The following is a 144,179-nucleotide window of genomic DNA, read 5'->3' as shown; positions in this document are numbered from 1 at the left end:
TCACAGAATATTTTGTTCACTACTATATAGACACCACCTTGTAATCAGACCTTTATGAGTAAACGGTAACAAGTATGACAACAAGTAAGATACAAGTGTACAAGAGGGATATAAATGCTATGAAGAATCAGAAAAAAAGCCTGCCAGCTTCATTGTTTTTAGAGATTTCATTATCTTGAGAGATGTTGGGACATTCCTTCCAAAATAAATAGTAAGTTATTGTATCTTGCACCTTGGGACGGAGACTTTCTTTTGGTTGTGTCTTCTGTATCACTGAAGTCTCAACACCCAGTACAGTGACGCCTACCACAATAATAAATGCATGAATGAATGGAACTGAAGCAGCCAAAAATGAAAGCCTTGGCCAACATCATCCACATCAGAAGCAGCCAAGCCTTGAACTTGTATCTTTTGAGGTCAAATCCTGGCACAGCAGTGTCTGAAGAAATGAGTAAATAGGAGGAGTTTATGCTTCAACAAAGGCTGTGACCTAAAAAGAATCATTTCAGATTCATTGGGTCCTTATGACTGACCAACTAATACAAATGACTCTAAGTCTTGAAAGCTTTTAAAGGGAAACAGAAACCAATACTTTTGAACTATTGCCATGTGCTGGACACTATGTGCATCACACTATTTCATCGTCATAATTCTCTTGGATAGATTTTACTAACATCCCCACTGAACAGATGCTCAAGAGGCTGCTGGTAAGCAGGGATCTCAGAATCAGGTGCCTACAGGACCAATAGGTATAAAATGAGCAAAGGGGCCCCAGTCACAGGCAGCCTGGAGAAGTGGGGATGGTGACAACTGGAGGGTGTGTGTCCCATCGAAATGAGCAGCCTCTGCTCAACAACCAACCGATGAGGTGAAAATTTCTCCTGCTGATCGTTCAAAAGGAGCTAGAGATCACAGGTTTTGGGAAAAGTCTCCTCGTAGGTAACTGCTAACAACTAATTCAACAAATCAGAAAATCCTGTGAGGGTCAAACAAAGTGCATGTCAGGGCCATATACGACCCATGGGCCATCAGTTTTCAACCTCAGCGATCAAGGATCCAAGCATCAAGAGATATTAGAATGAAACCCCTTTGGGTCCTTCATACCGGGCATCCTGCCATCCTATGGCTCCAAAGGCCCAGCACTACTCTGACCACCAGGTCTGTAGGAGAGGCCTTCTCCTCCCCTGCCCCAGGCAGGACCTCCTCCAACCCCATAATTTCTGTGTCCACCTGCCTGGAGACACTCCAAGCCTTTGGGGTGGGCGAGTTATCTCAGAACTTCAAGGATCTAGTTTTGTTTTCTCCAGGGAAGGTTGGGGCAGAGCATTACAGCCAGAAGGAGGAAAGACTCCTAAACCCTGACACTATCATTGTTCCCAAAGCCTTTCAAACTTCCACATGCTCTGGTCTCTTCTGCCCATTAGCTTGGCATGGTGGGTGTTGTTACCTATCTGACAGGGACAGAAGCCAAGGCTCAGGAAAATTCAACAGTTTGCCCAAGGTAACACAACAATGTTGCTGGGGCCAGAGTTTGAGTTTCCTGATTTTTTTTTTCCGAGGGCTCTTTTCACACAGCCACACCATCCAAGACATCAGATGCCCCTGTACAGAGCTGGAGCAGCCACATGCAGCCGTCCAGCCAGCATTCTACACCATGTATGCCTGGGAGCCACAGACGGTCCTGCTGGCCTTCCTGCCCATACCTTGGGTCCTCTGGGAAGCTCCCCAGCTCCAAGAATATAGCACCCAATGTGCTGGCTTCTACTGTGGCCCTGCTATCTGTCCCCAGTCCCCAGCCTGAGCTGAGAGGTTCATATGCCTACTGAAACCCTGGGCATTAAAAGGGCCAAGGAGGATTTTGTAACCACTGACTGCTGCTGTTGCTAAGAAACAGGTCCTTTAAATTCAATTTACAAAAAAGATAGAGAGAGTGAGTAAGTGAGCGAGAGCAAGGAAGAGATGCTCGAACATCTGGTTATCTTCCCTGGCTGTCTCCGGTGACTATGAAAATGAGATAAGTACCTTCCGAGACGCATGCCGACCCTCTTCAAACCGCTTGCTAACTTTCCTCTGTGCTAATATTTTACATCAGCAGCGCGGTGGGAGGAGGGGCCCGGAGAGGGGGTGGGTAGTGAGACAATTCTAGTCACATTTTCCCCTCCAGTCATGACTCAGTCCCCCCAGACAGTAAGCTCCCCCGTTCTTGAGTCTGGTACCCCTCACCCCTCCTTCCACTGTCAGAATAATCATTCTGTAGATTTGCCTAATCCTCTTCAGTTTAGGATTCCCACACGTTACATTATCTCTTATGCAGTAAATATAATTTCTCACATGTCATAGATGAGGAGGGGAAGAATATGGTGATTGGAAAATGCACCTGTACCAGGAGTGGAAGGGTCATGAGTCTCATCTGCCCAGAGTGGGCTCAGCCACTCACTTCCCTCTTTGGGTTCAGACAAATTGGCAATCAGCCGCAAAGTAGGGTTGGGCCATGATTTCCCCAGTGTGTACCATGGAACAGTGTTTCACAGGAAGTTACTAGGCACTTAGTAAAAAAGAATTCTCTGGTCAAACAGTTTTGGAAAGCACTGGGTTAAAGTTAAATAGGCCTCCCCAGTGAGATTTATCAGAGCCTTTCATGCTTTAATGTGCTATAGGAATCTCTGAGCAGCTTGACTTGGGTCCCACCAGAAGCAAGCTATGATACAAGAGTTCGAGCGCAAGTAGTTGATTTGGAAGGTGATCCCGGGGAACCCCAGTAGGGAAATAAGAAGAGAGGCAGGGAAAGGAGGGTGGCCTTGAAGGAGGATTTATCAAGCAAGTCACTTCTGTGGGCAACAGGAGCTTTGTCCCGAGGGGCTCTCTGGGAGATGACATGGGATGCATGTCTCAGAGTTATCCCGCCATGCGCCAACTGTGACGAGTTATCTGTCGAGAGCTGTTCTTGCCCAGCTGGGGAAGGGTGTCAGTAATCCTCATCAATTGTCTGGCACTTCCTGTTGCTTCCCAGGCAGGAGCAGAAAGACCTCAGGCAGAGCTGGCTGTTGGAAGTCCAGCCCAGTGCATTAGCCTGGCAGGGCCTTGGAGAGGCAGGTGAGACCCAGACAGCAACTGCCACAGGATGGGGGAGAGAGCTGCCCTTTCCAAGGTTTATTGCCTATGAGACTCTTTAGAGAGCAGCTTCTGGGACTCATGGTCCATGGAAGAGTCCATGGAAACATCAAGGTAGGAGCTCTTCAAGGGCTGAGCAGCTCAAGGAGACTGAGGCAATGATCTTGTAAGAAATGGCTGAAGAGTCATATTTGCTCATCACCTCCCAAAAGCTGGACAGATGAATTTTCATAGAAATCCGGCAAGTTTGCCTCTGATCTGCTCCAGTTCATCATTCAAAACATTCTGCCCCATTTCTGAAATCCTGCCCCCTGACCTAGGTTCTGATCCAACCATCCCAGCCTGACCTCACACTTATACACTAAACTCCTGCTACAGCAAGTCTATCCTATTCTTAACCCCCTGGAGTCCCTACTTCCTTCTGGGTTCCTTAGATTAGCCAGAAACAGGGAAACTATATCCTGGAGTGCCCCTCCACTCACCCCTCTCCTTCCACTGGTCAGGTAGACTTACAGCCCCATTTTTGAAAAGAAATAACAATACTAATCCCAAGAGAGGTGATAGCAGGATGGATAAGAGCTTGATGACTGAAACCAAACTGTACCTCTACTACTCACCACCTACATGGCCTTGAGCAAGTTATTCAATCTCAAGTTTCTCTTAAATTGTCTATTCCTAATAACAGTACTTCCATCATAGAGTTATTACAACTTATTAGTTGTGATTAGAATGCAACGCACAGTGCCTAAGGACAGTAAGTACTCAGGAATGGTGTCATCAGGAATAACAATATGATAGCAGCTAATGTGTATTGAGCACTAACATGTGCCAGATACTATGTCAAACACTTTGTAGCCGTTAAATCACTGATTCCCAACTATTACCTACCTGCCGACCTGTGTTATTATTCTCTTTCTATCTAAGTAGAAATGAAGCTCAGAGCAATCGTGCCACTGTCCCAGCATCACCATGTGGTTAAGCAACCAGGAACGGTTGTCTGATGGTGGAGTCTCAGGCATGCAAAACAAGGTTTGGTGCTGCTCAAAGCTTCTTGGGGTTGCCTTCTAGATGATGTGACCATGCTCTTTCTCTTCTCTCTTCCCAGAAAGCTATAGAAAATGAATGGTTCTCCTTGGGCCCCAAGATAAATACCTGATCTTTGGAAGTAGAAGCTTTCCACCTATGTCCTCTCTGCTTATCAAAGCCTATCCCATGCCACGAGGTCCCTTTGTCCCAGGAAGTCTTCTGTGATCCTTCCTAAACCCAACCACAAGGAGGTCTCCCTCTCCCAGGTAGAATATTACCCACACATGACATCCCTTTGGCATGTTGATTCCTGTTATTTTTGTGTATGTCTCTGCATATTTGATGTTACAAGCAGGTATGGCTGCCCTCAGAGGCAGAGGCATTGCCTTAAACCTCAGGCTACAATCCTGAGCCCATATGTGTCTGGTACTCAATAAAGAGTCAAGCATCCTAGCGCTGAGAGAGCTGAGGGGTTAGCAAACACTCCCATCTCCTCCCTGCATTTTACAGAGAGGGGCAAAAATCTGCCCCAGTCACCCAGCCAGGCAATGAAAGAGCTAGGCTCAAACCCAGAATTCCTGACTCCCAGGCCACAGCTCTCACTCTGAGGATGCAGAGGACTATTTCCAGCACAATTTATGATCTTGAACTAATGAGTAATATTTCTAGCAAGGAACTTATATCCCCTTGCCTCCCTACCTCCATCACCCATTAGAGAGGGGACACTGAGTCCCCCTCTCATCTTCCCAGCCCACTTGCTCCTCCTCTCCTTGTGACTTCTCTGCAATTATAGCCAAGTGTCTGAAGGTTTATGCCCCACCCCTGAGACACTGGAATGTCAGCCATTAGTCTCCATTCTCTGCACTCTCAAATGAGAGAACCAAGATTAATGAAGCATTTTCTCTCAATCAAGAAGCCATTTCAGGCTGTGCTTTTAAGCCCAGTGAGTTGTGCAGATGAATTAACACCATTTGACCTTTTTATTTTCCACGGGAAGATTTGTAGTGCTCCTCTCTACCCCCACCCCATCTGAAGAGCAGGCGTGCTCTAAACCACTTGCATTTAGCAGCCTCAAGTGTGGGCCCAGAGGGAGGGTATTATGTCCCAGCACTGCAATCAGATTACTCCTTGGAGTGGCTGGGTAAGGGGGGGAAAGTGGATGCAATTTCTAGGGGTTCCTCAAACTCAACACACCCACACCTAACAAAATGCAAGAGACCCTCCTCTTTCAACAGGCAGACAGAACCTGGGAAGGGATCCCAAAAGGCAGCTGCTGCCAAGCCAAGTCCTTGACATGCAGTGGGGGAACCAGAACTGAGTCTGAAGTTAAGCCAGGGCAATATTCGAAACAGCTAGCAATAAAGTGTGGCATGCACACCAACCTGTCAGACAGACTCCTGCCATAAACTACCGTAATGCTACCCAGGCACATCCCAGGGGCTGTCAGCTATAAACAGAGTATTTTCTCTTCCCAAGAAATTACAAAGGGTTGAGGTATTGATCCCGAAAGAGAAAGAGCAAGCAGAGAGGAAGACCAAGTAATATAGCAAAAAGCTAGAACCCAAATCATAGAAATAGCCAAGGGGCATTTAAAAAATTAATATGTCTAGCCTTAAATTTTAAGTGTTTGTGTTTTTGTAATATAAATCACTCTTTCATAAGCTTTCAGTGGATGTTTCTACACACAAGTTCCTGAGAGAATGGAGTATGTGTATATGTCTGTGTGTGATGTAGCACAGTGGAGAGTGTTGGGAAAGGGCTGAAGTCTACATCTGATCCCCCACATTTCTGGACAAGAACAGCACATAAGGGTCCCTAAGTCATCACTCGACTAAACTAATTCAGCAGAAGCTCAAAGCCAGAGATGACCATGAGAAACCCACGGATTTTTTAAACTCTTAGGGTCACTTTTGCTTCTAACAAATCCCTTCAAGGTTCAAGGAAACTTGGTCCAAGAAAATATTTAAGTCTGAACAGTCATTTTAATCCAAAGTGACTATGTGGCTGAATGCCACCCCAAGCCAGGAGGGCCAAATCCTGGAGTCATCCTTGACCTGTGCCCTCACTACTGGTGGCCAATACTCTTAGATACCTTCCCAATATCCATTTCCCATTTCCTCACAGCTAACAGAGCCATAATTTGGTTTAGGGGCAATGTGCCCATCCTGGAAAATGGATCACAATTGGTTTGAGCCAATTGTGACAATCCCATTCCTCATATTCCCTGCCTCACTTGCGTCCAAAGGTGATCAATGAGCCAGGCCTGACCAACATGGCCTCCCCAGAAGTCTGAGGATGACTCAGAGCATTTAGTCGGCTCTTCTGATATGTGGAACTGACAGGGCACTGCCTTCCTCTTCTTCTGGGGGTGATATAAGTGAGATCTCTGGAATCTTACTAGCCATCTCATGACCACAGTGAGAAAGCCAAAGAGCATCACCACTGTAGGCTCTGACAGCTGAACCCCTGCCTACAACCACCAAGACTCAGAGATACTCTGACATGAGAAAATAAACTCTATTTATGTAAGCTAAAAGCAGTATTTCACCTGAACTCATCTTAAGTGGTCCACTCCCCTTCTCATATATCCAAATGATTCACCAAGTTCAATTCCCTCCACCTCTTGTGTACATCTCCCTTTAAGCACCTGCTCTCCACTGCTGTTCAGTCCAAGTCCTTTACAGGGACACTAAAGGAGTTTTCCTAAAACATAGATCAATGAGAAGCCCAGCTCTTGTTGCTTTAGGAGAAGATTAAATTCAAGGTTCTTTATGACATTCCCCCACCTGCCTTTGAGCATCGTCTCCAAATACTTCCTTCTCCTGTGCGAAGACTCCCAAATACATGCACCAGCCACAACCCACTCCTTTTAACCCAGATATAGCACACTCCCTCAGCCTTCCATGCCCTGGCATATGCTGGGCACTCTGCCCAAAGCCCTTCCCCCACTTTTGCTCTTGGGGGAATCAAGGAAGACTTTGTAACATTAAGGGTAATTGAGCTGGGCTTTAAAGGATAAGTAGGAGTTTTCTGGTGTGAAGGTCTCACTTCCCTGTGCTTCAATAGCGAGTCAATTCCTAACTACTGAATCATTAGCAAAACTTTGTCAGTATCTATTTATGCCCATGTCTTTCTCTCTAAAGGTATGAGTTCCTTGCCAGAGGGACCTTGCTCTTCCATTGCTGAATCCTCAGCACCCAACATATGTTGGGCCCAGAATCATTGCCCAATCTGTCTTTCCCACTAGGGTATAAATGTATTCGACCACCATAGCTGAAAAAGGCTAATAATAAAACAAGATGGGGGAGAGGCCACCAGCAAGATGCTACCAGCGAAGGTGACATTCAAGACAGAAAGTGGCAGGAGATGAAACTATGGCAGTTGAGTATATGGCTAACATCTTCTGGTTCATTCCCTCTTATTTCCTGAGTGAAACCTGTACATGCTCTGTTTACATGTAGCCCCCATGCCCAATGTCAGTGTCACCACACACACAGTTACATGCACCCACAAACACACACTCACACATCCTTAAGGACAATACTGATGAAAACGATGATGATGATAGGAGTAGGCCAGCGGTAATTTCCAAGGGAAGAATCATACTATTGTGCCCACTGATACAAGCTCCAAAAGGAAGCCAGCACTTGGGTTTTCATCTATTCATTCAGCAAACTGAGCTGTGTGCTGGGAGCTGTGCTCCGTGCCAGGATTAAACACAGTCCCTCTGACCTCGAGGAAAGAAAGTGGTCATTTCAGTCAGGAATCGTGTGAGATGTTCTTGGTCTATGACATGTTATAGGAGCATAGAGAAGGAAAGGAGGCAGTGGCATTTCAGCTGAACACAGGATAGATGAGATTTGGGCAGAGAGATGAGCAAGAAGGGCATCCTGGGAGGAACCCTGGTGTGACTGATAGCCCATCCGACTCTCTGTTTTATTTAGTACTGCTTTTGCGACTCCTTAATAAATATTTTTCTCCTTAAAAAAATGGATTTTAGAGCATGGAGCAAGTTAGAGAAGTGAAAGGGATAGATGAACCACAAAAAGGGAAGTATTTCTCGGCCGTTCCTATGGCCCACCAGTACCCTGTTAAGGAATTTGGACTTGATTCAATATGAAGCCATTGAAGGTTTCTGAGCCTGGATGAAGGAATAGAAGGCAGGAGCAGGAAGGCTGTGAAGACGGCCACCTGTTTTCCAAGACAGCTCCATGTTCCCCTCATTATTCCTAGGCCCCTAAAGAGCAGCCTGCTCTCCTGGGCAGACGTTAGCATTTGGGCTGTGCGAGGGCCAGGAAACACTTTCCTCACATAAGATCATCCTTCTCTTCATTGTTTCCCTTTTCCAATATGGAAAAAAAAAATGCCTTTGGTCTCTGCCCACAGTTGTACCACTTGCAACATCCATACCGGTGAGACAAAGGCTCGCTGAAGTGGTCTCCACGGAGAGGCTCTGTTGGTCAGGAGCAGAAGGACAGAACCATCCGGACACCTGTCTGAGCCCACACCTGGGCAAGCTTGGCACTTCCCAACAGAACATGGCAAAGCACCTTCCCCAGAAGTGGGTCAGCTCAGAAAAACTCCCTGAACTAAAAACAAAGCCTAGAAACCCCATCATCAGGAGGTGAAACCCATTCCTGAAATAAATAGAACCCAGCCACTCCCTGTGTCCCTACAGCTCATTCACAACTGAAACACCCAATCTAAATATCTGTTTTATTTGGTGCTTCTTTTGTAGCTTGTCAATAAATATTTTCAGTTAAAAAAAAAAAATGTTTTGACCTCCTTGCAGGAATATGTACTCTCCTTATATCAGAAAAATCTAAAGCTTTATGATCAAATTTTTTTAGTGAATTTAGTGAACAGATAGAAATCCAAAGGGGAAAAATATCGTGGAATATGCAAAACAAACCTCCCTACTCTCTATTAAAAAAAAAAACAAACAACACAGCAGCACACATGCAACTCCCCAGCTCATTCTCCAGAGCCCCAGAAACCTCCTTGCCCTTGGCAGCCAGGCCATGGAGAGCCCCCCCAAATCCCCACCATCTGGCATTTTTGTCTGCAAAGCACAGGCCTTTCTACCCTGGGCTGCCTGCCCACTCTGCGGATGGAGGCCAGGAGCTGGCGGGGACTGCCTGGGCTTTGCCTCCCTGCTGGGTACACACACACACACACACACACACACACGCACAGACACGCACACGCACACGCTCTAACACTAACACTCTCAGCCCTGCCTGCTTCATGGCTCTGCACAGTGCGCTCAGGCCAGGCCTGCCACCTCTGTCCTGATCCCACCTTCCCCATACACCATTCAAAGGGGTACAAATGTCAGAGTGCAAAGGAGGAAGCAGCTAGACTGTGGGGCAAGCAAGGCCCTGAGCGGGGGTGGAGGTAAGTGGGCAGGTGGCAGAGAGGGCTTCATTTGCTGGACCATCTGTCAGAAGCAAAGGACAGGCACCCAGCTTCACAACCCAGGACCCTCCTGCACACTCACATACACCCACACATGCACATGCCCACACACACATACATATATAACCACATGTACACACATATAGACATGCACACGTGCACAGATACCCAGAGAATCCACACACATAAAGATACATTCAAACATACATCCTCTTCTACATGTGCACACATGAAGGTACACAAATAGGCACCACACACATATACACAAGCATAAACCCATGCACACAGGAAGACACAGCCATATGTATACATATTAAACTAATACCCATATGTAGTCAAACATACATGAATGTATTTACACACATGATCACATTCTCTAACACTCATCCTTTCTCTCTCACATACATCCATACACACCAGGCATAAATAAATAACTGTGTCCACATACACACACCTGCAGATACACAGTACTCATGCACAAATGCACACACACACACATATATATATACTCCTGCCCATACTCTCATTCCCCCACATAGTACAGATACATTCATATCCATAGATATAATCTCACATACATACCCCTGTACACATTTACACATGTACACAAATGCTTGCATACACACGTACATGAATACACAACTATGTTGTGCTAGGGAGCTCAGGCTACTTTAATCAAATGTCACAGACTGGGTGGCTTAAACATTAAGCCTTTGTTCCTCACGGCTCTGGAAACTGGGAAGTTCAAGATCAAGGTGCCAGCCAAGTAGGTGTCTGGGGACGACTGTCTCGTGGCTTGTGAACAGTTGCCCACTAGCTACATCCCCACCTGGCAGAGAGGTAGTGCTCTCAAGTCTCTCCCTCCCTCTCTCTCTCTTTTTTTTTTAATAAGGGTGTTCATGCCATCATGAGCACCTCACTCCTCTCATGACTTCATCTCACTCTACCTCGCAAAGATCCCACCTCCAAATACCATCAAACTGGGGTTTAGGGCTTCAGTATATGAATTTGGGAGGCAGGAATACATCCAGTCCATATTATATATGCACACACACAAACATACATGCACACTTGTACCTTGTCAGTATCTGCAGCACTGTACCTACATATGCAGTCATGCATTCATGTTTTCATGTTTATATTAACACAAAAATTCATGTATATAATCAAAACATGTGCACATTCACACAATCCCGTACCCACACATACACACTCACATTCAGACATACACATACATGTGCATATACATGTGCTCATAAACACAGACGCAGACATATATACTCATGCAAACATTCATGAAATACACAAAGATACAGATATACATATGTACTTCCTCACACGTGCACATATGTCTGTATACACATTTCTACAATTACATAAGTGCATACACATGAGCATACAAGTACTCAATCACATGCACATACACATATATATGCCTATTCTCTCCCTCTCTCTCTCTCTCTCTCTCTTTCTCTCTCTCATACACATACATAGACAGCCTGCTGGCCATCTTTTCTTCCCATTAAGAAAAATCGCATTCACTGCCAATATGCAAGAGGCTCCAGTGGGGTCACACCACTAAGTCTGCAGGAGTGAGAACAGCTGCCACCATTCCCCACTATCCCCAACATGAACCTGCATTTACCCTCCCCTGCACTTAACCACCTTGGCACCATCTGCTGTCCCCCAGGGAGACATCTAGTCCAGTGTTCTCAAGCCTGGCCACATATTAGGATCACTTGGGCACTGTCCATCTATACTGACCCTGGGACCCTGATTCAGTTGATCTGAGGTGGGACCTGGGTATTGAGCAGGGATTTTTAAGTTCTACAGCCTCTCTGGCATAAATCACCTTGTCAGCTCCATAACTTTAGAGAACTTCAGCAGAAATTACTTTCTCCATCTCTAAAATGGAAGAAATAATAATGCCTATTTTATAAGTTGTTTTATGGATTAAATTAGATAACCCATCCAAATCACACACTATCTAGCCTATAGTAAGAGTGCATAAATGTTAGCTATTGTTATTATCACCAGTTTTATACTACCACAGTATGTTCTTGAAAAATGTTGAATCCAAAATTTTAAAAACTGAAAATAACCCCTAAATCTGTATGACCCAAAACCCATTTGGTCAACCTCCTTCTGACCCATTTCCCCTGCAGTACCAACAGCGCATTGGTGCTTCCACCACCCAGGAGTCAGCCTGAGGGATTATACATCACCCTTTCCATGCTTATTGTTTTCTCTCCCTCTTATTTTTTTTAGTACAATAACAACAAAGACATCTTCCTACAAATGCCAAAGGCTACACAATCTAAAGCGGGCTCCCACCATCCAGGTCTACCATCACTCTGATGTGTCAGAGGTATCCAGTGCCCACTTTTGTGATGAGAAAGCAGAGCCACAGAGAGCTTAGCAATTTTGGGTCACATAGTTATCAAGCAGCAGATGTGTCTGGCTCCACATCCAGAGTTCTTTCTCCATTGACATCCTGCCAGGCTTTGAATCTTCCACCTCTGTTCTCTGTGCCCCCTTCATACTCTGCACCCCTTCCCCTCCACTCAGAGGTCCTTCACAGCCAGGGTAGCCTGCTACTTTTGTCAGGAGGACAAGGGGTGTTGCAACTTGATGAGTAAGAGTTTAACACCATACTGAGAAGTAGGTGATTTCAGTCCTATTTTGGAAATGCTTATATTGGAGGAGGAAGAGAAGGCAACCAATACTGATCACTGGATCTCTGATTTTACTACTTTACTAAAAGCAAGACCTAGACAAAAGAGAAGAAGGGGACAAGACCAGTATTTCTGACTGCTTCCTAAGCCAGAGCCATTGTGAAGACAGACTTGATATTGTAGGGAAGATAGAAGAGGATGTGGGTTCAGAGCACCAAATTGGTTTGAGTTCTAGCCACACCATGTCCCAGTTATGTGATCTTACTGTCTTAGCTTCTTTGAAGTGTACAGTGGGGTCTGATGGGGTCATACCTGGAATATGATCACCTGGTGCTGGAACACCCTATGAACTCAATACACCTGGGCTATTTCAATCTTGTTAACTATCATCCATATTTCAAAGTTTTATTAAAGAATTGTGGTCCAGGGCAGCCCCGGTGGCGCAGCGGTTTAGCGCCGCCTGCAGCCCGGGGTGTGATCCTGGAGACCCAGGATGGAGTCCCACATTGGGCTCCCTGCCTGAAGCTTGCTTCTCCCTCTGCCTGTGTCTCTGCGCCTCTCTCTCTCTCTCATAAAAAAAATTAAATCTTAAAAAAAAAAGAAGAATCATGGTCCAAGTGAGGACTCCAGATTATTTCAAAATATATTCTACTTTGAATGAACTAACATGGTGTCCACTGGCTGGACTCTGTTAGCAGTCCTGAACTCCCACTGTTAGCTAATTACGTTCCCCACATGTAACCAAGGAGGCAGCATAGCCCCTGTTCTCAAGGAGTTTAGATTCTCCTAGAGAAGAAGAAAAGTTTACAGAGAAACACAATATAAGTAGATGAAAAACGAATAAAATGATCCATGCCCACACACAAATAAGGAAAATGAGACTCAGAGAAGCAGAATCAGTTGCCCGAGGTACCCAGCTGATAAAGGGCAGAAGAGGGCCTGCAACTCAGGTGTGTCCTGATGCCAAATTTAATGCTCTGTCCGCCAAACATAAGAGCTCAGGGGGCTCGATTTTTAGAGCAAATAGAAACTCTGTCAGATTGGTTGGTGAGTTCCTAGAAAGTGTGGTCTAAATAAACCCTTGAGGGGCTCAAACTTGACAAAACAAGAAGGCTTAAGAGAATGACTAACGAAGATCAAATGCGAAGTTTTGAAACTCCCATCCATAAACACAGCAAAATACATAAATGATCCAGGAGTGACCCTCACAGGAAATAATATGGCATTTTCAGAGAGGCACACAAGACCTGAAAAAAAAAAAAACCACCATATTTTGATATTTGAAGACCACCATTTGAGAAAATGTTCATTTTTCCAATTTAAGGCATGACTTTAACCAATTCTGATCAAAATCCTAAGGGGATTTTCTTTAGAACTTGTAAAAATGATTCCAAATTTCACCTGGAGGAATGAAAAGAGTTGGGCAAAAAAATATTGAAAAAAAGAAACACAGGGACAGAACTAGGCATACTGGATATGAAAACTATTTATACATGTACAAAGCTCAATGTGGGTATCGGTGAAACAACACACAGGTCAATACAATGGAATATGCATCCAGAAACAGATGCTGGCAATGCAAGAACTTATTATCAAATCAAAGAGGCTTCCCAAACCACTGAGAACAGGATGGATCATTCGATAAACAGAGTTGAGGGGTGCCTGGGTGGTTCAGTCATTTGAGTCTGCCTTCAGCTCGGGTCCTGATCCCAGGTTCCTGGGATTGAGCCCTGCATCTGGCTCGCTGCTCACTTGGGGTCTGTTTCTCCTCTTCCTCTGCCCTTCCCCTGCTTTTGCTCTCTTTCTCTTGCCCTCAAATAAATAAAATCTTATCTTTTTAAAGATTATTTATTTATTTATTTATTTATTCATGAGAGACACAGAGAGAGAGAGGCAGAGACACAGGCAGAGGGAGAAGCAAGCTCCATGCAGGGAACCCGATGTGGGACTTGATCCCAGGACCCCAGGATCACACCCTGGACCGAAGACAGGCGCTAAAGGGATCCCCTCAAATAAGTAAAATATTTTTTAAAAAAATAAGAAAAGTTGAAAAAATTGCATACTTGGGGAAAAAATCCTGTTAGAGCCTCACCTCATAGTATATCTTAAAAAGAAAAAAAAAAAAAAAAAGGACAGCCCCAGTGGCACAGCGGTTTAGTGACGCTTGCAGTCTGGGGTGTGATCCTAGAGACCCGGGATCGAGTCCCACGTCGGGCTCCCTGTATAGAGCCTGCTTCTCTCTCTGCCTGTGTCTCTGCCTCTCTTTCGCTCTCTCTGAATAAATAAATAAATAAATCTTAAAAAAAAAAAAAAAAGAATAACCAATAAGAGAAAATGTAGTTGAATATCTATCTGGTGTCTCTCTAAGTACAAACATAAACATTGGGATGAACTACAATGGAAAAGAACAAGACTGAACTATGTACAAATTTGAAACTTCTGAACATCAAAAATTAATATATGACTATGGTTGAAGCTGGGTGATGGGTATGGGGGTGGGGGTTTCATTACTCTATCTGCTCTGCTTTTGTTTATGTTTAAAAATGTCTATGGTTATAAAGAATATGTGAGATGATAGATAGATAGATAGATAGATAGATAGATAGATAGATAGATAGAGGAATATATATATTTTTATCTGTAATGGAATATTACATAGCCATAAAAAAGAATGGGAACTTGCCATTTGCAACAACATGGGTAGAACTGACGGGTACTATGCTAAGTGAAATAAGTCAGACAGGGAAAGACAAATGCCAAATGATTTCACTTATGTGTTGAATGTAAAAAACAAAACAAATGAACAAACACAAAAAAGCAGAAACAGATCCATAAATACAGAGAACAAAGAGATGATTGACAGAGGGGAGGTGTGTAGGGGGCATGGACAAAATGGGTGAAGGGGAGTAGGAGGTAAAGGCTTCCAGTTATGGAATGAATAAGTCACAGGGATGAAAGACACAACATAGGGAATATAGTCAGTGACATTGTTATAGCATTTTATGGTGACAGGTGGTAGCTATACTTTTGGTGACCATAGCAAGATGTGTAGAGTTGTCAAATCACTATATTGTACATTAGAAACTAACGTAAATGCTGTGTGTCAGCTCTACTTCAGTTTAAAAAAAAAAAAGTCCATGGTTAAAAATTATTTAAAAGTTCAAAAATTAACATAAATTTAAAAGGCAAATAATACCAATATAGCATATGATATAGCATTATTATCTTTATAGCAATAGAGCAATGTGGAAATATAGCACTATTACCTTTGAGGTGCAAAGACCTCCTCCAAATGACTAATATTCACTAAAGCATCAGTAGATAAGAAGTGACCATTAGTGGATTACCCCTTCATATCCAATCCCCCTTCCTGCTTCCTCATGGCCTGTGATTTCCACTGAAAGATCCACAAGGTTCTGGGGAGGCTGACTTCATTCCCTACCCTAAGGAGATCATGTGCCTTGGCTACCCTAATCAGTGCATCCCATTCCCAGCCATTGTAATGGACTGAGAAAGTGGCATGTGACCAAGCCAGCCGCAACAGAATCAATCTCAGAGTTTCTGAGATCAGGGACAAAGAAGCTCTTCCTTTCCTCCATGGACCTTAGTAGAGCCTCAGGAGCTTCTGGGAGAATGCTGGGACCTGCAGGAAGCACCACCACCACCACCATCCCCAGAATAAAGCCAACATTAGGAAGCAGAGCCAAAAAGTCAGCAGAGACAGGAAGAGGGCTCCGTGACTGTTTTTTGAATTCAGGATCAAATTTCACATAAAGCCAAACCTACTCCTGTTTAAATGTATTGAACAAAAATCTTATTTTTTTTCTGGGTTTCTGTTACTTGCAAACAAAATAAATCAAACTAAATGAGCTAACTAAGCCTGAATGTATAGAGAGCTCAAGCATGCCCCCAAGTAGAGGACATAGAGCAGATTTTTCATGTGACTCCTAAGGTGGTCAGGGAAGTTCAGGGAAGGCCAGTGCCATCAGGCTTCCCCTCCCTCAGAGAGTGAGTAGGGTCTCACCTGTGCTCTGATTTCTGCTGTGACTCATCTCTAGTCTCCCCACAGCTCCCTTCTCTCTCTCTCTCTCTCCCCCTCTGAGGGAATAGACTCAAATACCACTGAGTCCCTTGGAATCCCCACAGCAAGACAGGCTTCCCTCAGTATCATGACTCGTCTGCTCAGGAAGATGGTAAGACACCTGGAGGTAGGTACTCTTGGATTGTTTCAGTAAAGATCCAGAACCTCCAGTTTGAAAGTCCCTTCTCCTGCCCTAAGGTCAGAAAGCCTATCAGGGAATCTTCCAGCAGAATGCAGCCTCAATGGGGGTGGTCAAGAGTGGAGGCCAGTTTCACCCAACCATCTGGATATGGCCTCTTCAACTTGATCAGGGCAAAATGGGACCTTCTCTATACACCCAGAGAGGACCAAATTCTCAGTGACAGACCATTAAGTCAGAATACCAGTTGAGCAAACTCAATAGCCAATGCATTCATCCACAGTGATAGCCTGCTCTTTGTAGACCTGGAATGTTCATGCTCATATGCAGGATCCCTCCTGGTACCTCAGTCCCTGAAGTGGCCTAATGAGCATGATACCGGAGCCAATGAAGACTCAGATCCTCCCCCAGGCATGGGGGCACCTGGTGATCTGAGCTACTACTGCTCACTCGCCGCCTGTCCCTTCTCTTCCAGGCCCCTGAACTCTACCCCAAAGTGTATTTTGCCAAATTCATCTCTAGGAATCCTGCTTTTTCTAAAACAGCTCTTTTCCATAATCACTTTTGTCTATTTTTTTAAAGATTTTATTTATTCATGGGAGACACACACACACACAGAGAGAGAGAGAGAGAGAGAGGCAGAGACAGGGAGAGGGAGAAGCAGGCTCCATGCAGGGAGCCTGACATGGGACTTGATCCCGGGACTCCAGGATCACGCCCTGGGCCAAAGTCAGCACTAAACCACTGAGCCACCTGGGCTGCCCATTTTTGTCTATTTTCAAATTATTTCCTTTCCTAGTTGTTATTTTTTGCATTCTAATTGTATTTTGAGCATATTTGATACAATAAAAAGGATAAATGTAACAAATATAAGTTAAAATGCATATTAAAATGACCACCCCTCAACTCACCAGCCAACTAAGAGCTAGAACATCACCAGTAACTTGTATCCGCCTACTCCATCCTTCCCCCACAAAATAGCCACATCTTGCGTTTTTGCGTTTATCATTCCTTTATGCAAAAAACCATAAACAAATTCTACAATTCGAGTTATACTCTGCATAGTCTTCTACAGACTTGCATATTTCACTTAATACTGTTTCTAAGGTGCGTTCATGTTCCAAATAGCTGAGTTTGTCCATTTAATTGCTGCATGTTATTTCTCTGTGTAAAAGTGTATCCTGGTTTATATGTCCATTTGCCTGTCTACAGACATTGAAGTTGTCTGAGTTGTTGAGGGCTTTGTGCCATTCTAAACATGCTGCTATGAACATTTCTGCACATGTCAGCACACATGTGATGCCCATATGCAAGAGGCTCTCTGGAGTCTTTACCTGGAAAGGGCATGCCTGGGTCAGTGAATATTCAAATGTTCAACTTCAGAAGAAAATATCTAATTGTGTTCCCACATTCTCTCATTAAGTATGTGGTTGCCAGTATTATAGCACCCCATTACTTGCTCCTCAGTGTTTAAAAGGATTGATAATAAATCTCTACTCCCGCCTGTGGCATGCAGTGTCTTGCTGTGGATGGAGTATACCTCCCTGTCAAGAGACTTGCATTGACCAAGGGAACATGAAAAGAAGTGATGAGTACCTTATCTAAGCAGCAACTTTAAGAGCCACCACAAGGTTCTGCCTTTGTTCTTTTTCCCCGCTCTGCCATGAGATTATCATGTCTTAGAGGGGGGCTGTTCCACCACTCTGGACCCTTGGATAAAGATACATAGAATAGAGCTGTAGTCATTCTAGGTGACAATAGTTATAAGGAAGAAATAAACCACTGTTATAAGCCACTTAATTGGGGGCTGTTTGTTACTGCATCATAATACAGCAAAACCTGCCTGACACAAGAAATTCAATGAAAATTTACTGAGCATCTCTCACATGCCAGGCACAGTGCTGGGTTCTGTGAAAGCAATGATGGCCATGATAAACAAGGTCATGCCTTCCTGGGGTTCATACTACACAGGCAGAAGGTCCCAAAGGTCCCTCGAGATTTTCGTGTATAACTCCCAACAGCAAACTCCTCAGTTAAGACTCCTTCTGTCAGACAGGGTGCACTTGATAGAGAAATATAGAAATTTGTGGATTTTCATATACAGAAGTCCAGGATTTAAACCTGAAGTAGGGATGGATCCAGGAGCAAAAATTATTATTAGGGCCCATTCTCTCTCTTTCTCTCTCTCTCTCTCTCTCTTTCTCTCTCTCTCTCTCTCTCTCTCTCTCTCTCTGTCTCTGTCTCTCTCTCTCATTCTTTCTCTCTTTACTGTTTTCCTCTGGGTTTGTCCCAGTGCTCAGACACCAGTCGATCCAGGCTACACCTCCCTAGCTCTAAGACCACCAATTCAATCCAAGTCCTGGGTCCTGACTCCCAGAGCCAGATTGGCCCACAAGCCCATCCTTGAACCAATCAATGTCCAGGGAGATGGGACACACTGATTGGTCTAGGCCTGGGTCACATGCCACCCCTGGAGCTGGTGAGGTCACTCTACCCAAACCCTGTGGGCCAAGAAGAGAGTAGGAGATGGATACCTTCAAGAAAAATCAGAGGACTCTTACCAGAATGGAAAACAGATTCCAGACAGACAAACCAGCAATTGCCCTTACCAGTGCTACACTGAAGCTGGCTCCCACTGGTTCACGAGAGATGATCATACACATCTCTTCCAAACTCCACATTCAGTGACATCACATTGGTGGTATTAAATCAGCCATTGTGGGAGTGTCTATACCAAAGGAATAGGCAGGCAGGGCACATCAGGGTTTTCATTTCCCCAGTGAGCCAGTTGTCCTGCATTTACCATCACACCACTGCCCCTAACTCTGATGCTTGTTAGTTACAGTTCTAGCTCTGCCCCATGTCATAATGTCACTTGGACAAGTCCATGGACCTCTCTGGGACTGGACTTTTCACAACTGTAAAGTGGGGAAGTTGGGCTCACTCCTCTCGAAGTACCTGCCTCTCTGACAGCTGTGAATCTGTGAGACCCCTGAAAGGAGGTGTGTGTGTGTGTGCACACGTGTGCCTGCGCACAAGTTTAAATTTGCCTTCTCTGCATCAGAAATCACAAATGCAGGCATTGGCTATAAACTCCAATATAATTTGGTGAGCTGTACCTCTTCACTTGGGCTATTAAATCATTTCCCCTCCAAAGGTACACATGTTACGGCATAAGGAGCAAACTGTTGACAGATGGTGGAGAAACTTCACAGGCCCATAATTGAGACTTATTTTCATACATTTGTGCCAGTTTGAAATCTAATTGCCAATAAAACAATACTGTGATACTGCCATGTCTAATACCTCTGCCACTCTCCAAAGTTACACTTGAATCCACTAGTAAATTCCAATCTCCCAGAGAAAAATACTTCCCCCTCTCCATCGGAAAAGCAGAGCTATAAATCCATGTACAGTGGTTCATTTTCAAATGCGAACCTCCTTTCCCTGGTCCCCAAAGAGCCCTCACTCGGCTAATGTTAGTGCCTGCCTGAGAGCAGTAGATATTCTTTGTTTACTTGACAGAAGCACAGATGTGGCTTAGTGAATCTGTGATGAGGTCTTTTGCAGAGAAATGCTTTGATGGGCTAGGTTACTCTCCCTCTTCGGAGTGACCTGGTACCATGTTTGGAGATATTTTGTGCCTATAGCATAAAAGTGGCCAGAGGCCCATCACTGCCCACTGAGCAAGAGAAGGTGGAGGAACCCAGAACCACCCCCCTCCTTGCTTTTCTGTTTTCACTCTCTTGATGAAAAGGTTTGAGGATATAGATCGATCCAGATCAATCGAGACTGTAAATAAAAAAACAAGCTTTCAAGGGCTGGGTTCATTTGTGTCTACTGAAAAACACAACCTGTCACCTCAAACCACAAGCCTGCTAGTAGTAGTAATGGCCATTGTTCACAAGTCAGAGCTTTGCCAGTTGACAAAGAAATCGTTACTGCGGGCTGAGTCTGTGCCAGGTCTATGCAAAGCCCAGAGATGGTGTAGTAAACATGGCAAATATGGTCCTTGCCTCCATGGTCTTCACATGATCCCTGGAGGGGTGTTATTATTTTCCCTATCTTACAGACAGTAAGCTGAGGCTCTGAGAGGCCAAATAATTCTTCCTCCAGGATGCACAGCAATTAGGGAAGGGGTGACTTAGTAGACTTGGAAGATCTGACTTACCTCTTGGTCCAGTTATGTTATTATAGGGATTCAGTGAAAGCTGTACGTATTTGGGTGGCTCAGTCGGTCAAGCATCTGACTCTTGTTTAGGTCATGATCTAAGGGTCATGAAATCAAGCCCTCAGTGGGGCTCTGTGCTCAGCACAGAGTCTGCTTGAGACACTCTCCCTCTGCCCTTCCACCCCCCTCTCTTTCTCTCTCTCTCTTTCAAATAAATAAATAAATAAAATGTTAAAAAATAATAATAATAAAATAAAACAAGGCAGCCCCGGGGGCGCAGCGATTTAGCGCCGCCTGCAGCCCATGGTGTGATACTGGGGACCCAGGGTCGAGTCCCATGTCGGGCTCCCTGCATGAAGCCTGCTTCTCCCTCTGCCTATGTCTCTGCTTCTGTGTGTGTGTGTGTGTGTGTGTGTGTGTGTGTGTGTGTGTGTGATGAATAAATAAAATCTTTAAAAAAAAACAAAACAAAACAGGGTAACCTGGGTGGCTCATTGGTTTAGCACCACCTTCAGCCCAGGGTGTGATCCTGGGGACCCAGGGTCGAGTCCCACGTCGGGCTCCCTGCATGGAGCCTGCTTCTCCCTCTGCCTGTGTCTCTGCCTCTCTCCCTCTCTCTCTGTGTGTCGCTCATTAATAAACAAATAAAATCTTAAAAAAAAAAAAAGGATTCAGTGGAATAGTTAACTATTGAAGCTTTAAAAAGTTTGGTTTCCAGGATCCCTGGGTGGCGCAGCGGTTTAGTGCCTGCCTTTGGCCCAGGGCACGATCCTGGAGACCCGGGATCGAATCCCACGTCAGGCTCCCAGTGCATGGAGCCTGCTTCTCTCTCTGCCTGTGTCTCTGCCTCTCTCTCTCTCTGTGTGACTATCATAAATAAAAAATAAAATAAAAAGTTTGGTTTCCTTTCTCCCACTCCAGCCCCACCTCCACTTGTGGTCCTTGTTCTTCCACTTGGGACTACCTCTCTACATCTCCCTCACCTTCTATACACAGGTCTTCAAACATGTGAAGGTCATTATACAGCTTCCTGGAGGCTTCATTTTCCATGCAAAATAATACTCATTTGCTTCACACATTCCCCAAATCATGGCCCAACATCTAACCACTGCTTCTCAAACTGTAGTGAGCACAGAAATCATTCAGAGAACTTGCTGAAATGCAAGCTTCAGCTCAGAAGGTCTGGATGGGGCCTGAGACTCGCATCTCTAACCAGTTCCCCCAGGGAGTTTGGATGCTGCTGATACATAGACCACATTTAGAGTAGGAACCTCAGAGCACAGACCTGTGCTGCCCGATATCCACCGGCCACATGTGACTATAGAGCATTTGAGATGTTGCTCATGCCAGTGAGGAACTCAGTTTTTATTCATTTAATTTTAATTATTTAAATGTAAATTTAAAAAATAAAGCATTATAATTAAATTTAATTAAACTTAATTAAAATTAAAGTATTAAACATTTTTCCATTAAACACAATTTATTGTTTTGGCGGGCCTCTATTGTATTTTAACCAGTGAAATTTAGCATATGAATTGAGATAGGCTGGAAGTGTAAAATATATATTGGATTTCAAAGACAGTACTTGGGGAAAAAAGATTGCAATACCTCATTAAAATTTATTTATAGGGATGCCTGGGTGGCTCAGTGGTTGAGCATCTGCCTTTGGCTCAGGGCGTGAACCCGAGGTCCTGGGATTGAGTCCCAGATCAGGGTCCCCGCAGGGAGCCTGCATCTCCCTCTGCCTATGTCTCTGCCTCTTTCTGGATCTCTCATGAATAAATAAATCAAATCTTTTTTAAAAAGTAATTTATTGGGCAGCCCAAGTGGCTCAGTGGTTTAGCGCCACCTTCAGCCCAGGGTGTGATCCTGGAGACTGGGGATCAAGTCCCACATCGGGCTCCCTGTATGGAGCCTGTTTCTCCCTCTCTGTCTCTGCCTTTCTCTCTCTTTGTGTCTCTCATGAATAAATAAAATCTTTTTTTAAAAAAGTAATTTACTTATATTGATTAATACTGAAATGAACATGTTTTGAATATATCAGATTACCTAAAATCTATTATTGACTACCAGAAATTTTTAAATTTTAAATAGATGATAGAGTGAGTGACTGAGAGAGCTTACATCATATTTCTACTGAACAACCGTGGTCTAGATCATTCACCAGCCTGAACATCTTTTGTTTGAGCTCCAGCTATCGACATTCCCCATGGTCTGGACGCTATAATCACACTGACACATCCTGAGGTTATTGGGTTGTTTTGCATGAGTTTGAGGGGCAACCACATACCATCAATCGCATTCTTTTTTTGTCACCTGATACTCGTCAGCTCTCCCCTAATGTCCCATGGGTGGTCTAGGCTGGTGAGCAGTTACCATTCTTCTGACAGGACAGTTTGCCCTAGTCAGTTTCTCCTGCTTGTTTCAGCCCATTCCTCCTACCAGTCAGGGTCTCCCCTGCATCTCAACTCCATCATTCAACATCTCTCTGTCTCTCTCTCAACCTCACAGCTTCCTCGTGTTTGATTAGCTTGCCCTTGTGACTTCAACAGGGACAGCAATTAAATCGTTGAAGGAGACAGGCCACATCTAGAGACTAATCGCTGGCCCCCCAGAGCCCTGCTTCCAGGGTGACAGCAGCCCATTTATCAGCACCCTGTGGGTGCTTGACGGCACTCTGACTATCTGAGAATATTACCCACCCCAAATCTGCAGGAAAGTGTCAGTTTGTCTACCATTCAGCTAAAATTCCATTGCCAGAAAACTGCCCTGGGGAAATAAGGATGGATGCATGTGAAAACACAACCACAAGGAAGTTCAAGACAGTGCCACTTAGAATAGAAAGTAGTAAGGAGCAACTTACATGCTGTCAATACTCAGGAACTGTTTAAAACTGGTAAGTCCTGGGGCAGCCCAGGTGGCTCAGTGGTTTAGCGCCACCTTCAGCCCAGGGTGTGATCCTGGAGTCCTGGGATCGAGTCCCGCATCAGGCTCCCTGCATGGAGCCTGCTTCTCCCTCTGCCTGTGTCTCTGCCTCTCTCTCTCTGTGTCTCATGAATGAATAAATAAATAAAAATTTTAAAAAAAACTGCTAAGTCCTTCTGCTGGAGTGACCTACACACATTTTTTTTAAAATGGTGTTATAGGAAAACATTAAATGACATGGAACATTGTCCTTAATGTATTTAAGTGCTAAAAGCATGTAACATAACAGTATATAAAGAATATTATTTTCAAGTATGTATGGTAAAGGTGGTTATCTCTCAATGGTGGAACTGAAGTCACTTTTGTTTTCTTTATGTTCTGCTTACATTGTCTGATTTAACACTTACTTGTTTAATACTTGGGATTATTGGCATTTTATTTTATTTTTTAAAATATGGGATGCTTCACAAATTTGCATATCATCTTTGTGTAGGGGCCACACTAATCATCTCTGTATCATCCCAATTTTAGTAAATGTGCTGCCAAAGCAAGCACGGGATCATTGGCATTTTACAAGAGACTGAAATCCAGTCTGAGAGAGGTTACCCAGTCTGTCCTAGGCTCCTCTGCAAGAAGCACAGAGCCATGGAGGATCTAGTCTCTCGCAGGTAAATGGTAAAGCCTCAGGTTCTTCCCCCATACCTGCTGCCACCCTCCTAAGGGGTGGGGTCTGGAGGGTCCTGCAAGTACAGGATATACAGATTTCAGCAAAATGTCTAATTATAGCCTATCTTCCCAGTTGTGCTTTAAGTCTACACCTTCTTGCCTAGTTGAGGATATGGCTTCAGCGCTCTTTCCTCTCTCTCCCATGAATCATGTTCCTCCTCTCAACAGGATCACCCCTGTCAACATATGAGCAAACTCTTAAAAAAAAAAAAAAAGTAGCCTTCCCTAACCCCATTTTTCCCTCCAGAGACCACCTCACTTCTCTACTTTTACAACAAAAATTTCTCTACTGAAAAAGGAACACACAGGAGTATTCAACAAACAGTACCAATTATTAGGTACCCCAACAAACATGACAATGAGACGATGGGGTGGCCGGCTTTGCTCAGAGCCCATGTAGCAATGCACAGAGCACTCTGCCATTTTACACCTGACCCCTATGGCAAGTTAAGAGCTGAAGTGGCAGGAGCAGCTTCAAGCCCATGGCTCCTGGTTCCCAAAGGAAATCTACACAAAGAATATGATGAGACTCTGGGGAACCAAGCCTCCAAATACACCCCAACTCTTTAAGAACAACAGCAACAGAATGAGTCAGAACGCAGAGAAGTAGTCAAAGATACAAGAGAAGACAATATTCTAAAATAAAGATATATCTGAAATTGCATTACAAAGGGTAATTTCTCCTCTCAGAACAATTCACTCAAGAAGTCAAGACTCCAATGGGCAGAGAAATTGAGTCAGCTACAGGGGGGCACAGTCAGGCTGCCTGCATGCTCCTCTCTGCAACAATCAATGTCGAAAGATGGAAAAACAACTCTTAGAGAATTCAGGGGGTGGGGGTGAGCAGAATGTGACCCAAAATGTTTATTAACCCAGCTGAGGTGTCATCACATATAAGACAACAGAGAAGGTCTCAGAAAGGTAGCTCCCATCAAATCCTTCCTAGTAAATGAATCCAAAAGAGGTAAAAAAAAAAAAAAAAAAAACTTGTGAGTATAAGGGCTGTGCTGTACAAGAACCAGCAGTAAAAACTGAATGCAGTTAACTACAGAGCAGAATCTAAGACATGTGAGAAACTGAGGTTAAAACAGTATAGGTCATGACAATGTCAAATCTAACAAAACAAACAAAAATCAGAAGACACAGGAGAGGAGGGAAAGGTGGAGCAAGTCTGTGCATCCAGAATCCCTGCTATGCTGTGGATGTTAAGAGTCAGTCCTTTCTACAGCTCAGCTCTGTTGGTAATTCCCCAAACATAGTGCCATCAACTCCTTAGGCTCTCCTGGCCCCCAAGTCTCCATATTCAGCTTCACCCACAGTCAGTTAAATGACTTACCCGCACTTTTCTTGAGAAGCCAATTTTCCCAAATCCAGCTCAGTGACCATGTTCTGATTAAAATGCTAGACCTGGGGCAGCCCAGGTGGCACAGCCATTTAGCGCTGCCTACAGCCCAGGGCGTGATCCTGGAGACCTTGGATTGAGTCCCACATCAGGCTCCCTGCATGGTGCCTGCTTCTCCCTCTGCCTGTGTCTCTGCCTCTCTCTGTGTCTCTATGAATAAATAAATTTTTAAAAAATAATAATAGGTTTAAAAAATGCTAGACCTAAAAAGGCTAAAAGAGCTCCAAGCTTCCTAAGAGACAGGGGTCCCCCACAACTCTAGTTGTCCCACCTGAGATCTTGCCCTCCCCCCAGCTCCAGGGCCCCCTCCATACAAGCCCCGTCACTCTTGCCAATATATACCTTTGCCAGTTCCTGCACTCCTTAACACCCCACCCTCCCTACCTTCTCTTACGCCTCTGACTCCATACTTAAGGAGAAGGGGTCCATTCCTCAGTGCCCACAGCCACCTGCAGACCACTGTCCCCCTGCAAACAATCCAAAAATCTCTTCTTCCACTCCCCAACCTCATCATCATCCTCTTCTACCATGTTTCTCAAAATGTGGTCCACAGATACTAACCCCACAAAATGCTCCATTGATTAAGGGCCCCAGAATCCTGCATGTTTGGGAATCACAGATCCTATACCTCTGTCCTAAGAATCACCAGGTACAAAAGTGTGTTAAAAGTAAGAAAAATCTTGTAGTACAGATACTGGCATTTTCCAGACTTCCTCCTCCATGGAACTCTTGTCACAAAAACCCCCGTTAACATTTGCTTGAGGGACGCCTGGGTGGCTCAGTGTTTGAGCATCGCCTGCCTTCAGCTCAGGATGTGATCCCAAGGTCCGGGGATTGAGTCCCACATCAGGCTCCCAAGAGGGAGCCTGCTTCTCCCTCTGCCTGTGTCTCTGCCTCTCTCTCTGTGTCTCTCATGAATAAGTAAATAAAACCTTTAAAGAAAAAAAATTTTTGCTTGAATTGGCAATCAATGGAACATACTTTGGGAATCAGTTCTACTACCCTCCATGACCCTACCCTACCACCCTCCACCCTCCACCTTCTCTCACTAACCTAGGAGCCTCACCACCCGGCACAGTTTCTCTTTCTGCTTGCCTGCCTTCTCCACAGTCCTTCTCCACTTTGCCCATTCCACTGATAGATTGGAAATGACTTCCTGCTTGCCCAGTATCCTTTATCCTTCTTCTAATAAAAGCACTTCATTTTCTTTTGATACTATCCTACTCTCAGACCATGTGATTCAGCTCTAAAGGTTAAGTATGACTCAGACCTGGCCAATGACAGCACTGAATTCCCCTGGCCACAGTAGTCATATCACTGATGGGCTGGGAACACCACTCAGGTCGATAAGAATAGCTCCAAAGTCTTTGCTGGAGTTTTCAGGGAAAAGGTGCTCTGTCTCCTGCTGGCATTGCCCAGCTAATAGGATGTAAGTACAGAGAAGCTGGTGGTCATCTTCCAGACAGCCCACCTGAGAAGTAAACCAACACAGAAGAAAGTGAAGTCTCAAGACATTTCAGAGAATAAAATGGATCGAGCAATGCCTGGTTTCTTATACTTTTCAGTTGTAAGAGTCAATAAATTCCTTTTCCTTAATCTAGTTGTACTGAGTTTCTGTTACCTGCAACCAACTCAATCATAATGATAGCTAATATTTAATATTTATTATGTTCCATGCACTGTTGCAAATGCTTAACATAGATTTTCTCATTTAACCCTAACAAATATCAAGAAATAGATATTAATATCACTGTATATAACACAGGTGAAGAAATCAACACAGAAGGAAGTTAGGAATTTGCCAAAGTCCACACAACCAGTAAATGGCAGACCCAGGATTCAGATCCAGGCAATTGTCCCTGAGACCACCTTCTTAACCACCAAGCCGTTTACCTCCATCATTAAGGATTCTAACCAGTGTAGCAGACTCATCCCAAATACTGCACCCAATCCTACCCTTAATCAGGAAGGAGTTCAGTGCCTAATTAATTCAGGAAAAGTTGGCCTCAAGTAATCCCAGGCTCAGCTGTATTCCCTCACTGCTCCTCAGAAAACCCTTTCAACCCACTTCTTGTCAACTCCCAACCAAATTCCCCATCTCAGCTGTTCTAAATTTTCTCTTCCTTTACAGAGGCCCTCTGACATGATTTCTTCAACAGCAACCTTCTCAAATTCAAAATTTGTCTCCAGTTATCCTTCACTCGTCCTCCAACACAACTCCTCAAGTGAGGCCTGGCCTCACTCCTCCCTTCCAGTGCTAACCTGGACTGGGGTCCTTGTCCCTCTCTCTGCTGTCCCCTTCCCTGGGATCTCATTCCCTCAGCTTAATTATCCCAATGAAAAAATGGCTTTGTATACAATGAGACAGCTACAATGAGATACTCTAATTATAAGATGCTATCATTATTATATGACGCTATCAACACAAGGAAATAATATGCAGTGTAAAAAGCAGACGACAGAGTTGTGCATGAAATAGATTCTGATGTGTAGATATAAACAGGTAAAGAATAAAGACTGACAGAAACCCCACAAAAACACTAATAACAGGTGTCCTTTCTCAATAGAACAATGGGTGATGGTTTGTTTTTCTTTCCACTCTTCTTTATTTTTCCAACTTTCAATTTGTATTACTTTTAAGTGAAAAAATATTTCAAATATATATAAGATAGACAATTTACTTAATCAAAACTCCTTTCAATTACTATTCTTTATTTCCTAAGCGCCCCAAAATTTTCAAGAACATACATCTGTACTGATGTCTCCACCTTCCTCACTCCTAACACCCCTACATTTCTTCCCTTGGCCTTCTGGCTTTTCTCCACAACATTCTCTTAAAAAGCCCCCCAGAACATTGCCAAGTTAACCAACACATTTCTGAACTTCTACATCAGATAATACTGCTAATCACCATTCACTGTTTCAATGGGATTTTTTTTAAGTAGTGACACTAGTATAATGAAGCCCCTGAACCTAGACCCCAGTGAGCACCATTCATTGACATACACAAACCCACCTCAAATCATCTTAACCAGTTCATGGGATGAGGAAATCCAAACAGAGCGCCACAGCTTCAGAGGCATGGCTGTTTCTAGGAATTCAAAGTCACCTGGACCATGAAGGAGGTGATGCGGGCTAGTGGTAGCCTATAGACAAGAATCCTAGCTGCATCATCTACTACAAATAACCAGAAGCAAGACGATAGCCTATATTCCCCTTACTCAAAATAATCATATCTGATGTTTGGGGACATTTGTTTCATCTTCTTCCCATGCACATTTTACCCTGCTCACATGCAGATTTTCAACCAAGCCAAGTATTGCATCCTCTAAGGTGGCAATACAGACACAGCTGAATTTTCATCAGCTTCATCACAGGAAGTAAACATTGCACTGATACATCACTTACAGTCCTCGCAGGGAGAGGTCTAGGAGGGGTGTGCAGTGCCTGCCCAGGCTCTCTGCAGCTGCCATTCTGTGGTGGCAGGGCTGTCCAACAGAACTTTCTGCAGTGATATGAACTGTACAAAATGGTAGCCATTAGCCACATGTGGCCATCCTTACAATGTGGTTCATGTGACTGAGTAACCAAACCGTTATTTTATTTAGTTTTAAATAATTTGGAATGTTTAAAAGCTTTATTGACCTACCATAACATTCAACCTTTTAAAGTCTACAATCAGTAGGCTTTAGTTTATTCACATGGTTCTATAATTATCACCACTATCTAATTATATTTTTAATTTTTTTTTTTTTTTAGAAAGCTCTATACCCCACATGGGGCTTGAACTCACCACTCTGAGATCCAGAGTCACACACTCTACCAATTCAGCCAGCCATCCAGCTACCCTAACACTCTCTAATTTTTTAACATTTTCATCACTGCCCCAAAAGAAACCTGTATCCATTCCCAGTCATACCCCCATTCTTCCCTCCACCTAGCCCCTGACAACCACTAATCTACTTTCCATCTCTATGGATTTGTCTATCCGGACATTTAATATAAATGACATCATACAATTTGTGATCTTTAGTAACAAACTTCTTTCATTTAGCATAATGTTTTCAAGATTCATCCATGTGGTAGCATGTATTCATATCTCATTCCCTTTAACTGCTGAATAACATGCCGTCATATGGATATACCACTTTTGTTCAATAATAGACATTTGGGATGCTTCCACTTTTTAGCTATTACAAATAATTCTGCCACTATGAACAGTTTCAAAAGGATGTAGTTTGTCACTGGTCTTGGATTTATGCCTAGAAGTAGAATTTCTTGGTCATATAGTAATTCCATGTGTAACATTTTTGAGGAAGTGTACAATTGTTTTCCAAAGCAGCTGTGCCATTTTACAATCCCACTAGCAACATATGAAGGTTCCAACTTCTCCAGATCTTGCAGACACTTGTTATTGTATGTTTTTTATTATTATTACAGTCATCCTATTGGGTGTGAAGTGGTGTCTCATGGTTTCAATATACTTTTCCTCAAGGATGAATGATGTTGAGTGTCTTTTCATGTGCTTACTGGACATTTGTATATCTTCTTTGGAGAAATGTCTATGCATATCTTTTGTCCATTTTTAACCAGGTTATTTATCTTTTTATCATTGAGTTATGATAGTTCTTTCAATATTCTGGATACAAGTCCTTTATCAGATCTACAATTTATAAATATTTCCTCCCATTCTGTGGGTTCCTTTCATTTACTTATTTATGCTCTTGGAAACATAAAATTGTTTTATTTTTTATTATGGCAAATATATCTGTTGCTTGTGTTTTAGCATCCTACCCAAGTAACTATTGCCTAACTTAATGCCACAAATATTTAATTCTGTTTTCTTCTAAGACTTGTATTTTTTAACTCTTAACTTTTGTAAATGTTATGAGGTAGGGGTCTGACTTCATTCTTCTGCATGGGAATATTGTTTCCCAGAACCATTTGTTGAAAAGAATATTCTTCCCCCAATCGAATTATTTTAGCACCTTTGTCAAAAATCAATTGACTGTAAATGTGAGAGTTTATTTCTGGACTCTCAATCCTATTCCACTGATCTATATGTCTGTGCTAGTACCACAGTCTTGATTACTGTAAGTCTGTAGTACAAGTAAGTCTGTGAGTCCCTTAACTTTGTCCTTCTTTCTCAAGACCTTTTTTGTCTATGCTAGGTTCCTGGCATTTGCACATGAATTTGAAAATAAATTTGTCAATTGGTGGGGAGGGGAAGCCAGCTGGGATTTTGACAGGGATTATGTGGAAGCTGTGGGTCACTTTGGGACTGCCACTTTAATTATTCTAAACCTTAAACACGGGAAGTGTCCATTTATTTAATTTCTTCCTGCAACATCTTGTAGTTTTAGTTGTACAAAACTTACATTTCTTTGATTAAATTATTCCTAAATATTTTGTTCATTTTGATTCTATTATAAATGGAATTGCTTTCTTAATTTCACTTTCAGATTATCCACTGCTGGTGTATAACAATTCAGCTGATTTTTGTTTTTTGATCTTATATCTTTCAATCTTGCTAAAGGCAAGAGATCCTTTCTTGTCTCTTCCCACTTTTGCTGACCACAAGTACTCTGTGGCTTGCGGTTGCACCACTTCTATTTCTGCCTCCATCTTCACATGGCCTTCTTCCTTGTGTTCCCATGTCTTTTCTGTCTCTTAGCAGGACATTGGATTTGGGGTCCACTTGGGTAATCTAGGATTATCTCATCTCTAGATCTTAATTACATCTGCAAAAGAACTTTTCCCATATAGGGAAATATTTACAAGTTCTAGAATATGGACATAGGAGGGGGCACCATTCAACCCCGTACATTTTCCTTTTTTTTTAAGATTTATTTATTTGAGAGAGAGGCCACCAGTGGGAGGAGCAGAGGAAGGGAGAGAGAAAATCCCAAACAGACTCCACGACCAGCACAAAGCCCAATGCAGGGCTCAATCCCAGGACCCTGAGACCATGAGCTGAGCTAAACCCAGGAGTTGGACATCCAGGTGCCCCTCAATCCCCTATATCTTCTATTCCTAGTTTGCTGGGTGATTTTAATTTATAACAGTGTGTTAGACTTTTGTCAAGTGCTTTTTCTAGGTCTTCTAAGCTGATCAAATGGTTTTTGTCTTTTTATTACATTGATAAAATACACTGGTTGGTTTTCAGATAATTAACCAACCTTGCATTCCTGGGATAAATCCCACTTGATCATGTATATGGTCCTTTTTATGTGTGGCTGGATTTAATATACTAGAATTCTGTTGAAGATTTTTGCATCTATATTTATAAAGGATACTGTTACGTAGTTTTATTTTGATGTGATGTCTTTGCCTGGTTTTTGTATCCACATAATATGGTACCTGGCTTTATAGAATATGTCAGGGGTACTCCCTCCTCTCCTGCTATTTGTTTTTTTTTTTAATTTTTTTATTTATTTTTATGATAGTCACAGAGAGAGAGAGAGAGGCAGAGACATAGGCAGAGGGAGAAGCAGGCTCCATGCACCGGGAGCCTGATGTGGGATTCGATCCCCGGTCTCCAGGATCGCGCCCTGGGCCAAAGGCAGGCGCTAAACCGCTGAGCCACCCAGGGATCCCTCTCTCCTGCTATTTGAAGGAGATTGTGATAGGTATTAAATACCTTCCAATACCTTCAAATATTTGGTAGAATTCAGCAGTGATGCCACCTGGGACTATTTTCTCTGTGGGGAAATTTGATTACTTTTATAAAAATTTTATTTATTTATTCATAAGAGACAGAAAGACAGAGGCAGAGATAGAGACAGGCAGAGAAATAAGCTCCATGCAGGCAGCCCAATGTGGGATTTGATCCCAGGACTGCAGGATCACGACCCAAGCTGAAGGCAGATGTTCAACTACTAAGCCACCAGGTGTCCTGGAAATTTAATTGCTAAATCAATCTTTTTACTTGTTATATATCTGTTCAGATTTTCTATTTCTCTTGAGTCAGGTTTGGTAATTTGTGTCTTTCTAGGAATTTGTACATTTCATCTAGGCTATCAAATTTGTTGATGCACAGCTATTCATAATACAGTTATAATCTGTTTTATTTCTGAAAAATCAATCATGATCTTATTCTCCGATAATCCATTTATCTCTGTAAGATCAATAGTGATATCCCTTTTTCATTTTTTACTATAGGCACTTGATTCTTCCCCTTTTTGCTCAGTCTAGCTAAGTTTGTCAATTTTGTTGATCTTTTCAAAGAACCAACTTTTCATTTCATTGACTTTCTCTATTTTTCTATTCTTTCTATTAAGCTTACTGAGATTTGTTTCGTGGTCCAGCAAATATTTTAAACTGGAATATGTGTCATGTGCACTTGAGAAGAACATGTATTTTGCTTTTGTTGAATGGAGTGTTCTGTAAATAGTTCCTTATTGATCTCTGCCTCATTCTATCCATTATTGAAAGTGGGATATTGGAGTCTCCAACAATTACTGTTGAATTGTCTATTTCTATTTCAGTCTTCCTGGTGGATTGACCCTTTTAACAGTATTAAATGTCCTTCTTTGTCCCCAACAATTTCCATCTTCAAGTCTCTTTTGCATAATAACAGTATAGTTAATCCAGCTGCCTTTTGGTTACTGTTTGCATTGGGTATATTTTTCCATTCTTTGCTTTCAATCTATGTGTATTTTTGAATCTAAAGAGTGTCTCTTTTAAGACAACCCACCAGCTTTTTATAAGTAAATACCAAATATGATATCATTTCACAATATCATTATCACACCTAAAGCCTCCTAATATCATCAAATGCTCAATCAGCAATCGGCATTCATTCTCAACTTCCACCCTCATGGACTTCTGGACATGGTGCCCTCCTGGTCTCCTGTTATATCCCAAAGCACTCTCCTTTCTCAGGGGCTACTCTAGCCTAAACCTCCTGAACTTTCCTCTCTTCCCCAGAGACTCTGTTCTCAGCTCTCTGATCTGTCCTCACATCCCCTCAGGCATCTCATCCAGTTCTAGAGTACCAAAAATCAGCTCAACACAGGAGACAGCCCAGATTTGCTCTCAGCCAGGACTTTCACACTTCTAACTGCCTGGTAAAACATCTGTATGGGAGCCTCCACCCTTCAAACTTCACATTTTCCCAATTTTATTGCCTCATCTGGTGCCCAAATATGCTCTTCTTGCAACTTCTCATCCTAGTTACTCACCACCATCCTCCCAGTAAGCTACACTCAAAATTCCCATCACCTTGGTCACTTGCCTACCGCTCCGCACCCTCCTGCCAATTCCGTCAATACCTGCAACTGCGAAAGCCTCTCTGGTAGATCCTTGGGGTTTGGGATCTCATAACTCATCCTTCCTTCAGGAAATTCCTATCATCACACTAATGCTCGACTTGCCTCATCAGCAACATGTCCTCAATGAAAACTTACTTTCACGGGGCCTTAGGTTTGTACAGGGTTTAGTATATCCTATTTGAGTCACAAAATGCACAAAAGGAAGTGATGGCCCAGAGCAGTTAATTTAGTTACCCAAGGACACTAGCCATCAACTGCAGGAGCTGAGACCTCAACTAGGTCTACCCATCTCCACGTTGTTCCATCCAGCTTAGCAGTGTAAAGTACCCCACCAGCCTTTTGGAGGGAGCAGAGATAATTAAGCCACAGTCTCTTCTCTGCCTTCCAGGAGTTAATGAGTTTGGTGGGAGCTGAGCCACAAATAGAAAAAGGTCTACTTTCTTAAAAGGATTTAAAGTCCAGCAATGAGAGCAACAGAAGAGACAGAGAAGGATTCCCTATGTGCTTTAGGGTATTATTTTTATAACATAATTATCAATGATGGGCCTGGGGCCTATGTCCAGGATTGGGGGACCAGCCTATAAGGGCGTGGCTTGGTAGAGCAAGAGGAAGAGGGGTCTGAGGCAACAGTAAGAAAAGCTAAAGGAGGGTTGTGCTACCAGAACAAACCTTTCGTTTAGCAATGGCTGTGTTTCCATTTGTTTAGAACCTTCATATGTAGAAGTTCATAAAAAGGACTGTACAGGGCCTGAGGTTAGCGGAGATTTGAGTTCCAGCCTGTTTCTCCAATCATAGACAATTTTTTGTGATGGGCCCTATATAAGCACTTTGTATACATTAATTCACTTAATTCTCACAACCCTGTGAAGTCAGTTTTTTTTATCCCAAATTTACTGGTGGGAAAAGAGGCAAGTAAAGTTAACTATCTCTCTTAAGTTCTAATGGCTAGTTAGTGATAGAGCCAGAGTTCAAACCCAGGCTGTCTGATCTCTGAGTCTATGCCCTAAGCTAAAACCCTACCACCTCCCTATTGGGCCTTCCATCCTTGGCCAGTGGCTAAACCCATTCTAACTGGTTTCTCCACTTCAAACTGGCTCAGTTATCTCTAAAGTCCTTTCCAGGACAGAAAGATAGAAGAGCATAGTTTGAATCTATGGTTCTTGGTGGTGAACTAGCCATCTCTCTCCCTTGCCTGATGAGATCCCTGTAAAATGACAGTGAAGGAATTTAAAAGGTATAAACCTAATACAATGAAGAGAATGGGGTGGGACACCAATGTAGCAGTGATTTCATGCATTTCAAGAATACAGAGACTGACTGGAAATTGAGGAAGTAGGATGGAAAATGAGGCAGCCTAGAACATAGGAGAATGGGGTTACAGCCAAGAAGGAAGCTACTCTGCCATGCCCAACCACAGAGAAATTAAGATGCAAAGTTTCCAGGTAAGAAAGGGTTAGGAAGGCAGAACAGGGAATGAAAAGACGAGAGGTTAATCCAAAGTCTTCATAAAGAACATTCAACCCCACCCTGCTTCCATCGAACCCCATGGGCGGTGGCCCCTATATCAAAGCATGCATCACCCAGTGAAGACCGCACTCTCAGGAGTTGGAATAAACTATCTGGGAAGACCAAAGACAGCTCATGGGATGTTGCAGCCTCCACCTCACAGCATTTAGGCTCTCTCAGGGTAATAGCAACTTCCTGTTTACCCCACCCTCCCTCAATGGGAACCATACAAGCCCTATGTCCTCAAAGCTCCCAACCCACTCCTTCTTAAACTTGGACAATTCGGGATCATCAGACTTTTGAGACAAAATTCCAACACAGTTGAGTAACCACAAAATATTAAAAAACACATATATACCCATGAGGAAGTTATGAGGAAGACACAGAAGAGCAGAGAGATTCAAGAAGCTTTTTCATTTGAGAAGCAAAAAAACATAAAACATGAAACCAATATAAAGACTATGGAAAACAGAGCATGAGAGAATTGTTGGAAATTTAAAATGGGATTATCAAAATAAAATTTTCCATAGGAAGGTTTAGAAGAGGGGTGCCTATGTGGCTCAGTTAGTTAAGCATCTGCCTTTGGCTCAGGTCATGATCCTGAGATCCTGCTCAACCTGGAGTCTGCTTCTCCCTCTCTCTCTGCCCTCCCTATGCTTGTGCATGCACACTCTCTCTCTCTCTCTCTCTCAAATATGTAAATAAAATCTTTTAAAAAACAATTTTAAAAAATGGTTGGAAGATAAACTCAAGGAAATTCTCCATGTGGTAAATCAACCAAAAGGTACAAAAATAGTTGAATTAGAGGGGCACCTGGGTGGCTCAGGGGTTGAGCATCCACCTTTGGCTCAGGTCATGATCCCAGAGTCCTGGGCTTGAGACCTGCATCAGGCTCCCCATAAGGAGCCTGCTTCTCCCTCTGCCTGTGTCTCTGCCTCTCTGTATCTCTCATGAATAAATAAATAAAATCCCTTTAGAAATAAATAAATAAAAATAGGTGAATTAGAGAATACAGTGCTGAATCTACCGGCTCCAACATTTGACTAATAAGATTTTGAAAAAGGGAGAAGTGAGGGAATCCTCCACAGAGGTCTCATCTGGTAGGCACCAGACAGGCATTCAGGGCAGAGAAAACAACATCCACAAGATGCAGAGGCCCAAGACAGTATGAGCTATTTAAGGGAACCACAAGCAAGCAGTTCCTATGACAGAAGGACAGGATCCATGAGAGGAAGGGCAGGGAGATGATATTGCAGAGGTACCACCAGAAAGGCCCTGAATACCACACAGAGGTGTTTGGTCTTTAATCAGAAGGCTTTTGAGGACTTCTTAAGCTGAAAGGTAAGATGGTCAGGTTTGCAATAAGGGAAGATTAGTCTACAGTCCAAAATATGCAAGATACACTATTCTGATCAATTGGTATGTAACAAATCAACACCCCTAATTTAGTAGCTCAAAACAATAGTGCTCTTCTTTTTCCTCACGAATCTGTAATTTAGATAGATTTCAGTGAGGACAGCTGTCTCTGCTCCACGTAGCACCGGCTGGGGAGGCTCCAAGGCTGAGAATGATTCAATGGCTTGCAGGCTGGAATCACAAAATGGCTGCTGCAGCACCTACCTCACACTCCTTTGTGAAAAGAGAGAGAGACTGGCCTTCCCAATGTTCCCAGCAAATGTCTCCTTGAGTCTCAGGGCTTCTGACTGGATCACACAGGTACATCCATGAGCCAATCACTGTGGCCCAGGCGATGCAGTACACTGAGTGGCCCAGCTTTGGTCACGTGGCCTCCCTCCCAACTTGAACTAGAGAGGAGCCCAACCCTAACGTAGACTGGGAGTGGCAAAGGGGAACATCTCCAAATGAGGATCTGCAGAGAAAGAGGGAAAGAGGCTGGAAAGGCAGACAGACCTCAGGTATGCAGGTTTCTCCGTCTCCCTGTTCCTCCCCTCTCCCTCTGCCTGTTCTTCCACGGAAGCAAGCTCACTGTTGCCATGTCTTGCTGGGTGGAAGGAATGCTAATTCCTCTAACCGAGCTCTGTAGTCAGAAGGGCCATTTACACTCTGCTCAATACGACTGATGAAGCATAAACTAATTAATTCTTAGAGCAAGAGCATCCCTATCAGGTTCTTCCCAAATAGTAATGAATCATTATCAGCCAAAACCTTAACATCTGCTTACTCGATCAATCCACTGCTAGTCACATGCTATTAATGTCATTTGTACTGTTGCCCCCATGCCAGGCAGCCTGCATCCCCAGCCCCCAAGTCTCACTAGGATGTGTGGCCAAAGGACCTCAGGTAGGCAAGAGGATGAGGATTTTACTATGGGCACCCAAGTGCCACTTGATGGGGGGTAGGGAGGGTGTGGCTGTGGGTGCAGTGAAAAAATGACCTATTCCAACTCTTATCATTAGGAAATCTCAGAACTGGGGCACCTGGGTGGCTCAGGTCATGATCTCAGGGTCGTGAGTTCAAGCCCCACATTGGGTTCTGTGCTCAGCACGCAGTCTGCTTGAGATTCTCTCTCTCTGCTCCCTCCCCACCCATGTGTGTGCACGTGGGCATGCACGCTCTCTCTCTCAAATAAATATTAAAAAAAAAAAAAAGAAAGAAAGAAAATCTCAGAACTGGAGGGATCTTTGAGCCAAGGGGTTCTTCAGTCTTTTCTTACATACCTCTTTGATGGCAGTGAGCTCATGAGCTCACAAGGCAGCATGTTACACTGTTCTGCACATCTGACTTAGAATTTCTTAGTCTGTGCCCAATTAGTTACAGATTAGTTAATTATATCCAAATTTGAGGCAGCTTGAATGAATATGTCAAATGCTGAAAGAGGAAATGAACAGCAGAGGGACAAAAAGGCAGGAAAAAACAAAGCAAGGGCTAAGATTAGCATGCAGAAAGGCAAACCATCCCATTTTACAGAGCCACGAAATTGACATTAGGCTTCCTTGTGCTCAAAATGAAGAGAGGAACCATGATCAGTTATAAATACACACATCAGTAAGAGATAGATCAATGACAGAGAGACAAATAGATCTCAAAAAAAAAAAAAATAGGTTAAAACAACTTGTTACAGAAGTCTGTTTTTCCTGAAAGCATCTGCTCATATTTAACCAAAATCTAATTTCCCTTCAATTTCTACACATCAGTTCAGCTCAACAGACATTTAAGAAATCCCAAGGACCGTTCCATTCCAGAGGCTTCTAGTGCATGCCAGTGATGGGCAAGACATTGGACTATGTGTTCTATGGAGTTTGTCTTCCCCCCAACTTCTACCACTTAATACCCACGTGACTGTAAGCAAGTCATAAGCCTCAGTCTCCTCATCATAACAGAAATAAATAACCCTGGAGTACCTACTTTATAGGATGGGGAGATGTAAATGATGCATGAAGCCCCCCTCCTGTGGAGTTAGCCCCACTCTACCCCAGTCATATTGTTAACCAGCCCCTTTCACAAACCCTCTGCTCAAGGTCAGGCTAATTGCCTGGTGTATCCCCAGGTTCCAACTTCTCAGTCTTACCTTGCACAAGCTCTGCCATCCACCTGGAATGCCTTTCACCCTACTCTTATGCCCACCTCAATCTCTAAATCTTGCCCACCCTTCACATCCCAGCTCACATACCTGTTCCTATAGGAAGTCCTATAAGGAACTTCACTGGGAGTCCTACACTGACCCATTCTATTTACTTTCCCCAAACCCACTAGCTTATGTCTGTACCTCCCTCAAGACCAGGGTCTCCATTCAGAAACTCCTTCCTATTCTTTCTCAGGAAATGTAAATATTCTTCTAAATCTCAACTCCTGAGAAAAGGCAACTAAGAAAACCAGAAAAAAAAGTATCATATTCTCCTATGAGAATCAAAGCTTATCAATATAGAGGCATTGTTGGTTTGAAGGAATCTGCCAATGTCAAGTCAAAGCAAGAGCAGGAAAGGCTGACAGGCATAGTTGAAGGTTAAGGTTGACATGAGTCAGTCTTGCTCATGGCTGTTGTGTTTTCAGTATGTGTTTATGCCCTGTTTGCTGCTAATGGTGAGTTATTCTTGCAAAAAAATAAATATTAATAAGTTTATATGCACAGTATATTTTACATAAATCTTGAGTGGTGTTCCAAGAAATAACAAGTTTTGGAAAACAAGGAATTCCTTAGTGCTGTTAACCTTGCTGGGAGATCTCAATGTGACATTATTCAGACACTACCCAATTATGTTCACTGGCATTTCCCCGTGTTTTAATACACACTATTGGCTATAGTTCTACTCTACTAACTTAATATTTCTTATTTCTTCATCAAAAGGTTTAGTTATACATAAAAATGAGTAAAGAAAATGAAGAACACTGGAAGTCTTCAGAATAACTTAGGATTTTGAAAAGTCCCAGAAATGCTCATTTTTTTGGTCCCTATATCCCAAAGATTCACATTGTTACATTTAGATGCTCCTACCTTCTCCTCTGCATTACAATTATTTACTCACTGTCAGTTCTCTAATGGACTGCTGGGTTGGATGACAAGATTCCTACCCGGTCAGTGTTCATCATCTCTCCTGCACTGCTTAGCATGAACCTCACACACAGGAAACCAAGACAGTTTCTCAGAATACAAAGAGCAGAGGCATTGGGGTCTTGAATGTCAGCTCTGTCACCTTCTCATTGTCTGGACTTAATATATGGCTTACATGCTCTAAACTTCAGCTTCCTCGTCTGAAAAATGAGGGTAATAATAATAATGTCCACCTCAAAGGATTGCAATAGGAATCCAATAAGAAATGTGTATGGGACACACCCAGTGCCTGTTTTATCTTTCCAATAAACGTTCCCTGCTAAGAAAATGGATGACTCAGTGGATGGATGGCTAAACTGGTAGCAAAAACAGCAAGTGCTTCCCCATACACACATTCCCCACTCCTACCCCCAAGTCCTTCTCCCACTACTGAGGGAGAGTCTAAACTGAAAGAATTTAATGAGAGGCAGTGACATTCCCTGAGTCACAGAGAAAGCATCCCTCAAAAGCCAGTGTGCTTTTTGTGATGCCACAGGCCCCAGGAGGGACAAAAATAAATCCCACATTCCTCAGCAAAACTGAGGCTATGTGTTGTATCTCAAATGGCAGGACCACAGACCAGCTAACAGAGGTTTTCAAATTCTTCTGTATAGGTTTAGACCGTGCTTTGGAAGGAAAGAAAGAAGTGAGGGAGAAAGTGGGAGAAAAAGAGAAAAGAAAAGAAGAGGAAAGAATCAAATAGTGGGCTCACTTAATAGTTACTCATTTTGTGAGGAAACCCACAGCCCCACACCTCTCACTCATGGGAAGAGAGAATAAATTGGTGACCAGTGTCATGTCTTTCCTTCATTGGCATGGAACTCATCCCCAGCTACACACTAGTCTACAAGGCTGGGCCAAGTCAGTCATTGAATTAGTCAGAACTCCTTCAGTTGCAAGTGACAGGAATCTAGCTCAAAATGACTTCACCAAAAATAAATAAATTTATTGTCTTCAGTAACATCCAGGGTAGAACTGGCTTCAGCCAAAATGGAATATAGGAGCTCAGATTTTTTTCTTCAGAGCTCTCTCTCTTTCTCTCTCTCTTTCCTCTTCCCACCTCCCCATCTTTCAACTCTTCTCCCCTGTTTTAAATTCATTCTCAGGGGAATACCCGGGTGGCTCAGCAGTTGAGCATCTGCCTTTGGCTCAGGGTATGATACTAGCCCCGGGATCAAGTCCTAAATCGGGCTCCCTGCGAGGAGCCTTGCTTCTCCCTCTGCCTGTGTCTCTGCCTCTCTCTCTGTGTATTGCTCATGAATAAATAAATAAAATCTTTAAAATAAATAAATAATTAAAAAATACATTCACTCTCAGGGAGACCATCTGACTCAAAGGATCATTTTGAGGATTAAATGCAGGTGTAGTTGGACTCAGTAGAGTCTGAAACCAGCCACACATAAAAAACGGCTTTCAAAGTACTGCCTTCATCCATGCCTGATGAACTGCACACTCCTATTTTGTAATGACATCACAGGAAGACCGCTTCAGTCTCCTTTCATTTTAAGTATCTGTAAATGGAAATTCCAAGCTCAATCTTGGGGCACCTGGGTGGCTCAGTCAGTTAAACATCTGCCTTCAGCTCAGGTCATGATCACGGGGTCCTGGGATCAAGCCCCACAATGAGCTCCATACTCAGCAAGAAGTCTGCTTTTCCCTCTCCTTCTGCCTCCCATTCATGCTTGCTCTCTTTCATTCTCTCTCAAATAAATAAAATCTAAAAAAAAAAAAAAAATCTCAATCACTTATCTCATTAAGCATCACACCCTTCCCATATTCAGCCAGGTATCAACCTGAGAGTATTGCTATAAAGAAAGGCATATGCCCTGCTCTTCTGTCCTCTTCCCCCTTACTTCCTGAAACTCTTTCTCCTTGGGAGCTTTTGGGCTAGGAAAGGATAAAAAAGAAAAGAGGACTGGTAGACATTAGAGCCAATCAATAAATAGCCACAGCTCTAACCCCAGCACATGGTTGGATCACCCTTTCCTGCCCCCTTGAAGTTAGGTGGAGTCATGTGCTTGCTTTAGCAAATGACACTTGAGGACAGATTCCACTAGGATGAGTAGAGACAGACATGGGAATGAACAGGGAATATATCTCTGTTGTCATAAAGCTCTAAGATGTGGGGGCTGTGTGATACTTAGCATGGCCTAGCATGTCTAACTGATATAGGTGGCTACTGGCTCATCCATGGCCTATTCTTCAATCTCTATATGGTAGATCCCCAAACTGATCTTGGAATACATGATGAGCTCTTCAGGAGGCCCTACAGGAAGGAGAACTTTCCACTACACATCCCCAAGAGCTGCTCCAAGCTGACCTCCTCTGCTTCCCTTCTACTACGACCCTTGGTGGTCTATCCAAAGGCCTCTTGCTGCTAAGCTTCCTCCCTCTGCTTCCAGGGTCTTGACAGAATGGCTTAATTCTGGCAGTATTCCAAAATATCCATTCCATTCATAAGCAGCTCAAGCAGTTTTATTGTGCCCAAATGCTGTACCCTCTCTCCAACTCAGTGTCTCTCTGTATTTGTTTCCTATTGCTGCCATAATAGATTGCCACAAAGAGTGGCTTAACACAACATAGATGTGTTGTCTTGTGCTTCTGTAGGTCAGACATCCAGCACAGATCTCCTGGGCTAAAATGAAGGTATCAGTAGGGCTGTGCCCTTTCTAGAGGCTCTAGGGGAGAATCTGTTGCCTTGCTGTTCCCAGCATTTAGAAGCCACCTGTATGCTGACCCCTTCCTCCATATTCAAAGCCAGCAATGGCAAACCAAGACCCCTTCACTTTGTCCTGCCTCTTCCTCCATCTTCCTAGTCATCCCATCTCTCTCTAATGGCAGCCAGGAAAGTCTCCAAGTGCAAGAACTCATGTGATTAGATTAGGTCCAACTGGATAATCTAGAATAATCTCCCTATCTCAAGGTCCTTCCTTACTTAACCTTCATCACATCTGCAAAGCCCCTTTCACCATGTAAGGTAATTCACAGGTTGCTGAGATTAGGTATTCACAAGGTATTAATAGGTTGCTGGGAATAGAATATAGACATCTTGGGGTGAAGTCAGGGGTATTTTTCTGCCTACCACACTCTCCAATTATCTTTCGCCCCTGTCTAAATAAGCACAGGGAGCAGATCGACAACCCCCTTAAAGAGAAATTAAGCCAAGAACTAAAATGTCAATCTTTCTTTATCCAGCACTCCTCCATCTCTGTTAGTGATTCTCTTAGAATCTCTTACACGGAGTGGGGAACAAATGCCCCTCTAACCTCCCCCATGAGAAATGAGAACAAGAAAGCCATATCACCACCCTCCTAGTACCCCTCCTATTCCCACCAGAAAAATTATTTGAATATTTAAATATTCTTTGAAATAATTTAAATATTTTTATTTCCCACAGAAATATAATGTAAGACATACATAACTTTAAATTTCCTATTAGTCACATAAAAATAAGCCAAAAGAGGGGTGCCTGGCTTGCTCAGTCAGAAGAGTGTGCAACTCCTAATCTCAGGGTTTTGAGTTTGAGCTCCATATTGGGTATAGTGATTACTTAAATAAATGAAACTTTTCAAAATGAGCCAAAAGAAATGTGAAATAATTTTAATATTCTACTTCATCAACTTAATATATCCAAAATGTGATTTCAACATGTAATCATATAACAAATTATTGAGATACTTTATAAACTTTTATTGTACTAAGACTTTGGAATCCAGTGTGTATTTTACATTTACAGTACATCTCAATCTGGACATTCCAAGTGTTTAATAGCCATCTTGGGGGGCACCTGGGTGGCTCAGCGGTTGAGAGTCTACCTTTGGCTCGGGCTGTGGTCCTGGGGTCCTGGGATTGAGTCCCACATTGGGCTCCCTGCATAGAGCCTGCTTCTCCCTATGCCTGTGTCTCTGCCTCTCTCTATGTGTCTCTCAAGAATAAATGAATTAAATCTTTAAAAAAAAAATAGCCATCTGGGGCTAGTGGCTACCATACTGAACAGTGCCACACCTAGACTTTCGTCTGTATAGGCTGGGACAATGTGGGGCCAGGGTCTGGGCTGCAATAATGAACAGAGGTTAGAAGAGCCCATTCCAGGCAGCCCTGGTAGCACAGCGGTTTAGCACCGCCTGCAGCCTGGGGTGTGATCCTGGAGACCTGGGATTGAGTCCCACATCGGGCTTCCTGCATGGAGCCTGCTTCTTCCTCTGCCTGTGTCTCTGCCTCTCTCTCTCTCTCTCTGAATAAATAAATAAATCTTTAAAAAAAAAAAGAAGAGCCCATTCCGTAGCATCTTCTAGGTGTCTATACTCTTTGCCTTTGGTATTCTTTATAACACAGGTCCTTTCTGCCTATCCTTTTACTTCATGATGGGCTATTCCCATGCAATGGGAAAGTCTCATTCACCATGCACTTAAACCCTGAAGGGCTCAGTACATAGTTTGTATTCATATATGTTACTACTATCCTACATAATGCTGAGTATAGGGACAGACACACAGTAGGTACCCCAGAAGAAACTGTTGAATGAATTGGCTTTTATTTATTCCCCAAGTATTATTTCCAAGTTCCATGAAGTTATGCCAATACCAAGCCCAGGACCAGGCACATAGTGGATTCAATAAGTATATTCCATACATATTCCCCAATAGGGCCCAGTCCTGGGCACTGATCGTGGCAGATGCTCAGTAAGAGTATACTTTCCCTCCACAAAGGAGTTAGAAGAGATCGTTACAGTCTGGAAACGGGAGCTAGACCTCCTTCCCCAAAATATAAAGCTATAGCCAATTGAGGAACTTAGAACGTGGATGACAATGTGGAATGTCAAAGCCAAAATAAGGGGGATCTGAAAGGTCATCTCATCCAGGCCCTTTGTTGTACAGACATGGAGGCTGAGGCCTGGAAATGGAAAAGGACTTGCAAAGCCAAGAAGACAACCCAAGTCCCCCAGCACAGAACCAGGGCTCTGTTCTGGACTAAAAACCCTGAAATGCTCCCCATGGCTTTTAGTGAAGACAAAAAGTAATGTTCTGACTTGGGGGACGGAGGGGTCATGAGGAGTGGGCCTGAAAGTTACGTTGGGTCTGCCTCCAGTTTCCCATTTGGTCTTGAGAAAGCCCTTTCCCTTTGGGGTCCCCATCTAGAAGGTAAGGAGCAAAATCCAAGCTGAGCTTCTACCAAGATTTCATAACATCACACCGACCACTAAACTCATTTTTCAGTTGGGAAAACTAAGGCCCAGAGGTGGGAAGGGACTCATGTAAGATCAGCAGATCTTTACTTAGGGTTCTTTCTTCTATGCCAGGAAGTGTCTCCCCCAATGATGGCACTCACCTCCTCTCCTTTCTACCTCTTTTCTCCTGACTTCCATAGTAGGGGCAACTACCGCTTCTTTGAAAGGCAGAAGAGGAGAAAGAGGCATCTGAGGCAGGCAGTCAGCTGACTTTTCTAAGCAGGGCTCTGACTCTGGGGGAAAGAAGAGAGTTTAAGAGCTAGGCTGAGGTGAAAGCTGGCAGCCAACAATCAAGCCTAGAGAAAAATGCAAATGAAACACAGCCAAGGAGGAGAAATGCAGAGACCTGAGGCTGGTTCCACCAAGCATGCATGCGCACGCGTGCGCGCGCGCGCGCACACACACACACACACACACACACACACGCTCAGCCTCGCGTCCCGCGTCATTCAATTCCCCTGCGTGTTCTAAACCTAGATGATCAGATAATAAGAGGTTGAGTGGTATGCATAACATCAAGTTGATTAAATTTGTTTACTGATAATTCTTTCAGGTTCCCATGAATATCGTGTAATTTCCTTGCTGTATTTCAAACAGATTTGGGCTAATGCATTATTGACAGCACCCTTGCAGACCATCTCGACAATGTCATTCAGGATAATTATTTCACAACAGATTTCCAGAGCCCCTGGTTCCTGTTGGGATTCACTTGGGCATAAATTACAGAGCCGAATATTTAATCAGTGTCCCCATTAGAACCCCGCGGCTTATTTTTAGGAATGGAGGAGGGAGAGCGGGTGGGGGAGAGGGTATTTGTCTTATTACAGCATGAATACATTTCTTCTGTTCTGGGTGGGTTGGTTGGTTTTTTGTTTTTTTTTTTTCCCCCAAAGCTCAACCAAGCTGAAAAGCAGCCTGAAGCATCCTTGCCTTTTTTAGAAATAAACACAAGCATTAATCTTTTGACTGCATTAAATTAAATATTAATGTTAACGGATCACATAATGTGAAGTTAAAAAAGCGATTAACATTTATACCACATTCTCTCTCCGTGACTTTTCCGTTACACAAATTAGCCCTTCTCTTTACTAATAACACCTAAGCAATGGTACCTTGGAAGGGTAGGACCAGGAGATCAGGGACTGGGTGACTGTTTCTGGCATCTCTAAAAGAGAATCGGGGCAGGGAAAGAGGTGTCGATGGGCAGCCGTTGACCAGCCCTGCCTCCCTGCTCAGCTTGTTCAGCCAGAACCGAGGTGTGATGTAGTTGCTCCCTTGCAAGGAATAATCTCTGGGCTAATTAGCAATGCCAAGGGGTGCTGTGCCGGATCCAGCGGTGTTTACATTTCCGGCTATTTGTGTTGTTCAAGCAGCAGAATCAATCAAGCAGGGAACCTGTGCTGAGCGCCCACTCCTAGCCCATGAGCCATGCCTCAGCTGCCAGCCTCCCACTGCTGTCCGGCTTTGCCACTGTCACACCCCAGAAAGCAATCACACGGGATCGCCAGTGGCCTCCCACCTGCTGGCTCCAGCCACCTCTCCCCCCAACCCTCCACAGACTGATCTCTGAAGCCTGTGAAGTTGGCCAATACCCCTCCTTTGTAAGAGCGTGCCTCTCCAACGTTGAGACTTCCTCTGACCCCTCTCGTCACTTGAAATTCTTTATTACCCACTGCCAAGCCCATTAGAAGCCACCAGGCACTGGGAGTCCCCTATCGTCCTTTCTTCCTTCCTCCTCCCCTCCCCGCAACTGCTGACCCCAGTGCTGGCTGCCCTCCCCCATCAGCCCTCCCCCACTGTCTAATTCAGATCCATGCCAGGTCCCTAGGCTTGCTGAGTCCCTGGTTGTCTACATGCAGGCTCTCCCTGTAGCCCCCAGGCTTCCCACCTTACCGCTGCCAGAGAGACTGCACCTCTGATGGCTCCCAAGGCCCCCAGGATGAGGTCTACCTGCAGCCTGCAGGACAAAGGCATTCACAACCAGCCCCAACTCAGATCACTAGTCCCTGGCCACTCCCTACCACACACCCTCTATTGTAACTAGATGAGACTCATCATCATGAATGATTTCTGTCTGGAGAGAGGAGAAATGAGGGCAGACCTTTCAGCCTTCACAAAACATTACTGTGCACCACCTATCATTTGCCATAGGATGGGCAACTGCAAGGAATCCAATCTTGGCTCTCTGCTCAGAGAAGGGCTCTGAAGTGACTGTCTCACTCGGCCTGGGGCTCCCACAAGGTCAGAAGAGAGCTATCCAGCCCTGGGGATAGTCAGAGAATCTTCTGGAGGCCAGGCATTTGAGCTGGACCTCCAAGGAATAACAGGATTTCAATAGGCAGACAGTAGTGTTCATCGTATTCATTTATCTGGCCTGACTGGCACTGGCAATGAAAGGGGGAAATGGGACCGGACATGGGACAACGTCTCACGGGGTCCCTGGGGCATCTCTATCCTCCCTGTGAAGAAGGAGCCGAGGCCCCAGCCTGAGGGAGCTCCTCCAGGTCAGCAGCTCCCTGTGAACCACCAGCTCTGCTAAATCCACTTCTCAAATCTGGGACCCTGAATTCTTTCCTATCTCCCCCACTTATTGAGCAGAATTTGGAGCCAGGAACCTGAGTTCCAATCCTGGCTCAGCCATTAACCAGCAGTGCAATCTTGGGCAGCTTCCTTGGAAAAAATGAGCCTCCATCTCTTCATGTGCAGAAAGGGGTTAACAATAATGCCCCTCGCAGGCACACAGGACATCAGGTAGGGAGAATGAGAAGCCCTGTCAGTGAGGCGCCGTGCTCCGGCACGGCCTCACACCCCCACCTCCCGGCACCTGGGGTCCTGGACTCCGTCATGCAAATGCCCAGCTGGAGTCTACTGTGAGCTCAGTGTCCTGACTGCCTGGCAAGCACAGCTCTGCCCTCCAGAGCTCCTCCGGTGCTTGGCCCAGTCCACAGTCTACGAGCAGAGGCCCTATGCACCTCCACCTCTCCCTTTCCTTGCATAGTACAGACAGAGGCCTAGAGAGGGGGCCGTCTCTATGTGTGTCACAGTGAACTCTGCCGACACCTGCTGCCATGCTTTCCTCTCCTCCTCACTCTCAGGGCACCACATGAGCCTTGTTCATCTTTGACTTGCAGACTTGGTTACCACTGCTCCAAGATCAAAACATCAGAGAGCCAGACAGGACTGTGGCTCTCTATTGCCGGTGCTTTTTGTTACATTTTCATTTTTTGACTAGTACACCTACAGCTGGTCCTTGAACAACGCAGGAGGGTTAGGGCAACCTACCCACTGCACAGTTGAAACTGCACGTACAACTTTTGGCTCCCCCAAAATTTACCTAAGAGCCTACTATCATCTTACCAATAACATAAACAGTCAATTAACACATATTTTGTATATGCATCATATACTGTATTCTTACAATAAAGTAAGCTAGAGAAAAGAAAATGTTACTAAGAAAACGATAAAATACATTTATAGTCCTGTACTGTATCAAAAAAAAAATCCACATATAAATAGACCTGTATAGTTCAAACCCATGTTGTTCAAGGCTCAACTGTGTAGACTTTAAAAACTCAAACGGTACCAAGGATATTTAGTGGCAAGTGAGTCTCCTACCTATCACCTCCAACCCCAGTCCATAAAGTGCCCTTTCCAAGAGGTATCTGCTATTACTAGAGAGATCTTATGTAAATTCAAACGTATTTCTATATTTTTACACAAATTTTAGCATATTACACATATTGTTCTCCACCTTGGTTTTTTTTCCACATACTGTATCTGAGAGATTAGCCTAAATCAGTACATATACATTCTCCTGACTCTGAGAGGTAGCTTCCCACTGCCAAAATACTGATATATTCCAGTTGTTTTCCCAAAACAGCCCCAAAACAGTCAAACACCAGTATAAAATAAAAGCTAATCTTCAGCTGATGTTCCACAGGAAAAAAGTAGTGCTGTTCTCTTCAAACCATCAGTGGGTAGCTGGCTGGCCAGGGAGTCAAAACCCACATGGCCTCCCTTGCCTCATCTGAAACACCAGGAACCCTTAGGACATTGGTCCTCAAAGTGTGGTCTCTGTATCAACAGTGTCAATGTCATCTGGCATTGTTTGGTGGTGGGAAGCTACCTTTCATTTCCCTGGAGCACAGTGGTCATCCCCACCCCCCATGGGGGGCATGGGTAGGGGGACGACCCTGGGACAGGAGCTGTGCCATCAGAGCAGAAAAGGGGCCTTCCTAGCCAATCTCCTCCCCACTGGACACACTATATCATAGAGTAGGGCCTGGTGAGGGGGGCATCACAACCCAAGTGTGTCCCCAGAAAGGCAGCTCCCCACCATGGCTGCACTGCTGGCTTTCCCTCTGCTCTGCAACCTTGGCTCTGATTCACTGGTTCTCTGGAGAACTAGACTCTGCATTTGGCCTAACTTTCTGAGCAGCTGCCTTTGAAAACAGGGAAAAGTCCAGCTATCACTGATTTGCTCACTCTCTGCCCCCACCCCAGAGCTCCCAAGCAACCTGTCAATACCATCTCAAGATCTGGGCCTCAACTGCCAGGAGCATAGGTCCCTTTCTCAACACAGTAGAAGACACAGAAGTACCAGTCAATGCAGAAATATGCCAGAAATGTGCCAGGTGAGGTTGCAACATCCTCATGGTCCAGTGGATGGGGATTTGGAAGACTGCTGGATTTGTCACTGACGATCATCACTGTGGCTGAGTCTTCCTACTATGGAATACCCTACTGCGTGAGTCTTCCTAAGTCAGAAAACAATGCAGGCCTGAGAGTTGTTTCATATTTCCATTCTCCTCTTTGCAGCTAAAGCCCAGTGTGTCATCAAAGTGGACCAGATACCCATGACTTGAAGAGGACTGGGTCAGGAGGAAATGTGTCCCAAAAGTAGAGGCAGCTCCCAGGTCCCTAGGGTATCACAGTGGGGTGGAAGTAGCACCAGCTCCACACCAAGCCTTCCCTCAGCTCAGTTCAGACTGTGGTCCTGGTGCTACCCTTATCCTGCTTCTCTAGCTACCCTGCTGACGCTCTGATAGGTCACATTCTCTTTCAACAAATTCCTTTCCCACTTTAACTAGCCAGAAGTCATTTCTGTTGCAGGCAACAGTGAACTTAGACTAACACTCTAACTTCAGAATCCTCTGAAACCGAGAGGAACTTTTGTCCAGAACTTTCTTCTCTATGTCATCAGAGCAAGCCGTCCATCCTTGCAGGGATCTGCAGCCCTTGACTTAGCTTGTTGGTAATAAATATTCCCTTATGCTTAAGTGGCAATTATGCCCTATTCAAAGCTGTCCCCTCCACTATCGTGTTCACCATCCTAAGCACAGGTGAGGTTGAGAGAGGCCAAGGGACAGGAAGGCAGAGGGAGCCTGGGACTCAGGACACCTTAGGGTTTGGGGCTTTTTGGTTATTTTTTACTGTTATCACTACTATTAATGACAATAATAAAAGCCACTATTTGTTAAATGTTGGCTATTTGCAAGCAGTAGGCCAAATACTTCATTATACATCATGCAACCCTATGAGGTAGATGTTTCAATGTGCATTCTAGTAATAAGGAAACAAGCTCAGAGAAGTTAGTTAATTTGCCTGAAAGCATCCACTTACTCAGTAGAGAACTTGGACTTGAATCTGGGTCCAAAGCCAGAATTCTTAATCATTATATTAAATGGCTCCCCACGGTTCTGCGGTTCTGCGTCTGCCTACCTTTCTGACAGACCACTTAATCCCCTCTGAGCTCCAGGGTCACCAGCTCCAGTAACTGCAACACTGAGGTTTACATTCTCCAGGAAGAAACCGAGTGCCCTTGAGACAAGGTTCCCTTCAGCCAAGCTCTGCTGGGGGAAGGGATTTAATTAGAACCCAGGTGTCTCAAACCCCAGCATCAAAGCCTACTGGACAGGCTCACATCCAGCCAACAATGGAGCCATAATTTTGCAATCTCAGTGTTAGCAAATCCTCTCTCCTGCTCTTCGGTGGTCTTGCGCAAGGTGGCTGGCTGGACAGGTGGGCATTGCCACATTATTAATTTGGATGCTGATTCACCCCACCTCCTAATTGAGAAGGATTCTAATTACAAAACCCTGGAAAGTGGCAGGTCCTGGGAGCTGACGGGAATCAGCCCTTTACTGCGCCTTCCCTTGTCTTGCCTCCCCTTGTCTTGCCTCGGGGCAGTGTGGAAAGGGAGCACAGAGCAGAGGGAGTGCTGGTCAGAGAGGGCATGTCTCTACCAGCTGAGGGAGGGGGCGGTGGGCTCTGCTAGGTAGCAGGGGAGGGGGGCTGAGTTCTGGGCAGCTCAGCTGGGGATCCAAATAGCTGACTCTGCCCTTTCACTGAGCTCAGAGGAGGCGGAGCCACACCCCACCCTCAGCCCAGTGGGACCAATTAAAGCATTTACAGTAAAACACAGGAGGGGATGTACCTCCCCGTCTCCATCTTGCCACGTTTGTTGAAGGAGCGCCTATGACATTACACAGATTAATACTCCACTGAGCAAATTAATCCTTGGGATTTCACTCACTACCTGTGGCTTATAAATTTTAATTGGCTCTAAACCGCCACCTGAATTGATGTGGGAGTGTAGTGATGCAAGGCAAGACATCAGAAACAGTGCCAGCCACACGTGTAGCTTCAGGAAGGAGGAAGGAGGGGGATGCCATATTCCAGGTGCCAAAGGGGTGAGGGAAGAAGGAAATCTTTCAGCGGCCCGCCAGTAGTATTTCTTTGTGCATTCAAAGGGGCGGGCAGGAGGATGAAGAGGCAGCCCTTGGCCTCCTCTTTCCCTCTGCTTGTCTCAATCTTGTCCATCATTCAAATCTCACATGAATTCGACAATTCGACAAGCTTTGAGCATTTGGTATATGCCACATAGGGAGTCAGTGTGTTTAGAGATTGCTGGGTTGTAAGAAAGGGAAATTCACTGAAAACCACACCCCTCCACCTACCACCCTACCCTTGGTTAGAAGTAAAGACAGTACCGTTGTGAAGATGCTCAGGTGTCACAGGGAAAGGAGAGGAGCCTCAAGGGACCTGGAAGGTGATCAAGCCATACTCTGTTACTTTCAGGGGCATGGACCTCTTTCTCTCCACACACAGGCTGCTCATCTTCCTGTGCAAAGCCTTCGTAGCCTCCCAAACACAGAAGCCTCAGGTGCCACAGTTAATGCCCTCAGTCACTGTGTGCCACTTCAAATTTCCAGGAGAAAGGAGCTGACTGGCCCAGGCTGCATCTCTCTCCACCATTTTTGCCCTTTGCTAGGCTCACCAGTGGCTTCTACTTATTGAAACTTGGATTGGCTTCTAGGACTCAGCTGGTGCCATCTTTCTTCCAACCTCTAATTAGGCCTTTATCGGCCACTCCCATCATTTTGACCACGTTAAGGGCCTCAGATCACTGCTTCTACTCCACCCACATGGTATCCCTGAACTTAGCTCCACTCTGGCCCCTCCCACCACACCCATCTCTCCCTGCAGTGAGAAGTGCATGGACCTCCCCACCCCAGACTGCATGGTTCCATTCTAGACTAGCGATGTCCAATAGAACATTCTCCGACGATGAAGTTCTACATGCACTGTCCAGTGGCAGCCACTAGCTAGTGGCAGCAAATGAGTCCTGGAAACATAGCAACTACTGCTGAGGAACTAAAGTTTAATTCATTTATTGATCATTTTTTATCTTATTTTCATTAACTGTACCTCCCACAAATCTCCTAGCCCTGCCAGACTTCTTTTCTAATCCCACCCCCACCTAACAGCAGCCCTGAGTCACTCTGACTCTGTCACCTACATTTCAGAACAAAGTCTGGCTTTTCAGCCTAATAGTCAAGGTTTTAGTAATCCCACTTCACCTACAACCCTTCCTCCCTCCTCTCCCCCTGCAAAGCCATACAGCAATATCTGCACTCCTTCTTTATGCTCTTTGAACAAGCCTTGCCTATTCTCCCTTCTGTGCCTTGCAAACCATTCTTTCTGCCCCAAATGTTCTCCACCCCACCTTCACTGCAGTGCTAGCAAACTCTTATTCATCCTGCAAGCCCCAGGTGGACTGACATTCCCAGAGACTCTTCTCTCTCCAAGTTAATGTGCTGTGCTTCTTCCGTCCCCACATACCAAGGTCAGGCCTACATAAACTTTGGGTAGACCGGAGCATGTGTAGGTTTAACACTGAGATGACATTCATATCACTGCTATTTAAATATTAATTCCACCCACGGTCCTCTATACATGTGAGCATCCCTGGAAGCCTCTACAAAGGAGTAATTTGTCATTTTGCACAAGTGTGGACTTGAATCTCATTCTGGAAGGCTAGTGTACAGGGGGACTGTACAGCTGCTTCATGAGCCTGACTAGCCACTCAACATCCATTTCTCGACATCCATTTCTCGACACATATTGCCTATTTTCCATTCATTATTTATGAGATAAAAGTGACTTTTTAATGGAAAAAAACTTTGTGAAAAAAATGCCTCTCATCTCCTAGCCAAAAAAGCTCTGTGATAGTGTGCATATAAACGTAGTTACACATTTTTTTATTTTTTATTGAGATATAATTAATCTACAGTGTTAGTTTCAGGTGTACAATATAAAGATTCAACAATTCTGTACACTTCTCAGTGCTCAAGACAAGTGCACTCTTAATCCCCTTCACCTATTTCACCCATCTCCCCGGTAGCCATCAGTTTGTTCTCTGTAGTTAAGTCTGTTTTTGTCTCTTTGTTTTAGAATCCACACGAATGAAATCATATGGTATTTGTCTTTCTCTAGCTAACTTATTTCACTTAGCATAATACTCTCTAGTTCCATTCATGTTGTTGCAAATGGCAAGATTTTATCTTTTTATGGCTGAATAATATTCCTCTGTGTGTGTGTGTGTGTGTATTCTTTATCCATTCATCTATCAATGGACACCTGAGCTGCTTCCATATCTTGGCTATTGTCAACAATGCTGCAGTAAACATAGGGGTACATGTATCTTTTCAAATTAGTGTTTTCCTTTGCTTTGGGTAAACAACCAGTAGCGTAATTACTGGATCATATGGCAATTCTATTTTTAATTTTTGGAGGAACCTCCATACTGTTTTCCATAGCGGCTGCACCAATCTGCATTCCCAGCAACAATGCACAAGGGTTCCCTTTTCTCCACATCCTCGCCAACAGTTATTTCTTGTTTTTTATTTTGGCCATTCTGACATGTGTAAAGTGATATCTCATTGTGGTTAAATTTGCATTTCCCTGATGATGTCTGTTGGCCATCTGTATGTCTTCTTTGGAAAAATCAAGACGGTCTTGGGATATAATCTGTAAATCCCATGAGTCTCCCAGTGTTTCTCAGAGGATGATCCCTGGACCAGGGAAGTAGAGAGGCTGATGCGTCACCTGGGAGTCTTTTCAATATGTAAATCATGAGCTCTCCCTCGTCTTGCTAAATTGGGAACTCTGGGGTACGGCCCAGCACCCTGTGCTTTAACAAGCTCTCCAGGTGGTTCTGACACCGTGGTCTATTTTTGTATTATGAGAGCTCCTGAGTGGGAGTGTTCTGCCCCTCTCAGCTCTCCATGCCCAGCCCCTAGTCCAGTGTTCACATGTGATAAGCCTTACATAGGTCGATATGTGTGTACTGAATGAGAAAATGAATGCATGCATGAGTGGATGAACAGAAAGTTAAAAACAAATAGAAAAGAAATTGAGCAACAGATGCAAAAGAAACTAGAATAACTTCTTGTTAGGCATTCATTCAGACCTTCTGGTCCAATGAGTAGGAAGAGAAGTGTGAATAGATGATACACGCATTGTAGACCCCCCGGACCTGCTCCTCTCCCATCCCCCCATTGCCCCCACCCTTGTACTGAGACCTGAGTGGCAATGCTTGGTCATTCACCCTCTCCAACCCATGTCCCAGGTGAAAATGCCTAAGTTCCTCAAAAAGGAACCCAGGAGCAAGGGAGCACTGGGTCCTAAATGGCCTGTGCAGGACCCATAAATTAATTACTTAATATCATTTACAGAAGGCCAGTTGGTCTCAAGATGAATGGAGCTAATGCTGTTCCTGGCATCCAACTTAAAGATTCAAGGCGCCAGAAATACAAAGGAAGGCTTCTTTCAACTTCCAGACTAGGCTGCTGAATAAAGCTGGAAGGATGGGATGGGGGGGAGGGGGGCTATTCAAAGAAGGAAGAAAGGTTTCTTTAGTGAAGAAATATTAATCTCAATATTCACATGGCGTTAAAATATATGTTTGAGATCTCCAGAATGAGATGTTCATAAATAGATAAGCTCTAAGTGGATGATTTTTTAGCCTTGATTTTCCTTTACTGAAATATAATTAACACTTCCTGAAACCAGCTAGCTTGGAATAATTTAGTTCAATTGTAAGTATGCAAAACACTTAACAATTAGCTCCATGAAATGAGACCAGCCAGCACTGAGCCGACTTCATTAATGCCCTAAGTGCATATGCCCTATTATAAGAGCTTTCAGAAATATTGTATAAATCTGAAATGCCCCCATAGAATGGAACGGGGAGGGAGTTTCCGATTATTTCCATTCATTTGAAAGCTACATCTCATAAACGCAGCGGTCTGAAAGATGACGGCAATTGGTTTTAATATTTTTACAGCCGCTTCGAGGTGGTAAAAAGAAAAGAAACCAAGGTATTGTAATGGGGTCTTTAAAGCCAGCATGATTTAACCTCCCATAAAGAGGGGCAGCTTGGGCGGGAAAAGCTTATGAGTTCTCAGAGTCAAGGGCCCTGGGTTCAGCAGCATGGCCTGGCACACGTCCTTCACCTACCTGGGTTTTCTCATCTGTAAAATGGGGATAACCAGGGATACTATTCAAATAAGTGACCGTCAGCGCACCACAAGCCCAGAGCAATTGGAATGAATGCTGACGGTAAATGACCAGAACCATGGACACAGTGGTATGGTCTTCACACCCAGTACCCTCCCCTGTTCATCCTGCTTGAACATCAGAGCAGCAGAATGAGAATGCATACCTCAGAGAGCTGCTGAGATCATTAAGGAGATACTGAATGGAAAAGGGCTTCAAAGGGGGAATCCAACTCTTCAAATACAGATACTGGCTGGAGGCAAAGCCCTCATGAGGTTAATACCAACTCAGGCTACTTCTATCTGGGAGCTCCGAGTGGAGTGAAAAATGAAGAATTGCCAAAGCAGAATGAAAAAGAATTGGGCAATTTTCAATGTGTACATTTACCAAAATATTGTTCTAACCCACCAACCCAAAACAAAGTACAATCCATGAGATTTTGCTAGTCATGAAATAAAGCCTGTATTCCTGAAGAGTACGGAGCCCCACCGGCATGGAAGGCCAGGAGAGAGACACAAATTCCAGACTGCAAGATGCCCATCTTTCTTTCAGTCCCACCAATGAGCTCTAGAACTACGTGTGACCATAGGGGGCAACATCAAATGTCCACATCTGAAACCCAAGGGGAGGGCAGCCGTAACACCTGGATTCCCTGAAAACAAGGTGGCAAGTTGCCAGTTCTACCTCTGGAGAGTGCTGGCTAAAAGTGAATTCTTCCCCACATCTGGACCTAAATCTGTCCTGGGCACTGCTGGGCAGGCCAGCTACTCATTCCCCAGAAGAGCCCCGGAGACAAGAGGCACTGAACACAACCCCACAGTGTGCTTTCACCAGACAAGGGCTCTCTTGGGGAAGTGAGGTGTGGTGCATCTGAGTCTGGAGAAGTAGGCCAACAACATGAATTAGGTTACAAGTTACTGAGTACCTGGCCACATCATGTATTTTTCATGTATAAAACTCTCTCCTTTACAGACATGAAAACTGAAGCTCTAAGAGGTCAAGTGACTGGCCCAAGGTCACACCACTAATGAAGAGTAAAACTGAGATTCCTGCTTGCCTCTTCTGCATCAAAGCTCATGCTTTCTGTACCTACTCATCACACTGTTTCTAGACACACATTTAGGTGAGGTACCTAGCACAGTGCCTGGCCTGGACAAGGTGCTTATAAATGCCTAAGGAATTTGAATAGAATATACTAAATATGGATCTTGCATTGATTTCCTACTGCTACTATAAACAAATTAACACAAACTTGGTGGCTTAAAACAACACAGATCTACTACCTTACAGTTCTAAAGGCCAGAAGTCCAGAATGGGTTGGCAGGGCTGCATTCTTTATGGAAGCCCTAGGAGAGAATCTGCTTCTCGGCTTTTTCAAGCTTCTAGAAGCTGCCCACACTTCTTGGTTTGTAGCCTTTTCTTCCGACTTCAGAGCTAGCAGCAAACCATCTTTAAATCTCTCTGAACTTCGTTACTTCCATCAACATATCTGCTTCTCTAACTCTGACCTTCCCGTTGCCTTCATAAGAGGACCCAATGGGCCCATCCAGGCAATCTAGGGTAATCTTCCCATCTCCAGAACCTTCATTTAACCACATCTGCAAAGCCCCTTTAGCCATGTAAGTTCACATAGTCACAAGGTCCAGAATTAGGACATGGACTTTTGGAAGCTCATTATTCAGCCTACCGCAGACCTTAATAAATGAAATCATAATAGTCATTCCCTCTTTAAAAAATAGCAAAATGCTTTAGCATGAACTTAATTCCAGATTTTCAGGATAAGACTCAATATCAAATACTGGTACTCCTAAAAAAAAAAAAAAAAAAATACTGGTACTCCTTACCGATACTAATTTAGTGGCTTTTACCTGCATACTTGTCATAATAAATGCCTTCTAAGGATTTCATTTCATCCTGAAAAAAATCCCTGTAATTTAGACATTATTATCTCCAATTTACAAAGTAGTAACTGCAGCTTCAACCATTACACAATTTGCTCAAGGCCACAGTTAGTACATGATGGAGCTGGGAATTGAACTTGGACTGGCAGGAGAGGAACTGGCCATCCTGATTTTGGTTCAGGAATTATTTCTACCAGACAAAGCCTGTGCATGGAAGAGAAAGTGCTCTGGAAGATATAAAGAGGTCAATATTAAAAGGAAACACAAAGAATATAAGTAAGAAAGCATTTGGAGCCAAATTCCAGTTCTGACACTTGGGCCTAAGTTTCTTTATCTGTAAGTAGTCTTAAGCTCCTTGGGGGGATGTGGACATTGAGTGGAGACAATGCAGGCGAAGCACAGTAACAGTGTTCCATTTGTGTAGGTTGGGCAGGGAGGAAGGCCAGGTGTGGCCCTAAGGTCCTAATGCTAGAACTAACGCTGGTCAACCTCAAGCTGCTCCTTCCCCTGTCTGGACCCAAGGCCTCTCGCCTCTCCTCCACTCCCCCAGCTCCTCAAAGTCCAGTGAAAAAGATGGGCTCAGCAGCTCTGCAAGCAAGCTCTCCCTCTCCAATTTCCAGCAAGAAGACAGTACAGGCTTCCTGACTCCAGACCAAAGGCCTTCCTGGTACTACAAGCATTCTCATTTCTCAGTCCCAGGGCAGCCTCAGAATGGATAGGAATGTGTAAAAAGGTCTTAAAGAATCTTGCTCAGAACCACTTTCCACAGATGCCCTTCACGCCTCTTCCAGCAGAATCATTTATCAGGCGCATGAAAACATGAGAGTAACTACAGGGTCTGCAGCCTGGTCCCAAACTGTGTTTTACATGGGGATTAATGATTAGTGTGATCAACCGGGAAAGGCTGGCTCTGGCAGCTTCACGATGACATCATCTGGGCAGCTTCTTTGTCCCTGGGAAGAGAGCTCCACCCCTCGCCATCTTATACCCTTGGGAGAGCCCACGGCTAGACTGCCATGTCAAAGTGTAGCTGACAACAACGGGCATGGTGCTACAAGACCAGCTACCCTGTGAGAAGAGGCCCAGAGGCCTGCCCCAGGTCACACAGCCAGCTAGCACAGCCCCTGACTGTCTGCTCAGCCACTAAGTGGCTATTTTGACCTTAAGCAAGTCACTTACCCTCTCTGTGCCTCAATTTCATCGACTCTAAAATAGAGGCAATAATTAACCTATTTCAAAGGTTGTCATGAACACTAAATGAATTAAAATATGTAAAGCACTTATATGAGGTACCCAGCCCATATTAAGACTGTGCTATTACTAACTACTACCTTCCTACTGCTTGGCTCCAAGCCTCCTGGATCCTGTACTTATGCTCTTCCCATGACATCAAATCATGTCTTTCTGCCAGGTCAGTGCTCTGACATTGCCATGTCTTCTCTCCACAGCTAACATGAAGTCCTGGCCCCACAGGGACCTCAAGGTCTCCCATTCTCCCAACTTATCCAGCTAACACTGTTTCTTCATCAACACACTCCTGGCAATTTCTGGGGTCATTATAACGTAAGGCATTAGAACAGCCTAGGAGTTAAACACACTCGGTCAGAATTTCCTTCTCCAAGTAGTGATGAAGGCCATCAAACATAAGGGAGAAGGCCCTCACCCCAGAATGTTCCCGAAGCCAGATGGAAGGCTGCTCCTTATTCTCTAGCCCCGCCTGATTCCGGCTGAGCTCTGTGAGCTGGCTGCCCCATGGCCCCCAACACAGCTGCCCTTGAAGGAAGCAGGAGGGCTGTATGGATGTAGCAGGGCCCAGTTGGCTATTGTGCTAGCCAATTAAGGACCAGTACCTTATCACTTTGCCCATTAAAAGCCCTGATGCCAAGGCCTGCTTTGAGGTCTAACCCTCTCTCCCTCACACACACAGCTTATTTCCTCAGTGAAGACATGACCCCAGTGGAGATCCACAGGAACACAGAGGAAGTGGCTGGCAGGGGCAGCCATGGAGAACCATGGCCCCACTCAGCCAGTGGGTCAGCAGGGCTCTCAGACACACACACAGCATCCTAGTCCACTCAAGCTAATTTAACAAAACATTACAGCCTAGGTGGCTTATAAACAACAGAAATTTATTTCTCACCTTTCTGGAGGCTAGAAATCTAAGATCAAGCAGCACTGTCAAGTGGTCAAGAGGCAAGGACCCTCTTCTGGGTCACATACTTCTCACCACAGACCTGGTGGAAGGGATGAGGGAGCTTTCTCTGGTTTCCTTCCTGAGGTCACAAATCCTATTCATGAGGGCTCCACCCTTGTGTACTAAACATCTTGCAAAGGCCCCACATAGTACACCACCTGGGAGATTGCAATTTCAATACACAAATTTTGGGGGCTACACACCTTCAGATCACAGCACACAATGTGACGACATGGCCTACAAAAAGGCCAAGAGTCTTTGTGACCTTGGGATGAGGAAAACCACATAAGGAGCAGGAACATAGGGAGAAAGTAGAAATGAAGCTCTGAAATGAAGGGGGAAGGTGGGCAACGCATATGCAGGACCCCTACTCCCCACCACTCCTTCAGGAATGGAAGGAGCAGGGACGCCTGGATGGCCCAGTGGTTGAGCATCTTCCTTTGGCTCAGGGTGTAATCCTGGAGTCTAGGATCAAGTCCTGCATCGGACTCCCCACAGGGAGCCTGTTTCTCCCTCTGCCTATGTCTCTGTTTCTCTGTGTCTCTCATGAATAAATGAATAGGATCTAAAAAAAAAAAAAAAGGAATGGAGGAGCAGCTGGGATGAAGATTATGAGAACACTACTATTAGCACCCCTTGGCCAGCAAATTCTGTCTCTACCCAGAATTCCTGGATTAAATGATAAGAGGCCATCAGGCCTAGGTTCATATTCAGATTGTGCCACTTACTAGCTGTGTGACCTTCTATGAAAAGTTAAAAGTTAACCTCTCTGGACTTCATTTTCCCTATCTTTATAATGGGTTAAAAACAGAATTCTCTCATAGGGTGGTTCTGAGGATTGAAAGGAATAAATATATATCACCCTCTTCCTTCCCACAGTCTCTGCTCTACAGTTAGCTTGCAGTAATGTCAGCCACTGCATACCACCGTATCTTCAAGAGCCAGTACTGCCTTGGTACCTAGTAAATACTCAGTAAATACCTAATGAACAAATGAACATTCCATTATTTGTGCAATAGCAATAATCAGGCCCATTTTTCCTGGCAGGGTTATGAGAATTAAATGGAATTCCAGGTGGATATGTGTCTCACAATGCCCTCCCTCCTTATGGGCTCAAGGTGATTTGAATTCAGGAAGAACCTATCACAAACTGGTCTTTAAGGCCTCCCACAGGGTACAATCTCCCTTCCAAAGCCTCAAGGAGGCAGCCAGCTGCCCATTAGGAGAAAATCAGATCCTGGGAACTGGCGGGTTCTGCTCTTCTGCATGGTCTAGGGTAAGACAAACAGCTTCAACTTACCTTTGGTGCGTGGCAGATGCACTGGTATATTTGCCCTGCCCATAGCCCCAGCTGAATGGGCAGCCCTAAGTGGCCCTGCTTGTACCACATGTTCTCCTCTGACTCAGAGATGGATATGTGACCTAAAAACATCAAGGCTGGCTAACCAGTGATCGGTCAGATTCCTCTCAAGAATTTGGACCAAGTTAGACAGGGATAGGTCTCGGGGGTTGTGTAGAGTCATGGCCACAGTTGGCCGCATAGCAAACCAAGCCATCTGCCAACAAGCTAGAGGAGAGGGTGTACAGAGCAGAGAAGCCATGAGTAAACAAAGGGGTCCTGCCTACAGAGAAGAAGATAAAGAGGCTTCTCAGAGATGGGCAAAGGACAAAGGCCATACAGCCCAAGACAGATGAAAGACTAGAGAGAGAGAGAGACAGAGGGGAGCTGCCTCCCTCTCTGATGGCCTCCCAGATCCAACTGCCATGAGCCCCACTGGCCTCACTCCCCATCTACAGACCCCTGCCCTCTTCTAACCACTATGCCTAGCCTAGTACATGAGCAGGCTCACATGGATTGTAGTCCATGCAACCCAACAATCCCCACCTACAACAATGAGCATGGTGCTTCCCAAGAGGCAGGGGTGCCTCTTGGCCCCTCTTTTTTTTTTTTTAAGATTTCATTTATTTATTCATGAGAGACACAGAGAGAGAGAGAGAGGCAGATACACAGGCAGAGGGAGAAGCAGGCTCCATGCAGGGAGCCTGATGTGGGACTCGATCCTAGATCCCGGGATCACACCCTGAGCCAAAGGCAGATGCTCAACCACAGAGCCACCCAGGCGTCCCTGACTCCTCTTGTCCTAATGTCCTTCTCTCCATCCTTCCTAGGGTCACAAGCCCCATATCTTGCAAGGACTTCCCCTAGTTCCTTGGCAGTATGCAGATTAGGCTGTCACAGAATTCAGGGCATCATGGCTCAGCTGTCTAGAGATAAGAGGAGGCATCTATAAAATACTCCTGGAGTTACTGCCTTTCAATAAGGAAAGTTCAGTGCAGATCCAGTGCTTGGGTCCCCTAGAACTGAAGGTCTTCCCCACCAAATGAAAGAAACAACTCTTCGAAGCATGCATCATTAGCCAGGCAATCATCTGGAGTCAAAAGACTTGAGTTCAAGTTCTGGCTCCATTATTCACTAGCTCTGTAACAAAGTCAAAAACTTAACCTCTCTGTTGTTCAAATTTCTCATCTCCTATGGAAATAGTCTCTGACTGGCATAGTTTAGAAAGGACTCAGTGAGATAATGCATCTAATTTTAAATACTAGAAGAGGTTATCTGCCTGCCTTTCCTTCATCATAAGTGGTTGGCAACAAGTAGGTATTAAATAAGTGTATTATGATGGCTGAGCCCCTCTCATCCTATGACAGTGGCTGGCTGGGATGTCCAGTGCCACCAAACACATGTCACAGAATCCACTCCCAGGTACACTAGACCATGAATCCCTGAAGAAGAGGAGCCATACCTTATTCATCCTGACATCCCCCAATTCCCAGTACCAGCTTTAGTACAGATTGGAAGAGTGAAGAAACAAACAAGTTCCTTACAGCACATCCAGCTCTGGAATGGTTCAGCTATGATTATCATAAAAATGCATTCTCTGGGTCCATACCTGTGGCCTAGAAGAGTCACACCTAGGCATGGACTTGGACCAGGCCTCCTATCTACCTAAGATGGGACACTCCCACCATGGATAATACATGTGTGTATGATTGAGAGCCACTATCAGTGAGCAAGGATGCCCAGCTTCCTGTGAGCCCTGGGAACAGATTCTCAATGAGGACACTGGCTCCGTACCAATCTCTTTCTACACACACACACAAACACACACATATACAAGCAGGCCAGGGAAGAACATCTCCAAACTGGACTCACCTAGAAGGTCCCAATCCTCCCAGACAGCTGGGTGGAGGCCAGGAGGCAGGGGGGTGAGGGGATCAAGTCCTATAGGGAATACCTTGGAGCCCTCAGTTGTGTCCTTTTCCCTGAGGACATATCCTATCACGTGCAAAATGCCAACACCAACAGAGACAGATCCAACTAGACTGCCTATTCAAGTGACCAGATGGAATCTGGAAGCCAGATTCTAGAACAAATTCAGGAACCAAGAAAGCAAAGGGAAGTCAAGGGTCAAGGAAATTCAAAATTCAGACCAAGAGCGGAGCCCAGAGGAAGGGCAGGGTCAGGGCACAGGGGCTGAAATTTGAAATTTGTGGGATGTCCAAGTGGAGATAGCCACGGAGAGAGCTCGGGGCTGGTGACGTGTGTGGGGGTCTCCCACACGGAGGTGATAACTAAAGGCATGGGAGCAATTTGAGCTCTTTGGTTTGAGAAGTAGCTTGGAGGGGAGTTGAGAAACCCTCATGATGCTCTTAAAACTGTTCCTGTTATACACCAATCCTCTCACTCAAGGCATGTGCAGGATGTCAGCTGGGATTTTTACTATTGCCCCAGACTAGTTATGGGGACATAGCTAAAAGCAAAGTGTCACTATCACACATCTACAAAGCCACTGGTAGCAGACACCTCTGCAAAGGTTTCTTCAAGAAACAGCCCCTCTAACACCAGGCCCCAACACAAACCATGACAGACAGACACACATACAGGGTAACAGACACAGACACACACATGCTCTATGTAAGGGACAGGGGAAGAAAAACAGAGGATCACTGGGGAAATCGGTATCAGAGAGAACATATTGTTTCAATGAAAAGGGCTCAAAAGAACCACTCATAGAAATGGGGGGGCTTGCCCATAAGAGGGGAAGCTGGCATTTCCCTTCCCAGCTGGGTGCTTGCTGAGCTGCATTATCTGCAGCCCTACCTTGTACTTCCAGGACAGAGGAACCAAACCTAGGAAGGTAATAATGCCAGGTAAAGCTGACACGGGTCCCCTGGAGTTTGGGGATTTATATAAGCATGGAACATGGAATCCACTTTCCCTAGGGGATCTTTCAAGGCAGAAAGCTTGAAGGAGCCATAAGGAGGACAGTAGGGTAGAATGCTTAGGAAAAAAGAGGGTACCCACACCCCTGATCCCATGGACCCCTGAAGGCACAGTAGGGCCTTAGCTGCTCCTGCGCAGCTGCAAAGAGGTATAGAGAAGAGAGGATGGGCCAGAGCCGCAGGACAGCCCAGGAAGCAGTGCCCTTTGACACCCACCTGCCCCCCTCCCCCGCCCCGCAACACACACACACACACAAAAAGAAGGCAAGTGTACACCATTCACGGTGCTGAAGACACCTGCTGCCTCTAAGGGCATCCTCACAGATGGATGGTGCTGGCAAGAGCTAGACTCTGCCCCAAGGACACCAGCTTGCCATCTACACAGAGACCACCAAGTCAAGCATAGCAGGAAGCTAAAGTAGAGATGCCTCCCACCACATTTGGGGACCACTTCTCTAAGAAGCCTGCCTCCACAGCCCATTGTCCCTCTACCTGACCCCTGGGGATGGGCCCCAAAGCTCTGGAGTAGGAAGAGGAATGAGAAAGCAAACACTGCCCCCTCCCGCCTTCCATCACCTGAGCACAGGCCTCACCTAAACCTTGGTGTTTGCCAAGGGGAGAGTTTTGTTCAGAGACACTGGTAGTTCTGACCATAAAGCTATGGACTCCACTCCAGCTAATGTTAAGGGTAATTTGACAGAGTTCAGCAGAAAGCAGTGACTAAAGAAACATAAAACCATTTCACATCTCTAAGCTACCAAGTTGACACTTGTCAATAAACCAGTTACACAGAGGCCAATGTGGAAGCCCCTCTTTAAACTGATGAATAAAGGAAAGAGGGAAGAGGTGGGAGCTCTCGGCCCCCTACCTCTGTTTCTCAGTAAGATAGAACTTAAGTCAAAACCTCCTCAGTCTTAATTACCAAACAAAAAAATAACCAGACAAGCTTCTCACTGTACGTCTTTATTTATACTGTCATCTGCTCCGGCATTTTAATATCCAACTTTCCGTTGGAAGACAGATGCCTGGATGTTCACACCCCGTTCTAATGGCTTAATACCCTGGGTACTGGAGCAGGGAGGGGGCTGCAAGGAAGGAGGGGGGATGAAAGCCGCCGCCACATTGAGCACAACTTTGGAGCAAATGGGTTTGAATATTCATTAAACAACATTTAATTTAAACACCCAAACTCTGAAAGCAGCAGCATATGGCCTGTTTTATTTTACATAAACTGAATAGGAGGTTGGGCCATTCGTTTCTGCAGACATAATGTTCATTACCAATGAAGAATGCTTCCCTTTGAGGACACCCCTGCACTGTACTGGGCCCACTGGCCCACTGCCCCCACAGGCTCGGTCGAGCCCACTCGTGGCGGTGGCACAGTGACATCAACCAAATCCCCATCACCCTTTGGGGGCAGATTAGGATTTCATAAAGGAAAGAGAGGAGACTCTGAAGGCCTCCTGGCTCCTTGATTTACACCTTAGGAAAGAGGATTAGCAGAATTCTCATCCCCCTAGATTGGGCCTCCTTGGCGCCTGGGGGCTAGGCAGCAGCATCCAGATGGCATGAGCCTGACCTCCTCTGCCTGTGCAGGGCTGACATGCAGCAGTCATGCCAGGCCCCACAGCTCTGCCCACTCAGCCTGGAGTTTAGGATTGTGCACATTTATACAGAAGGCTCTGGATACAGCAAGATGTGCATGAGCATATGTATGAGCCTGTGTGTAAACTTTTGTGGAGGGGTGTATACAGATGGCCCCATGTACTGGTTGTATGTGTGTGCATGTGCCCATGGATGCAGTGTCTCTCTTGGTGTGCCTGCAGGTGTGCATGTGTGTGCATGTGCACAACAGGTTCATCTGGAGAGGTACGAGGTGTCCTCTGTAACTGTGAAGGTATAAAAATCCCACTAGGTGTGTAGGTACATACATCCACACAACGTGTGTGTGTGACAGTGAGAGTATGTGTGTTTAAGGGTTTTCTTAACAACAACAACTGTCACTCTGGTTCCTAACTTGGGGCCCACAGACATCTCCCATGGCATCCATGTGGGGTAGGGTGGGAGGGGAGGACATGAACTTGGATGGGAAAAAAAAGACATCTTTATTTCACTAACTTCTAACTTTTTTCCATCATGAATATAAACAACAAACCTCAACAGCCTGATGAGTTCCAATAATTGTGTCACCAACAGAAATATTTTCATATAATACCACAGATGTTGCAGAACTCAAAATGTCCTTTATGCTCTTCATCACTACTTTGAATTAGAAGTTATCAGGTCTGCCACAAGATACAATTATCACATTAATAAAGAAGCATATAGGATACTTCATCACAAATTATTTAATATTTCGCTAAGCATACTTGAACAAAATTGGTTTTCTTAATAAGTTAGAAATATTCCAGGAAGGAGCCTGTTGGTCAATAGCCTACAGGAGCAAACAAAAGGTAAAGGACTCCGTGTGTGGAGATGAAAGGAGCCACCTGTGGTCCAGCAAGCATTCACAAGACACCAGATGGACAAGTGTACAGAACCCTGGCAAGGTGGAACCAGTACCTTCCCCTCTGAGGGAGACCCTCCCCAAAGGGTATGTGCCCATGTCCAAAGAAGAGGGGCAAAAAAACCAGTAACTCTATAAAAAGCCAGCCATCTCCCCATGGTCCCAATCATGCTAGAAACTATGCAGACAGCCCAAGCTGGCATCTCCTTGGCACCAGCCCTCCAACACTATGGGATAGGCTTCTCAGGGGGGCCAGGACATGGACAAGGCTGTGGAGCATGCTCCCAATCAAAGCCACACCAGGCTCACCAACCCCATTCATGCCTCCTTGTCACTGCCTATCCACCCAAATGTCAGGCTTTCTTCAATGACCAAGACAGAAGAGCCAATTCAAAATACCTTAAATAAGAGACAGCATTCATTAGCCTCCATAACTAGAGTCCAGGACAACAGGTGCTTCAGGTAGGTTTGAGCAGGGCTCTGGCCTGCTCCAAATCCCAACTATGTCCTCAAGCTGGCTTTCTTCATGGTAATGAAATGTGTACAGTGGTTCTAAGCCTCACATCTGCACATCACATCACATGGAGCAGGAGCGATCTCTTCCCAGCCATCAAGGGGAAGCCTTCCCACCAACTGCAATTGGCCTAACCTCAATCCGCTGCTTTAGCCAGGGGCAGTTCCGTACACTGATCAGTTTAGGTCTGGGTCACTGCCCATCACCAAGCCATTACTAGGCCAGGAGCCAACGCCACACTTTTATTAGCTTAGACCAGTCAAGACCTACCCACCCCCAAGAAAAACAAATGGAGAGAGTGGCAGGGAGATAAAATGGATGGCTGGAGAGGTGACTAGAAGATCCTCCTAGATGAACAGCTAGCAAGCATCTCAGCTTCCAACCAAACTAGCAGTGCTGGGGCAGGAGCCATCTTATACCTATTTATCAACCCCAAGGTAACCACTGAGATAAGCACATCGCAGGTGTCAAATTCCCATGACAGGCCCTCAGCCTGCCACTGAGTACGCTAACAGCACCTGCAGCCACACAACCTGAGAGGGCTCCCCTCTCCCAGAGACCAGAGTTCTTTAATAAAATATTGTCTGGAAGACAGGAAGGCTGGGGAATTCCTTTCACGGGCCTCAGTTTCCCCACACTGTCAAAAAGGGAATCGGACAAACTAAATCTAAAAGCGCTTCCCAACTGGCAGTTCATGCATTATAGTAGGGGAAGAGCACCTAAACCTTGGTGTTTGTACACCCAAGAGCCCCCATCATCTCCTGTCAAATTCTGCTACAGCCTCCCAGCTGGTTTCCCTACTCCACTCCAGTCCCACCCCTGAGACCAGTGTGCTCCCTAAACAGCCACCATTCAGACAGTCACTCAGCAAGTATGTACCTATCCTGCTGGGTACCAGGCATTGGTCTAGTCACAGGGGTTATAGCAATGATGTACATATAAAAAAATTTTTTTTTGTGAAGACACACACACACAAAACCCCTGCCTTAATGAAGCTTCCTTTCTAGACAGAATAGAGTCAAGAAATGAGAAAACAATAGAAGTGAACACTGAGGAGAAAACATCAAAGCCAGAAAGAAAACTTGAGGAAGGCTACAATCTTTGATAAAATAAGGCATATTAGAGAAGGTAACTACTTGAACGAAGACCGGATGAAAGGGAGAACATGAATGACCCACAAGGTTGGCTGGGGCAAGTGTGGTCCAGGCTGAGGGGATAACATGTGCAAAGGTCCTAGAGCAGTAACAAGGCTGACAGGCTGGAGGAGCAGAGCTAGCAGCTGGGAGGGTGATGGGAGGCCAGGTCACAGGTCATGTGGATCATGGAGAGCCTTTTAACATCTCTTTAAGTGACATGGACAGCCCCTGGGGGGGTTCTGGACAGAAGAAGGACCTCATTTGACTCTCCTCCTCACAGCACACTCCAGTTGCTGCGTGGAGAATAAATCTAAGGGGTGAAGGTATAATCAGGCATGCGGTGAAGAGGCCACAGCAGTAACAAGGTGAGAAATGTGCAGGCTTGGACCACAGGGGCCACAGAAGTGGTAAGAAACAAACAGGTTCTGGATAGATCATTTGAAAGAAAAGCCAGATGTGTAGATGAACTGGACACAGGACTTAAAGTAGAGGCTTTCTGGCCAGTGCCCTTTGTAAGAGGCACAGCTGATGCACCAGTCTTCTGCCTAAAACCTTCCAGTGGCTTCTCCCTGCCCTCTAAGTAAAGTCCAATCTGTAAACATCTGCTACAGTCCCTGCATAGGCCAACCCCTCCCGCCCTTCTGGCCACATTTCTATATGCTCCCCAGTCTTGGCTCTTCTACCTTCTACAAATCCGCCCACCTTCTCTTGCCTCTCTCTGCCTGAAAATTTCCTCACCTGTTTACAATTCCAGGCCCCAATTGCCTCATCTGCAAAAGGGAGGAGAGTATAGTACCTGATGACTTACAAGGGACCTGCCAGCTGCAACAATCTGCAGTCTGTGGTCCTGAGTTTTCGCGCCCTCCCTCGCCTGGGCCCAGGAAGATCAGCAACAGAAGCCAGCCAAGAGTGTTCCCAGGGCAGGCTGGGGTATTCACCAAAGGCCAGTCTGGAGTACAGACACCAAGGCTTGAAGGGCAAGGACATAGAAAGGCTGTGGAAGAGCTTGGGTAGAAGCAGGAGTAACAAACAACATGGTCTGAAGTAGTTAAGAATTCCAAAGCCAACCTGCCCTGGCACGAGCAGAGCTCCTCCCCCTGGGGCACCACACCCTTCCCTTCCACCCCTGCTCATCCTTCATAGCCCCTGGTATAACTCAGCTCAAATCCCCTGAGGAAACCTCCCTGCTGCCTCTGGACCCTCCCCTCTGCAAGCCAGTTAGTGGTGGACACAACAGTCTTCTTCCCTCTCACCTCTAGGCCCACCCATTCCCGTTCCTGACAGAGTCGACTTGGGAGCCTCACACACCACAGGTGTATCTTAAACCTTTCTTGGAAACATATCACCAATATAGTCTGCACAAGATGTGAGTTTCCTGCCGGGGCAAAACATCCTTTGTCCAGTAGGGAACCTGGTCTTTGTGTGGGGAACCAGCCAGAGGGACTGTGATCCAGGCCACGTCACCAGCTTCATGGCCTGCACCGAACCCAGCTATCTCCTCTCACCTTCAGGATGCTGAAAAGCCAGAGACTCCTTCTCTCTCGCCCGCCCTCACCTTCCGCCCAGGGATGTTATGAGAATTAATGGGATAACAGATGAAGTGCCTCCAAGGAAACGGGCTACATAAATCCAAAGTGTTGTTATTAAATTCCAAATTTAGCCCTCAAGATCAGTGAGACATGACAGATCTGGGCTGGGAGCAATCCCAGCTGTATGGACAGGAAGTCCCCACAAAATCAGAAGCCCCAATATACAGGCGTTAGAGGTCAAAGAAAACCCTAAAAAATCCACCAGGTCTATACCTTGCAGAAGGCCCAAAGAGCCTCTATAGCAATCCCATAAAGTAAGCAGCTAGACTGCCTGGACACCACCAGTGATATAGCAAGCTCATGACTCCACAAGTCAGCTCCTGCCCTCTTCCATTAGCTCTGGGTTTCAAAAACTTTCTCCTGTCCAGCCAAACCATTGTGCCATATTTTCCACACTCTCGGACAAATCTCACCCTTTTCCCACATGATAGCCTTTGACCAATAAAACCTATCTATCTCTGCTCGTTTCTAGCTAAATACCTCCAGGCCTTTCAACAGGCCTCATAAGCCATCATTTGAAGGCAGGCTGCCATCCTGATACTCTTTTCTGAACAAGCTCCACTTCACAGCTTCCAAAAATAACATAACCCCAAGGAGCAGTGCAACAGGACAGGGCAAAAGAGGACTCACTTCACTCTAGGTGCCTACTTCCTATGGAGCAGCTGGAGGCAACAATTTGTGCTTTTTTTAGCATCCAAATCACACCATGAAGTCATATAATCTCCATTTAGGTTTCAGGCCATCATCCCTGCTACACATATATCTGGCTAGTGATGGCCCCAAAGGACCCCAGAAATAATACCCAAGCTGGGTGGGTGGGCCTCCTGGGAGCAGAGAACCACAGTACAGACATGAACGCAGCCTTGGGACCCAAGACTGACGTAAATTCAAGGCCCAGCTCTGCCACTTACTGAACAACCTTCAGCAAATGACCAAAATCCTGAGTTTCGATTTCTCTCTGAGATGAGAAGAATAATGTTCACCTTGCAGAAGTCTGGTGAGGACACAAGAGAATATATACAATGTGCCTAGCATGCTCAATAGTAAGTACTCAATAAAAGGCATTATTGTTATATTCAAAGTCTCATGGGACCCCTGATAGAAGTTTCCAAGGACAGAAAACCCAGGAAGTGACAGCATAGTCCACTGAGTTTCAGTGGACTGAAACTCATACAATTCAATGAGGAAAAAATAATCTTTTCAACAAGTGGTGCTAGGACAAATGAGTAGTCACATGAAAAAGAATGAAGTCAGGCCCCAACCTCACACCATCTGTAAAAATTAACTCCAAATAGATCACAGATCTAAATGTAAAAGCTAAAACTATTAGACTTTTAGAAGAAACCATCGGAGTAAATCTTCATGACCTTTGGGTTAAGCAATGGTTAGACTTAACAGCAAAAGCAGAAGTGACAAAAAAAAATGGATAACCATCAAAATGTAAAGCATCTGCATTTTAAAAGGTACCATCAAGGAGCACTTGGCTGGTGCAGTTAGTAGAACGGGCAGCTCTTTATCTCAGGGTCTTAAGTTTGAAACCCACATTGGGTGTAGAGTTTACTTAAAAATAAAATATTTTAATTAAAAAAGAGAATAAAGAATACCATCAAGAAAGTGAAGAGGCAACCCACAGAATGAGAAAAAATATTTGTAAACCATATACCTGATAAGACTTATATATAGAATACCTGAAGAACGCATACCGTAATAAGACAATCCAATTTTAAAATGAGCTAAAGACTTTCTAAAGATATATATAAACAGCCAATAAGCACATGAAAAGATGCTCAACACCACTAGTTACTAGGAAATGCAAATCAGAACCATAATGAGATACCACTTCACACCGACTTGGATGGCTAAAGTCAAAGGTACAGATAATAGTAAGTGCTGACAAGGTTACAGAGAAATCAGAACTTTCTTTTAAAGATTTTATTTATTCATGAGAGACACACGCAGAGGGAGAAGCAGGCTCCATGCAGGGAGCCTGATGTGGGACTCCCAGGACTCCAGGATCACGCCCTGGGCCGAAGGCAGCACTAAACCACTGAGCCACCCAGGGATCCCCCGAAATTAGAACTTTCATACACTGCTGGGAAGAATATAAAATGGTGCTGCCTCTGTGGAAAATAGTTTGGGAGTACCTCAAAATGTTAAACACAGAATTACCATGTGACCCAGCAATTCCACTCCAAAGTATACCTCCAGAGAAATGAAAATGTGTGTCCACGCAAAAATTTGCACATGCATGGCCACAGCACCAGAATTATTCATAACAGCCAAAAAGTAGAAACAATTCAAATGTTCTTTAACTAAAGGACAAAATATAGTACAGCCACCCAATGGACTAGTATCTGACAATGAAAAAGAATGAAGTACTGCTACATGCTACCACATGGGCGAACCTTGAAAACATCATGCTGAGAGAAGCCAGTCACAAAATCATGCACATGATTCCATTTACATAAAATGTCCAGAATAGTCTCATCCAAAGAAACTTTAAAGCAGATGAGTAGTTGTCAGGGACTGGGAGAGAGAGAATGGGGAGAGACTGCTAATGGATAATAGATTTCTTTCTTGGAGTAATGAAAATGTTCTCTGTGAATATACTAAAAATAACTGAGCTGTACACTTGATAAAGCATGTAAATTATCTCAATAAACCTGTGTTTGTTTTTAAAAAGGTATGAAGTACTGCCACATGCTATGATATGAAACCTGAAAACATGTTAAGAACCAGTCATAGTGCTCACTTCGGCAGCACATATACTAAAATTGGAACGATACAGAGAAGATTAGCATGGCCCCTGCGCAAGGATGACACGCAAATTCGTGAAGCATTCCATATTTTTTGTTAAGTCTTGTTGACATTCATCATACCACCAAATTTTAGGAATACAGAGTTGTGCTGTGGAAAAAAAAAAAAAAAAAGAACCAGTCACAAAAGATCATGTATTACATAATTCCATCTATAGGAAAGAAAAATATCCATAACAGGCAAATCTAAAAAGAGAGAAAGTAGAGAAGTGGTTGCCCAGGGTTGGGGACTAGAGGCTGGGAGGAACAGTGAGTGATTGCTGAGGAACACAGGGTTTTCTTTCTGGCATGATGAAAGTATTCAAAATCTAGGTGATTTTGGTGATTAGGTGCTAGATTCTGTGAATATACTGAAGCCCACTGAATTATATACTTTATTTTTTTTTTTTTAAGATTTCATTCATTTATTAATGAGATACACAGAGACAGAGAGAGAGAGAGGCAGAGACACAGGCAGAGGAAGAAGCAGGCTCCATGCAGAGCGCCCGACGACGTGGAACTCAATCCCGGGTCCCCAGGATCACACCCTGGGCTGAAGGTGGCTCTAAACCGCTGAGCCACCGGCGCTCCCAAATTATACACTTTAAAAGGATGACTACTATGGTATATGAATTATGAATAAATAAGTTTTTAAAAAAAAAGTTGGTTTTTGTTTTTGTTTTTTTGTTTTAAGTGGCAACATAGGGTGGTCTGAGTGATGCAGAAAAAAGGCATAAGTCTTGGCAACATGAGGGGTGGCTGCTATGGACACATCAGGAGCCCTCTGTCCTTACCCCCTCACCAAGTGCTCCCTTCTGCCCCAGTTAAGTGGAGACTGGGATCCATGAGCTGGCAAGACCAGGGAGAGACCTCTATCCTGACTTGCGCCAATCAGTGTCACATTCCTGGGAAGGGGTAAGAAAGATACAGGGTCTAATTAATGGTGCTGGTTGCCTGGCATGGGAAACAATGGGAAAGCCAGCTGTGAGAAAGGCAGGAGAGCATAAAAAGCTGCCTGCCAAGAGAGAGCGGGAGTGGACTCAAAGAAGGGGAAGGAAGGAGGAGGGAAGGGCTGATTTGTACTGGAATACTTTCCCAGTCTCCATCCCAGGGAGGCCAACCAGCACTGCCTACACCATGATTTGTTAAACACCTCTTAGCTTTCCAGTAAATTCCTTTTGCTTGAGAGGCTTCTGCTCAGAGTCCCCATGAAGCATCCATTTTCTTCTTCCTGACATGGCAGAGACTGATAGTTGTCCCCTAAAACTATTCTCCCCACCTTTGCCCAGGCTAGCGCTAGCCTACATTTCCCAGCCCTCTTGCAATTAGGTGTGCCAGGAGACTGAGTCCCAGCCAATACAACAGGAACAAAGATGACGGGGGTGGCTTCTGGTCAGGACTTTGTGGAGAATGACTGCCTCTCCTCCACCTTTTCCCCATTCTGCCAGGCAGATGCAGGTGACCATGAGGCCCCAAAGATAACAAATGCACTAAATAGGAGGAGCCTGGATTCTTGAAGCACCACCTGCAGAGGAGAGCTTCCTGCTGACCAGGAATACCCCCACCATAATTGGCAACCATTTACAGAATGGAGCCAACACCGTGAATAACAAAGCAGAGGAAATGTCTAGGTCTTCATGACACTGCTGATCTGCTGCATCAATCAACCTTGAACACTTCTCTGCATCTAGATGGCTCCTTATGTAAGCAAATAAATGTCCTCATTGTTCAAGGCAGTTTAAGTGGAGCTCTCGGTGTTTTGCTGAAGGCCTCTTACCTATACACCATCTAAATCAAAGACAAAACCAGCTCAGGGAGCAGCAGTAGTAGACATCTCAACTCTTAGCTTCTCAGGGAACACTTGTGTACCAGTGATACTCTGCAAGACAGCAGAGGGCAACAAGATGAACAGCATGGAAAAGTGCCCCAGACGACACTGCAGGGCTTTGTAACCTTAAATATAGGAAAATGGTCTTGAGAAAATTAGACAGCCACTTGCAAAAGAATAAAACTGGGCCTCTTACACTATGCACTTATACAAAAATCCATTCAAAATGAATTAAAGATTTGATGCTAAGACTTGAAACCATAAAATTCCTAGAAGAAAACATAGGGGGTAAGTAAGCTCCTCAACAATGGTCTTGACAATGATTTTTTGGACTTGACACCAAAAGCAAAAGCAACAAAAGCAAAAATAATGAAGTTCAACTACATCAAATTAAAAAGCTCTGCCCATGGGACGCCTGGGTGTCTCAGTGGTTGAGCATCTGCCTTTGGCTGGGGTATGGTCCCTGGTCTGAGGACCAAGTCCCGCACAGGGCTCCCCTCGGGGAGCCTAGCCTGCTTCTCCCTCTATGTCTCTGCCTCTCTCTGTCTCTCATGAATGAATAGTCTTAAAAATAATAATAATAATAAAGCTCTGCCCAGCTATTAACAACCTTTGGGGTGGGAGAAAATATTTACAAACCACATATTGGATAAAGTCAATGTCCAAAATATATAAAGAACTCATACAACTCAACAGCAAAAAAAAAAGAAAAAAGAAAAAAAAAGAAATCCAATTTAAAAATGGACAAAGGAACTGAATAGACACTCTTCCAAAAGACATATAAATGGCCAATACATGAAAAGGTGTTCAACTCACTAATCACCAAGGAAATGCAAATCAAAACCAAACCACAATGACAGATCACCTCGCAGAATGGCTATCATCAAAAAAACAAGAGGTAAAGTGTTGGCAAGGATGTGGAGAAAAGGGAACTCTGTGCACTCCTGGTGGGAATGCAAATTGGTGCAGCCACTCTGGAAAAAAGTATGGAGGTTCCTTCAAAAACTAAAAATAGAATTAACCTATGATCCAGCACTCCCACTTCTGGGTATGCATCCAAAGGAAATGAAATTACTTCCTTGAAGCAGTATCTGCATACCCATGTACACTGCAGCATTATTTATAGTAACTAAGATGGGAACAACCTAGTGTCCATAGAGAGATGAATGGATAAAGAAAGTGTGGAAGACACAATACACATACACAGTGGAATGTTATTCAGCCATTTAAAAAAGAAATCTTGCCATTTGTGACAACATGGATGGAGCTTGAGGGGACTATGGTGATATTAGAGCCAGAAAATACTGTATGATCTCACTTACAGGTGGAATCTAAAAAAAAAAAAAAAAAAACCCAAAACTCACAGAAATGAAACAGATTGGTGGTTGCCAGAGGCAGGGGTAGGGAGTAGAGGAAACTGGTGAAGGTAGTCAAAAGGTATAAACTTCCAGTTATAAAAGAAATATGCCCTGGGGATGTCATGGACAGCATGGAGACTATAATTAACAATACTGTAATGCGTAATTGAAAATTAGTAAGAGGGGTCTTAAAAGTTCTCATTACAAGAAAAAGAAAACTTATAAACTGGAGGTGAAGGATTTTAGCTCGACTCACTGTGGTGATCACTTCACAATATACATATATATATATATATATCAAATATAGTGCTGTACACCTTAAACTAATCCTATGATAGATGTCAGCATCTCAATAAAATGGGGAAGTGGGAACCACCTAAGAGGGGAATTTTTCTTTTTCTTAGAGGAGAAATGACTCCTGAGTAGCAAACAGCTCATTCTGCTGTTGGGAGGGGAGTGAGCTGAAGGTGAGAAGGCCCAAGCTCAGTCCTCTGGCCACCACTGATGAGCTGTGGGACTTGGGGACAGTCACTCTGTGCCTCCATGGCCTCATTCATGAACAGAAGAAAATGCAGCGCTTTCTGCCTACAAAATGGAGGTGCCAGATCAACTAAAGAAGTTTCTTTCTCCAAGAAAGCCTGGGGAAAGATCCATCTTGTTTACACCTTTCCTCCACCAACAGGAACTGCAGTTCAATGGTGTTTGCATAGGAGTCAGACAATTTCTAACCAAGCTCTCTGAATATCATCGTAGAGAATGGGAGCCAGCAGAGGGCTAGACCCAGAGCCTCTTGACTCCCCCCACGTCTCTGTGATGTGCATGTCTACAGCCCTCCAAAAACACAATTCCAGGAACTAACTGCCCCGGCACAGCAGCTCAGCACAGTGAGCTGAAGTATGCCAGTCCCTGGATTAATGAGGTGAATGCTGAAGCCCCTTCCACTGTTCCAGCCCCTCCCTCTGAGGCAATGTATATTCAGAGTACACACTGCAGCTGAGAACAGGATGTAAATCTTTCAAGAAACGCAGAATAGAAATCTATAGCAAATCCTTAATGTCTAGAGATCTCTACTTTTTAAAAAATCCAATTTGATAAGTTCCACCTTACTGCCTTGCATCAAGTCCCTGGCAAGGCTTATTTAAATGGATACAGGAGATGGATGTCTTACAGCAGGGCTTAACAGCTGCCCTGCAATGCAAGTTCCTTGAGTAGGACAAGTCCATCTCAATTCCCCAGGGCATAATGTTGTGAAAGGGGCTGAAAGCCACCAATCTCAGCGCCACTCCCTCATCTGCAGAGTAGGAAACTGAGGCCCAGAGGAGAAAAGGGACTTGCCTGAGGTCAGGAAGTACAGTTGAGAGGGAGCTAAAGCTTGAAGACAGGTCTCAGGACCCAGTACTCTGGCACCCCACCCAAACCAATCAAGAACTGGTTGGAGGTGATGCCCTATGGGGAGAACAGTGAACCAGAATCTGGCCACTAGGATTCGAGTGTTCTTTTTCCCAAAGAAATCGCAAGCCCCGTGGCTGGAACAGCTTACAAAGGACTGTTATTTGCACTAGATCTGCAGAGACACTGCAGCACGGATGGGTAGACATCGCCATGCGCATGTGAACAGCAGAAAGCCCTGCAGGTTCAGCTTCCCTACGAGGGCCGAATCCTATAAACAAGATTACCACCCCCATTAGACCTTCTCCGAGAAGAAAGAGTGACCTCTCCAGTTGATGTGGCATCAAGCTTTTTTCATGCTTCCGCAAGGATAGCAGCCAGGACAATAAAGCAGGCTGCATCCAAACCTGTGCCCACAGTGCCCCCTCGTGGGAGTCTGCGTGGCTCATCAGACTTCTTCATTCAACGGAAGTGATTGGAAGTGTCCCTACCTACACCCTTCCTAGTCTCCACAGCTGACCCCAGTCATGTCCTCCCCTTTCCCTAACTCTGTTTCTCAAACTTCAGCCTGCAATCAGAATGGCCTTGAGGACTCCTTAAAACAGTTTGCTAGGAACCTACCGAAGTTTCTGATTCAGTAGTTCTGGGGTGGGGCCAAAAGATTTCACATTTAGAACAAGTTCTCCAGTGATGCTGATACAGCCTGTTCAGACCATTGCCTTCATTAATCTCTCTGCACCAATCAAGGCTCAGCACAAATTCCAGCTCTTGGAGATGTTCCACAAATGTCCCCAGGCCTATCATACAATGTCAAAGCTATGCAACTTTGATCAAGTTCCTTAAGCTCTTTGAGCCTGTCTCATCTATAAAATGTGGATATTAGTTCCCTCACAGAATAAAGGGTAAATGAGATAGTTAACCCCTCAAAAAACCTACATTAGCTCCCGTTTCTGCTAGCCAAAAGAAATCCAGAGGATTTTCACTTTTGCAGAAAAAAGGCAGAAATAGCATTGAGTTTGTTTTGCAATACTCCCTGAGGAACGAGAGGCACCACCAAACCCCTGGCCCCAAAATACACTCAGCATCAAGATGCCATAGCTGTGAACAGCGTTGAGCACCCGTGCTTTATCTCAATGTACTTCGTGCATACATTAGCAAGGTGGGTCCTTAAGATGTGTGTCCTAAGTCTGAGAGGCCATTTTCTGGTCTCAGAACACTCAAAATTTTCCCATATAAACTTAACTTTGGGGATCCCTGGGTGGCTCAGCGGTTTAGCGCCTGCCTTTGGCCCAGGGCGTGATCTTAGAGTCCCGGGATCAAGTCCCGTGTCGGGCTCCCGGCATGGAGTCTGCTTCTCCCTCTGCCTGTGTTTCTGCTACCGTTCCCCCCGCCATGTCTATCATGAATGAATAAATAAAATCTTTTTTAAAGCGGATAATTTTGTTCTTCACTTTACACCTCAGGATCTGAAAGGTTTCACAGGATCACTCTACTTTCAGATAGCTGGGAAAACTTCCTGTAACAGGCTTTCTGGCAGAAAACAAATGTCAGTTCTGACATTACTCTATTAGCAGTAGTTATAGTAAGTAGTATTACTCTTTAGCTGCCAGCTTCTTGAGGACAGGGACCATTTTGCCTACTCAACAGTTCTCAGAAGCAGAAGGGACCTATGAGTCCAATATACCCCTCATGCAGTTCACTAGGAGGAGCATCTACAAATTTGTCACTTCGGATGCTGGTTCAGAAAATGGGCAGGAGGTCTGGACTTATGTATTCTTAACAAGGCCCCAGGTGCCAAGTTTGGGAACTACTGTATCTCAACTACACACAGGGAAATGGAGGCTCAGAAAACTCCTTTGCCTTCCATAGCCCCAGGTGGCTAGAGGCTGAACGAGAATCCAAAGAAACCAGGTCTCTGGATTCTGGTCTAGTCCTTTTCCATCAAGCCAGACGTTGTGGATGCCATCTCTTCAACCCCTAGCCTGCGGCACAAATCCCCTCTCCAACATGCATGATGAACAGTCCAACAGCTTAAGTATCCCCCATGCAGAAGAATTCAGCATGTGACGAGGACACTCAATCAAGCAGTTTTTATTTAACCAAAATACTGAACAAGAAAAACCCTTGGCCTGGCATACAAGATCCTCTGTAACCTGCTCCCTGCTGGCCTCTCTAGTCTCATTTCCCTCAGAACCTCACTTGTACCCTAACCCCCAGCCAGACCGTAGAGTTATCGTGGGGGATCTCACTTCCATATCTGGCCTACCAGGTCAATGGGTAGTGGGTGGGGAAGGACAAATCAAAGTGTAGAGGTGTGTTCACACCCTGGACCCACACTACAAGCTCTACAACTCAGGGCTTTGCCAGCGCAAATGAGTATCAAGCGTCATACCTCCTCTGTGCCCTGAGAGCCAACCTGAAGCCTGTTTTTGAAATGGAGTTTCTGGGACCAGAAATGCATTGTGCAAAACTGCTGGAAGCCACTAAAGTCACCAAAGGACCTTCCACTCACCTACAAGCACTCTGCTCCCAACTCATCCCCACTTGTACCCCAGCAGAAGGACTGGGCTCACTTCACCCCACAGCTACTACTTGTCCCCACCTCCCTGTGCTCTTTTCTGGCTTTCAAAGCCCTAGAACAGAAAACCCCGCTCCTGTGCATCTGGATCAGACTGTCCATTAACAGTATTCCGTCATAAACCTTGCAAGACCTAGTCATCCTGCAGATTCTCTCACCTTTGGATGCCTATCATGTAATTTAACACAATTATGCACTGTCTGCCGCTTCACAGCGAGAAACCAGGCCATGAGACTATGGGGAGTTGTTTAACCTCCTGAGCTTTGAGTGAAGGAACAGTTTCTTCATTCACCTCTCCTCCACAGGGACCAGGGTGTACAGCAGCTCAGTCAACAGGGAATTCAGTTGGCATTCTATCACTTCAATTACCCCATGGCAATAGGCACCTTGTTGAGCATAGTGCTTATACGAATCAGGAGCCTTTTTCACCTTTAACCCATACACGTCCTGCAGACAACAGCTGCTCAATTAGTATTCGACTGAATAAAGGCACAGCAGTAAGACTCTGGAGTCCGATACTGTGCCCTACTCCCAGCTCCACTACTGGCAGTTCTTAACTGCTCTAACGCTCCTCTGTGGGTCCAGCAAGATCTGCTGCTTAGGGTTATCGTACAGGTTAAAGGAGATAAATGTTATAATCAGAACAGCACTTGCCTTAGTTCCAAAAGTATGACCTATTAAGATGCTGTCTTTTAAGAACCCAAAGTAACTTGCCAGGGAACAAAGAAAGGAAGAGCAAAGCACTGGTAAAAAGCTGACTGCTTGGACACACGCAGCTGGCTAAAAATGGAACCTGGGTGCAGCGATAAGCACCCAAGCACCCCAGCATTCATTGGGGACTGGAAAAGCACCCCCTTCAGAATCACCTCTAGCTTCTTTTCACCACTCTTCAAAGATCCCTGCTACCCCTCAGAAAGCCACAGCCTCTCACCAGAGCCAAATTGAAGAAAAGGAAGGTGCTGACTCTTAGTTAAGTCAACTGTGCATTTTTACAAAAGCTCTTTGAAAAACTGTTGACAGCAAAGCATGGTCTGGTTACTGTCAGGGCTGACAACGTTGGATCTCTAAGAATCCTCAAGTTCGAGAGCACATACTATCCACAACTTAAAAGTTCCTGGAAGTCCTTCCCTCTTATCACACATTGCTTAGCACTGCAGTTCCCAAACTGTTCTCACAGATGTCACATCATTTGAGCCTCAAAATAGCCTTTTGAGTCAGGTCAGCAGAGCAGCTCCCCCCTCCAATTTAAAGAGAAAGTTAACCCATGGGCAACCTGGGTGGCTCTGTCAGTTGGGAGGTCCAACTCCAGGTTTTGGGCTCAGGTCATGATCTGTTGAGCTCCTCACTCAGCAAGGAGTCTGCTTAAGATTCTCTCCCTCTCCCTTTGCCTCCCGTGCCCCCCATGCCCCGCCTTGTGCATGCACTCAGTACTCTTCAACTTAACCAGTTAACCTATCAGTTCAACAAGTGACTTGCCCAGAGACCCCTGGACTAAATGGAAGGATACTGCAGAAGGGAAACAAAACCAGAGAACAGGTAAAGGGTGCAAGCTAGCTACAGAGCAAAGGCCGTGCTGGAGGCCAGAGTGGACTTGCCAACTACCATTGCACAGGAAAGTGAGGTGCTGTTGGTGCCTGGGATTTCAAGAGGCTGGAAATCTGTATCTTTGCATATAATCTGTCCAGTTTCAAAATGTTGTGCCTGTGAAAGAGCTCACAGACAAGACTAGCAGTTAGTGACTTCCATAGTCCAGCCCAGGAAGCTCCTCTAGAAAACCAAGCTGGGCCAGAGTTAGTCTTAACTCCCTTCCCCAGAGGCTCCGCTGGCCGAATGACTGCCAACTCTGCCCTCCCTGAGCACATCCCAACAGAAAAGCTTCATCTTGTGACTATCAACCTTCACCTCCACTCAGGCTCCCAGCAGCTGTGCCCTCTTTATATCAGTCTCAGCACCTCAATATGAAAGCTACCCACCCTTCAGTTTGCTTCCACTAGCTGTGCTCCTGAACTTTTCAACCACTGACCGCTGGCTTACTCACCTCTCCCAGCTCCAGTTCACCTGGTGCCCCCTCCCAGGCCAGCCCAGGTGCTCTCCTCTGCCTTCTCTTCAGCACCTTGCTACTCACCAGTTCTCCACTACCTCCCTCTCGCTGCCACAGGAACCCCATCTCTACATTTGCCACCAGGCACAAATGACCTCTGCACGGCTAGTTTAAAATCCACTACACATCACCTGTTAGCTGTTTTGGTGAAAACTGACACTTGGCAGTCCTGAATCCCTCACTCCTTTACACTCTCCTGCCAGTACTTATACCCAGGCTTATGCCTTCGACCCAGCAAAGGAACCCACAGGGCCATGGGCTCCAAAAAACCCAAAAGCACGGTCTGACCTTAACTCCAGCAGAACAACTATATCCAACATGAGCAGGCCTCAGTCAGCAGGTCCAGCCTAACATCCTTGCCCCTGGGTCTGCAGGTCCTTCTTCAGGAAAGGCTTTTTACCATGTTCTCTGAAACACACAACCATTCCTTCCAGTACCCTTTCATGCCTTCTGCTACCACAGTTCTTGCTTCCCAAATCCCTCCGCCTACTCAACCAAGCAGGTCATTCACTCCTTTACCACCTCCCGAAGTTTCTCTGGTGCTTTCCACCCACTTACAGGGTTCCTAACAATATTTATAAGCTTGAATCCCAGATGGACCCACATAAGGTGCAAACCAATTCTATACGCAACTTCAGAGAAAAATAGCATCCCAAGCTCTTAAGCCATTAGTACCTCTACACCCCATTCCAAATACCCTAGGCCCCCCAACTCCTACACTTCCTATCCTATCATCAAAAGGTACCCAACCCTCCAGTTACCCTAAAACAGCTCTTCTTCAAATCTCTTAAGGCCACACAACTGACTGATAACCCACAGCTCAAGTCCTCAATCTTGGACGCTTTCTAAAAAAGCCAAACTCAGAACTGGCATCGGCAAAGAAAAAGTGACACTACATAACCCTCCATGTTTACCAAAAGCATGTACAGATTTACCAAACAATTCTACACTACATCTAAATATTCATTAGCTTCTTTCAAATTCCGTACTCATAACAAACCATTCACCCTCAAGCACAAAGCTACAGTGCAGATGATTTTGGCAGATGCTATATATTTCATAAAGTGATGAAAATATGATCTAGTAATTCTCTATTGAGATCAGCAAATAATTTTTCAGTAATAAGAACAACGGTAGGTTCTAGGAAGACCAAAAGGAATTCAGATTTCAAGTGTGCCTTTCAGAGACTGACCAACTAGACTGATGGCAAATCACACTAGACTGGCCCGATATGTTCTCATGGTACCGATACCCTACACCCACATCTTTGTGCTATTGAAGGGAATGACAATCATACCAAGTTTTCACTAAAAGCATACTGGAACAGGTGAACTTGGGGCAGCAATCTAAATCTGCTCTAATAGCAGAGTAATCTCGTAACAGTCCCAGTAAACTTCAAATACATTTCAAACAACCAGACACATTAACGTTCTTAGTTTATTAATCCTCTCATGAAAAATCTGCACAATCACCACAGATAAAGCCACTGCAGAATCTTTACTCCTTCTGTGAAACAAAAAAGAAAAATTTAGTTAGTTAACCACTTTTAAAACTCTTAAAAATTTTTAAATTCAAAATCTTCAGCAAACTCCAACATTAATCACACTCATGCAGAACAAGTATTAACCTAAAATTTGTGATAACACAATGAAAGCATCAAGAAATAAAACTTGCAAACATTCACATTAGAAATAAGAGTTAAATATTAGTCTTAAAAACAAAACGTCACAATCAGTATTTAAAAAGCCACGAATCTTGAAAGCATTTGTAAATCAACTTCTAAAACTATTTCACATGCAAAGAAAAACACAGAAAAACGAAACCATTTCACATGCTCTAGACTTTTAAATTACTGTTATCAGTAAAGCCTAATGATCCACATGAAAAGCTTGAATTATACCTGTTGTCCAATCTCCAGCTCACTGAATCAGTGGCAGGGTAGGGAGAAAGGAGGGAAGAAGGAAAACAAACATTTCATTAATAGTCCCTTTTCAAACTCCAAAATAATCTGCATTTTCATGCATGCAATCAGATACCTTAATAACTTTTCTTTTTTAATTGTGTACAGAGCACTCCTTAGACACACTCATTTTTATGCTTCCGAATTCTAAAAACCTCATGTAATCACTATGGTTCTTATGTGTAAACAAAGTGGCACGATTTCACAATGAAGAGATCATGCCAACAGCAGTGCCATTCCAGGCTGCCACTGCCTACACATACATGAAGTACACATACCTGAGCCTCAGCCTTCCTGCTCTGCTCAGTAACATGATGCTAGGCACATAAGCACCATCAACAGACCCAGGAACCATCCCACAATAGAATCTAATTTTACCTCAAAGAAAGAGTTCTAAAGGATCAAAAAAGTCTTTTAAAACCTGTCTCAGCTCAATACTTTAAAAGCTACTGTTCACTGCCACCAATAGTAGTGCAAATTAGTTAAAAAGGCAGAACTGGGCTGATATGAAAATGCTTCATATATTCTTCAAACACAAGACTATTTCCTTAATTTAGGGACACCTGAGTGGCTCAGCAGTTAAGCGTCTGCCTTCAACCCAGGGTGTGATCCTGGAATCCCAGGATCAAGTCCCATATTAGGCCCCCTGCATGGAACCTGCTTTTCCCTCTATGTCTCTGCCTCTCTCTCATGAATAAATAAATCTAAAAAAAGAGAGAGAGAAAAAAAAACTATTCTCTAATTTAAAACAACTCTATCGTAGGGGCACCTGGATGGCTGTTAGTTAAGCGTCTATCTTCGGCTCAGGTCATGATCCAGGAGCCCTGCGTCAGGCTCACTGGCTCAGTGGGGAGTCTGCTCTCTTGTGCTCTCTCCCCTCATCCCAACCAGCGCACGTGCTCACTCTCAAATAAAGTCTTTAAAAAAAAAAAAATCTACTGTACCCAAAAAGGAAGAGCACATACCAATTCCGACATCCAAACAAAAACAATTAAAAGTAACATTAGTGGGCCCCTGGGTGGCTCAGTTGGTTAACCGTCTATTTTCAGCTCAGTTCATGATCCCAGGGTCCTAGGATCCAGTCCCTGCAATGGCTCCAAGAAGGGTCCTTGCTTATCCCTTTCCTCTTGCTCTTCCCCCACGCTTGTGCATGTATGTGCGCACACACTTTCTAATAACTTTAAGTAATATTAGTAAGCCTGGCTAGTTTGAACCAAAGAACACATACGCTTATTTACACATTCATTTCCCCACCACTTTTCCAGAGCTATACTAGTGAAATGCACCAGTGCAACCTGAAGCAGGGAAAGTGATGGCTCAGGTCCCCATGGGGAGCCCTTCTGCACGTCACCGCTGAGCACTAACACACGGGGTTCAAAGGCTGAATGAAGACAAGAATGAGTTAAACGTCCTTCAGATCTAGATCAGTCCACTGACTGAATCTTTTTGCAATCTCGGCAACTTCTGTTGATAGTATAAGCCTCAAAACAGGCAACAGTTCTAAGCAGCAAGTAGTTCCTCTGGCAGTTCATCCACTGCTCTAACTCCATGGCTGGAAAGACAATGTGGTTAGAGGCCTGGGCAGGTCTACCAGCTTTGCTGCTTGGCAGGGGAGTTCACTGTTAGAGGAAGCACACAGGGGCAGGGACCAGTGCTTCAAAAACCTACTACCCCAACCCCCTCCAGGCCCACCTCACAAGCCGATTTAAGCTGCTCAAGTGTGCAAAACCGTGTTTAATATGGCATAGTGGACCATTCCAACCAAAAACGTGTGGAAAAAACATATTTATCAAAGGCTTTGATATGAATACACAATTACGTTGGAATTTTTTTCATTAAGAGACAGACATCAGATGAAAAATTAGGAATCCGTAAAAAGCAATGTAACAGTAAAAGGCAACTTTGAGTCGGTTCCTGAATAAGAGGCTTTGCCAGTTTTCTCAGACCAGTTTATTACCAGAGCTGCCAAAAAATGTTCCAGTCCCAGGGTCCCCAAGGGAAGAAGACTGCTGATGACAAAAATGAGAGGACCCAAGCCCTGTGTTAACTAAAGCTTCCCTGGGTACGAAACTCTCTGGGACACAGCGTTTCCCAAAAACAAGTTCTAAGGTGCCTACTTAGTAGAGTACTCATCTTCCTCCACCAGGTCACTTTGCAACATGCATTTTTTAGTTTCCAAAACAAATGTAATTAAAACCTTCTCTCTCTTCCTCATAATATACCATTTTAAAACACAGCATTTAAATTAGAGATCATACTATGTAAAATTTTGTTGTCTGAAAGCCAACATGCAAAAGCATCAAAGCAAACTCAGTGAAGGTGATGCATCCCCACACCGTGCTCACAATCTCAGTACCTGCTAGACACTTCATTTCTGATGAACAAGAAATCCAAGTAGAGGGAAAAGGCAAAAAAAAAAAAAAAGTTCACAGAACACTTGATTATTTGTTAATTTAACAACCCAACACCTTAATTCCATTCAACTATTATTTACAGTTAGCTAGCAAAGCTGGTAAAAAGCTGCTTATCATTAAAATCACTTGTCTTGGCTAACTGGAGAGGAAAGCAAGTGAGATCTCAGCTGCCTCTCCAGCATGCCAGGAAAACATGGGCCACATTGATTCAGCTGCTTCTTAAATCAGTTATCCATTTTAAGCAAGTAAATTTAATCTCAGGAAAGTAGACCTGCTTCCCTTTTTACAGTCCAAACCGATCAGCAGTAAAATGGAAACTTCCTGACAGGGCATGCAACGAGCCCACCAGGATCACTGAACCGATGTGGCCCCTGTATTGTGCTGATCTGTGAGCTGACAAAGGGTGGGCAAAGCTAATCTAGTGAAGTGTTAAGATACTACATCATGTAGCGTCTCAAAACACGTTACCTTCTGTAATCCAGAAGAAGTGGGAAAAGAAAAAACATTAAAAAGAGGTTATTAAGGAAATAAATCCCTCCTTTCTAGAAACTAAAGACCTGCAACTGACATCTCTGTATTCTCCTTGATGAACAATACCTTTTTGCCAGCACCAACGTTGGCTTTTGCAGTCCCCCTGACTTTCTTCATTCTGTTTTTACGTTCTTTGCGCTGTTTTCTTGAAGTCTTTTTCTTCTCATACAGGCCATGCTAAAGGAGAAGGGCGTACCTTATTAAGGGACTTGCAAGCATCAATTCAGCATTAACTAATCCGGTAGGGACTATGACCAAGTCAGGCAGCAGCACCTCAAAAGCTACAGAGCCCAGTATTCAAATGCTGTACTCTATCTGTACATTTATCAAAAAACCTCAACTTTTCTCCAAACTCACTCATCCCATTCCCAGCTCCTATCTCCCCAAGTACTACATTATTTGCCCTTCTAGACTCAGCTCAAATGCCACCTCCTCAAAAGCTGCAGACCCCATTATTCAAGTGCTGTGCTCTATGTGTACATTTATCAAAGAACCTCCTCTCTTAACTCCTTTAGTTCCTTAGGTCTGAGGGTCATCACTCCCCAGACTGCTCACTGTTGCTCATTCCACTGCACCCACAACACACTGCTATTGAAAAATTCAATCCCTGGGTGGCTCAGCGGTTTAGTGCCTGCCTTCGGCCCAGGGCGTGATCCTGGAGCCCTGAGATAGAGTCCTACATCGGGCTCCCGGCATGGAGCCTGCTTCTCTGCCTCTCTGCATCTCTAGTGAACAAACAAATAAAATCTTTAAAAGAAAAATTCAGTCTTCAGCAGCTGCTGAACAAACAAGAATACCTACTCTTGCAAGTCTATGTTTGGGTTCATTTTTCTTTGCATAATCCAAGGAATCATAAATCATGCCAAAGCCAGTTGTCTTGCCACCACCAAAATGGGTTCTGAATCCAAATACAAATATGACATCTGGTGTGGTCTTGTACATTTTGGCTAGTTTTTCCCGAATTTCTGTCTTAGGTACTGTTGCTTTCCCGGGGTGAAGAACATCAATGACCTAAAAAGAAATAACAAATTTTAGTGTTCATTATTAAAAAATGTATCTTTTAAAGCAAAAAACAATGAAACACTGATGTACCCTTCCTTACCATCTGTTTCCGCTGAAGCAGTCGGTTGGTCATGAACTTCCTGGTCCGAATAGTTACTGTATCATTCTGAAAACATACATAACGCACTAGTTAATAATAGCACTCCACCTTCCAAGACCGTGCAGAGATCTTCCAAGACCTATAACTGCCAGTGGGCACCCACTGGCCACATGTGGATGATTCACGTTAAGTCACATTTAATACACAATTCCACAGGTGCAGGAGCCACATTTCAAATGTGCAAGAGCCACATGAGCTAGTAGTGGCGGGAATACTTTTAATGAAAAGGAAAAAAAAAAAAAACCCACCGAGGGCCTAATTCCTAGGACTCATGTAGCACAGTCAGTACCAAGAGAACCCACCCCACAGCTTTCTGGAATCTTACTTCACTTTGCTATGAGAATCACTTTGAAGCAGGGCTTCTCGATTTCAACACTACTTTGGTCCTGCTAGTTCCCTGTGGGGACTGTCCTGTGCGTTTTAAGATGTTTGGTAGCACCCTGGGTCTCTAACTACTAGAGGCCAAGGGCACACCCCCAACTCTCCAGATGTGATTGCAAATGTCTCCAGAGGGGACACCTGGGTGGCTCAGGGGTTGAGCATCTCCCTTCAGCTCAAGTGGTGACCTGGGGGATCTGGGATCCAGTCCCACATCGGGCTCCGCGCAGGGCGCCTGCTTCTCCCTCTGCCTGTGTCTCATGAATAAATGTCCCCTTGGGGGACACACACACAAAAAAAGAATAAAAAAAAAAAAAAAACGCCGCCACCACCTTCACACAACAACCGTTTCTGTGGAGTAAAACTCCTTGGACTCGTGCAAACTTCCATCCTCTCAATCGCGTTCGTAACGTGCTGCACGGAAGCGACACACGCCGCCACTACCTGCACGTGAACTGCCCGTCACACCCCACAGAACCCCCCCCTTCTACACAGGTAACCGCCCCGGGAAGGTGGGCACGCAGCACGCTTACACTCAGAATAGAAACTTTACCCGAAAGAGAGGCTCTTTTCGTGGTAACGACTGGCTGCTAGATCTCCATGTCGGTTTGGAAAACCGCAGCTGAGGAAGCTGACTGGAACCGCGGTCCTCTCAGAAGGCCGCGGGCGGGCGGGGGGGAGGGGACTCGCACGTAAGGTCGAACCAGGAACGGGCGCGGACGGGGCTCACGGGGCCCGACCTAAGCCCCCCCAGGACCCCCGTGTCCCCCCCACAGCACAAGACGTCCCATCCGGCGGCCGAGGCCTTAGGACACGCAAATGGGCTCCGCTTCCCCGGCCGGGCGGCCATCCCCCCGCCAAGCCGCCTCTCCCGCCCCACCCGCGCCGCTCGGCGACGCTGACGAACAGGGCGGGCGCTCCCGCAGTCCCCGGGCCCCGGCCTCCGAAGCCCGGCGCGTCTGGGGCGGCGGCGCAGCCTGGACTCCCCGCCGACGGCTCCGGGGCTCCCGGCGACCAGGGTCCGTCAGACACAGCCGGAAACGGGCGACGGGGCTTCGGGCGGCCGTGGCAGCCACGGCAGGACCCGGGGACCAAGGATGGCTCGGATACCCGCCGGATGGCGGCACGGGTCTGGGGAGACTCACCATGATGGCGGCCGAGCTTCAAGCAGCCGGGGAGGAAAAGAGAGCCGCCAGGCGCCGTCCAATCATATCAATGCGTTCGGAAGGACCCCGAGCGTCGCCGGCGTGGGGGCGTGGCCAGGCCCGCGGGGGTGGCCCCGCCGGTGCCGGATTAAAAGTGCCCGAGGCCCGCCCCCTGGCTCTTCGGCCGACTTGGACCAACGCAAGCGCATCTTCAATTTTAGTTTGATGCATGGTCTTGAATTTCCGGCACTTGGAATTACGATAAAGCGAATTACAGCTTAAATCGTCTCGGTGCGAGTGAAACGGTTCGTAAAGCTGGAAGACGTCGCGGGAGATCCTGGCGCCCAGCGTCCTCTTGTTCTAGCGCAGGAAACTGCGGGAACCCAGCTCAAAACTTGGTTGTTTCAAATACCCGAAAACGGACCCTTTTACTTCATTTCTAAGTGTCGTTTTTCTGAGATTCTCCAGGAATTTTTCTGAATTGAAAATAAACTCAAAGAAAAGAAAAAAACTCTTTGTGCTTTTCTAAAAAATCTTAGGCCTTATAACCAAAAAAAAAAAAAAAAAAGAAAGAAAGAAAAAAAGAAAAAGACCTTTTTTTCTGTTTGCGCCATAAATTTGTTAATTGTTTAAAGGGACGTGGTCATACAGAAATAAAGAACATAGATGCGTGTTCAAAAAGCGACATTAGGAGGGCACCTGGGGGGCTCAGTGGCTGAGCATCTGCTCTCAGCTCAGGTCGTGACCCCCGGGTCAGAGGATCGAGTCCCACGTTGGGCTCCCTGCATGGAGCCTGCTTCTCCCTCTGCCTGTGTCTCTGCCTCTCTCTCTCTCTCTCTCTCTCTCTCTGTGTCTCTCAGGAATAAATAAAATTTAAAGATCTTTAAAAAGGAGAGAGAGATACACTAGGAAAAGAACTTTCTAAAGGTCAGTGTGGACGAGGAGACAAGGGTACAGGCTTTGAGGACAGCTTTCCTACATTTTTCAGAATAATAATAGTTAATATTCATTTCATGACTGCTATAAGCCTATTAATGGCCTTCACATTCATTTGGGCCATTTGACCTTCCCTCCAACGCTAAGAAGTAGGGTACTTATTAGACACCCCCTTTTATAACTTGGAGGTAGCTAAAACCCAGGCAGGCTAAATACCTGTCCCAAAGTCACCCAACTTTTAGGTGGTGGTACCCAGGGAGGCATGGTTGTTCCAGAACTTTTGTTTTTAATCTCTGCATGATAAAAATCACTCATCAAATCTTGTTAGCCTAGTACGGTCTATGTTATTCCAACCGGATTTTAAGGGATTAACTGCTGAAATGAGTAAAGTCAGATTTGCTTTGCTTTTTTGTGTTTGCTACATTTGTTTTTGCTAGTGAGGATCCATGGAGTCTGAACAGCATCCTCCCCACTTTTTTTAAAAAAGATTTTGTTTATTTATTCATGAGAGACAGAGAGAGGGAGAGAGAGGCAGAGACACAGGCAGAGGGAGCAGGCTCCCTGCAGGGAGCAGGACAGGGGACTAGGATCAACCCCTGGGCCCAAAGCAGGCACTAAACCACTAGGCCACCAGGGCTGCCCATCCCCCCTTCTTAAGATTTTTTTTTTTTTTTTAAATTTTTAAATTCATGAGAGAGAGAGACATAGGCAGAAGAAGAAGCAGGCTTCCTGCGGGAGCCCAATGCAGGACTCGATCCCAGGATCCCCAAAACTCGACCTGAGCCACCCAGGTGCCCCTGAATAGCATTCCTTCTTAAAACAAAAAAGGGGGCGCCTGAGTGGCTCAGTTGGTTAAGCAGGTTAAGCATCTGCCGTCAGCTCAGATCATGATCCCGGGGTCCTGGGACCGAGCTCTGCATCAGGCTCCCTGCTCAGCGGAGAGCCTGTATCTTCCTCTCCCTATGCCTGCCACCCCCCCTGCTTGTATGCTCTCTGTGTGAAAAAGGTAAATAAAATCTTTTTAAAAAATGATTAAAACAAAGGTGTTGAATCACTTGGTTGGGTTGTATCTGGAATTTCTTGCAATTAGTCAAGGTGTTTCAGGCTTGGGCAGCCCAGGTGGCTCAGTGGTTTAGCGCCATGGCCTTCAGCCCAGGGCGTGATCCTGGAGACCTGGGATTGAGTTCTGCATTGGGCTCCTGCATGGAGCCTGCTTCTCCCTCTGCCTGGGTCTCTGCCTCTCTCTGTATCTCTCATGAATAAATAAATAAAATCTAGAGGAAAAAAAAAAAAGAAGTTTCGGGCTCTGCAGCACTAAATCCTACAGTGGTGGTTTCCTTGGCAGTCCCATGTGCTGAGACGTCACACTAGGATCCCCTCCCACAGGCTGGCACAGACTATGGGCAAGCAGTGTGTTTCTTCAATTCATAAATGATCTTTAGTTCCTGTTTTCCCCTCATCTTGTTTCCTTTGCTCACCAAGACTAACTTCTCATCGATTTATAACTTATGTTTTTATAAATAATATAGTTTAAGTTTAGGTGAACCTGGGTGGCTCAGTGGCTCAGTGGGCCTTTGGCTCAGGGCATGATCCCAGGGTCCTGGGATTGAGTCCCATATTAACGGCCTATGTCTCTGCGTCTCTCTGTGTCTCTTATAAATAAATAAAATAATAATAATAAGTGCAATTCATTTCTTTTTCAAAGTAACTTTGGAAACTGGAGGTGCACACACAGCCCTGTTTTCTGACCTATTTATTTCCTTTGGTGGCTGTCCAGTTGGTACCTCTGCTCCCTGGGAGGACTCATTTTAGCCTCCACTTTTAATTAAAAACTTAAAGGATCTTGGGATCCCTGGGTGACTCAGTGGTTTAGCGCTGCCTTCAGCCCAGGGCCTGGTCCTGGAGACCAAGATCGAGTCCCACATCAGGCTCCCTGCGTGGATAATAATAAATAAATAATAAATAATAAATATAAATATATAAATACATAAAAATATATAAATATATAAGTATAAAATGTATAAATAAATAATAAATAAATATAAGTAAAGTAAATAAATATAAAATAAATAAAATCTTTAAAAAAATGAAAGGATCTTAATGAAGATGGTATCGATGTTGATAATGACGATTTTCCATTTTATGCAGTTTTCGCCTGTCGGCCTCAACGTTCTGCGGGAAGCTGTTGCAATGTCTCCGCAGGGATCAGACGGCCGGAAAAATTGGACTGGAAATGGACTTTTTTGAAATGCCAGCCAGCCGACGCCCCGGTGCAGTTTCAGGAGGTGCCGCCAGATGGCAGTGCAGGGGGAGGGCACAGAACGGCCCGTTGGAGGCCTCTCTTGACTGACAGGCGCGCCGCGCGAGTAGCGGAAGCGGAAGCGGAAGCGGAAGCGACCACGTGGGGCGCGCTGGACGGCGGCCTCCGCGGTGCCTCCGCGGTGCCTCCGCGGTGCGAGCTCCTCCGGGCGGCGCGGGGGCGGCGTCTCTGCAGCCTGGCTCCCGCGCCCCGGGGAGGGGGCCCCGCTGCCGTCACCATGGTGAAGGAACAGTTCCGAGAGACGGACGTGGCCAAGAAAATGTGAGGAGCAGCAAGAACGGCCGAAGGGCGGAGAAGGGGGGCGCCGAGGGGGCCGCGATGGGGCGCAGGTGGAGCGGGCGGGCGACGGTGTCGGGAGCAGCCTCGGGACCGCGGAGTCTCCACGGGGAGGAAGCGACCCACCCTTCTCGCAGCCGGCGCCTCGGAGGGGGCGTCGCGTCCGGGCGGTCGGGCGGGAGGCGGAGGCGGAGGCGGAGGCGGACAGGCCGGCGCAGGCAGGCGCGGGACGACGGGGAGCAGGGGCGCGTGCGGGGGCTCGTGCAGGGGCGCGGAGGGAGCCGAACCCGCAAGACCTGAAGCAGGGGAATGCCGACCCGCAGGGGAAGGAGCCGGACATCCGGAGCTCTGCTCCGGGACCGGCTGAAGCGTCCCAAGTGGGGGAATATCTTTACTTTTTCTTTAAGATTTTATTTACTTATGAGAGACAGAGAGAAAGACACAGGCGGAGGGAGAAGCAGGCTCCATGCAGGGAGCCCGACGCGGGATTCGATGCCGGGACGCCAGGACCACGCCCTGGGCCGAAGGCGGGCGCTAAGCCGCTGAGCCACCCGGGCTGCCCAGGCAGGGGAAGGTCTTGATAAAAGAGTTCTCTTCCTGGGAGATCTGTTGATTCTTGGGGAACAGAGTAAGAGGGAGACCTTGAGCCCTACTGCAGGGGTCTGGGCGGGGCATGATGATGTCCTGCACGAGGGTGGTAGAGTCGTTGGAGACATGGGTTTTATTTTATTTTTTTAAGATTTTGTTTATTTATTCATGAGAGACACAGAGAGGGAGAGAGGCAGAGACACAGGCAGAGGGAGAAGCAGGCTCCATGCAGGGAGCCTGACGTGGGACTCGATCCCGCGACCCTGGGGTCGCACCCTGGGCTGAAGGCAGGCGCCAAACCGCTGACCCCCCCCCCCCCCCCCCCCCGCTCGCTGCCTGGAGAGATGGATTTTAGAGGGATTTAGGATGTAACATTGACAGCAGTGGTGGGGATGAGAGTGACACACAGGATTTCTTGCTTGGATGGTTGCTATTCGTGGGGAACAAGTGTCTTACCAGGAGAAGTCCTTGCAAGCAGTCTCTCCACATTCACCCTGGCCCCTCATATGCACCCCAAACCCCACCCATGTTCAGATGGAATCTATTCTCACAAAGCAGCCCAAGAGACCCATGAAGGTGCAAAATAGATTTCTGACACTTCAGTTTAAACCGTTCCAGCCCCTTTCCCTTGCACCAGCATGTAAATTCTCTACCCGCGTTTTGAAGCCCAGCATGACCTGGCCCCCATACACTGCACTGATTGCACCTTGTACCATAGTTTTCTACACTCCATCCTGTTGGCTTGGTTTGTTTGGGTTTTGAATGCCAAGCTTGTGCTGCCTCTGGGACCCTTGCCCTAATGATTCTATAAATACCACATCTCTCTCCTGTTGTTTTTTTTTTAAGATTTTATTTCAGACAGAGAGAAAGCACGAGTGGGGGGAGGGGCAGAGGGAGAAGCAGACTCCCCTCTGACATGGGGCTCCATCCTAGAACTCTGGGATCTTGACCTGAGCCAAAGGCAAACACTCAACCAACTGAGCCACGCAGGCGCCCCTCCCTCCCATCTTATAGCTGTCTCCCTCTTACTCAGAATTCAGCTCCCATGTCAGTTTTACAGAAGGGCTTTCTGACCCCACAATGTAGTTTCCTCAGACTCTCCACCACTTCACATCGTTTTTATTCTCCACATCTGTTTATGTTTCTGTATGTACTTGCTTACTGTCAATCTTGATGATAAGTCCAGAACTGTGAGCTCCATGTTGGCAGTGACCCGTGTCTAGCTCACCTAATCTGTATCCTCAGCCCCTCGGAATGGTACCTGGCACATGGTGAATCCCCAATTTGTTGGTCAAATGACTGAAAGAAGAGATCTGAGGAAGAAAGTGCTGGGTTCTGTTTTAGATGTGTCAAGTTTGAGATGCCTGTACAGCTGTGCAGAACAGGTGTCTCTACGGTCTCCCTCTGAGTAGCAGTAGCTGGCCTACAGATGGAGATAAGATGGACATTAATGTGTACCTGAGCAATACAGTCACTCAGGAGGGATGTGTAGGACAAACAGAAGGGCCTGAAGGTTGCATTCCTAGGTGAGGAGAGATCAGAATATTTAAGGGATGGTGTAGAAGATACCACCACAAAAGAAGATGTAAGAAGGAAGAGCTGGCACGGAGCGGGGGCACTCCAAGAGTCTGTGGTGTCACCAAGGCTATAAGAAAATATTTCAAGATAAGAAGGAAGGGGGAGTTAACATCCAGCACTGCAGAGAGGTGAAATGAGAACATTTTTATCGAATTTAGCCACAAGCAGGCGGGATTGGTGACCTTGGTGAACACCATTCATTTGATAGTAAGAATGAAAATGACTTCAGCAGGATGAAGGGATGTTAAATATCCCAAGGAAAAATGGGAGAGATTTGAACGTTAGTGATAGGGGAGCAGAGCATGTAGACAGTTGGAAGAGTAAGGTTGGTTATGGTGGGTCACTGCGTAATCTCCATTTTTGGTAAGTGGTTTTGATGTAACTGTTTCCCTGGTTTTTGTTGTTTTTAATTAAGTAAGCTCTACGCCCAGCGTAGGGTTTGAACTCCCAACCCTGAGATCAAGAATCACATGCTCTAGGACTGAGCCAGTCAGGCGCCCCAACTACCCTATTTCTTTTTATTCCAGAAGCCACATCTGTTTTGGAATGAAGTCGCCTGAAGAGATGCGCCAGCAGGCCCACATCCAGGTTGTGAGTAAGAACCTGTACAGCCAGGACAACAACCATGCTCCCTTGCTGTACGGTGTGCTTGACCATAGGATGGTAAGACCCCCACCCCTTCCCAGTTCCATGTGTTTTGACTTTCTGATGAAACCAGTGACTTGTCAGATTGGAAGAAGCAAGAGCTTCTTTCCATCTCCCTGATTTCCCCAGCACATCTCAGAGACTCTAGCCTTGGTCAGTTGGATGTGAAGACTCTGCACCTTCCCAGGTGATTCTGACTCGGAGTCACCTGGTCCCACTTCCCTGTCCAGTGGTCTCCATTAATAATTGGGTGTGCTTTTATCCAAAGGGTACAAGTGAGAAGGACCGTCCTTGTGAAACCTGTGGGAAGAACTTGGCTGACTGTCTGGGCCACTATGGGTATATCGACTTGGAGTTGCCATGCTTCCACGTGGGCTACTTCAGAGCAGTTATCGGCATCTTACAGGTGGGCACAGACATGTTTGTGTTCAAGGCGTAAACTTAGGAATTACTAGTCAGGGACATTGGGATGAGCTTAGCAATTGTGAGTGGTTGGAGATACACCTAGGGAGAATTTTTATGTTACTTACCTATGGAATATTGCATCTTGCAGTAAATTCAATTGCATCAGGATTGTTTATTCTTTAATTTTCCTTGAATGGGTGATAGATAAGCATTGTGAGAAATAACCATAAATCAAGCAGGACAAAACAGCACAAAGTTAAAAAATCAGCAAAATCCTACCAGGCAGCTATGACTGCAGCTAGCATTCTGGTGAACATGTCTATGCATCTTTGGGCATGTGACTCAGTTTCAGTGTCCTGGGCAAGAAGTAGGGGTGACTTTTTTTTTCTTTCTTTCTCTCATCCTTTTATCTGTTTTAATTTTTAAAAGATGATCTGTAAAACCTGCTGCCACATCATGCTGTCCCAGGAGGAGAAGAAGCAGTTTCTGGATTATCTGAAGAGGCCCGGCCTGAGCTACCTCCAGAAACGTGGACTAAAGAAGAAAATCTCAGATAAATGCCGAAAGAAGAACATCTGCCACTACTGTGGCGCTTTTAATGGTGAGCAGAAGACGCGTGAAAGGCTTAGCGAAAGCTGTTTCCATTCGCTCTGGTCGATTTAGCTTATGAGTTGTTATGTAGTGTTTGGAAGTCAGGTTTTTTTTCTTGCAAACTAGGCTTTAGAGCCTAGCAACATGTCCTGTTAGCAAATGCATTTTCAGTGACCTCATTATGAGGACTGCAACCTCAGGCCAGCCTGACCAAGGACCTCATTAGTCCAACGTTGGTAAATAAATTCCCTCCTCACAGGTACTGTAAAGAAATGTGGATTGCTAAAGATAATTCACGAGAAATACAAGACCAACAAAAAAGTGGTGGATCCTATCGTATCGAATTTTCTTCAGTCTTTTGAAACAGCCATCGAGCATAACAAAGAAGTAGAACCACTGCTGGGAAGGGCACAGGTGAGCCTGAGAGCACATGCCTGCCTCCCCCTGCATCACCCACACCCATTCTCACCCGTTCCTCTCTCTCATAGACACATCTTTCAAAATGAGAAATCCACTTAAGTTAGATTTCTAGGGATACTTCAGGACCAGTGCTTATGTTACACAGTGTTTAACATAGACTGGCCTTGTAACTAATGCATTTTTAATTGTGCGGGTAATGTGTTTAGTTTTATCGTAAGAGACTGGCTGTGTCGAGCATAAGCTGAGAGATGCCGTTTCTCACTTGGGTACTGAGATCTTAGAAATTGTAGGTGACTCCCATTTCTTTACTTGGTACAGACATAAGTAGAATTTTGTGAGGTATCCTGTTCTACGTTGCTCCAATTTTGGTTAGTATTTAATTCCCACAGTGACAAATCACAGCTGTGGGGAGCATCAGGACCTGCAAGATAATGGGTCTGTGAAAACATAACTGATATCCTAGGACAGGGTGTTGACCATCACACAAGGGGCAGAGACAGTTCACTGGGAAATCAGGAGGAAGATGGCACTTTGGACTTAGGGAAGACTGAAGAAAGGTGTGGTGTGATCTGGTCTTTAACATGAGCAGGGTTTACGAGTCAAGGGCAGGGATCTCAGCATGTCTAGGCAGCAGTGTCTAGACTGTTTCTAAAGCTGAGGCTCTGAAAGACCAGGGAGTGCAAATAAAAGCACCCTGCCTTCGGTGATTGCTGTTAGGGACAGTCGCTGTCCAAGCTCACCACATGGATTGCTTCCTAGTTAGTTCTCAGGAACACTTGAGACCGCCTTGCCTCAAATGACTGAGAGGACTCTAGCCAAGACAACTGGAGAGCTGGACACAAGACAACTGAGAGGTCACTGTAGAGCGTGTCCTGCACTCCCCAGAGCAAAGCCAGGGAAGGCTTTGAGCAGGAAAGTTCATGGTGAACATGACAAAATCCTGGAATCGCCTGGCTGCTCTTCTAGAGACCCCATTACCAGAGTGAAAAGACAGGCCATGGGCTGGGAGAAAGCAGTCACTACTTGGACTGGATCTGACAGTGGATCCAGAGTCTGGATCTGACAAAGGAATCTCGTATCCAGAATATAGGAAACAGTCCTTAAAAATCCATGTGAAGAATACAATCTGATTTTATTTTAATTCAATTTAATTTTATTTTTTTAAAATTTTATTTATTCATGAGAGACACAGAGAGAGAGAGAGAGAGAGGCAGAGACACAGGCAGAGGGAGAAGCAGGCTCCATGCAGGGAGCCTGACATGGGACTTGATCATGGGTCTCCAGGATCACGCCCTGGGCTGAAGGCAGTACTAAACCATTGAGCCACCAGGGCTGCCCCCACAACCTGATTTTAAACAGTGGGAGCAAAACTTCAGTTAGCATGTCACAAAAGGATATATTCAAACAGCTAATAAACAAAAAACTGCTCGATGTTATTAGTCATCAGGGAAATGCTAGTTAAAACTATACACGTGCACACCTAGCAAAATTAAAATCTAAAAAAAACTGAAGACCATGTGCTGGCAAGGATGGGAAGCAGCTGGCACTCATACGTTGACAGTGGCAGTGTGAAAAGTTATCACCACTCCGAACAGCAATTTGGTGATTTCTTATAACGACATCCACACTCACCATGTGACGTAGCAGTTTTGCTCTTCAGTATATACCCAAGGGAAATGAATGCATTTGTACAAGAGCGTTCATCACAACTTTATGACGAAAAGCCACAATTAGAAACAGCCTAGATGCCTGTCAACAGGAGAATAAACAAATTGTCATAGATTCACATGTTGGAATACTGTCCTGCAGTGAAAGAAGTAAACTCTTGACACACACAACCTGGTCACATGTCAAAATTCTGCTGAGAACAAGAAACTCTATACAGGAGGATACGTAGCTTACAATTCCATGTAAATCAAATCCAAGAACAGGCCAGATGATCTGTGGTGATAGACGTCAGGAGAGCAGTTACCCCTGGGGTGAGAGCTTGGTCCAGACTAAAAAGAGGTATCTGGGTCCTTGTAGGAAGAGATGAAGATATTCCATATTTTGATCTGAATACTATTGTGTATGTGTAAAAATGCGTCAGTCTCTCTAGGATTTACACAATTTACTATACGTGAATTCTACCTCGATGCGGGGAGGGAGGAGGCAGAGTTACAAGGAAAACGCTCTGAGCCTGGGAGGTGATAAAGGAGCCAGAGACCAGAGTCCCTGTGTGCAGTAAGAATGGACAGGAGTTGGGCACCTGGGTGGCTCAGTTGGTTAAGCGTCTCTCTTCAGCTCAGCTCATGATCCCAGCCTCCTGGGATTGAGTCCCACATCAAGCTCCCTGCTCAGTGGGGAGTCTGCTTCTCCCTCTGCCCTTACCCCCATTTGTGATCAATCTCCACCCCCCTCCCCCCATAAATCTTCAAAAAGAAAAGAATAAATGGGAGTTGACGATCAACCACCAGGTAGATAGGTGGGAGGAGGAGTAGTCAGCAGTGGGTGAGCAAGTGCCTGCACAGATGTGAAAATGGGAGTGATCCTGGAAATGGGGAGAGAGGTGTCCGTGACTGATTCAAGCAGAAATGTCTTCAGGGCAAGTAGGGCGAAGCTCCTGCAGAGGAAGTGAAGGTGTGGGCTGGGGAAGATGATCTTGCCCTTGTACAGCCATCAGAAGGCTACTTTCCAGGCTGGTGGCTGTGCAGAAAGCTGTCAGAAGCCTGGGGAGCAGCGTCAGTTGTGAGCTTGAGGGGTGCCCAGGTTCTCCGAGGGGCAGCCTTACTTGCTAGCCCCTTGCATGCACTCTGCTGCTCCTGATCAGCCTCCGTGACACCCCGCCACCACTACTCCCTGCCAGCTCTCTGCCGAGGACCGGCGTCCGCTGTCTGTCCGCACCCTGTCCACAATAGCACAATACTCCCATATGGCCTGGGAGGCATCTTGTTTGGGATAAGTCTCCTAAATGCCTCGTCTCTGGAGGTAACCCCCTCCTGTTTAAGAGTCATAAGTCTGGGATCCCTGGGTGGCGCAGCGGTTTGGCGCCTGCCTTTGGCCCAGGGCGCGATCCTGGAGACCCGGGATCGAATCCCACATCAGGCTCCCGGCGCATGGAGCCTGCTTCTCCCTCTGCCTGTGTCTCTGCCTCTCTCTTTCTCTCTGTATGACTATCATAAATAAATAAAATTTAAAAAAAAATTAAAAAAAAAAAAAATAAGAGTCATAAGTCTGGAGCATCCTAGGCATTCCCCCACTGCCACTACTTCCCTGTGTAGCCCATCCCACCCTACCCAGATTTACACCCTAGGGGTGGTTCAGGGTAGTGAAAAGCTTTGATTTTGTGGTCCCATCAGAGATTGGAGCCCAGCTCTGCCACTTATTCTAGGACTTTAGACACGTGACCCAACCTGGTCGTGAGTTTCCTCAACTATCAACAGGGATTACAAGAGTATTTGCTTTAAGGCTATTGTAAGGATTAAGAGATGAATTGCAGATAAAGTGCCTGGTGCAGAGCAAGTGCTTAGGGCGCCATTACCCAGTTGCAGTAGCTAGCACTGCTGCTGACATCATCATAATGACAGGATGGGACGTCTGGGTGGCTCAGTCGGTGAAGCATCTGCCTTTAGCTCAGGTCATGATCCCAGGATCCTGGAATCGAGCCATGTATTGAGCTTCTTGCTTAGCAGGGGGCCTGCTTCTCCCTCTCCCTCTGCAGCTCCCCGTTCTTATTCTCTTTGTCAAATAAATAAGATATTAAAAACAAAAAAAGAAAGAATAGAAAAGCTTTAATAATGACAGGAGCACTGGCTGGCTTAGAAAAGCACGGGACTCTTGATCTTGGGTTTGTGAGTTCACTTCCCATGTTGGGTATAGAGATAACTTAAAAATAAGCTTTAAAAATAAATAAAAACAAACTTCTTTAGTGAAACTATATGATTTAGTTTACAACAGTAAAATTATAAAAAAAAAAAAAAAATAAGGAACCACAGTCAGAGTAAAGACAGATGAGGTTTCTTCTCCTCTCCACATGTATGCTGAGAATCTGTCCATTTGGCTTACCAACTCTGCTACCTCCCCTTCCTCAGCAGACGCCCCCTTGCTTAAGCTTCTTTCCTGCAGCCTCCGCCCTCCCAACTCTTTGATCTTACCTTTTTCTCAGCCATGGGTCTATTATCTGTGCCTCATGTAATACCTGTGTTCCATCTTGTATTTCTGCTGGCTTCTTCTTAAGTGTGGTCTGTAATGAGATCCATTTTTCTGAGGTCCTATTTGAGGCCTTTCAAACAGGCTTGGAACAGTGGCAGGGCCTCCAAAATCATCAGAGACCATCAGCTCATCCTGATTCTTAGACCAGCTGCAAAGAAGGGAGGGGGCGAAACAGGAATTCACTATTGCCTGATTCCGAATGGCCCTTCCTTAAAGAGGGCCCCTTAGTCACCTTAGTGAACGAAGCAACAGTGAGTAACTGTTACCTTTTGTGGAGAGGGGTATCGTGCAGGTGGGTATACTGGCTTGAAGCTCATTAATCTCAGGATGGTCCACATCCTGACATGTTTACCTACCTATTTAATTTCCAGGAACATGGAACCTCATGTACCTTTATGGGCAGCATAGCATCCTTGAGTTGGAGGAGACCTTAGAGCAGTGGTTCTTGACCTTTTCTGGGTCACAGACCTCTTTAGGCACTGAACAAAAACTTTGGACTCTATCTCCAGAGGACTAGTGTATATCCATTCCCTATTTATTTATTTATTTATTTATTCATGAGACACACACAGAGAGGCAGAAACACAGGCAGAGGGAGAAGCAGGCTCCATGCAAGGAGCACAACATGGTCCTTTATCCCAGGACGCTGGGATCACAACCTGAGGCAAAGTAGACGCTCAACCACTGAGCCACCCAGATGCCCCTCTGCTGCCCACTTAAATGCAAATCCAGGAGTTGGTGGACCTGCAGGGAGGAGACTCTCCTTAGTGGTATGCCTGGGTGGTTAAGTCTGTTTGGTGTCTCTCTCTCAGCGTCAGCTCAGGTCTTAATCTCAGGGTCATGAGTTCAAGTCCTGCATTGGGCTCCATGCTGGGCATGGAGCCTGCTTTTTAAAAAGTGTCTCTAGGGATCCCTGGGTGGCGCAGCGGTTTGGCGCCTGCCTTTGGCCCAGGGCGCGATCCTGGAGACCCGGGATCTAGTCCCACGTCGGGCTCCCGGTGCATGGAGCCTGCTTCTCCCTCTGCCTGTGTCTCTGCCTCTCTCTCTCTCTCTCTCTCTCTCTCTGTGACTATCATAAATAAATAAAAATTTAAAAAAATAAATAAATAAAAAAATAAAAAGTGTCTCTACACAGAGGTTTAGAAATAAAGAGTTGGCTGGTCAACTTGCATGTTACTGACAAGGGGTTATTGGGATTATTTTCTGATGGGACTAGCATGTCACTAAAGCTGGCCTTTTGATATATTAAAATTTTTTCAAAAGCAAAAAAAAATAAAGTGTCTCTATAAATGGCATCAGTCTTGCCCCACCCCCACCCCCAGATAGAAATGCTTTCCACAGCATCCCTGGGCAGAGTGAGCGGCAGGCTGAGCTCTCTCTCTGCCACCCAGGACAGCCCATGGTCCCCCAAGGAGCCCTGGCTATTTGGATATTGTGCCTCGGACCAAACAGCCCTTCCTTCTATCTCTCCAGCAGTCCCTGACTTCTGTTTTCTAGTACATACCAGTAAGTCAGGGCTCTCTCCTCTGTGCCCTTTGGGAGGCTGATTTACCTCACTCTTGAGTGACAGCTCTGTCCAGGAACTGGTTTCTACACTCCTGTCAGTCCTCCTATCCTCCTGCAATGGCCTTCAGTTCCGTGATATTCTTGTATGACACTGATCTTGGTGCTGGAAGTAATGTCTGACCATCATCTTGTCCCTCGAACTCTTAGTTTTAGATTTTCTTCGACTGCTTCAGGTGGCCCTGAGGTGTTCCTTTCTGGGAGGCAGGGAAGCTGAGCAAGGTAATTCTGTGGGCAGGGACCCTGACTGCAAAATTTCAAGCAGGATTCCTTCTTTCTCCCCAACCCCACTGCCATCTCCAGGGCAGGCCCACAGAAACCTCTTGTGACAGTATCCTAAGGGCAGTGGCTGTTCAAACATTTTTTTTAAATTTTTTTCCCTATCTCATTAAGTTATGCATAGCAAGTTCTGCTTGTGACATGTATTTTTTGTCACACAGTCATTGATCTCAAGAAAATGTAATTTGTTTTTTAAGATTTTATTTATTCATGAGAGACACATAGAGACAGACACACAGGCAGAGGGAGAAGCAGGCTCCCTGCAGGGAGCCCAATGGGGGACTCGATTCTGGGTCTCCAGGATCACGCCCTGGGCTGAAGGCAGCGGTAAACCACTGAGCCACCGGGGCTGCCTGAAGAAATGTAATTTTTAGCACCAAGATACAAGCTGGCCATTCTTACTTTTTATCTTTGAGTATTTCTGATCATGTGTGTAGTTCTTACAAGTAAGTTGTTATAGTATAGCACTTCTATAAAATAAAGTTAATACAAAGACAATATTACGGTGCCTAGGTGGCTCAGTCAGTTAAGTGTCTGCCTTCAGCTCAGGTCATGATCCGAGGATCCTGGGATGGAGCCCTTCTTCTGGCTCCCTGCTCAACAAGGAGTCTGCTTCTCCCTCTGCCTCTCCCCCGCTCATGTGCACGTGCATGCACGTGCTCTTTTTCTCTCAAATAAATGAATATTAAAATCTTTTTATTGGGCAGCCTGTGTAGCTCAGCAGTTTAGCGGCGCCTTCATCCCAGGGCATGATCCTGGAATCCTGGGATTGAGTCCCACGTCGGGCTCCCTACATGAGGCCTGTTTCTCCCTCTGCCCTTCAGCCCTGGGATGAAGGCTGCACTAAACTGCTGAGCCACCCAGGCTGCCCTAAAATCTTTTTAAAAGACGAAAACAATGTCTGTTCACTGCAGAAAATTTACATGTAAGCAAAGAAGCGAAAAGATTATACGGTCCAGGTACGCCCAGGTGGCTCAGCAATAGAGGGTCTGCCTTCCACCCAGGCCGTGATTCTGGAGTCCCAGGATTAAGTCCTGCATCGGGCTCCCTGCACGGAGCCTGCTTCTCTCTCTGCCTGTGTCTTTGCCTTTTACTCTCTGTGTCTCTCATGAATAAATAAATAAAATCTTTAAATAAAATCTTAAAAATTTACACAGTCCATTCACCTGTAGACAGTACTATTAACACCTTGCTAAATGTTCATTTCCTCTTTTCTGTTTAGTTGTACATTTTCCCCTAAATGAGATCATATTGTATACACACTTCTTTCATTTACCAATATTTTATGAACATCTTTCACGACCGTAGCTACGTTTGTGTAGTATCATTTTTTAAACAGATTAGTAATTGCTCACGTGCAGATCTACTATGGTGTTATCTAGCCAGCAACCTATCAGGCTGTTTACAACTCTTCACTATCAACAGCTGTAGGAAACATTCCTGTAGCTGAATCTTTGTGTTGATTCCTGAAGTCCTACCCTTTGGAATAATAATTAGGAGAAGTGGAATTACTGGCTCAAGTAGTTGGATTAATTGGAATAAAAGGTATGTACATGTTTAGGGCTCTGCCAGCATAGCATGTTTCCAATAGAAATTTCTGTCAGTGCTTATACTTAACCTCTGAAGTAAGTGGTGGGTAGGGTAGAGAGCATGGAGAGGTAAGTAAACCTTTGCCAAAGCTGTTGAAAGTTAACACTTCTCCATTCTTCTTTCCTTCTCTCCATAGGAAAACTTAAACCCCTTAGTAGTTCTGAATTTATTTAAACGGATCCCGGCTGAAGATGTCCCTCTACTTCTAATGAACCCAGAAGCCGGAAAGCCGTCTGATTTGATTCTCACACGACTTTTAGTGCCCCCTTTGTGTATCAGACCCTCCGTCGTGAGTGATTTGAAGTCTGGCACCAATGAAGATGATCTGACAATGAAATTGACAGAAATCATTTTCTTAAATGATGTCATCAAAAAGGTCAGTACTTCCAAGCCCTCTTAGGAGTGTATCTGTGCAAACACTCTTCATCAAGGTCAGGTTGACCCAGGATCTTTTTTTTTCTTCATTCTCCTCAACTTTAGCATCGAATATCAGGAGCGAAGACCCAGATGATCATGGAAGACTGGGACTTCCTACAGCTGCAGTGTGCCCTCTATATCAACAGCGAGCTCTCGGGCATTCCCCTCAACATGGCACCCAAGAAATGGACTAGAGGATTTGTCCAGCGCCTGAAGGGAAAGCAGGGTACGTTTCCAACAAAATGTACAGGAGACAGTCTGCTGCCTTTGTTATCTTTTTCTGGAGTGTTCGGCTTATCTAAATGGAAATCATGGACTTTCCTAGTTCTTTGTGGTCCTGCTATCCCCAAACAGCACATGTTTGTGCCATGGAGACCTATGATGTGTCTTTATCCATTTAGGTCGATTTAGAGGCAATCTCTCAGGAAAGAGAGTGGATTTTTCTGGGAGAACAGTCATCTCACCTGACCCCAACCTCAGGATTGATGAGGTAGCTGTGCCAGTTCACGTGGCCAAAATTCTTACTTTTCCTGAGAAGGTAAGTACCATTTAGCCACTCAATTCTGTGTTTCAAATCTAGTTTCTTATTTTTGAATTCCAAACGCTAGATGATTGGAAAATCCCCAGTAACCCACACAGCCCACAATTTGGTATATGTGTTATCTTCCAGTTTCATAGATATGCCACCACATACAACATTTGTAACATGCACAGCCACAGGTGTGTCTGGCTTTGTATGTGTATACTCGTATATACAGTTGATACACTCTTCTGCAACTTTTTTTCCAAGTTGGTTTGGAACTTATGTTTTTTTTTTGTTTTTTGTTTTTTTTAATTTTCTACTAGAGCAGTGGTTTTATTTATTTATTTATTTTTAATTTTATGATAGTCACAGAGAGAGAGAGAGAGGCAGAGACATAGGCAGAGGGAGAAGCAGGCTCCATGCACTGGGAGCCTGATGTGGGATTCGATCCTGGGTCTCCAGGATCGCGCCCTGGGCCAAAGGCAGGCGCCAAACTGCTGCGCCACCCAGGGATCCCTGGAACTTATGTTTTTAAAGTAACTAAATGATAAGCACCACACCCAGTTAATTTTCTTGGGATGGATTATTATTTTTTAAAACCTTTTAATCACTGAGTCAAATACTTTGAATATTTTAAGGCTACTGATGCACAGCCATGAAAGGCTGCAGCACGTTATAGTTAACTCACACTCCTCATGAGTGTAAAATGGTAATTATAGTAACTGGGGTATAGAAGGTCCCTATAGCTCAGTGTAGTCCACTCATTTTACTAATGTAAAGGACTTTGCTGTTTCACTCTGCCAGTGGTGAGTTCAGATTGGAACCTGAGCTCCTGTGTGCCAGTCCCCTATTATCATTAAACTCAAGACCCTAGGCAGCAGGATGCCTGCAGTTGCCTTTCTTTCTCCTGGAATCACCTAAGGAAAGTGAAGGTTGAGGTGAAATTCAGGATAACGTACTAGCTTACAGAAACCTAACGGTATCTCCTTGTGTCCTCTTTTGTGTTCATGCAGGTGAATAAAGCAAACATCAACTTTTTGAGGAAACTGGTTAGAAATGGCCCTGAAGTTCACCCAGGAGCCAATTTCATTCAGCAGAGACATACACAGATGAAAAGGTAAATGCTGTCCTGATCTATATGTAACGACCTTTTCTAGACCAAGATCGCCATACTCAGCCACAGAATGCAGTCCAAAATACGTTTGTGACGTTTTAGCCTCTAGAAAATACTGTTTAAATCACAATGATCCTAGGTACATCATTTGCTGTGTTTGCACATTGCATATACACAAAATGTCCATTTGTTCTCTAGCATTTATTATTGGACTTAGGTAGACAATGCATGGAGTTATGAAAACCAATCATTTTCTATGTCGCACGAGCTCTCTGGGGTTACTTCAATGTCCTTACAACCTTGCTGCTTGCTCTGGCTTTTCACTGATCACTGGTGCCTTTTTATCTCTTGAGATAAACATAAGGTAAAATCATATTAATAGCACTGTGGGAGAAGCTGACTTGCTACTGCGTTTCTGTAATTCTAAGTTACAGCGTTCTTTGTATTTTAACATTTGCGAGCTGAAAACTTATCTAACACCATGTCATAGTTTAACTGACAGTCTTGTGGAGGCACCTTTGATTTAGTAAAATGTGATCATTTTTAAGTCTGAATCCTGATGTGAAGACAGAGTGACTTAGTAAGGAGGCTCTGTTCTCACCAGTCATGTTTGTTATCACACATTTAGGTTTTTGAAGTATGGAAATAGGGAAAAGATGGCTCAGGAGCTCAAGTACGGGGACATTGTGGAGAGACACCTCATAGACGGAGACGTGGTGCTGTTCAACCGGCAGCCCTCGCTGCACAAACTGAGCATTATGGCGCATCTGGTGAGTGTGAGATTTCTGTTTTTATCTTCTGTCTAGTGGGAATTTGCTGGGTGTGTGATGCTAAATTCCCGACCCTTAAAATTCAGATTGCCAGTAATCTCAAAATTTTGTGACTTCTGATTTTTCTTTTCTCTCACTTTTTAGTTGGAGTGCAACTTTTACATTTCAAGCTTCCCTTCAGTGTTTTTAATACTTACAAAATCCACACACAACAGTGAAACAGAAAGGAGCTAATTGGAAATTAGCATCAAAGTGACTGGCATGATTCCACTTGCAAACAAAAATACATACATATGTGTGTGCACAGATTTATGTAAAATAGATATGGCAGGAAGTTGATTTCAGGTTTAACTTAGCATATTAACTATGGAACTAAACCGCTTAGGAGGTTTTTTGTCGCAGTGGCCCTCCAACGAAAACCTTCAAGCATATTTTCTTCGGTGGTGTAGTTTTGGAACAGTAGCAGTTCCTTTTTCTGGAGATTTAAAATGGAAATGAGATGCAACTTTAATTCGCTAAATATTCATAAATTCTATCTCTAAAGCCATTAAATCCATGAGCATTCACAGTGTTTAAACAGGCTCTTTGGATAGTTTTTTAGAATTCAGTTTTTCACTTTAAGAACACGTGTTTTTTTTTTTAAAGATTTTATTTATTTATTTATTCATGAGAGACACAGAAAGGAGCAGAGACACAGGCAGAGGGAGAAGCAGGCTCCCAAATATAAATAAATTAGAAAAAAGGTTGATAAACTTTCAAGGGAGGCACCAGGCTGAACTATCTGATGCCCTAACTTCAATATAACTAAGAGTGGGGCAGCCAACAGCATGTGCCTCCTGAAATATGATGAGAGGAAGGGGTGCCTGGGTGGCTCAGTGGGTTAAGCATCTGCCTTCAGCTCAGGTCATGATCCCAGAGTCCTAGGATCACGACAGCTGAAGGCAGACACTCAACCATTGACCCCTGTAGACGTCCCTATGAACACATTTCATCGGTTTCTTTACTTAAGTGTAGAAATACCAAAGAAGCAATTTATGATAATGGGGGTTACAATTACGGGGATCTGGGGAGATGAAAAGTGTTCCCTTTCTGGAAACCTTTGCTTGGCTTTGGGGCATTCTCAAAAATGTTTTTGTTTGAAAATTTTCAAATATATACAAAAGTGGAAAAAGTAGTATGAAGAAGTCGTATATTCTCATTCTTTGTGTTTAATAGTTTTCAAGATTTTGCCACAGCTATTTTCTCTCCCTTTTGTCTTTGATGACCCCAGATGCCGTGTCTTCTCTCTGTGTGTATTCAGTTTACTTCAGTAAGACACACATAACCACAGTGCAAGACCGCACCACACAAAATGAATGCTCAGTGCTTGGTATTGTCTGGCACCCAGTCCATGTTCACATTCCCCCACATATCTCAACAGTCTTTTCACAGCTAGTTTGTCCGATGCAAAGTCTGCACATGTCATTTGGTTGATAACATATCTTCACTCTTGGTCTAGAACAGCCCCCTGCTTTGATTTCATTGTTGTTGAAAAACTCAGGTCATTTGTCCTAAAGAATGTCCCGTGTTCTCTATATGTATACACATGGTATTAAGAGTTTCTTCATTCTTCCTTTTATTCCTATAAACTGGACAGTAGCTCTCAAGGCAGGATCAGATTCATGTTCAGCTTCTGGCAAGAATAGCTCCCAGGTGATGCTGGCAATTTCCTCTTGCCTGCTTGCTTGCTTGCTTGCTTTTTTAAAGATTTTACTTATTTATATGACAGAGAGAGTGTGAGAGAAGGGTTGCTGCAGAGGGAGAGGGAGAGGCAGGCTCCCCACTGAGCAGGGAGCCTGATGTGGGGCTGGATCCCAGGACCCTTCCTCTTGTCATATTTCAGGAGGCACGTGCTGTTGGCTGCCCCACTCTTATTTATGCTGAGGTTAGGGTATCAGATACTTCAGCCTGGTACCTCTCTTGAAAGTTTCTTTATCAACCTTTTTTCTAATTCTTTCTTTCTTTCTTTCTTTCTTTCTTTCTTTCTTTCTTTCTTTCTTTCTTTCTTTTCTTTCTTTTCTTTCTTTTCTTTCTTTTCTTTTTTTTTTTTTTTTTTTAATTTTTTATTTATTTATGATAGTCACAGAGAGAGAGAGAGAGGCAGAGACACAGGCGGAGGGAGAAGCAGGCTCCATGCACCGGGAGCCTGATGTGGGATTCGATCCCGGGTCTCCAGGATCGCGCCCTGGGCCAAAGGCAGGCGCCAAACCGCTGCGCCACCCAGGGATCCCTCTTTTCTTTCTTTTCTTTCTTTCTTTTCTTTCTTTTCTTTCTTTCTTTCTTTCTTTTTTTAGATTTTATTTATTTATTCAGAGAGAGAGAGAGACACAGGCAGAGGGAGAAGCAGGCTCCATGCAGGGAGCCCGATGTGGGACTTGATCCCGGGTCTCCAGGATAGCACCCCAGGCTGCAGGCGGTGCTAAACCGCTGAGCCACCGGAGCTGCCCTAATTTATTCTTTCATGTTTTATATCTGCCATTTGTATAATGAAGAATTTTTTCTTATGAATTTTTTTGCTTACCTGAAAATACAATTCCTGAAGGAAAGGCAGCATAAATGCCTGATTCTTTTTCCTTTATTATCAGTTTTTTGAGGAGGAGAAAGTTGGTGTTCAGTTTCTTCCGGTTGAGTTGGTTTGGGTTTTTTTGTTTGGTTTTGCTTTCCTTTTTTCAGTGTCATTATAAACTCATGCATTTTTATTTAGTCAATGTGTTTTAATCAGCTTCTGCCTTTAATCAGTTTGATATCAAACCGTGACATCATTGTCCAGCAGAGCCCTTTCTTGTGGCTCCTAGGTTGGTGTTTGCTTTGTGTTAAACTCATTGCATTGTTGCGATCTAATAAAGCTGCTTGAATAAATCCACAAGTGACGTATTATCACTTGACAGAACATAGTAGAAATTTATTTCCCTCACCAAAAGTGTCTAGTTCTCCAGGAAGCCATTTATTAATGTTTCAAAACTATGAAGTTTTTGGATAAATGACTAAGTCGTTCTCTCTCTCTTTTTTGCTATTCCACAGGCCAAGGTCAAGCCCCATCGGACCTTCAGGTTTAACGAGTGTGTCTGTACACCCTACAATGCAGATTTCGATGGTGATGAGATGAACCTTCATCTTCCTCAAACAGAGGAAGCTAAAGCAGAGGCCCTTGTTTTGATGGGGGTAGGTAGGATGACAGCCTCACTTTTATATAACAGCCCAAAAGGAGGGGAAAAGGGGCGGATCCTGTTTGAAAGCACCCTGTAGCATGTAAGGAAGTGTCTGCGACTGGTGGAGAGTCGAGTATTTTCTAGCCTATAATGTGCATCTCTAAGGGAAAGTACCTACCCAAGCACCAGCTGTGAAAAGATAAGACAAGGGTGTACCTAGTATCTTTACTGTTGGGTGGCGTAGGAAAAGCAGATGTTCTACACAGGTGGATGTTTTTTGGTAGCTGTAGGTTCTTTTAGGTACAGATACGTTTTACTGAATGTTCTGAGTGAAAACCTTCCTACAGTATAGTTCATGATTGCTGGTAATCTTAAGGACACACTAAACAAAATCATTTTGTAGAGGTTAGGTTTTCACTTTTCCCCAGTATTCTGGTTTTCTGTGCTACGGGCTGATTTGTCTGTAGCTGTCAGTGCTCCTACGTTCAAAACACTTTTCACCATTTCTGATTCATTCTTTTTAAATCTGTTTAGGGTGTTAGTATTGATTCTAAAGTGAAGGCAATTAAGTTCTACGAGCAAATCTATTACACTACAGGAGTATTCAACGGGGACAGGCAGGAGGGACTGCATTCTTGGCTTCTCTCTGGGTTCTTTATGCCTGAAGTTGATACAGCTTTTCTGGTAAAGCAAAGTATGTACTGTGGTGCATATTTTGTGTATGGACTTAAATACTAAGAAATTCATGTGGCTGAAGTACACTGTGGTCTTCAGTTTTTTTAAAACACTGATTCTTATTTATTCAAATGTTCCAGCATAGTGGAGTTACTTAAATAACATAAGAGGTTTACTTTTTTTTTTTTAAGATTTTATTTATTTATTCATGAGAGACAGAGAGGGAGAGAGGCAGAGACACAGGCAGAGGGAGAAGCAGGCCCCATGCAGGGAGCCTGACGCGGGACTCGATCCTGGGACTCCAGGGTCACGCCCTGAGCCAAACCACTGAGCCACCCAGGGATCCCCCCAACTCTGTTTTATCTCCAGCTCTTTTTATGTGTTTGTTCCTTATCCATGAATGTAGATGTTTGTTATGGTCATGATTTGTGATAGCCTCTTTTCCTTTTTTACTACTTAATGTATTACAAATGCCCCCTTGTGGGTGTCTGGGTGGCTCAGTCAGTTGAGTGTATGACTCTTGGTTTCGGCTCAGATCGTGATCTCAGGATTGTGAGATCAAACCCCACATGGGACATGGAGCCTGCTTAAGATTCTCTCTCCAAAAAAAAAAAAAAAAGATTCTCTCTCTCCCTCAGCCCCTCCTCCTGCTTTAAAGAAATTAATAATATAAATTTAAAAATTAAAAATGCGGGCAGCCCCGGTGGCCGAGTGGTTTAGCGTCACCTTCGGCCTGGGGTGTGATCCTGGAGACCCGGGATCGAGTCCCACATCGGGCTCCCTGCATGGAGCCTGCTTCTCCCTCTGCCTGTGTCTCTGCCTCTCTATTTCTCTCTGTGTCTCTCATGAATAAATAAAATATTTTTTAAAAAAATTAAAAATGCCCCCATTTGTTGTAAAGTCTTCATGATTATCCATTATAATGGCTTCACAGTATTTCACCAAGTTAACACACCAAGATTCATCTACCTTCTGTTGAATTTTTTTTTTCTTTTATTCATGAGAGAGAGAAAGAGGAAGAGACACAGGCAGAGAGAGAAGCAGACTCCTCACAGGGAGCCCGATGCAGACTCAATCCCCAGACCGGGATCACATCCTGAGCCAAAGACAGACACTCAAACACTGAGCCACCCAGGTGTCCCCCTTCTGTTGAAAATTTAGGGTATTTTCCCTATTTTGATGGATGAATCCATCCACGAGGATGAATCCCTCAAGGGCCATCTTTGTGCATTTGGAGTCTTCTGAACTATTTCTTCAGACTCCTCAGCCTTTTAAAATGATTTTGGTTGATGTGTATTGAGTGCCTGGGTGCCAAGTATTCTTCTAGGAATGTAGCATAGAATAAGGAAATCAAAGTTCTTGTTCTCCTCCCTTTTCAAGTAGGGAGAGGTGGAGAATAAATATAAAGTAAGTTAGGTGGCAGTAAGTGCTGAGAAGAAAGGAACAAAGCACAGAAGGAGGAAGGAAAATGAGAGGGGTCCTATTCCATAGAGGTTGGTCAGGGAGGGCTGTTGGAATGATAACACTTGAACCAACTTCTGAAGGAAGTGAAAAATTTAGTAGCATGGCTGTCAGCAAAAGAACAGTCCAAGCAGAGGAACAATAGGTGCAAAGACCCTGTGGTATGATCATTCCCCAGCAGGACAAGAGGCTAGCCTGTCTCCTCCTAAGCCTCAGTATTGTAGCAGTTGTGATGAGCGCTGTGTTGGGTGCTGGTGGACAGCAAGAGAGAAGATGATGGAGAGTGGGTGGCCACCATCCAGTTCTGCGCTCCCACTGTCAAATGGTGCGTTGATACTCTTTCTGGTCTCGTGCTCTCATTGCTGGTAAGCTCTCCAGAGGACATAATCAAGAGTTGTAAAGCATTAGAAACAGGCGATGTCCACCAATAAAAAGTAAGATTAAATTATGTCCCATTCATACCACAGAATCCCATGCAGCCCTTAGAAATGATGATACAGTTTGTAGAGTTATTCGCATGAAAGCTATTTATGATTTATCTTTTATTTAAAAGAACAGGCTGTGTATATGGCGTGATCCTACTTTGTTTGGTAAAGATGCTTCTCTGTAAAAACATTTATAGCCGGAAGTTGGAAGGCTTATATACCAAAATCCTATAACAATGGTTCTTTTGGTTTGGCAGTTCCATGCAGAGATGTTTTTTGGGATTTTTTTTTAATTTTTTCACCTTTTTTGTGTGTTTATTTTTTTTATATATAGAACATACTATTTTGGTAATAAAAAGTAATGTTTAGAATTTGCTACTGATAACAGCTCTGTAACTGATAGCTAGTGATAACATCCTGTCACCAACCAGTTGGACTTCAGCATTGACTTTTGTCAAAATAACATACCTTATTGGTTACAAATGACAATAAGACACAGGCTCCAAGGATATTGGGATGGAAGGATATTTAGTTACCATCAGGACAAATCCCCTCAATTTCATGTAAGAAAATTATCTTTACTCAGCAGTTCTGACTCAATGGAGTGGGTATGGTTCTAGCCTGAGTATAGTCCCAAGTTACCCTAGAGACTTGCAAAATATGCAGATCTCCGCTTCATGTGCTCAGCCCCCAGACCACCTCCTAATCCTACCACAGAGATTCTCGAAAGCAAGCATGAATAGCTGTCTTCCAACCCTAGTTGGAGGATCACTGCTGGGCTGAGAGAGCAGGTCTCTCCCTTGGATAGCCTTTCACTCCAGGTGAGGTTGCCCAGACAACCCATAAATAACACAAGTATCTTCACATCAAGATTTGAGCAAATTTATATGTCAGTTATGTCTCAACAATAGCAAAAATTGAGCAAATGCACTCTGATGCACAGAATGTTTAAACTTGTTAATTATGCCCTGAACACCCAGCCCCCCTTTTTGCTCAGTGCAGGCACTCATTAAATTTTGATTAAATCCTTTTGTTAATTATTATTAGCCAAGAGAAGTTCAGCAGTTCTGCCATCATTTTGGAGAGGTATGAAATTGACTTCAAAGATGACAGTGCTACTACTCATCATTCACAGAAGTGAATTTTCTTTGGAGAAATGAATTTATTAATAACTATGAAGTCTTTAAGTCTTACATATATGGAATTCTTGTAGGAATCCAAAACACGGGGATCCCTGGGAGGCGCAGCGGTTTGGCGCCTGCCTTTGGCCCAGGGCGCGATCCTGGAGACCCGGAATCGAATCCTACATCGGACTCCTGGTGCATGGAGCCTGCTTCTCCCTCTGCCTGTGTCTCTGCCTCTCTCTCTTTCTCTCTCTGTGACTATCATAAATTAATAATAAAAAAAAAGGAATCCAAAACAAGGGACGCCTGGGTGCCTCAGTGGTTGAGCATCTGCCTTCAGCTCGGTGTGATCCCAGGGACCTGGGATCGAGTCCCACATCAGGCTTCCCGCAGGGAGGCTGCTTCTCCCTTTGCCTATGGCTTTGCCTCTCTCTCTGTGTCTCTCATGAACAAATAAATAAATCTTTAAAGAAAAGGAATCCAAAACAATTTCACTTGGTATTTATTTCAGTGTTGGTAGGAACATATGAGGCCCATTGCTTATTTCCCCTCAACAGATAAAAGAACGAGGAGCTGGTGACAAAGCTGGGATTGAACCCCCTGGCTTACCTTTCTTAGCCTCTTTTTTTCTGCTCACCGGCCATTCTTTATTTATTTACACCAGTTCTGAGTCTTTGTGGTACAGTTCTGTGGCTTGCATCACGCAAGCCGAAGAACGTCCAGGAATGGCTAACATATTGTGTTTGTTTTGCCTTCAGACCAAAGCAAATCTGGTAACACCGAGGAATGGAGAACCACTAATTGCTGCTATTCAGGATTTTCTAACAGGTGTGTTGATGAATTTACTTGAAAGGAGACTGGAACACCAGGATTCTCATTCACAGTGAATCATGTCACAATTTAAAATGCCGTTTAATTTCCTGCACTTAATTCTGTTGTTTATGTGCCAAGTGTGACCGTGAACTGACTTGAGAGATTTAGTATTGGCTGGTTATGCGTGGGATCAGTAAGCATGTGTTGAGCTTGTAAAGTACACTAGACATTTTTCTAAGCATTAGAGATACGGTAGTGAGGCAGAAAGGCCCCTCTCCTTGTGGACCTTCAATCCAGTGGGAGCAGGGAGCCAGCAAGCAGTTGTATGTTTTAAATCACTCTTAGTAATAGTCCAAATCCATTTTAAAATTGAAACCTTGTGATTCTCTCATAATTTCATTCCATTTCTTTGTTTTGTGTTGTTTCCAACATTCGTAGGTGCCTATCTCCTCACCCTTAAGGACACTTTCTTTGACCGTGCCAAGGCTTGCCAAATCATTGCTTCGATACTGGTTGGCAAGGATGAGAAAATTAAAGTTCATCTCCCACCCCCTACGATATTAAAGGTTTGTGTGGGAACTGGAGGTGCTGGTGACAGATTAGCCCGTGAGCACTCTGCGGTCTTGAGACCAGGCTCAGCCAACTGATGCTGTTGCTTCCTTTGTCTTGTAGCCTGTCACCCTGTGGACGGGAAAGCAGATCTTCAGTGTCATCCTCAGACCTAGCGATGACAATCCAGTGAGGGCCAATCTCCGAACCAAGGGCAAGCAGTACTGTGGCAAAGGAGAAGATCTCTGTGTCAATGATTCCTGTGAGTTAAGACAGCAGAGTGGGAAGGGGCGGAAAACAGGTGGCCAATGACCACCTTCACATATTCACATAGCAAGCAAATCCAAGGTTTCTCTTAGGAAGTTTATCCTTTGGGGAAATGTAGTTGATGTTTTTCCTCTCAGATGTGACTCTCCATTTTTCTAAAAGCTAGAGATCGTGTAGATACGGGATCCAGTGATTAGAATGTTTTCCAGAGCTCTAGATGTGACTAGTTTCTGTAAATCAATGCAGTTTGTTTGTTTGTTTGTTTGTTTGTTTGTTTTTGCCATCAGCAAGGAATGTATTTAAGGAATATAATTTAATCACTTTACATCCCTAAATGTGTTCATGGCTTAAAAATATAACTAATAGGTCTGTTTACTGCCTCTCGAGTTCTTTATAACATGAAGATCAGGTGTAACCATGAATGAGAGAATTTAAATGTTAAACCATCTGAGTCATCCAGACTAACTCAACTTAAAGTATGGTCCAGAGACCAATGCCATTCAGGCAGCGTTTTGTTTGTGGCATGAGCTCCTCTGCTCCCCCCAGACTACTAATAAGCAGTTCCCAGCAGGCTAGTCTGAACAGCATGGACTTGGAATGGAATGGGCTTTGCTAGCAAGGCCTTGTGACAAGAAATGGATCTCCAGGACTCTGCACTGAAGAACTGAACTGCAGAGTCTCTGAAGGCCAAGAAGATCAAGATTTCTGTTCTGTCATGAGGAGTAAATGTTTTGAAGGGCACTGATTTATTTCAGGTTTCTGACCATTACTTTGAAAATACACTCTCTGGCCTTTTAAATGTTTTGGCTTCTTGTTTTAGATTGTATTTTGTTTCTACCTAGATGTGAATTTCATTTTGTTGTATAGGCTCTTCACGGTGACGTTAGTTTTCATTCTCTTGGGTGAGTAACAAAGTGCTTTACAGCTTATAGGGTACTTTGTTGACAATGATTTCATCAGATGCTCAAAATATCCTCATGACATAAAGATGACAGGTGGTTAATACTGTCATTCTCAGTTCACAGTTGAAAATGAGGGTCAAGTTGTACATTTTGGAGTTAGGATTGTAAGGTAACTAACTGGGCTTTTCATGCTTTTTAAAAGTCCCTAGATTTTTCTTTTTTTCTCCTCAAACATTTTTTTTTTTAAGATTTATTTATTTATTCATGATAGACATTAAGAGAGAGAGAGAGAGAGAGGCAGAGACACAGGCAGAGGGAGAAGCAGGCCCCATACTGGGAGCCTGACGCGGGACTTGATCCCGGGACTCCAGGATCACGCCCTGGGCCAAAGGCAGGCTCCAAACCACTGGGCCACCCAGGAATCCCTCCTCAAACATTTTTAAGAGAATTTTTATTCACTCTGCTATAATTTTCAATATGAGAATGTGTTTTTCTCAACTGCCCTCACACTGGTTTTGGAACGAGGCTAAGTATTAAGTAATTGTTTAAGTGCACGGTCATCGTTATCCTTGCAGATGTTACTATCCAGAACAGTGAGTTGATGAGTGGCAGCATGGACAAGGGAACACTGGGGTCAGGATCCAAGAACAACATTTTTTACATTTTGCTGCGAGACTGGGGGCAGAACGAAGCGGCCGATGCAATGTCGCGGCTTGCCAGGCTGGCTCCTGTCTACCTCTGTGAGTATTTCTGTATCCTCGCTTTACTGTTGTACTTGCTGAGGTCTTAGGGGCTTTGTGCTGTTTTCTTCTTTCCCTTAAGCCCCCCACTCCCACACACCACACACATACCTGCACACGGGAAAGGAGACTTCCTCCAGGCTAAATCATCTGTTCTTTGCTCCACAAAATTAGCTCAGTACTGACTGGTCCGGTTCAGATTTGAATTTGCTCTTGATTTCTTGTCTTACATGCACGGTAGCTCCCTCTTGGCCATCAGACAGGGTCATTAGACCAAGGGTCATTCACGGGCTGCTTCCCAGGTGCCTGCGCTCTGGGTGCAGCCCTCTTGGCCCTCGAGACTCAGCTCTGCCAGGTCCCTCAAGTCTTTCCCCTCTCGCCTTGCACTGTTCTGTTCCCTTAGTTAGCTTGTGTTTGTGCATGCTCTAGGTCCAGGTTTTTACATGCCCAAAAGCATTCTCATTCTACTCCTATACTTGATCGATTCTTTGGCTGGGTATGGAATTCTGGATTGAATTTTATCTTTCCTCAGAATTTTGAAGGTCCTGCCCTACTCTAGCCTTCAAAGCTGCTGTCAAAGTGGATTTCTATTCTTATTTTCACATTGTTGTATCTATCTTTTCATTCTGGAAGCTTTGAGAATCCTCTGTTTTTGGTGTTCTGGAGGTTCACAGTGGTAGACCCTTAGTTTGGGTCTTTTTTCATTTATTGTGCTGGGAGCTCTGGGAGCTCTCTTAATCTGCTGCCATGTGTCCTTCAGTTGTGGAAATTTTCTCATTTTTGGTTCAATTTGGTTTTGGGGTTTTTGTTGGTGGTGGTTACTGGTAATTTTCTAATCTCAATTTTCTGTTCTTTATTCTTGGAATTCCTGTTCATTGTATAAGTAGATCTTCTAGATTGGCTCTCTAATTTCCTTATCTTCTTTTCCCTGTTGTCTTTTTGTTTTTTGATTCCTTTATCTTTTAAAGTAATTCTATTGATTTTTTTCTAACTATCATTTATTTAGCTTCTAACCATAGTCTCCATTATTCTTTTTTTTTTTTTTTTAATTTTATTTATTCATGAGAGACACACAGAGAGGCAGAGACACAGTCAAGGGAGAAGCAGGCTCTATACAGGGAGCCCGACGTGGGACTTGATCCCTGGTCTCCAGGATCAGGCCCTGGGCTGAAGGCGGCGCTAAACCGCTGAGCCACCTGGGCTGCCCCTTCATTATTCTTACTTGCAGGTAGTTTTCTGCTTTTCTGGGTTGTTTTGTTTTGTTTCTCTCTCTCTCTTTTTTTTTTTAAGGCTTCCTTTTCTAAATTTCCAGATATATCTTCTCTATCAGACATAATATTTTTCATAGTTTTAATTGCTCCCTGAATTTTCTCATTGGTTTCATTTTTCTGTGCATTTGTTATCTTCAGTCTTTCATGTTGAAGGCTTTCCTCAAATATCTGGTGGTCTCTGGTTATCCATTCTTACTTTTAGGAGTGAGACCCCAAACACTGATAGGAAGTAGAGCCTATTGGTTGACAGGCTTCTCTGTTCCTTGATTGAGCTTCAAGTCAACTTTTTTATTGAGGAACTTGCCAAATATCCCTATCAGTAATGCTTTTCTCTAGAGAAGCTTGGTTTCTCCAGGAACATATCTTCTAATCTCTGCTTCTCCTCCCAACCCCAGTATTTGAGACCTGCTTGCTAGGATTCTGAGAGCTGGACAGGGAAAGGGGCTGAGGGATCACAGCCATGGAATATACTTTGCCTCATGCCCTGCTTTCCAGTCATCCCCATCTGCCTGCACCTAGTATCCCCAGTCCAGGGCTCTCTAATTGCATTAGTAAACTGCCATCTCTCACAGGAAAATACTGATTTTCCACCAGGTTTCCTTATTCCCAACACACAAAGTATCTCCATCTCCAAGCATCTGCAGAAGCTTGTAGTACCATTTCTGAGCCTTTCCAGACTAAGTGAGTCTTTATTTCCACAGCAAGTCTTAGGCATCCTTTCCTCACACTGCCAAGCGAGGTGCCTCTCGTCCACTGTCTTTCTACATATTAGTGGTAGGATTATTGGTGGTATATAGTTCCCTCAGTGGTGGGGTTTTTCTGTGTTTTGGAATGATTTCTGAAGAGGGGAAAAAGGTGTGGGCGGAAAGGTCTCTGAGATGGTGTCCTAGAACAAGAAGTCAGGTGACTCACTTTCTATTGCTTTCTCCGGCTGCTTTTCGGTATTATATTAATATCAGTCCACTTTATATTGTAGTTAATTGGAGCCATTACTTGCTCCCCACTGGGTTGTAAGGTCTCTGACCAGATTCAGTGAGTCTTGGTCATTTTTATATAATTCAATGGGGACTGACGTGATACATTATTATTTAAGTGGGTCATGACATGTTTTCTGAAGATGTAAACTTGTTTCCACAGAATAGGTTGACTAACACTCACGATCCTCTCTGCTCTACCTGCCAACTATTCTGCAGCAAACCGTGGATTCTCAATTGGGATTGGTGATGTCACACCTGGTCAAGGACTGCTCAAGGCCAAGTATGAGCTGCTGAATGCTGGCTATAAAAAATGTGATGAGTACATCGAAGCCCTAAACACAGGCAAGCTGCAACAGCAGCCTGGTTGCACCGCTGAGGAGACTTTGGAGGTGAGTGGGGCCCTGTAGGTGGATTAGCCACTTTGTGTGCATGGGGTTGTGCTGCAAGCCTGAGGAGAAGGTAACAGAGGGGAGGGGGAAGTAAATGCAATGGCTTTAGCCCTAGGGGAGGATCTTCAATCAGATCCTTTACATCCCCAGCAGCTCTCAAGTTCTAGGTAGCGAAACATGGCCACCTGTTCACTTGACCACACGGGGCTGCTCTTGTTCCGCCATCACACTTAGACCCTTCTGTAACAGGTACTCCAGCACTTCTGCCCTTTCTGTTTCTAGCATCTTTCAAGGATAGACCAGCAGCCACAGCTCTTTAAATGGATGATCTTTGATGGGACCCCTGGCTGGCTCAGTTGGTAGAACATACCACTCTTGATCACAGGGTTGTAGGTTCAAGCTCCACGTTGGATGTAGAGATTACTTTAAAATCTTCAAAAAACAAAACAAACATCAGCAGCTGGTCTTTGAAAGAAACTTGTACACAGAAGAGGGAAGACTCATGCCTGAGAGTCCCTTGCCTGTCCGCTGCCCCTGTCAGGTTTGAAACTAGGTCAGCTGAGAACTTGACCAGCAAGTGTCAGAATGGGAACGGCCACCAGCCTCTGTGAAGCCCTACGCTCTCTCTCAGCCTGGGTCAGCAGTCTGATCGTACCAGGATCTTTCCTGGCTCTCTTCTGTCTTCCCTGCAGCCCCTGGCCCAGGGCTTTCACTTACCTAAGTGTGGAAGAACAGCTTAGCAGTCAAGTTTTCTGATGAAAGGGCTTTTTGTGAACTAGAAAGAAAGCAGAGTTGTAAGCGCTATTCACCCTTAGCTCATTCTTAATCTCACTGTCTTAGAGAAAGAAATGAAGGTTTCTCACTGGTACTACCTGGAAAGTTACTTGGGGCTCCAGCAGCATTTGGTTTTAATGGAACTGTGGCCCTTCACTGATTCAGCACCTTAAATTGTGAATTGAGAAAGGACAGCCTGTGGAAGAGCTCATGGACTAGAATATTCTTGTAGAGTCTCCTTATCACATGCTCAATTTATGGGAATTCACATGTGTGCTTGAAAAGTAAAAAACAAGCGGTAGATGTTATATATAGTTCAAGCCATTCTGCTTTACCATGTGCTACACATTACCTTACTTCATGCGCGGATTTAGGCAGATGTTTGTGTATAAAGTGATACACGTACACACGTATTGTGGTATAGGGCGCTATATACAAAACCATTTGCATTCTATCTCATGGGTCATTTATTTATTTTTATTTTTTATTTTTTTCCTCATGGGTCATTTAAAGGATTTAAAAAATAAAGATGTTTCAAGGTTTTATTACTAATAAAACCTTTTTTTTTTTTTTTACCTCAAACACTGGTTTTAGAACCTTATGGAAGATATGGGTCTTTATAGATAAGCCATATTGGTCTTCAGAGGCTCAAAAATCTGTCTTTTGGAAATCTGACATCTGGCTTAAATTTTTTCAAATTTCATTAAATGTCAGCTTAACCATGGATAAGCGACAGAGTCCCCATGCACCTCCCCCCCCCCCCCCATTGTCTCCCACCAGGCTCTGATCCTGAAGGAGCTATCTGTGATAAGAGACCATGCTGGCAGCGCCTGCCTCCGCGAGCTGGATAAGAGCAACAGCCCGCTCACCATGGCTCTGTGCGGCTCCAAAGGTGAGTGCTTCTCTGGCTGCGCTGAGGGGGCTGGCCGGTTTTGTTCCAGGAAGTGGCAGGCATCAGAACTTCAGACGTGTCGTTTATAAGAGCATATCTTTTTTTTTTTTTTTTTTTTAAGATTTATTTATTTATTCATTCAGAGAGAGCGAAGAGAGAGGCAGAGACACAGGCAGAGGGAGAAGCAGGCTCCATCCATGCAGGAAGCCTGATGTGGGACTGGATCCTGGGTCTCCAGGATCACACCCTGGGCTGCAGGCAGCACTAAAGCCACCGGGGCTGCCCGAGCATATCTTTTTAAATCACGTGTATAGAAAAAGACTTAATTATTTCCATTTTAGTAATTTAACTCCTTTGGAGGAATTTGCATAATATATGTGGATTTCTGAGCTCAAGGGTGCTTCAAGCAAACTTGATCTTATTTTTTAAAAACTTTCTGAATTAATTAGTATATTTATTTAGTGCTGTGGCAAAACAGTTTAATTTCATAGTTATTTAGGACCTAAAGGCACTAGGCTTCATGGTACTGCTCTCAGATTCAGAACCTCCATGCTTCTCTCTGTAAATTTTTTTCGCCAAATAACGTCCAGGTTTGCTGCTTTTCCCCCTAATATTCTTCCTGCTCCTGGTATACATATATCCCCCCTCATTCCTGTGTCCTTCCTTCCCCCTCTTCCACTTACTTTGGAATTCCTCTCCAGCCCCTTTTATGTCCAAATCGGAGTGCCTTCCGAAAGGTCAGCCTGGTTGTGGGCTGCCCTGCCCTGTGGTATTTCCTCCACCCCCCCTCACCCCCCAAGTGCTGGCTCCCTGCTGAGCACCGCCAGCCCTCCTCCAGCCTTTGTTCTGTTATGGAGGGCCCTAGCCGGTGGTGTTCTCATTCTGGCCCTTCCTGTCCCTAGACTGTGAGCCTGCTATGTTGTGTTTCTGCTTTACCCTACAGACCTGCTCATACTTGGGTTAATGTTACTTTGGTTAATGAACATTACATTCCTGAACCTTTTCCCCAGGTTCTTTCATTAACATATCACAGATGATTGCCTGTGTGGGACAGCAGGCCATCAGTGGCTCTCGAGTGCCAGATGGCTTTGAAAACAGGTCGTTGCCTCACTTTGAGAAACACTCAAAGGTAAGTGTAGTGGCTCATACAGAACTTTGAAGGGCGACCAACGGCACACGAGAGTGACCAGAGCCGGTGCCCCCAACTGAGCCGCTCCTAGAGGGGGTGTGTAAGGGCAGGGCTGCTCAGGGGTCTTCCCTCCTCATCCCAGACTGAGTCACGTAGGAGCCTTGGTAGACCTGCAGCTATAAAACTGGATCGGTGCCCACTTCTGAGTTTTCTCTCCAAGGAGGAAGATTTCAGGGTCCTAGCCACCTTACATTCAGTAATTAAAATGTAAGGTTATCTCATGCATGATCAGTCTGTATGCTTATTTGGGGGGCACTGACATCAAAGTTTGGGGATTTAAAAATAATGATAAGAGAGAAACCACCCTAAAACCACCAAGAAATTCCAGATTCTCCTCTCAACTTCTCAAACTCAGTTGCTTTGTTTGTTTGTTTGTAGGGTGGGGGGTGGAGGGAGCACATGCGAGCAGAGTGGGTGGGGGGGCACAGGGAGAGGGAGAATCTTAAGCAGGCTCTGCATGCAGCACAGAGCCTGATTCAGGGCTCAATCTCACAACCCTGAGATCATGATCTAGGCCGAAATCAAGAGGAAGACACTTAATCAACTGAGCCACCCAGGTACCCCTCAAATTCAGTTTTTAAATGACCTCTGGGTTTCATTGGCTCTGGGGGCTTGAGCACTAGTGTAAGCAGAGACAGACAAAGATAGACACATCTGTGCTGGGCTTTCTCTGGAACTCAGGGGCAGACAACTGTTCTAGTTGAGGAACTTAAAGTAGGTTTGGTCACTCAGATTCTGGATTGGGAGTTCTTACTCCCATTAAAGCACAAATGCCCCAGCTGCCCCTGTCCCATGGCACTGTGGGGTTTCCGTCTAGCCCCTCCCGGGGAGACAGGAGTGCTGTACTGAGAGTGAATAGGTACTCTCTGTATCCACACAGCCTCAGGAACATTTTACGGTCTCTGCCCAAGATCAGAATTCACTAGAAGTCAGACAGCCAAGTGGTCACTGGAATGGTGCCTGCCGTGCCTGTCAGGCTCACAGGTCTAAGGGAGCCTGACTGGTGTAGGGGAGAGGCTGGGGGCATCCAGACTTCTTGGTCCACTTGCCTGCTGCCACCACCAGCAACAGCCCTGACTGGGACCCCACCCTCGCTTGTCTCTGGGCAGGATAGCATATGCCAAGCTGTTCTCATTTAGGACAGGGCATGTAAAGTCTGCCCTTTCACTAGAGCACGTTGACCAGATATTTATAGCCTAAAGGTGGGGCATTCTTTGATTTGAATGGGGTTTGAGGTTGTGGGCGTTAAAGGGGTTTCTTTTTTTGTCTGATTTTTCTCTTTTTTCCCCCACCCCTCTTTAGCTCCCAGCTGCCAAAGGCTTTGTGGCAAATAGCTTTTATTCCGGCTTGACACCAACAGAGTTTTTCTTCCACACAATGGCTGGCCGGGAAGGTCTTGTCGACACAGCTGTAAAGACAGCAGAAACCGGGTACATGCAGGTAATTGGAGAAAATGTAGGCCATTCACAACGGAGCAGGACAGGGTTCTGAGGATATTGACTGCAGAGTGTTTACATATTTTGTACTTGAGCTGTAATGTATCGGGTCTTAGTATTTAAAAGGGAAAATTGAGAGAGGTGGGTGCCCTAGAAATAAGCAACATAAAAAGGTAACATGTTCGCTTCATCTCGTGTGCCTCCGGCCAGAACCACACACACCAAAGCTCTACTGAGAACATGGACTGGAAGTGCATTCAGGGACACGTCATTGAGCCTCACTGGGCCTCTGTGTCCTCATACATGAAGATGGGGATGACAGTACCTCCCAGTCACTGAGAGGACTCTGCTTCTCACTAGGCAACTCTTTGTGTGACCGATTATTAGTATAATTTTAACTGACACCAAGAACTTAGTCCAGTGCCCACAGGAGGGCTTGGCCACTTGGAGGATTGGCTCTTTTTCTATTGTTTGCACAGTTCCAGGATAATAGGCTCAGGGAGCCAGAATGAAACCAGAGGGCTTCCCAATGCCTATGCTTCTCCAACCGCCATAAAAATACCCCTAATGGCAGAGGAGTGAGAACACATCCTGACTTTGTTCTTCCATAAGACCACAAGCAAAGGATTTCTTTTCTTTCTCTATCATTTTCTACTGTTCTCTATGGTCTGTGTTTGCTTTTACATTTTTTCAATGTTTTTGTCTTGTAACACGAGGTGAAGTTAAATCTCGCAATTGCTGGGCCATGAGCTCACCGCAGCTTTGTGTCCCCTTTCTCCTCACTGGACCCCAGTTTGAAAAGCACGGCCCTTTGCAGACTGGGAGAGCAGGACTGATAAACCAGAGATGTGAGTGAGTGAGCCAGAACAAACAAGGTTGATGAGGGTGGGAGCGGACTTGAGTCCGTAGACTGCGATTTCCATAATCTCTTCTGTACGTGTGTATTTTCATCGATACTTCTCTTTTCATTATCTTGGGATGGGAAATTGCCCTTCAATCTTGGAGTGTGCTGCTTTTGTCAGAAACCCAACAGACTGTGAAGTGCTTTTTACCACTCTTGCCAGAATGTCTTGACTTCATTTTTTTTACTTTACCTATTTGAAGTAGAGAGTATGACTTTCCCAGAGCAGTGTGTTAACCTAGAACAAATTTGTTCTGGCATGAGGGATTTTTGTTTTGAAGTTGCCTAGAGGAAGATTTCTCTCTCTAATTCACTGAACCACCATTGCTGGCTGGAGTGTTCTGCTAGTGGAAGGTTCTCCCTAAGCAGATTTGAGAAATGGCTGCTGCCTGCTGGTTCAGACACAATGCTGTCCCTGTTCTCTCTTCTTCCCCCTGTGTCCCAGAAGAGGGCCTGCACCTGATCCTCTGTAATTCATATTGAAGTCCACAGGGGTCCTGGATTAAGTTGTGTTTAGAAATGCAAAGCCATTGCATTAATTTATACCGTAGGGAGAAAGAGGGAAGGCAAAACAACCTAGGATAACAGCTAGTATTTGCAGAGTCCTTTGGGGGTGATGGGGCTTAAATAGCATGTACTCTAAAATACACTAAAGTGTGTGGAAGGGGCGGTGGGCAGAGGGGGGTAGCTGGATGACAGGCACTGAGGAGGGCACTTGATGGGATGAGCACTGGGTGTTATATGTTGACAAATGGAATTTAAATTTTTTTTAAAATGTACTAAAGTGCAAGATGTTGGAACATATTCTAGATCCCCCTGCACAGGCTGTCCAGCCACTTTTGGGCTTGTTATTTTGTGTGTCAGGGGACTCTTTTTAAAGAAATTTCTAATAAAATGTTTTAATAGGCGAAAGTACCTTGAAAATACTTTGAATAGGTGTAATAACCTTGAATGTTAGCATTGCAGATCCCATCCTCTGCATATGACTAGTCTTCTCAAAGAGGCTGAGCATTTGTTTCCTCTCCTCCTTTTCCTTTAGAGAAGGCTTGTCAAGTCCCTTGAAGATCTTTGTTCACAGTATGACCTGACAGTTCGAAGCTCTACGGGTGATATTATCCAGTTCATTTATGGGGGAGATGGCTTGGATCCTGCAGCAATGGAGGGAAAAGATGAACCGTTAGAGTTCAAAAGAGTTCTGGACAACATCAAAGTAAGATTTAGCATTATATCTGGGGTTAGAGTGTTTCTGAAGACGTGTGTTTAGAATGGAGGTGTCCTTTGGAGCTTCAGACACAGTTAATGCCTCAGTTATATCTACCTAGGCACTGGGTTAGTATTTTTCTTCTTGTGTTATTCTGTGTAATTTTCCCAAATATTAAGGGAAGGTATTTTTTTCAGTTTCAAAGTCTAGCATTGGTAGTGACTGCACAGAAGAGGGCTTTGGGTTTCTCTCTGTCTAGTGAAGCATGTTACAGTCCAGTGTTAAAAATCATGGGTATTGAAAAGCAAGCTTTACTTTAAACTTTTACTAAAGCACATACTTAACTAGGGGATATAATTTAGAACAACCTTTTCAGAAGGTAGCTTGACAATACTGATCTGAATTTAAATGTGTGTCTTTTGACCTGGTAGTTCCACTTACAGAAATTTGCATTACAGAAATTATCTAAATGTGCCAAGAATGTTTTTCCAGCATCATTTATAGTAAAGGCAAACCATCAGTAGAGTATAGATCAGATACATAGTGGTTTGTCCATATATTAGGGTAATATGCAGCCATTAAAACTTTGAGAAAAATCCCATGAGCTTGGGGGTGGGAGAGTATTTTCACTCCTGAAATGTTTGGGTGTTTTTAAAAACAACAATACAAACTTTTAATGCAAATCTGGGGTGAGGTGAAGGCTGAGGAGTAATGGAACAATACCCTCTGTTCCACAAGTCTTTGTGTGAGATGAAGTGGGTTTATCCTGTTTCCACCTCCATACTAAAGGTAGAATGTAAAAGACGTTTTGAAAGAAAAAAAAATCACGGGTTGGTAAAAGCTTGCTCTTAGAAAAATGATTTTCTTATAAATTATTTCACTTGGTCGCCGCCATACACATCACACTGTCTGTTTTTGATACTCGAGGCAGTCTTCCCGTGTCAGAGCGAGCCTGCACTAAGTAAAAATGAACTGGTCCTGACCACTGAATCAATCATGAAGAAGACTGAGTTCCTCTGCTGCCAGGACAGCTTCCTGCAGGTGAGTTCTGCCCCTGGTGGGCACACCCAGCCTGGCCATCACCAAGAGATTGTTGCCAAATGCCAGCAGGTGGATTTTATAAGCAAGAGGTGGGAGAGAGAGGATGTTAAGGGTGTTTCTTCGTTAAAAATTTCAGGACTGAAAAAAAAAATTTTCAGGACTGGCCCAGGCAAAATGTCACCAGCTAACATTAAGAATTTATGTCATGTCCTTCCCAGTGTATGTCTCTCACCCAAGCGTCTCCCTACTAGAAGAAAAATAATTGCTTTAGAGAACTGAATTTTTTTTTAACCATGTCCCTATCAGCCCCTTTACCCACTTCCCCATCTCGAGGGACCAGTCCTTCCCACAGTCATTGTGAATCCTAGTGATTTTTTTTCTAGTGATGGTATTTTATTTCTAGTTTTAGTTTTTAAAGATTTTATTTGTAAGTAATCTCGACACCCACACAAGGCTCAAAACTCATAACCCAGAGATGAAGCGTCGTGTGCTCTACCCACAGAGCCAACCAGGCGCCCCTAGTGGTGGTGCTTTAAATAGCTCTCCCTGTGATCATAGTGTGGATCGGAAGTTCATGGAGTCAGCCAGACCGCCTCTTCCTTCCAGGGAGCTGTTACCTTGATAGTCTCTGAAGGTTTTTTAGTTTGTTGGTTTTTTGTTTTTTGAATTTTGCTGACCTACTCAAGCAGCTCTTTCCTGTTTATAATCATGGTTATGATCAAAAGCAGAGGAATACAGAAACCAGTCAATGGTTGCCTTTGTGTACCAATCAGTGACTCAGTGCAGCACAAAATCGGCAGGAATCTGTCCCTTTCATACATCAAAAATGACAGCAGTAAAGTGAGACTTCAGTAAAAATGTTTTAGTTAAGGAAGCTCATGACTCTTTTCATAAGTTGAAGTATGAAAGGGGAAAGAGACTTTTCCGGATTTTATTAAGTTTAAAATCCACACTATGACTGGGCTGAGTGCCTTTGTTTTGTTTTTACAGATTATCTTACTCTTTTCTTTTTAAACAAATGAGAATTGTGATTTGATTTTTATACATGATTATATTCACTTATTTACTTTTCTGTTTATCCTCAAAGACCTTAACTGAGACAGGCTATGAGAAATATAACGAGGTACCGCCCTGAGCATGCTGGGAATGCTGAGCATAGGGGTGAAGTGTGCAGCAGTCCGGCTGTTGGCCAGCCCCAGACTCCACAGGCTCTGTCCCACTTCTGGCACACGTGGCTTTCCTATTCGTCATTCTGGCTCCTTTCTTGCCTTTGACAGGGTTTAACGAGTACCCCCCCGACCAGCAGCGTGTGCTTCCTCAGCAAGCACTCCTTCTAGCCCTCAATACATGTCACACACCCCATTGGTCCTGGGGACACAAAGATGACTAAATGTTTCCATGCCTTCCAGGGGCTCACAATCTAATGAACTCAGGTCCAAAATCCAGTGGCCAGGACAGATTTGTCTGAGCCCCTTCTGTGTTCTCCAGCCCCAGCCTGTGCCAGAGCCGAGGCCCGCCAGAGGCCACTGCCCATGCTCACAGATGTGCTGTGGAGTGAGTGTGAGAACTTAACTGCTGGTTAACCGTGTGATTAATAGCCTGCCAGTTGCTATGTTGTGAGTTCTTTTTAGTATGCATGGGTTTATTCAACTGAATTCTTAGTAGCTTATTTCAGTTTTTATTTCTATACAGTGAGTTTGGTTTTTTTTTAACCTAGTTTTCAGAAAATCAGCCCTAACTTTTGTGTAGGGAAAGTTGTTCCTTTCAGCAAAGCCACTAGAAGCATGTCCATTAGGGTGGTAGCTAAATGACCTCATTTCCAGTGCCTGAACTGGGGAATGGTTTTAGGTGCGTGGTCTTTGACTCTTGCCTGTGGAGTTCCTTGGATGAAAATCCCCTGGGTCCACACCGCCAGAGGCTCTCACTCTGGTTGCGCTGGGCCAGCAGTGGCGCAGCCTTTCACAGCTGGCAGTCAGCAGCTGGCCCTGAAGGACACAACCGCAGCCAGATGAATAGGCTGGGGGAGGAAATCACTCATGTGAAAGAGGCTCTTTGCACTGAATGATGCAGAGGGAAAATGAGGCGGCTGCAGGTACGAGTGCCTTTGAGCATTCCTGCTGTTGAGCAGAGCTGCACCAGGAGAGATTGTTGCACTGCCTTCTGCGGTCTGGTTCCCACCTCTGGTTTGCAGTCACTGACTAAAAGTGTACTCTCAACCTCACAATCAGTAAGTAAACCCGGAGAGCTTAGCTTCTCTTTGAGAAGGGTTTCTTGAAAACTTTTAAGATCTCGTAAATCAATAAAAAGTCCTTTCTGTGTAAATTGATGACTAAAGGGCATAGTATCCCTCACTTGTATTCCACACTTTCTCAAGGAGAAGGAAGAGAGTTGGCCCACGAGCAGTCATCATGAGAGAGCCACGTTCACGCACAAGAGATAGCCAGAGTATGATGGACCTCGAGCAGCCCCTTGGTTATCTGGGCTCCAAGGAGACAGAAAGTGCCAGTGGGCGGCAAAGATGACATTGCATAAACCCCTGCCCAGGAGCAGTCCTCAGAGAAAGCATCTGACTTCACGGAGAGGCCCATTGCCTTGGCCAAGCCCGTGACCTCCCTGAGCCCCTCAGTGCCCACTGCTCTAGAGCAATGGGGTTAATGCTATGCCTCCTCACAGAGAGGCCTCACTCTGCCAGGCAGCAGCTGACTGGGAAGGGCCCATGAGCCAGGGACCATGTGGATAATGCTAAGGCTATTTAAAATAAGAACATTAAGTATTAGGGTTTTTTTGCTTTCAGAAAATACAGTAGCTAGAAATTGCTAGGTGGTCTGTGGGAGGCTAAAGAGACTTATTTTTGCAAGGTTAAGATAGAACTGGGCTCTCCTAAGTTTTAAGCTCTCTGGGTGTCCATCAGATTTTACTTTTGCAAGAATGGGCTTCTGATTCCATCTGCTTTAAAATACTTGTTTCAGACAAAACACATTTTCAGCTCCGTGATATAGACTGAGTAGACTTTGGATAGGGGACATGTTGGTCTTCTTTTCGGGGTCTCTCAGCCTGCCTTGGAATCAAGAAACAGGACTTGGTGAAGCTTTACAGCCACCACAATATGCCCTCCACCCTTGGGCTGTCTGCGTATGTAGATCCGCCCTCAGCCAGCCACATAGGGCAGCTGGGTGCCTGCAGCAGCATTCAAGAGTGACAGTTAAGCTCACTGCCCCTATTTGCCCAAAGTCGATGAGGAAAATTATATTCCCAGGATAGCGGTTGAGGCGAAGTGTGGTCTAATCACTCTTTCCCATATTCTCAAAAATAACCCTGGATCGAACTAGAGTGGCAGATTGCCAGCCCCCAGGCCTCTGTCACAGTGGCCTCCAAAGACCTGCTATCACTGTATAGCATGTGCCATCCACTCACCTGGAAGTACACTTAGAGTCAGTATCACAGCGCTTGACGTGTGAGCCCCTGGGAGCAAGGCTTTGATGGGCATAGCTCACTAAAGGCCATCACCCCTTCTGTAAGTTCTCCTTGAGTGCTGGTTAATCTGGTTCTAGATCCTGGTTCTAACGGTGCCCATAGGCCTGCTTTTAGGCAGAGATACATCACAAATTATATAACAAATAGATTTTCCCCCTTTGAACAGTTGCCAAAAAACATAGGTCTGTGGCCTCCAACCTTGCCCTGTGCTTCCTCCACATGATGTCCTTGTCACCTTCCTTGCTACCATCCCGGGCTTAGAGTGCTACTCTGAAATACAGAGAGGACCACAGACACACTGGTTTCTTCTTCCCAGCCTGGTTTCCAGGAATTCTTACGAATTGTTGGGAAGTGAAAGTGAGACCGGGGGGGTTGGGGTGATGCAGAGGTTGAGGGTCAGAGAGACAACTAGAAGCAGGGATTTGGGAGTGTCTTCTCTGAAATGAAGGCAAGCTGAAACCACGGGGTTTTTCTGTTGGTTTGTTTAGTTTTGTTTTTTAAGATTTATTTATTTATTCATGAGAGACACAGGCAGGGAGAAGCAGGCTCCCCGCAGGGAGCCCAGTATGGGACTCAATCGTGGGACTCTGGGATCACACCCGGAGCTGAAGGCAGACGCTCAACCACTGAGCCACCCAGGCATCCTGAAACCACACATTTGTATATATTCTGTACAAAGCTATGCTTTAGCTTGCACTTAAATTGATCATAACTTCAGAAGAAAGCCTCAAAGGTAAGCCTGTTTAGAGACGGCAGGTTTGTAAGTGTACAGTTGCAGCTGTTCCGAGCTGGGTGAATACGGGTGTCAGGGGTGCTCAGAGAGCAGTGAAGAAGGCGACTGTGTCGGGCTCCTGGCGGCGCTCCTGCTGGCTGTGCAGGGGGCCACACGGAACGGGCAGGGCTGTCACCAGCCATCTCAAAACTGGCAGGCTCACCACATTCCCAAAGTTTGTGAAACAAACAGCCACCCACACCCCCAAGAAATACACAACTGATGTTTGCTGTGTAATCTTGCAGGAAATAAAAAATTTCGTTAAGGGCATTTCTGAGAAGATCAAGAAGACCAGAGATAAATACGGCATCAATGACAACGGCACAACAGAGGTAACGCTTGTCTTCCCTGACTGGCTCAGGTGCCCTCCTGGGCTCGGGTACCTCGGCCTGACTCTGCACTTGGTTTCTGTCCCTCCAGCCCCGTGTGTTGTACCAGTTGGACCGGATCACCCCCACCCAAATCGAAAAGTTCCTGGAGACCTGCAGGGACAAGTACATGAGGTATAGATGCCAATTTTCTTAGACTGCCAGGCGGTCGCAGGGGGCTCCTGTCCTTCCCCTTCCCCACTGGAGCGCGGTCCTGCCCTAGCACCGCCAGCCACTGCCAGCATTTAAGCAGGGTCTTTCACCTCTGCTTAGGGCTCCAGTGGGGAGGCAGGCTGGAGGCTCCGGGATGTAGAAACAAGTGCGAGGACACTTCTGAGTGTCCTCCCCTCATGGAGTAACCACCAGTATATTTGGCCAGTGCCGGCTGCTCCGTCAGCACCATTTGTTAGCAGAGCTCTGGAGTGTCTCCAGGCAGTCGATGTTTAAGCCCAGACCACAAGTAGCGCATCAATGTTTGTTGTTGGACCCGTCGACTGTTGCGTCCCGTGCCCCCCCCCCCCCCCCCACCTTTGGCTGCTCTGTGCCAGGTTCTTCCTGTCACAAGCACAGCCTGCCTCAGAGCGTATTCCCTCTTGACTCTGATGACACCTGCGTTTTTTTCTTTGGCAAGGAGAGAACCAGCAGCCTCTTCCCAACAGTCTTACAGAAGAACTATTCTTCTGTACGCTTACCTTCTAGGGCGCAGATGGAGCCAGGTTCTGCGGTGGGCGCGCTGTGTGCCCAGAGCATTGGCGAGCCGGGCACCCAGATGACCCTGAAGACTTTCCACTTTGCAGGCGTGGCCTCCATGAACATCACCCTGGGCGTGCCCCGGATCAAAGAGATCATCAATGCTTCCAAGGCCATCAGGTGCCCGTCTCCATCTCCCTTTTGTTCCTGTGCCGCCTGTTTTGGGATTCTCTTACGACGCGTACTCTGCTGGGCAGTTCTCTAAACTCTGGTGGCATGCTCGCCTTAATCAGATCTGGGGTTTTAAAGATTAAAGTCAAAACTGGGTACCGTCAGAAGTGAGGCAGTGGTTCTTTATGGCTACAGGTAACATGAAAGAAACATAAAAAATGACTGGAAAGGCCATATCAATACGTCTGCATAGATTTAAACTTCAGATGTTATCATTCCCAGCCGAAGCCTGACTGGAGAGTCTGTCACTTGGCCATAGTCTGTGACTCCCTAGTGATTTCGTGGTAGGGTTTGTAGGTCATCTGAGACTAGAAAAGATAAAAATACATTACAGTGCCTTCTGTGACCTAATTGTGAACCACCTGTGATCTGAATCCACCAGAGTGATTACATATAGTGTTCAATGAAGGAACATGGTGCTTGGATCTAGAGCAGCAACCGTAGGGATCCAGGGATCCAGGGCGAACGTCATCTCCTTCACTGATGAGTGGGTTGCTTCATGAGTTCTAAATATAGTCTGGCTAAGAGTGTCTGCGAAGCCCCCAGTACGTGTGCTGGGAATGGCAGTCGCTATGCGCGTTCAGATTCCAGTAGTGCCTGGACTTCCCCCAGCAGTGGCCTCCCAGCAGGCTTGGGGCTATAAGCACTGCCCCTGTCCTTTCTCAGCACTCCGATCATCACGGCACAGCTGGACAAGGATGACGACGCAGACTACGCCCGCCTCGTGAAGGGCAGAATTGAGAAAACCCTCTTGGGAGAGGTAAGGAGAAATCCTCTTGGTGACGCGAACACTGGAGCAACAGCTGTCAGGCACGTGCTCGTACACGCCGGCTGTGGAGGGCTTACGGGCAGCACGGCCACGTAGCCTGTGCTCTTTGGAAAGGCGAGAGCAACTATGTAACATTCTGATCTTTTGACATGACAGATTTCGGAGTATATTGAAGAAGTATTTCTTCCAGATGATTGCTTTATTCTCGTCAAGCTCTCCCTGGAACGGATCAGACTTCTGAGACTAGAAGTGAGTCATGTAATTAAATGTGGGCAGGAGATCATCCTGAGTCCCAGGATGGTCACTGATAACCTGGGGCAGGAGCTAAGTGGGGCATGAGAAGCATTGCAGAGGCTTCACTGGGTTTCTGTTTTATAAGGTCTGTCTTCGCTACCCATTCTCTTTCTGAACCTGACCCTGACATACACACTCCCATCTAAAGACACAAAGAGGGGCACCTGGGTGGCTCAGTCTAAGTGGCTGCCTTCGGCTCAGGCCGTGATCCCAGGGTCCTGGGATCGAGTCCTGCATTGGGCTCCCTGCTCAGTGGGAAGTCTGCTTCTCCCTCTTCCTCTGTTCCTCCCCCTGCTTTCTCAAATAAATAAAATTTTAAAATAAAATAAAGACACACGGGAAATTTGTTGTAGTTTTGTGAGGCCGTGATACCCGTTTGCTGTGACACAATATTAGAGGGTCTGGCAGGAGCGTAGGGCCTCCTGTGTCTTGCTCATCTGTGAGCGCCCAGCATGAATGTTGTTGGCCAGGTGGACTAGTGTGGCTTAGTATTACTGGTATTCACAGACAGGTAAAGATTCAAAGATTGTCAGCCATTGTCACAGACTAGCTGAGGCAAGGATGCAAACTCAGCCGCTGTCCCAGATGTCCTGGCATCTTCCTCTTCCTCTCAGGCAGTTGACACCCATCCTGGCCACATTGTGTCTCAGCCCATTCCCTCAAGTACCAAGCTTGTGTTGCCCATAGACTGTGAGTCTAGAATTGAGCGGCCAGGTCTCCAGGTTGGGGGCTTCTGTAGCCCAGCTCTGGCCGCCTGCCTTGTGGCTCTTGTACCAGAAGGACCAGGTTGTATCAAGGAACGTGGCACATGAGCAGTTGGCCGTGAGGTCAGGTAAAGAGGAGGCTTCGCTGACACTTTAAATTGTCCTGCTCTCCAGCCTCCCCACCTCCTGGAACCGCCTCGGTCCCTGCATTTGTAGCTATGCATGGAACATGCATTTTCAGTGGGGGCAGACCGTTGGCGTAAGGGGAGGTTGTGAAGAATATTTCTTCTGTTTGTAAGTGAGGTAGGTGTACATATGTGGTACATAAGCAAATACACAAAATATCTTCGTATTAAATTTTTATGGTGAGGAATGAGATTAGGGGGAAAAATGAGGCTTGTCAGGGGGCAATGATGGAAAAAGGCCAAGAAACACTGGAATCAAAGCCTTCGTACCTGTCAGTAATGTCCTGGGCACGTGGCCCATGTCTGGCCACCTTGCAGGTGAACGCTGAGACGGTGCGGTATTCCATCTGCATGTCCAAGCTCCGCGTGAAGCCTGGCGATGTGGCTGTTCATGGCGAGGCTGTGGTGTGTGTCACCCCCAGAGAGAACAGCAAGAGCTCCATGTACTACGTGCTGCAGTTCCTGAAAGAGGATCTCCCCAAGGTGAGACCAAAGTCCCCTCTTGGAGGCCCCACCCAGCCTACTGCCTGGAGGTTTGTAGAGGGAAAGACTGCGTTTACCTCTCGCCCCACTGAATACCCAGGTGTCAGGTGGCCTAAGGACTATGTCACTACGGGGACTTCTGTTTTGCCGCATCCCTCTGGAATCCGTCGGGTTTTTCCCATCTTCGCCCTGACGCACCAACTCTGCCTGTTAGATTCTTGTCCGTTCTGTCAGAAAACTGAGGTCGAATGTGTCACAGTCCCCTGATGTTGTGCTTTTGTGCTTTCTCCCTAACCCCTAATGGCACACGGGCACTTATTTAGGTTTGGTTTGTTCCTGATAAACCCCACTGAGAAGCAGGATGGTTAAGGTGACAACCCAGGCATGACGTTCCCAGTTCTCACAGCCCGTGTGGTTTCTGAGGCTACCATGGTGGTGGGGGCTGTGGGCCCTGCAGGGCCTTGAGACTCCTCTTGTCTCCAAGTCCAGGTGGTGGTGCAGGGCATCCCAGAGGTTTCCAGAGCTGTCATCCACATCGACGAGCAGAGCGGAAAGGAGAAGTACAAACTTCTGGTGGAGGGTGATAACCTGCGGGCCGTCATGGCCACCCACGGTGTGAAGGGCACCCGCACCACCTCCAATAATACCTATGAGGTACAGCTCATGGCCAGGGTCATGTCGCGATTGGGCAGAGGAGGACATAGGGAGGACTTGGGGCAACAAGCCAGAAGAGGCTGCTTTCACTCACCCTGGCTCTCTCTAGGTGGAGAAAACTCTGGGCATCGAAGCTGCCCGGACAACTATCATCAACGAAATCCAGTACACAATGGTCAACCACGGCATGAGCATTGACAGGAGGCATGTGATGCTGCTGTCTGACCTGATGACCTACAAGGTTCGTGGGGAGGGTGCAGCGTGCTGGGCCGTCTCTCACCTGCCTGGAGCACACACGGCTGTGATAACCACCACTAAAATGGCATAGGATGTCACCATCGCTCAAAAACTTTGATTTTTGACCACCCAGCATGTGGTTGGGTCGGGCCGGGTGTTCTGGTGACATTCCAGTATGACACTTGTAACCTCGTGGCAGGAGGTGGGATATTATTTTTGTCCTTATTAGAAATGTCATCCGAGAGGCAATCCGGCCATTGCCAAAAGCCCAGGGAGATCCATGGCAAACCTAGGTGTGTATTTCCTATTGAACCCATTCGTCACGCTTCTGTAGCCATTTCCAGGTGAAGGATAAGTTACCGTGATCTGAAGGGGAAGCTAGCTCGGAAGTGAGGCTGCTCGTTCTCTTTTCCCACGAAACGAACCCATTCCCTGTAGTAGTGCCATAAGGTTTTCACGAGGCCGCCCCATAGGCACCTGTACCTGAGGACAGACGGATCAGAACCGGGTGGGGCAGTGACCCATTTCCTTTGCCTTGTAGTAAAGCCTGGCACTTTTAAGTCTGGCTTTCTGGTCTTAGTTTTTTCACATGTATCATGTGATGCAGGGACAGTGAGTAGTGGGCATGCGGGTTTTATCCTGTTTCATTTAACATTATGACTATTTCACATGTCACATGGTTTTTAAAAGAATACTTTTTTTTGTTTTGGTGTTTTCGTTTTTAAAAGATTTTATTTATTCATGAGAGAGGCAGAGGGAGAAGCAGGCTCCCTGCGGGGAGCCCAATGCGGGACTCAATCCCAGAACCCCGGGATCACGTCCTGAGCCAAAGTCCCCACACTCAACTGCTGAGCCACCCAGGCGTCCCATAGGTATACTTTTTTAAATGATGGTGCAGCGTTTGCTTGAAAGAAAGCACCTACATTTACTTAACTCTTTACCTACTCTGTGGCTTTTAAATTATTTGAGTGTGGAGTTCTTGGAGCCGTAATAAACATCTTCAGGAGTATTCTCTTTTTTAAAACTTAGGTTCTTTATTCTAGCTCTGATTTTGTGACTCTTCCTTCTGCCAGCATGTGGCTGGGAGTGTGAGGCTCCCTGGAGCCGCTGTCCCAGGGGGACAGGCCACTGTTGGGGTCCTCTCCAGACCTGAGGCTGACTTGAACAGCTGCTTCGCCCATCTGCACTTATTCTGTGGAGGGGCTGCAGGGGGTGTGCGTAGCTCTGGGCCTTTGGGGAGTGTGAGTACCCCCCTGACTCCTCCCTCCCCGATGCAGGGTGAAGTCCTGGGCATTACGAGGTTCGGCCTGGCCAAGATGAAGGAGAGCGTGCTCATGCTAGCCTCCTTTGAGAAGACGGCTGACCATCTCTTCGATGCCGCCTACTTTGGGCAGAAGGACTCCGTGTGTGGTAGGTTGCGTGTTTCTTGGAGCTTCATTACAGGGCCTTAGTGTTTCACAGCTGAAACCGTGGCTAGGGTTTCCCAGGAGGTGAGGACACTGAGTAGGCACAGCTCTTATGTTTTAGGAATAAAGTCACAGATGATGGGATTGGAAGCAAGTGATCTTTTCCCTCCAGAGCCTGGCTGTGGCTCCCTGCACCCCCTCCTCCGTGAGGAGGCTTCTCTGTCAGTACAGGCAGCTTTGGGGCCATGAAGAAAAGATCACCCCTGGGCATCAAGGAGTGTTTCTGGACCTTGGAGTTGACAGCCGCTCGGATCCTGCCCCTGCTGTGTGGTGCCAGGGCTGACAGCAGAGGGACAGCGTCCAGTGCCCCTGCTGCTGTGACCCCCAAGAAAGAGCCGCCGGGCCCAGCACCGTGCATACACTTACCTCTGCACATCTGTAAGGGACAGGTTTAAACCCTTGCACGAGTAGAACACAGGACTGGCTGGCTTGTGGACAAGTCTCGCCCCACACCGGCCTCCTCCCCACAGCACACAGCACAGCACATCTGGGACACCGGCCTGGGAGACAAGAGTGGTGCCGCTGCCTGGCCAGCTCTTCCTTGGGTCCTGAGCTGAATCCCCACTGTCCGTCCTACCCTTTTTCGTGCAAGACCCTGCGGGCCTGAGGTGGGGGTCCATGGGGTGCTCAGCAGCCCATCCCAGGTCACATTCTCATCAGGCCCCAGTAGGGATTCCCAGCCTGACCGCCATCCCCACCACCAGAGCTCCGCTTCCTAGCGGCCATTTCCTGCCTCCTCCCCGAGTCTTACATGGACTTGCCCAACAGGCGGTGGTCAGGTGGAGCCCCCGTCAGGGCACGAACCTCCACTTTGTTCTAAGGTTCTAAGATTAACTATCCTTCCAGAAGGGACACAGGTTGCAAATAGAGGAAAAGAGAAATTGGTCTGCCACTTTTAAGATAATGAGGGTCAGAGGAAAGAAAAGGAAACAGATTAGGACAGGATAACAGGACAAGGCAAAAGTAAGAGTGAGTGTCCTTGACGGTGGGACAGCCCCAGCCGCGGCCCCCTGTGTCCACTGCCGAGCTCCCCGGGGGCCTGGCACGGTCACCCCCACTCAGAAATCTTCTCGTCCTTTACAGTGTTGTTAACTCCGTGTCAGCCCTCAGTAGGTAGGTGTTGGTCTTTAGCTTGGTGCTTTGTCTCTGGTCTCCTGATGCACAAAGCCCAGAACGTAATAGGCAAGCTCTTGCTTATTGGGAGCCGTAAGTCTGATCCAAAGCTGGAGTGAAGTTGGGAGAAACAGTCTTCCGCATCACCATACTCCGGTCTCTGTGCAGGGGCCTTGCCTTCCCTCAGGGCTGTGGGTTTCCAAGACACAGGCGTGCTGTTAAGCCTGACCTAGCCTTGACCCCTGAGCACAGGGAACAAGTTTCTACTGCTGTTTCCAAGGGGGGATTGGCTTCTACTAGTCAGCCTGTTTGCTTCTCTTCTGGGCCCTAAATTAAGGAAACATTGGGTAGTGAAGTTAGGGCCTCCTGAGCATCACTCGGTGTCCTTGCTGGCTGCGTTTAGTGCTCTTGAAGGCAAGCCTACAGAGCAGCTGTGCTCAGACCGAGAGGAAGCTGCTGGGCCGGGAGCCCCCCGTGTGTGGAAAAGCCATCTAATACCCTGCTTGGTTGGTTTCAGGGGTGTCTGAGTGCATCATCATGGGGATCCCCATGAACATTGGAACTGGGCTCTTCAAGCTGCTGCACAAGGCTGACAGGGACCCAAGCCCTCCCAGGAGACCCCTGATCTTCGACACAAACGAATTCCACATCCCTCTTGTCACATAGTCCAGGGAAGAGGAGACCATTCCTGACCTCGGCAGCTTGTCCCATCTGGAAAGAGGCCGAGACTGACATCTGACATGGAGAGCTTGTGCTCCCCACGACAAGGCCTGACATCCCCATAGTGCTGGCAGTCAGAGGAGGCCTCCGTGTCCCCAAGAGCAGCTCGCCCGGGCCCCTGATCACACCACAGGGCCTGGTTGGGAGGACTGAGGTCTGTCTGTTTGAAACCCTAGCCCTATAAGGAGGCCCCGGCCAGGCATCTTTACTCATTCTCACTTCACCCTTCCAACCATCCGCTTTCAGGAGGATCACACCATGACCCAGAGCCAGCTGTAAGCCCCAAGACCAGGGCATATCCTTGGTTTTTCTGTTCTCAGTCAGGTTAAAATCTCTAAACGCGGCCTACTCATGTAAATATTGTCACTATTTATTGGTTCATTTTGAAGAATTTGGAGTTGTTATTATTTTGGCTTTACTTTGAAAGCAAGAAGCTATAGAAACCAAGAAAGCCAGCATTGAAGTATCACTGGAAAAACTGGTTAAGCAGATGCTACCGCCTAGGATTTGTAACCGAGCTGAAACCGTCACGAGCCCAAGCTGCTCTGAAACATCTTTTACAGACACGTCTGGCCACCCCGTTGTTTTCTGTCTACCTCTGACTTCCATGTGGGGGACCCTGCCTTGTGACAAGAGGGGTCCCATTCTTCCTGGCCGATAGAAGCCTTGCCGGAGTTTGGAGCCCGCGGCAGGGGACTGGCAGTGTGTGTGGAGGTGATGGGTGAGGCTGGTCCAGGCCTCTGCACTGCCTAGGCGGTGACCACACGCCCCTGAGGTATCTGCAGGTGCTGAACTGTGGCCTACAAAGTGCCATGGGGGCAGTGGTGGGGTGGGGCCTTCCAGCACACAGGCAGGCAGCCAGCCACCAGTTGTAAGGGTTGAAAGGGTCAGCAGGACAGGAAGGGAGGAGGCCCACGGGATGGAGAGTCCCCTGGAGCTGGCAGTGTGCCCGCTGGGGAATAGCAGGCTCCTGAAAGAGTAGCTCTCCTATAACAGTCGACAGCACCTATCAGGCTAGGAGGAGAGCCAGCAGGTATCCCAGGATGACCCACAGGGCATGTGATGGGGCTCTATGCATCGAGTAAGGGGTGTGCTGCTGGAGATTGTGAGTCTTTGTACTGAATTTGCTCTGTAAGATGGGGCCTGGGTCATGGAGAACTGGGGTGGCTGCCCCCTGTACTCCCTTTGGAGAATGTTCCATGAAGCCTGCCCCTCCCTTCCCTACCCAGGGCCAAGTCCCACCGCTCTGGCTCTTTCCTCTTCACCAGGGAGCCCTGGAGAACCAAGGCTTTTTAGTTGGGAATGAGATTATAGTGAAAGTGGGGTTTTGACCTACTTTCTGGCTCCATGCACCTGAGAAGTGCTACTTCTGAAATGAAATCGCTGATTTCTCTCACCCAGTCCAGCCCCTGAGAGAAACATCAGCCCCAAATGAAGAGATGTGAGTTTATTGTCCAGGGAGAAGATGGTTTGGTTGATTAAAGAGGAGGATGTGGGTGCTGGGCGGAGTAGGGAGGCACTCAAGTTGTAGTACATAGAACCACCCTTTGATTCTTCCGACGTTCTCTAGCTGATTTCCAAAGTTCTGAGTTACAGCTGCTAAGATTCGTGTAACCGTTGGCCCTGGGGTCTGTTAGAATGAACACTTTCTCTCCCTTACTGCTGTGATTCTGAATTCAGAATTCCTGACCTCAGTCTTTGGCCATTCTCTGGTTTAAAATTCTATTAAAGTTAGTTTGGTCCTGTGATCTCCCTGCATACATGAGGTTGACTTAAAAACTTCTTTTAGGGTGAAAAAGTGTCATTTTTCACGTTGCACCACCACCACCGCCACCACCCAGTATTTTTGAACTGAGCTAGCCTGGTTTGCAACCAAGGTTAAGCCTGTTAACAGACCTCTTTAGGGTTGCCACCTGGAACCTCACCACAGGCCTCACTTTTCTCCTACAACCTGCCGAGGACCAGAATGTCATAGCTGCCATCCTGAAAACCTGCCTGGGAAGTAACTGCTAGAACACACACGAGAGCCGTGTGAGGGTGGGCTCCGACAGGAGGGAGCACCAGCGCCCACCTTCCTCTGTGTGACACATATTGGAAGTGGGGAGGAGAGCTGGTGTGCGCTGCTGAGAGTAATAAAGATGGTCCCGCCAGGAGCCTCATCCCGCTTGAGCGAGCCCAGGTGAGGTGGTGTGATTGTGCAGCGTGCAGGCACGGGACACGTGTAGATCAGCGGGTGGCATTCTGGGAACAGAAGGGTCATGTGAAGGAGCACACCACCCAGCCTGTGACCAGGTGTCCTGCTGGAAGGGTCCTCGTAGTATTGGCAGCCCTGCTGGGACCACTGTGGGGGCAGCTTTGGCTGGTAGACCTTACTGTGTGTGCCATCGGAGGGTATTAAAATGCCCGCCGCCGCCCCCACCCCCGCCCCAGGGCAGCGCTGGTGGCTCAGCGGTTTAGTGCTGCCTTCAGCCCAGGGCCTGGTCCTGGAGACCCAGGATCGAGTCCCACATCGGGCTCCCTGCGTGGAGCCTGCTTCTCCCTCTGTCTGTGTCTCTGCCCCTCTCTCTGTGTCTCTCATGAATAAATAAATAAAATTTTTTAATAAAATGCCCCCCAATGGGATAATCTGCCCTGGAATTGGGCTTTTTTTTTTTTTAGTTTTTTTAATATTTATTTTGTGGGCAGCCCAGGTTGCTCAGCAGTTTAGTGCCATCTTCAGCCCAGGGCCTGATCCTGGAGACCTGGGATCGAGTCCCATGTCGGGCTCCCTACGGGGAGCTTGCTTCTCCCTTTGCCTGTGTCTCCTCTGTCTCTCTGTCTCTGTATTCCATGAATAAATAATAAAATAAAATATTTTAAAAATATATTATTTATTTTGAGAGTAAAGCATGAGCAGTGGGGAAGGGCAGAGGGGAGGAAGCAGCAGGGAGCCCAACGCCAGGCTCGATCCCAAGACCCCAGGATGATGACCTGACCCAAAGGCAGACACTTAACTGACTGAGCCGCCCAGGCACCCCTGGCATCGGGCTTTGTGCAAACCCAGAACTCACGCACGAGACGCAGAGAGCAGTGTCTCCAGAGTTAGCTCAGTACAGGTTGGGACTTCACTCTGGGCCTGTTGGGGGAAGAAATAAGAAAAATACATTTAAATTGTCTCATCCATTAGCAAATTTGTATTTCTGACCAGTGATCTCTCCAGTGCTTTGCCTTTTCTACATTGTGTACAAGGAGATTAAAATAGCAATTGACACAGTTACAGCCCCTGCTTGTTCACTTTGGAGGGGGAGACGTTCTGGAGTCTCTCAGTGTCTGTGCTGGAGTCAAATCATGGCACTGTGTTTCTGTTTCAGAGTTTATCCATGTGTATTCACATTGGCTTATGCCTGATTGAATCTGAAACCATATAATGATTTTTCTTGAGTTTTTGCTGCCACTTGACAGAACTCTGGTTTTTTTTTTTTTTTAGGAAAACTGAAAAGAGGAGAACTTACTTTATATATAGGGGTAGCAGTTCATCCTTGTGGGTTGTGAAACAGGGTGGCTGGCGTACGTATGGGCTCTGCTAAAATAATGTCCCCTGCCACCAGCAGGCCTGTTGGGCGCTGGAGGGTCAACAGTGAGTGCCCGCCCCACCCCTGCTGTGTAGCTGATGCAAACCCAGTGGGACACAGTGCAGTGTCTCCTAAGCCTGCGATAGAAGTGCCACCCAGCTAGTAGCATCCAGTGCCTTGCTTAACTGTTCTTCAGGTCATTCAGCTAATACGGGC

At 45.4% G+C, this 144,179-nt stretch overlaps 2 protein-coding genes and 2 non-coding genes across 7 annotated transcripts; 2 read left to right on the top strand and 2 right to left on the bottom strand.

Moving 5' to 3' along the window:
* Nucleotides 1-23,994: 23,994 nt before the first annotated feature.
* Nucleotides 23,995-24,101, bottom strand: LOC112929023 (U6 spliceosomal RNA). The gene has a single exon (XR_003236838.1). It is a non-coding gene; the product is annotated as a U6 spliceosomal RNA (small nuclear RNA).
* Nucleotides 24,102-72,936: 48,835 nt separating this feature from the next.
* Nucleotides 72,937-73,043, top strand: LOC112928932 (U6 spliceosomal RNA). Its single transcript, XR_003236815.1, has one exon. It is a non-coding gene; the product is annotated as a U6 spliceosomal RNA (small nuclear RNA).
* A 10,621-nt stretch (nt 73,044-83,664) lies between these two features.
* Nucleotides 83,665-89,965, bottom strand: RPS24 (ribosomal protein S24). 4 transcript variants are annotated; one of them, XR_012001128.1, is made up of 6 exons: nt 89,832-89,965; nt 88,249-88,314; nt 87,948-88,157; nt 87,213-87,323; nt 84,142-87,086; nt 83,665-83,747 (listed from the first exon to the last, which is right to left on the bottom strand). XR_012001128.1 is itself a non-coding variant. In XM_026005373.2 (6 exons), exons 1-5 carry the CDS (start codon nt 89,832-89,834, stop codon nt 84,161-84,163), a joined length of 393 nt encoding a protein of 130 aa, XP_025861158.1. In that variant the 5' UTR covers nt 89,835-89,965; the 3' UTR covers nt 83,665-83,747; nt 84,142-84,160. The 4 variants fall into 4 exon arrangements, 2 of the variants coding, with proteins under 2 accessions (XP_025861158.1, XP_072612450.1); XR_012001129.1 differs by having other exon boundaries at nt 84,142-86,575; XM_026005373.2 differs by having other exon boundaries at nt 84,142-84,163.
* A 3,176-nt stretch (nt 89,966-93,141) lies between these two features.
* On the top strand, nt 93,142-143,019 carry POLR3A (RNA polymerase III subunit A). Its single transcript, XM_026005341.2, has 31 exons — nt 93,142-93,348; nt 96,057-96,192; nt 96,443-96,580; nt 97,009-97,180; nt 97,430-97,584; nt 105,350-105,589; nt 105,694-105,856; nt 106,032-106,168; nt 107,167-107,270; nt 107,896-108,037; nt 111,098-111,238; nt 115,669-115,738; nt 116,162-116,289; nt 116,396-116,534; nt 118,017-118,181; nt 120,646-120,818; nt 122,373-122,484; nt 123,495-123,613; nt 124,976-125,113; nt 127,050-127,220; nt 128,139-128,252; nt 132,744-132,830; nt 132,919-133,001; nt 133,566-133,736; nt 134,454-134,547; nt 134,713-134,805; nt 136,058-136,222; nt 136,712-136,876; nt 136,986-137,117; nt 138,391-138,523; nt 140,210-143,019. The coding sequence occupies exons 1-31, from the start codon at nt 93,305-93,307 to the stop codon at nt 140,356-140,358; spliced, it is 4,173 nt and encodes a 1,390-aa protein (XP_025861126.1). The 5' UTR covers nt 93,142-93,304; the 3' UTR covers nt 140,359-143,019.
* Nucleotides 143,020-144,179: the final 1,160 nt, after the last annotated feature.

Source organism: Vulpes vulpes, chromosome 4 (assembly GCF_048418805.1).
Source record: "Vulpes vulpes isolate BD-2025 chromosome 4, VulVul3, whole genome shotgun sequence".
Taxonomy (NCBI): Eukaryota; Metazoa; Chordata; class Mammalia; order Carnivora; family Canidae; genus Vulpes; species Vulpes vulpes.
This window is presented reverse-complemented; position numbering and strand designations above follow the sequence as displayed.

Coding starts and splice junctions, on each gene's coding strand:
- POLR3A (XM_026005341.2), top strand. CDS start 93,305: ATGGTGAAGGAACAGTTCCGAGAGACGGACGTGGCCAAGAAAAT. Junction 115,739..116,161: donor TATTCAGGATTTTCTAACAG/GTGTGTTGATGA, acceptor CAACATTCGTAG/GTGCCTATCTCCTCACCCTT. Junction 125,114..127,049: donor CAGAAACCGGGTACATGCAG/GTAATTGGAGAA, acceptor CTTTTCCTTTAG/AGAAGGCTTGTCAAGTCCCT.
- RPS24 (XM_072756349.1), bottom strand. Junction 88,158..88,248: donor TGCTTCAGCGGAAACAGATG/GTAAGGAAGGGT, acceptor ATTTCTTTTTAG/GTCATTGATGTTCTTCACCC. Junction 87,324..87,947: donor CCAAACATAGACTTGCAAGA/GTAGGTATTCTT, acceptor CTTCTCCTTTAG/CATGGCCTGTATGAGAAGAA.